General features: G+C 43.0%; 7 protein-coding genes, 2 long non-coding RNA genes and 1 other non-coding gene across 20 annotated transcripts; 6 read left to right on the top strand and 4 right to left on the bottom strand.

Annotated features, from left to right (window-relative positions):
- The first annotated feature begins 4,395 nt into the window (after positions 1-4,395).
- TRNAV-AAC (transfer RNA valine (anticodon AAC)) lies at positions 4,396-4,468 on the top strand. The gene has a single exon. It is a non-coding gene; the product is annotated as a tRNA-Val (tRNA).
- A 9,864-nt stretch (positions 4,469-14,332) lies between these two features.
- On the top strand, positions 14,333-15,669 carry LOC136342507 (uncharacterized). 2 transcript variants are annotated; one of them, XR_010732655.1, is made up of 4 exons: positions 14,333-14,708; positions 15,032-15,204; positions 15,253-15,353; positions 15,463-15,669. It is a non-coding gene; the product is annotated as an uncharacterized lncRNA (long non-coding RNA). The 2 variants fall into 2 exon arrangements; XR_010732654.1 differs by having other exon boundaries at positions 14,333-15,204.
- A 1,524-nt stretch (positions 15,670-17,193) lies between these two features.
- On the bottom strand, positions 17,194-27,310 carry LOC136342426 (octopamine receptor beta-2R-like). Its single transcript, XM_066288213.1, has 6 exons — positions 27,192-27,310; positions 26,849-27,085; positions 18,345-18,602; positions 17,841-18,065; positions 17,544-17,784; positions 17,194-17,480 (listed from the first exon to the last, which is right to left on the bottom strand). Exons 3-6 carry the CDS (start codon positions 18,580-18,582, stop codon positions 17,204-17,206), a joined length of 981 nt encoding a protein of 326 aa, XP_066144310.1. The 5' UTR covers positions 18,583-18,602; positions 26,849-27,085; positions 27,192-27,310; the 3' UTR covers positions 17,194-17,203.
- Positions 27,311-35,168: 7,858 nt separating this feature from the next.
- On the bottom strand, positions 35,169-42,652 carry LOC136342324 (uncharacterized). Of its 6 annotated transcripts, none has more exons than XM_066287998.1 (10): positions 42,147-42,256; positions 40,746-41,137; positions 39,339-39,637; positions 39,087-39,281; positions 38,761-39,036; positions 38,553-38,705; positions 38,306-38,503; positions 37,978-38,224; positions 37,705-37,867; positions 35,169-37,644 (listed from the first exon to the last, which is right to left on the bottom strand). In XM_066287998.1, the coding sequence occupies exons 2-10, from the start codon at positions 41,071-41,073 to the stop codon at positions 36,588-36,590; spliced, it is 2,916 nt and encodes a 971-aa protein (XP_066144095.1). In that variant the 5' UTR covers positions 41,074-41,137; positions 42,147-42,256; the 3' UTR covers positions 35,169-36,587. The 6 variants fall into 6 exon arrangements, with proteins under 6 accessions (XP_066144095.1, XP_066144094.1, XP_066144097.1 ...); XM_066287997.1 differs by lacking the exon at positions 42,147-42,256 and adding an exon at positions 41,358-42,091; XM_066288000.1 differs by lacking the exon at positions 40,746-41,137 and having other exon boundaries at positions 42,147-42,652.
- A 483-nt stretch (positions 42,653-43,135) lies between these two features.
- LOC136342326 (ubiquitin carboxyl-terminal hydrolase MINDY-3 homolog) lies at positions 43,136-46,767 on the top strand. Its single transcript, XM_066288002.1, has 8 exons — positions 43,136-43,367; positions 43,884-44,020; positions 44,074-44,388; positions 44,647-44,800; positions 44,856-44,993; positions 45,058-45,217; positions 45,269-45,428; positions 45,770-46,767. Exons 1-8 carry the CDS (start codon positions 43,262-43,264, stop codon positions 45,914-45,916), a joined length of 1,317 nt encoding a protein of 438 aa, XP_066144099.1. The 5' UTR covers positions 43,136-43,261; the 3' UTR covers positions 45,917-46,767.
- Positions 46,768-46,885: 118 nt separating this feature from the next.
- On the bottom strand, positions 46,886-51,566 carry anchor (integral membrane protein GPR155 homolog anchor). 2 transcript variants are annotated; one of them, XM_066288797.1, is made up of 13 exons: positions 51,310-51,566; positions 51,107-51,247; positions 50,761-51,050; positions 50,371-50,702; positions 50,192-50,313; positions 49,968-50,133; positions 49,612-49,851; positions 49,130-49,338; positions 48,857-48,996; positions 48,687-48,794; positions 48,233-48,624; positions 47,801-48,102; positions 46,886-47,729 (listed from the first exon to the last, which is right to left on the bottom strand). In XM_066288797.1, the coding sequence occupies exons 2-13, from the start codon at positions 51,193-51,195 to the stop codon at positions 47,537-47,539; spliced, it is 2,583 nt and encodes an 860-aa protein (XP_066144894.1). In that variant the 5' UTR covers positions 51,196-51,247; positions 51,310-51,566; the 3' UTR covers positions 46,886-47,536. The 2 variants fall into 2 exon arrangements, with proteins under 2 accessions (XP_066144894.1, XP_066144893.1); XM_066288796.1 differs by having other exon boundaries at positions 51,360-51,565.
- A 373-nt stretch (positions 51,567-51,939) lies between these two features.
- ifc (delta4-sphingolipid-FADS-like protein ifc) lies at positions 51,940-53,924 on the top strand. Of its 2 annotated transcripts, XM_066288802.1 has the most exons (6): positions 51,940-52,182; positions 52,372-52,548; positions 52,599-52,738; positions 52,800-53,013; positions 53,123-53,334; positions 53,542-53,924. In XM_066288802.1, exons 1-6 carry the CDS (start codon positions 52,101-52,103, stop codon positions 53,680-53,682), a joined length of 966 nt encoding a protein of 321 aa, XP_066144899.1. In that variant the 5' UTR covers positions 51,940-52,100; the 3' UTR covers positions 53,683-53,924. The 2 variants fall into 2 exon arrangements, with proteins under 2 accessions (XP_066144899.1, XP_066144900.1); XM_066288803.1 differs by lacking the exons at positions 51,940-52,182; positions 52,372-52,548; positions 52,599-52,738 and having other exon boundaries at positions 52,888-53,013; positions 53,083-53,334.
- Positions 53,925-54,846: 922 nt separating this feature from the next.
- On the top strand, positions 54,847-78,310 carry LOC136342711 (uncharacterized). Its single transcript, XM_066288798.1, has 12 exons — positions 54,847-55,222; positions 66,654-67,079; positions 68,002-68,339; positions 68,414-68,587; positions 75,723-75,882; positions 75,986-76,357; positions 76,409-76,630; positions 76,690-76,837; positions 76,890-77,083; positions 77,232-77,336; positions 77,391-77,618; positions 77,679-78,310. The coding sequence occupies exons 2-12, from the start codon at positions 66,715-66,717 to the stop codon at positions 77,926-77,928; spliced, it is 2,556 nt and encodes an 851-aa protein (XP_066144895.1). The 5' UTR covers positions 54,847-55,222; positions 66,654-66,714; the 3' UTR covers positions 77,929-78,310.
- Positions 78,311-91,204: 12,894 nt separating this feature from the next.
- LOC136342712 (uncharacterized) lies at positions 91,205-112,529 on the top strand. 3 transcript variants are annotated; one of them, XM_066288800.1, is made up of 4 exons: positions 99,907-100,059; positions 100,114-100,231; positions 109,065-110,083; positions 110,139-112,529. In XM_066288800.1, the coding sequence occupies exons 3-4, from the start codon at positions 109,081-109,083 to the stop codon at positions 110,993-110,995; spliced, it is 1,860 nt and encodes a 619-aa protein (XP_066144897.1). In that variant the 5' UTR covers positions 99,907-100,059; positions 100,114-100,231; positions 109,065-109,080; the 3' UTR covers positions 110,996-112,529. The 3 variants fall into 3 exon arrangements, with proteins under 3 accessions (XP_066144896.1, XP_066144897.1, XP_066144898.1); XM_066288801.1 differs by having other exon boundaries at positions 99,908-100,054; XM_066288799.1 differs by lacking the exons at positions 99,907-100,059; positions 100,114-100,231 and adding an exon at positions 91,205-91,522.
- Positions 108,255-108,988, bottom strand: LOC136342715 (uncharacterized). Its single transcript, XR_010732680.1, has 2 exons — positions 108,689-108,988; positions 108,255-108,447 (listed from the first exon to the last, which is right to left on the bottom strand). It is a non-coding gene; the product is annotated as an uncharacterized lncRNA (long non-coding RNA).
- Positions 112,530-112,879: the final 350 nt, after the last annotated feature.

Genomic DNA, 112,879 nt, shown 5'->3' with positions numbered 1-112,879 from the left:
GCGAACGGCGTCCCGGCAGTAGAGTTTTGGTCCATTCGTAAGTTCTTCACTCTCGGGGGTAATGAAGCGATCCGGGAAACGACGTGTTCGAGCTCCGAAATTTAGGACCGTTTCAGATGCGTCTGGCCCACCCTTGGCGGACCGGAAGATGAGGTCTGGTTTTCAGGGAACGGAAATGATTGAAGGGAAACCTGAAATGGTTGAAGAATTCGCCCGAGATTAACGAATGAAAATGACCCGAAGCGATCTTCTCGTTTAGAGATCGGTTTCCCTTGGGGCTTGGCTGACGTGAACGAGAACGAACCAACTCATACGATCGTTCCATAAGACGGACGCAGGGACGGTGCGGTCCAAACCTAGAAGCGACTCTGCAGGGGAGTTAAGTAGGGGTTCGCTTTTTGTCTCGCACGCACCTCGAAAAACTCAACGAGATCTCTACGCGGTGGATTTTTTCGATATCTCAAAAACGACCGAAATACGCGTGCACGTGATGCGATAACCAATTCCGAAACCGGTGGCAATCGACCGAACGAGATGGCCCGCGAGATCGCCCCAGCTGAATCCGCGTGATTTGCGTCTGCGGGGCCGTATGGAAAGTTCGGTGGTGCCGGCTGAAATTCGCATGGTGACAAAGTCGCTCGGAAGGATGGAAAACGTGCTGCTCGAATGGAGAGCCCCCGGTCATCTTCCATCCCGAAGATGCGGCGAGAAAATCGCGGTGCCCCTTCATCATGCACTAATTCGCGTTTCGCTAGATTCAGCAGAAATTCAGCTCTAATTGACACGTGGTTAATTAAAAGTTGCTACTGCGACTGGTAGTACGATAATCACCTGTATCTTTTAAGTACTATTGCTCCAGTAATAACCGCCATTTTATTAAGTTAATTGAGCCATAAAAGTTTTAGTTAGTCGTAGATACGACGTTTCGATAAGGGCACAATGTACGAGAGAGAAAAGGCCGATTCAACCATTGTGTCCTCAGGAGAATGGGTCAAACCGACCAGTACCACTGGCGCGACCATTGGTACTTAACTATAACAGCAGAAATTACGTAGGGTCAAAATTCTTTGAGCACAATAATTACCTTCGTCGACTAACAACGAAAGAAGCGTAAACCCAGAAGACCCAATTAATGAACCAGTTAAATTAAAGCAACACCTTTGAGGAAATTACGAGGGTACCACCTTAATGATGGTACCGCTTATAAGGTGTTGTACAGCGGTAACGTCCGTCAATTAGTGTGGATTTCTACGATATCTCGGGAAATGCAAGCAGCTGCATCTGATGAAGCAGAAGTCAAGTCTCAATTTTCGCTTAAGACCGAGATGTTTGCTTAGGAATATGAAAGGCCCGTGTTGACTCAAACTTGCTAATGACAATAAGGAACCGGCTTGTTAAGCAATTGGAAATTAAAGGGGAATGGGCGCGGCTGATTACCGTAAAGCAGTGCAAGACCGGGACACCACGGGCCCCAGCTGATAAGCTTGTCTTGCATCGCAAGTGGCGATTCCATTTCGTGGTACCTACGTAATAAATTTAAAATGTGAGAGGTACCTACTTGCGCCAGACACGAAATGTCAAAAACGTCATTATTAATGGTGACCGCATACGGAAAATGTCTTTGAAAAGCGGATGGACAGTCCGATATGGGCATCACTATAAGGTGACCATCGTACACCAGCGTCACATCTACATAATTTAAATTTACACCACAGAACTGAAATCAAGGAGTACCAGATCCGCACCGCAGATACTGTATGATCGATGGCCCTCAGGAGGTACCTTTACAGTGTCCGTCGGTGACAAGCAAAGAATGAACCCCCGGGGACGGGCTCCGGGGGGCCATCTACTACCTCTTTTAAAGGTATGACGTAACGACGTTAGGCCATTAGGTTCGGGTCAAATTTACATGGTTTCTATGATCGTTAAGTGAATTTATGGTGATTAAAAAAGATGAAATTTGTGTTTTCGGTGTTTCGGGGTTTCGCCTTGCTCGTTGGTGATTTGTCGGCTTCGGTTCCCAGTTTACCCACACTCCACTTGAATAAATCTCAGCTAATAAAAGTCTTAATGACCGCACCGCAGGATTTGCCTTGTGCGCGGAAACTCCGCTCTGTCTGAATTTATTTAAAACACAACTAATTGCTAAGTGAAGTAGCCTTTTGATCTCAGCCGCTCCTCTTGTGGACCAGATGGTTTCTGGTCTGAGCCGCGCCAATTCGTTACCGATAGTCAAGTCGTAATGGTACCATATGAGTGCTGTACGATATGAGTGCTGTTACCTAGAAAGCTTATGTCGAAGTAGCAATTTTACGTCCATCGACAGCATATAAATCGCATGGTTCGGACAATGCAAGGCCAAAACAACGTCGCAATCTAATGGACATCTAGGACGATAAATCGTCGCGGTGGTCTTGCGTATGTGTGCCTCAAATTGTTCCCGAGATTTATAGAAAAGGTCGTGGTTCGGTCATTACTGCGAGTGATGCTAGAAAGGTTGCCACCTGTTGAGGTTTGACCTGGGCGACAAGGAGTGTATTCAATTAAATAATTTTGTCCGTTGAGCATTCTTTGAAAAGTAAACATTTCACAAGTTGGAGTCGCAGCAGAGAGAGAGAGAGAGAGAAAGAGAGAGAGAGAGAGAGAGAGGGGACCACCGCCAATTATCCCTCAGTTGAGTCAATTGGATCTTCCGGGATGAGATGCGAATGCGCAGCGGGTAGCGGCGTTCTACGTAAGCGCTGCCGAATTCGCCCCGCGCTTCACGCGAAGATTCACAGAAAGTAGAACTTGACCGGGGGACGCATAAGCCACTTCGTGCGAAAACTCGCCGAAAATAGGGTTCGGACAACGCACACAAACTCGATCTGAGGGAGGGAAGTGATTGACTCACTTCGAAAGAGGGTTTTCTCCATCGACTGAAGTGCTGGAGACGACCACAGGTCATTAATTTGACGGTTGTTCCACTGATTGCAGCTGACTATTGAGGCATTTTCGAGATAAAACTCTCGATCTTCTAGGCGAAAAATTACCATTAAAAGGTGTATTACAGTTGTAAATTAGCGTCCCTACTGCCTCGAGATTGCAGAAGTCACTGTAACCAGCCGTAACTAGTCGTTGAAATATCGGAGGCACGTCTTAGATAAATTCGTCAGTTGTTGCCTATTCGTCAGGTGTTCGATGGTACACGGTGAATGGCTTAATCGACGCCCTACGTTTACGGTTCGCTGCCTGCAGCAAGGTCCTATTAATGATCACCGGTTATTGCTTCCGAGGAAAACGAGGGAAAACGAAAGCTTCCTTGAAAATGCCAGAAACTCCTTTTGATGGAGAGAAGTGAATAAGTAATTTGACGAAAAATGTTGCCTCTCTCAATTCGACGCGAGGAGAAAGAATATCGCGAACAGCATCCCGTCAGCTTTCATGGCCTTCGGTGTCCGAATGGACGGCATATACTTTGTCCTTCAATGGCACTAAATTTCTAATTATAATTAGCTTAATAGACACCTGACTAACTACCTGAAGGCACAAAAAACACGCCTAATTAATAGAAACCGGTAAACTCATTCCCAACCGGAATTCTCATCTAATGTTCAAGACCATTTAATAACCCCTATGTCCGATCTGATGGTGTAAAATATCGGCGTTAATGGTATATGTTGTTTTTTTTCAAGTTTATTTAAACTTCAGGTGGTGGCGTTCGCACTACCGCAATTAGCGCGATGTCGCATACGGGCGAGGGTGTTTAGGATTTCGATAAAAGGGAACACCCTTGGACCCACACACAAAGGACGTAATCGTTGTGTTACTTAAAAACTTCGGACCTCTTTCAAGCGCGATACTCTCATCCTTATTGGGCCTTTTTCGTAAACCTTATCAGCACATCGGATCAGCAACTCTTGGACGATTTCGGCTAGAGCGAAGGATATCTCTAACCGATCGCCTCCACCCTTCGAATCTTCCATAATCCCGGATTTGGGCCGATATCAATTTGTCTCTGGGGGGTTAGCGCGTAATAGACGTTTTTATCTGGTGTTATCTTTGTATTTAATTCTGAGCGCAGGAAAGTCTCGTTAATAAATCTTGTGCGGCACGAGGAGTGCCGTTCCTGCGCCGGATGGCACGTTTCGACTTTTTCGAACTGTTACGATTGTGGCACTTGGGACGTCGAATTTTTTTGTCATTGGGGACGCCCCGCGTGCTGGAACGCGGCCCCGTTTGTCGAGAATGATGCGTTTTCGACCGCGGGACTGTTAGCATTTTTAATTGTTTTCCATAGCGCCATCGCTCCCTGACACATCTCCATGACGATATGGTACACCTGGTATAGTAAATGCGAACGTGTACGTTGGTCTTGATTGATTTTATGCAACGTAGACTCGTGTTCTGCCAGAGGTTTCCGTGGTGTAGTGGTTATCACATCCGCCTAACACGCGGAAGGTCCCCGGTTCGATCCCGGGCGGAAACACGACTTTTTTTTTTTTGTGTTACGTATTCCTTTTTTGGCCAAAATTCAACGCAGAAAAATCGAAAAACCTACTTAAGGGATCTTAAAATGCGCGAAATTCAGCGATTTCGTCGAGTTATCGCCGTTGCGCTCCCCATTTGATACGAGCTAAAACGAATCGTAATCTCTGCCCATTTTTTCCTTTACTTTTTCGTCTGGCTCTCCCTCCGAATTCAGATCTCCACGATCGAGCAGTTCCTCGAGCCGAACCTTCCTAGATTAGATCTGTCGTTGTTTCGGGTGCCAGAAGTGAGTGTAAATTAGGTGGAAACTTACACTTTTTAACCGAATCATGATCTGTACGTGATCTTTTCACGCGCCGATTACCCCGCAGATATGCTATATAAATTATATGTCTCGTTACGTACATATGTGATACTTTTTTGACGGATGGTTGTAAAGATAAAATGTACGAAGCGTGAATTTCAAAACGAGCTAAATGTGTCCGCATTGCTTTCCCATCGTCTACTTGGTTTCACCTTTGTACGTACACATACATACATACATAAATATATACTAACACTGTTTGAATTCTGCAAGTCTAAAGTGCACAAAATAGTGGGAAAATGCCGCTTCACAGTGGCCGTTTTCTCTTTGGGGTTCGGCCTCCTAAGACATTGTTCCACATTTTGGCTAAATATTAATGAAATTAAAATTGCTTACTTCCATGAAACGTCCACTTCCAATCTTGAACGGACAATGGACAATAAAAGTCAATTTCCTGTAGTGTTATGTCACATATGGCGGACTATCACCACCCCATACCATAAATTTCAATCAAATGACTGATCTGGGTAATTGCTTCCCTTTCGCCTGTTTAGCTTTATTTGGGTGTGACCGGGGAAGCACCTGAGGCCGTAAAGTTGTTACCTGAAAATGTAGTCATTGCTATGAACCAAGAAATCGAGCATCGAGGCGACAAGCGATCATTAAGGCTTTAGAGCACCGTTCTTCGTTTGGGAGATGAAAGGAGGCTGATTGCGTGCGAGAGAACTTTCAATTTACCCCAAAAGCAAAAATGTTGTGCTTCCCGGTGTTAAAGAGGAGGCTTTCGCGGGGTGGGAGGTCTGCCGGCCGCGTTCGTTGACCAAGTTACGACATCGCGATGCTTCGTTTTGTAACTAGTTACTAAACGACGCCCGTGCGGCCCCAAGTTTTCGTTAAAACGCCGTTATTTTGTTCCCCAAAACCAAAAAAAAAAGTAGCTACTTTTCGTAACTCGCTTGACTGCTTATTGCCAGATTGAATCAGTTGTACGAGAGAAAAGAAAAAGTTCGGCAAGAACGGGTTTGTGAGCCGCAACTTAAGCCTTTACATGTCAAACTCTTTTTCTGCAGCAAGCTCCTTCATTTCTCTACACCATCAGCATTCGCACGACCGCGAGATCTCGAAAATCCAGACTTCCAGCCTCTACTTCCTCAACTGCAAACTTATTCACAATTAAAAGGGACTTTAGGGTGTCCGATTTATCACCAGTTTTGCCCCTCGCCGGCAACGTTTAACTTCTTTAAAACCGCATCATTTAATCTCAATTGTCATAAAAAGCGACACCCTTTCAATGGAACCGGAAAACTGCGGAAATGTTTCTGCAGGACGTCGATGGTCACAGCTGATCTGACCAAATGGTCGAGGGGGGAACTTCGTTTTGCAGCCGAGTAAAACTCCTCGATTCTTTCCAATGTTTCCTCGCTCGATCGTTAAGTTTGGTGAGTTCGGTTCGACGGGGCTGAGAGGGACTTGCCGCAGTGGAAACAGCTCCGTGTTGGCGCAAGCCGTCTATTTCCCCTCCCTATTATCCCACCAGGGTGTAAGATACCCCGTTGGCTTCTAACAATGTAAGGCCGAAAATGGTCTGTTCTATGTCCCGTTATAATTTCGTTAAATTTACAACCGACAGTCGTGCGGTTTTTAATGCAACTTTCCGAAGTTGTGTGGAAACTTTATTTGGCATAAAACCGCTTCGTTGCTTAAATAAATTGGAGGACGCCGGAGGACAAAAAAAAAAAAACAAAAAAAACAAAAAAAAAACACGTGTTTCGTCACCGTTTTGAAATCACTGTTAAGTGGCAGAAGATGAGGAGGTTGGAGTTTCGGGAAACAATTCCAAGAATTTTTCCCGATAAGACCATCACGAGACGAAGGAACGCTGTCAGGGACGGGTCATTTAACAAAATTTATCACTCCTGAGTAATGACGAAATTTTTTTGTTCGAGCCTCGCTCGTTTCGCGATCGGAAGCCGTGAACCTCCACGCACATTCCTCGTGAGCTCGTGAAATTCGGAATCTCCAAGGATCTGCGGGTCGCGGCAACGAAGCCCGACTCTGTCTCGAAATATCTCGAGTACCCGGTAGCCATCAGCGGTATCAAAAATCCGCATCGCACTCTCGGAGAAACCATATCAAAAACTAGTTCTTTTGACACGGAACATATATTAAAATTTGGTATCCCGAGAGATAAAGCCACCAGTGACAAAGTAGGTATGCTTAATAGCCTTATTCAATTGTCTGTGGTTTTTCGATAATCTATTTGTGCTCCGTGAGAGAATGGCCCGGTTTCGGGGTTATCTCCCCGATGTCTAACGGTGTCAAAACAGCCATTGTGGATGGGCCCCAATTAATTTCCTCCGATTGGGAAATCTGTGTGAGCAGAATGCTCGCGAGGTTGTCTAGTTAAAGTAACTAATGAGTACCGAAGCTAATTTGCGCAGATATCGAAATTAAGAGCCACGTAATAAGCCGGTGCAAAGAAAGCAACATCTCCATCGGCCGGTGGAGGAAGAGGAGAGGGCACTCGAGTGCTTTCAGTCTTTTCCTAGTTTATGCCGGTAAGCTCTTAACTACTACTAGACGACGTGTTTGCGCCCTTCTATATCTCTCTCGCTCTAATCTGAATCGCGGATGCCTGCCTAATTGCGATCACTAATTATTCCTTAATTGACTTTCTTGACAATGTGCTTATCCTCTCCGGCGATGCCTTTGATCTCGACCGACCGGCTACTTTTAAGTGCCGTCCGGAATTTTCGCCAAGGCTGCTGCCGCTTTCGGATGGTTATTTGACCGATCTTCGGGGTTTTGCATATGCGGCTTTAGATAGAGAATTAACCGAGCCACTAAGTGATAAGTAACGCAACCGCTATACAGAGGCGGAATTCCACTTCGAAGGCCTTGGCGACAGGAAAGCGAATCTGGATGGAGCCGTTGAAAATCGTCTGAGGGATTGCGGGTCTCCGAATGGGAAATCTTCCGAGCGCCGTTAGAGGTGCACGCACCCGGCGTTGGCGGCGACGACGTGAAGTTCGAACCATTCGGAACGAAATTGAGGTCCGAACACCGCCGAGCCGGGCGAAAATCGAATCCGAAGGCGGCCGAGGGAATTCCGGACCGGAACCGCGTGAAGTGGAGTTCCGACCCGAGCAACGCGCAGCGGACGCCGAGCACCTCGCACCGGAGTCTGGATTTTCCGCAAGTGCCTTTTCCCGCAAAAGGGAAGAATTAGATGGAGAGCGTAGACGCAACCGAGTCGAATTGGCGCTGCGTGGACAGAAGACGCAGCGGATGGGCCAGATGGTTCGGACTTCCGACGTGAAGAGGAGCGATTCCGGAGAGAGTTTCAGGTGAATTTCGGTTCTCGAACGACACCGAGCGGAGTTGGCAGCCGGAGACGAGGAGGAGTTGAGCCGTAAAATTGGAATATCGAACGGAAAGAGTAAACACGAGTCGCCCGAACATACGCAGTTGTTAATAATAATTCCTCCTGGAAACTTGCCCAGAATGTAATTATTTTATTAAAAAATTAAATAGATATAGACCCATTGATCATATTGCATGTCTGCGTATGACAATAGAAAATCAGAAATGAAATTACCAATATAGGGACAATTGACGTTTAAGACAAAACGATTTCCATCATATGTTTATTTAGCGTGGAAAAGCGGCACGACAATAAAACAATCGTCTGCATTATATTGGAAATTGAAATTTAAAATGGATCTATTATTGGAGGAATTAATTTATCAGGCGAATGTATCTATATAAAAGTAATCGGGAACAAACGAAATGCCACAACCTACAGCATGCGTAAGTGCCATTACCCACGTTACGTTACATTAGTCACAGGGCTGGCCTGAGTTTGAAATATTAGCCCTCTTCAACTTAGGGACAGAGTCTATTCGGGATAATGTCTTTATTTGCTCTGTGAGTGCGGATCGATAAACAGAAAATGTACAAGACGAATTCAATTATCCGTTTGAGATAGAGAGATCAGCGATGTCACCTCATCATTAGATAACCGTTGAATCGTAATCGTCACGAAATCGCAATTATTAAATGCCGAAGCGAGATTCCGCTCATTCTTCCTCCCGACCCTCCTCCCGTTTGCGACTCATCAGAATCACAGGTGAGAAAAGTAGATGTGAGTCAGTTCGAGTCGGAATACGGAGGAATGTCCGTTCTCGGTTCACGTGGAGTGGGGCAATATTGGTGCTCCCGCAAGTTTCTCCAGAACTTCCCCATATCTAGGGTTCCCGCCGCAAGCTGTCTCTCGCCCCTTGGGCACAGCCGAGCCTTCGGGAGCAGAGGAGGGATACGATGGAACGGACAATGAAGTGTGATCATCGGATCGATGCCGTGGTGAGGCAGAGAGGCTCGGCGAAGCTGCATGTAAAATTAATTATTCCCGGACAGCAACGGACAATTCCTTTCAGTTTCAGGTTAGTTCGGAGTCCACGCAGAGGACCCTCGGAGATGGCGCTGTTGAGGGTTACCGCTGCCGGAACCGGCCCCAATCCACGGTATTTGGCGATTTCGTGTTCGACCAGTTCTATGCCTTTCTCAATGCCATTGACGATGCGGTGACCCTCGTACGGCAAAAACCCCCTTTGCTCCCTCTGGCTGTTCCACCAAAGCACCCGTCCACACCCCATTACCTGCAATTACTTATCAGCGGTCAGGATCTGAAACATTTGAAAAATGGTCGTTGTTTTTTTCCTAAAGCAGCCGTATCTGTTACATGAAAAGTGGCCCGTTTAACACATGTCGGAATTGTTGTCACTCGTTTCCGTAACATGGACACCGCCGCTGCTCATACAAAACGATCTTTTATTCTTGTCTAGCCATCCGTGGTCTCTATTTTCGTATAATTTGCTAATAGATATTCCCTTTGCTTTACTGAGGCGTAGAGACGGATTTTAACAACGCACCGTGTTGGCATTAGAATATGAGGAGAACCCAGAGGTTGGGTCACAGTGAGGTCACAAAATAGTGAACGTCGCGGCCTAACAAATCCGCGCAGTGGCGGGAACGATCGTTTTTAAAGGTTGCCTTTTCGGGTGGTGGTTACGCCACTGCGTGGTAAGTTTTCTCCCACAAATTGAATGGAGGTAACAAATTCATCGCCATTTAAGCTGCCACATTAACTTGTCAACTTTCATTGTTCTAATGGCGATTTACTGCACAGTTCGTCTATTGTAGAGCCGTTGACTGTGACGCTACTCTTTTGATGATCGGCATTAACGAAATATAAAAATTCACATCACAACGCTCCGTGGTCGACCAAAACAATTTTCCTGTTACATTCAGTCGCATTACGATTACTCCACCTTCCTACCATCACCAACCCATATTGCCCAACTAGAAGCTCAGCTAATTGGCCGGTGTGGGCTTTATGTCACCAATTTCCGGCGTTTGTCGTCATTTTCCCAAAAGCCAAATCGTCCCATTATCGTCCGGTGGGCCGAAATTGGTACAGGACCATGGCCGAGCTGAACAAAGCTGAATGATCGCAGGGAAAAAAACGAAAGAGGCAATAATAAGCGAAGGCCTATGCCCAAGTAAAGTTATTCGCGAAATGGAGTGAAACTGGTAGCAGGAAAGGTGTGAGAGTTTAACGGCTCAGGTGTGGACATGTTAAGCTTAACCAAAGGTGCCGACAATTGGCCTGTAAACGGCTTATCGGCCAGAATCGTGTAATTTGACATCGGGGACGTTATCAAAGAAGTAATAATGCTGTTAGATGGAATGAAAGTTACTGCGTTAACCCATATAGCGGTATCACTTGCATGCAGAACACATTTCGACTTGTTTATGCGAGTTTTACTGTCATTTTAGTATTTGGGGGTCTAGATGCACAGTTACTGGTCTTATTAGTTAGTGACCCAGTAAGCAACGGAGGTTCGCAAACGCTCTTTAATCGATGTCGAACCGTGCTTTCCACGGGGGACTTCTGAAGACTGACAATTCACGTGACGTGGGAATGAATTCGTACCTCCGCAGAGTTTCCTCGAAGTTCCCTACACTCACATTCCATTCCCACCCCTTTCCTTTCTACTATTTTGCCCCGCACCTTATTTCCCTACACTCTGTGTGTGTGTGTGTGTAATTTCCCTTGGTGACGCATTTCTTCCCGTTCAACCCCAACACGCCAGCGGTCATCTTGGATCGTATTAAATTAGAAGTTTCGGATTATTTCCGTGCCATCCCCACCCGACGCTACCTCCACTCCCCCAAGCATGGCCTGAGCCTCGGCAGCCCAGCAGAGGATATCCTACCATCTGATTAGCCCGACACCAAAATAGGGTAAAAACCTAACAAACTTATCCCGGGCTCTGCCCGATCCCCTTTCTCTCAAGTTTCCGTGCTCTAGGCCCCTGAGCATTATCGCTACTGGAATTCCCTTTACATCCTCTCATAAATTGGGCCGAAAACTGTATTATTTTTGAAAAGAGGAGAGCGCGGATTCATCGGACTCCACGTAAACGATTTTCAGAAATTCTCTCAAGAGACTCCCTTAAGGGTTGCTGCTATTGGAATTCGCTCCAGCATATCCGGATATGCGGAATCTGAGGAATTGCGTCAGAAGCTCGAGCATTTCCGATGGGGCTATTCCGAGGGATTCTGGCCTGACGGGGCCATCCTCGGCCGGTCTCAATTATTCCAAAGAGTGTGACATTCGAAGACGAATTATCGAAGCGACAAGGAGCGTGTTAAGTCGGTTAGTTATTTTCTCGCCACCGGTTGCAGCCCGATTGTCCGGCCGATTGACAGAGAAAAAAAGGCACACGAGAGGTAGAAAAAATACTGGAAAATGCTAACCGAAGAGGTGAACGATCCCGAAGGTTTTCTCGAGGTGCGAATGATTGACAGGGAATCCGACAACGACCAAATCAATTAGATTCCCGATAGGAAAAAAGATGGAATAACAATCTCATAACGAGGAATGTTGCGTCGTTATGACTGGTTGAGCGACACTGATGGTGTTGATGCTTTGCAGAAACATGAGATAATTGGGCGAATATGCGCGTTTTTCCTTCACTCTTCGACTCAACTATGTACGGGACTGTCTTTTATGGGGGATGTCACATGCAGCCTTTTGGAGCGAACATTCCTGGTCCTCGTCACTGTCTGCGATCCGACTCCTGAGCAGAGACGCTCGTCGGCCCTCATTCCATTCAGCCGAAAATGTCTTCTGATCGAACTTAAAAAGCGCCCTTCCTTGATACAACTCCATCAAAACTCCCACGCTTTCCCCAGACAACCCCATACTTTTCTTATTATGCGATAATTAATGTCATGACAATCGTGACCGAAACCCTGTCAACCCTCTCCACTCGATCAACTAATTTATTACACGGGCCCAAGTAATAACCATCTTTAATTTGGGACTGGAAATCCATTGTGTGACGTAATAGATAGGTAGACGAAATAGACGCAATAATTTTCGAAAATTAACTGGCCCATTATCCCAGTCAATCATTAAAATCACTTGTATATTTTATTATCTAGAATCGGACAAACGACGGGCGATGGCGCTGCATCTTGCGTGATGTCAAGGTGTACCAACTGAAATATTTAAATACCCCATCTATAAATGAACGATTGAGTTTTTGGCTTCAAGGCAGGGCTGGACTTGTCGCGTCGCGATAGGGCAGCGCGATGCAGCACGGCACGATTTGACCCCCCGAGTCACCCGATTTGACCCGGTCGGACTATATTTTCAATAGGGGTTTTTAAAAGTGGCCATTTTTTCATACAGCCGGCAGACGAGGCGCCTGCGTGGCGCGTACGTGAACGTTTACTAGAGACGCGGTTTCGATCGCAACGCGCAGGACGTGCGCTTGCACAGTGCACGATGCACGTAGGAGAAACGTGTACGTTTTAATTCGGCTGTGCCGTTACCGTCGAAAAGTAGCAAGTTCGCACACGGGTAAGTCGAGTCTGTTGTCGCCTCGAATCTTAGCGAAATCTCGTCGTCTTTGTCAATCTGGGACCTTCTGGGGACATTCGCTGGTTCTAACTGAAAAAAAAAAATCGAGGTTTGCTTTCACCGTCTTACGCAGGGCCAATGGGGAAGTACCCCTGACAGGCGCCGTATGCAACAACGCGGAACACCGAGATGGGCGTCGACGGCGCTGCTCGTCCATTAGTCCGGACCTGCCCTTTGCTTAGTTCCCAATACTGCTTTATCCCTTTATTAATCTAAGGGCATTTAGTTGACAATTTATAATGAAATGACAGTAAGCAAACGTTTATGAGTGGCGTATTCGTAAAATGTTTAATCGATACCTATTCGTGAGACAACCGACGATTGTCATCGGCCTGGGGGGAGCCCTCATTATAATACCGAACTATCAAATCCGGGAATTTAAATTGCTTTATTTGGGAAGCTAATGGTTCCTATAATTTGAACATTTTATTAGTTTTGATTCGGGCAGTTAAATATTTTTAGCAAATTTGTATAATGTTATATTCGGTTTAATGAGGCATCGAAGCATGACAACAGTTAATTTGTCAAAGATTTATTAAAGGCCGATTTTCCTTCCTCCTTGGTACGGAAAATGAATCCTTCACTATCAGCCTGATCACGTGATCGATTGGACAGTGGCTTGCGACAGCCATAAACAGGCCATTTATCCCTGGCAAGTGAACGGCATCAGCCAAAACCGGACCGATTTCAGGATGATCGATGGATTGGACAGGAGTGTGACTAATCCTACTTAAAAACACACACAAACAACAACAATAATGGTTTATTATTAATCTTGAGGCATGGTTCGCGCAGTGGTTTTACCATTGTCCGCAGCCTGGACAATGGGACTGTGCGCGGCGCTTTTGACCGCAATCAAAGGACAAAAGACGCGAAATCGCTTTATTATGAGATCGAATTTCGTGCTTTGGTCCGGCTATTCACTCCAACATCCGCAAAGTACTATTAAATGGCCGGTTTTTGCTCGGATTCGACTTTTTTTTTTTTTTCTTCCCTTGTTTCGTTTTTTTTCCCCGATGGCGGATCCTGTTTGCCCTTTTCGTTAAGTCTCCACTCGGAGTCTCGGCAGTAAAAAGTTCCTACTTGTTAAGTCGATGCACTTCGTGGAGTTTGGGAAGAAAGTTCACGGTTAACCTGAAGGGTCGCCATTTCGGCGAGAATCGTGAAGTTCCGCAGGGAGATTGATAAGCGAATCGACACCGATGCAGTGGTCCTTCAAAAGTAATCTTGAGGTGAACGTGAGAACCTTACCGCGACCGACGTGGGAATCGATCCCCGTTTCCTTGCAGAGCGGTCTCAGAGCTGGGTCGCGTTCTGAGCGGCTCCACGTTGGAGGATGGCTAGCGACGGCGACGTCCAAGTCTCTTAATAATTCCGAGTCGTTCTCCATTTCCAGGGACTTTCTAGGGACCTGGAAATGTGAATATTACGCGCATTAAGTAAAGAATATTTTAGCTGGACGGAAACCAAAGGAAAGTATAGGGGCGTTTAACAGAATAAAATGCTCATATTATGCAGTAAAGATCAATGAAGTTAATGGATGGAACAATTTATAGTACCGGTCCAATAAATGTCGTTGCCAATAAAGGTGCGTTTGGGGTGTTGCAACACAGAAGGCGCACAAATTACCACCAGTTGACAGCTAAATTGTATTTAAATCGGACATAACCATCCGTGACGTGATGCATTAGTTCCGTCCATTCAAAGAGTACCTTTCGGCGTACCGCGCCTATTTTACGTCACAGAGTACCACTGGATCGATTATCCCTTAGGGCAACGAGCGAGTGCAGTAATTATATTAGTCCTAAATTGGCACCACACGAGGCGCTCGGTGTAGTTCAGACCCGGCATTAGAGCTCCAGAGTCCAAAAGGGCTTTTTTTAGGGAAGATTTTTATCCCTGTTTTATATTCGGGAAGTGTCTTCGACGGCGGTCGATCCGGTAAGCCCGCATATCCCTAAATGCTCCTTTATTAGGGATTTGGTTAACTGACCGCACACGCGGGGAACATCCCCCTATTATTTCCGGTACAATTTTGATAAATTGCACACGATTGAGAAGAACGAATTTATAAAAAATTCATTTTCATACCCCGTTTCAATTAGCAATGACACTAAACGGACTTGGAGTATTGAATTATTCACGGTGGCCGTACCAAGTTCCCGATTTGAATTATGTAGAATTACCGTGTCCGGCCAAGTTTTTCTGCAATTATTAATCAGAAAGTTTCTCGACTTTCCCCGTTGGATGTCAATGTATTTTAGATAGTTTTGAATAGGCGAAAGTTTAGATCCATGGAAGTGAATGCAGGGCGACATGCAACTCCAGTTTAAATGTGCAAAGTTTCCATGATAGGTTGGACTATTAAATTAGCTAGAATTACCACCAGTTACGTCGGATTATTGATAAAATTGTTTCAAAACGTGGACAATATGAGGTAATTAAAAGTGCAATTAATCAGGCGATTGCTCAAATTCGTCTCAAGATTAGGCAGGTATGCGTAGGAATCTAGCAAACTTCGATCCTCGAATGGCTCCACTTATATACAGTTGCCTGCTAAGGCGGTGTAAATAACTTCATTGCTCGGTAAGTTAAATGATTTATAAAGTTTTCCTAATTAATTATAGCACTAGAGGATTATGGCCAATGTTGGCGACTTTTAGAGGCATTAATAACAAAGCTTTATTTATCGTAGGGCATATACCATACTTGCTGCAACCCTATATGGATCCTGCCGCATTTGCATTTCATACAGACAATGACATCAAAGGCTACCAGACTTCTCCAATCCACCTTGTATCGATTATAAAGGTTTTCCATTAAGAAGTCGTGTACATGCAATGGAATACGAAGTGTCTGGAGCTTATCCAGATTTACTGCTGATGCAAATATTCTATTCCAGGAAGAGGATGTGGTTTAGGCGCAATCTACTTAACAATTATACGTGTCAAAAGACACGCGTTCTCATTTAATCCCACATTATTCATAGATTCCTCATTGGGCATTGAATAATAGGTCCGCTCAAAAATATCACTCAGTTGAGGCTCGGACCCGTCTGGACTCGATTTTTCAGTCGGGTGCTGGACTCCATTGGAAACTCGGTCAAGTTTCAAGTAGTTCCCGTTACTCAAAGCTGCTGATGTGAGGAGACTCGCTCTCATTCCTCGAATTTCGGAGAATTCTATGTACACGTGAGCGCTAGGTTGGATGAACGTAGTGATCCATCGGTAGCGTCCTTCAGAGCCGGGAGTCTCCAAATGTATCACCGGAGAAGGGAGACTCGCTGGATTCTCCCCGAATTTACTCCAACGATTTTGAGTCGTGAATTTCTGCATGTTCTTAATTTGTAGTTTTTGTCGAATTATCAGACGGTGATAAATCTCGTTGAAACTGACCGAAATGTTCAAAATATTCAGCTTCGAATGGTTCCTCAGGGTCCACGTGCTGGCACTCGTCACCACTCCAAGACCCCTTAGACGGGAACAAATAACGTCAGGAATTTGCGTACGTAATGTACCTTGCCTGCGTGTCCGCCAAATGCATCACATGCATGTCGGCATCTACAGATTATCTTTTATGTCTCAGAGAACCCAATGATGACTGAAATCTGCAGAGAAGGAATATTCCACGAGGCCAAAAGCACCGCGTAATCATCGCCAAGGACGTAGCTTGTACTAAGTGAATTCTTAAATTTTTAATTTAATTTCGGCCTCTCGCGATTTTTTCGTATCTCTCGCCCGTTTCTCGAGATATTTGCACTAACAGAAAATCAAAAACCCTCCGAACATGGGCCGCCATCTGTGGGTTCGCAGCGCAAGCCGCGACGGTATCGATTCCGCATTGGGCCCGCTCGTTGCTGCTTCACCCCTCTGTCAGTAGAAGCCTGTAATTTCGTGACTGTAATTCGCCGATTTGAAATATTCTCGATATACGGGGTGTTACTGAAATATTCTCCAATTGTCCACCACGTTTATTTTAAGGAATAATTGAAATTTAAGTGAAATCAAGCGTTTAATACTTGTGAAGACAGTTTTACACATGCAGTTTCGGGGTATCCTTTAGAATCGTTATTCGGCGAACTATTTGCCGAACTAGTCGCACGCGGATTGTCAAATTAGCCACATGCGTTTTAGAGCCGTGAGATTGGGCGGAACCCGCAAGAGCGTGAAAAACTCTTGCATGAGCTCGTGTTTGAAGGAACTTTAGCTTGCTACGAAAATTCATAGATAATTTATATTAATATTTAAGGCACAACCGACTCTTAAACCCGTTACATAAGTCATAATATGAGCGCCCTTACAACGAACTCCACTGTGTATTTTGTTAAACAAAATTCTATTCTCATTGATATCAGAAAAATCACCATTCTATTAGCTTTACACGTACCTAATCTAACCCTCGATTTCGCTGCCTTTTTTGACTGGTTTCGTCCTGTTTCACTCCTTAAACCTCATAAGTAAAATGTTCTTGAAATTCTTCCTGAACCTTCTGTTAAAAATCGTATAAACAATGGGGTTAATTACAGAGTTGCAATAAGTGAGGTATGTGGATACAGTGTACATTACTGTGGGCAGTTGTAAAGAGGGAAAAATGAGAAAGAGAGTGTTTACAAAGCCGTAAGGTAATAGGTCTATTATGAAGACAAAAGATAGGATCCACACCACCTTTAGTGCCTTTTTTTCCGACTCCTGGACTTGAGGTCTGCTGCTATTCCTGTAATTAAAAATTAAATTGCGATGAAGACGAACATGACGAACTTATAGAACGTCTCTTTACTTATTGCTGTTTCCTGCGGGAACATTTCTCACCATTCCCATCCGACTTCCTACTTTACTCTTCTTCTGCTCCCAAGCCAATCTGCTCAAAACGGACACCGTTCCTATAGTCGTGTACCCCACCACTGCCACCATGAAGTAAATAATCAAGACTTCAGTTGCGACTACCACTTTGAAGTATTTTAGAAGGGCGAACTCGGCTGAACAATAGTCCGGACTCTCTGGATAGGGCCCAAACAGGACTGAGGAGAGAAATCCGTTGAAATCTCTGAGCATCTGATGATGTGGTTACATATACCTACTGTAACATACAAAGGGAGAAAAATGATGAATGAGGACAACCAGACTAGGAGGACGCGGCCGATAAGTCGGCCTCTGGTGGGTTTGGACCTGCTCAACGGGTTCTTAATGGCGGAGTATCGCTCTAGGCTTATGGAGCAAATGTGGAAAGTCGAAACGCCTTTCAGGTAGTCGTCTGCGCCCGCGTATATGGGACATAAGTAAAACGTTGAGGAATCCAACTCTGAAATTTTCATTAGGGCATTTTGGTACTCGAGCAGACCACGAGGAAAATTTTTCGGTGATTTTCCCGCTATTTGCACGTTGTTTTTTAGTCGAGAAGCGACCATCACCATTAATATGCATAACGCATGAGAATCCATTGGGATCTGTCGGTTGATAAGGAGCGAACCTGGTTAATATTTCGTGCACATGCATGCACAGCAATATAGAGTGAATATCATGGAAATTGGATTTTTACGGCTCACAATGGTATGCAAAACGTTTCCGAGTGCGTACTTACTTATGGTTTGGGTGAAATATCTTGCCGGTAGTACGAAGACGCTGATAAGGAGGTCGGCCATCGAGAGACTGAAGAGGAAGTAATTGGTGATGGTTTGCAGTTTTTTGTCCAACGTTATGGTGATGCAAATCATGAGGTTGCCTGCAGCTCCCAACACCACAATCATGAGCAAACACCCCAAATATGCCGCAGAGGTGAAAAAGGAGACGTCTGCGACCCAAGTAGTGTTGGAGGGCATTTCTGTGGCTGTTCTCGCTCCTAGGGAGAGATGCTGTTTTTAACAATACTCATACCGGTGAAGTAGCAACAAACTAGAAGAACTCCTCCTGAAACTATTATCATCAGTTGTGGATCATTTAAATGCAAGAGAAATTTGCAGTGGCTCTCATTCCAGAAGGGTTTCACGTTGCGTTCGAAGCATCTTCCCGCGATGTTTGGAAAATTGACGGAATTTTGAAATTGGAAAACTAACAGTTTTCGAGATGTTGCACCGTGACCGTATTCAAACACAAGTGCCAAAAATCGTTCCATTCTCCGCGCGCCTCTGGCAATCCCTTAAATAACCCTGAACAATAACGTAAACGTTAATATCACCGTTAATAATCACATCCAAAACCTCTCGCCCCTCATGTATAGTGTCCCGCCATTCAATTTGGCCATAAAGACGACAAAACCAAAATAAGGCCAATTAAAACTCAGTGTTTTCCGTTTCCCTCTTCTTGCCCTTTAAACTGCCAATGAAGTCAAAACCCTTGGCAAAGGGTCGTTCGCTCACAAAGGGCCAATTTAAGGTACGATTAGCGCGCTAATCAAGTTAAGAGTGGCGGATATCCTTCGGTTCCTTTTATGCAATTTTAGATCGGAACTCAGAGATAAAGTTTTGGTATGGAGGGTTTTAGTAGAAATTAATTTTCTTTTTGTGTTTAAGTGACTTTAGAATTAGGTAGAATGAAGATCGCTTTAACCCCTTTTCTCAGGGTTTAAGCTGCTGAAAACGTCTTATCTTCTTGGGCCTCAATGCAGGCACCCATTGTTGACTTGTGCTGGGAGGATTACAAAAGGGTTCAGACGAGATTTGCAGAAATCCCGTCTGAGGTCAAAACAAACTGAAGCAAATCGACCATCGTCTAAAACCCTTTGTTGGTACAAGTTTCTGTTATTTCACTCGGAACATTTTTCATGGTGAAACGTGCGGCGACTAACCAGAAATAATCAAATTTGCCTGAATCAAAGATACAAAATCAGAGGCTCGTTCGAGGGGCTGGTACTCGCACTGCAAACAGCATCCCTTCGTGGCCTAAAGTGGTTTGGGCAGGGCACAATAGTAATAATAACCAGTACCCTAATACAATGCGGCCCTTTGAAACAGATATCTCGATCTCCGGGCGTATCTTCGCCTTTATTTTCGCCCTTTGAATGAACATTAAACAGATTTAGACAGATAGAAAGATATACAGGAGGGCCTTTGTTCGGGCTACATCTGCGCCCAGTTATGTAACTCTTGATTGGAGCAGAAGTGGGTTTCACGTTTTTTTTCCTCTTTTGTATGCGAATACATTATGTAATATGTTATTATGTTATTTTCGGGGTTTGATGGTTCCTTATTCCAGCTTACAATAATTGCGATTAGTTAGAGCTTCAATTGGGCCCTACTAAGACGAGATGGTCCGGGTCATCGGGAAAATGATTAATTCTGTCGGGCGATTTGGAGTGCTGCGTCCAGATTAATCCGGGATGGTTAAGAAGTGGAAGTTATAAAGTATAAATGTTGGCAGAGATACACGAGCGTGAGTGAGATCGTGAATCAGTGAAGGACGACCAACACCGGTTTGCAATTGTGTGAGCTTCCACTGCTCTTCGGCGAAATGATCTGAATTAAGAGCGGACGACCGGACTGCCAGATCCCGAAGAAGACTCAGCTCCGGCCGATGTGCCTCGACTCATATAAAATCTTTGATATCGAGCCACACAAGGTGGACAGAATGAAATGTTGAGTTGACCCTCGAAATTGGAAACCGTTGGAAGAACTCCGAAACTGGGTAGCTAATGGAAAGTTGCCAGATGAGGCAGATTTCACTCGAACGGTTGACGCGTCGGAATTCACGATTTTCGAAATTCACAGTTTTCTGTTCGTATTTCGGCCACTGCAGTAAACATTTTTAAGAGAGTCTGGTTTATCTGAATTCCCTCTACGAGCTCCACGTCCCTAAATGCATTTTCCAAGAGCTATCGTTTTATAACTATCCCGAAGCTCCATTAGTGAAGACCATAACATTTCACGCGCATGCATCGTTATCGATCTTTATGATACGTGTATGGACACTACGGGAGCGATATTGGAATTTTCAGTTCTGGTAGGTCTAATCAGTTTGAAAAACTCATAACACTCCTCTGACGTTATTATTATTATTATTATTATTATTATTATTACTATTTATTTTTTAGCTGGCCGTACGTCATCACAATCTTGATTTCTGAGGTTTGTAATTTTCCAATTTGCTGAAACACTGGCTGGAGCTTTCGATTAATTTTTTCCAATTATCTCGCCCGATGCTGATGCCCTTCCGCCGCCCCTCGAGACACGCATTTGGGTCTCGAAATTAAACTGCGGGGCGTGTTCCCTCACGTTCCGCAGGGGACAAATCCGGCACAAAAGGGTGCCATTATAGGGCTTCATTACGGGCCCTCAACCCTCCGGAGCGATTTAAATCGGGGACAAAAAGGGGGAACATGTGACGCATAATGCTCCGTCGGCAATTAGAATTTTCATTTAAGCCCCTTAAGTGGCCGCCATAATAAACAAAAATGGCGACGGCCACGGGGGCTCGAGCCAGAGCTTATTTTGTAAACGGGAATTTTGTTCCGGGGGCACTTGTGCGTTGTGTTTGTTTACATGCACGCTCTTTGTTCAAAAAGGGGTTGTGTGTGTTTTAATATGCTGATGAAAAGCCTACTACTTACTAGGTACATGTAAAGATTTAACTAAGTGGGAGACTCGATTTTGCCTTCAGTAGTGGCAGTGCGGAATCTTTGTTTCAGAATTTTCAGTGACTGCAATGCACCCAGAAATGCGACGACAATCAAACAAGAACAAATGTTTTAAATGGTACCAGTACCGGGTAACGGGATCGTCCGGAGGACGACGCATAGATCAATCAAGATCGAAAAAATAGTATTTGCTAATGCTTCAAGCACAAGCGTGTTGAGTACACTACACCGACCAAGCATTTAGTGCAGTTAAGTAGCAGTAAACCGCGTTAAATGCTTCGTTGACGTGGTACCTTTGCTCCACATGCAAAGCAGGCACTTGAAGCATTATTAGCGCAAATTTTTCCTTGAAAGTTTAACTGGGAGCCGCACGTGTGGACCTCTAATGCTCATGAAGTAGCATTATTCATTTTCGTGCATCGTTCTTCAGGAACTACCGATCGCAAGAAAGGATCGCGTTGCGACCTGCCCATTTCATATGTTCGGTTGATTTTCAGGGTGTGTTGTCTTTTATATTTCTTTGATACAAATACATACATCTTTGATATGTACATGCCGTATCAGTACACGACGCAAAACAAAAACCCTTGGGAAAATCCTTTCGGATATAAACAAAGTCAACATCTGGGACTTTCCGGATTCTCTTTGTTGAATTTGCTGTTTGTGAGTGGAGATCTATAGGGTTACAAGACAGTAATGAGAGGATTTTTGTTACCATGTAAAGAGTACGCGTTTTAGATATTTTCACATTCACCGCTCAAATTCCGTTACTCCACGCGCTCCTCAAATTACCAATCACGTGGTCGTCGGCAGGATCTCTGATTTGGCGTCACGTGACTCCCACCTCGTGGAGACAAAGGAGTCAGAAAAGTCTCGGTCTCGAGTTGAGCTTATGCGATATTATATTACAAAGATTGAGGCTTGGACGACTATCGAAGGACGCTACGCGGGTAAGTGCCTTCCGCCCTCGAAATTTTGCTTGAGCCCTCTAAACAATCATTAGGGCTTCGTCCGCATAAAACCTCCGATAATTGGAAACCGTATGAGCTCGAAATAGATGAATTACCCCACCGTGGTAGTGCGAAATAACGCTTTCAAGCCAGTGCAAGTCGATTCGTATTTTAGAATAAACACAAAAACGGTAATAATAACTTTTAATCAAATACCTGATGGTACGCGACCGCTGTGGTCTTGTCCGAGGCTGCACTGAAGCGGTGCTTCAAGCGCTATGGCGCTTAACGTCTTCTCTTCGAGAAGTCCAGGAATGCAAATGATGATTTATGAGTTCTGACCCACGGCCCAAAGGTGAATGCGGCATCGCTTTGTCCGCCCTTTTTGGCACATTACGGACTAACAAAAAATGGCGACGAAGTAAGTGGAAATGGCGTCAGCGTGAGATCTTATTACATGCACCAGCGCATGACGCATCTTCGGCGACAATATGACGTCATAGAAGTAATAGGCCGTGGCAACTTTACAGTCAAATGCCAGTTTTACGCATTCGGCCCTTCGCAGTCGCTGATTCCGACTGACCAATTCATCTGGCACCTCTAAAGTTTGCTTACGTATAAGAACTAAGAGAATAAACTGTGAAAATTTCTGTATCTAACTCCAATCTTCCCACAGTACGGCCATCCATATTACACATGAACTCATGCCAACTCATCTCCCCTCCTATGGGATTTTAACACATGTGCACCGGACAAGGAACTTCATATTTATCAAAATAGCCCCTTAGGGTCCCTCGAAGGGTTTTATCCCGGTTTTAATTTCCAAATTCAGGATCAGGACAGGGGGATGGGGAATATTAATTAGGCGGATGAAAAGTAGATCCACTCTCCCCGGAAAATATCCTTTTTGCGAGCATCAGAGGGATTTGTTTTGTCAGTGATACCCCTCATATTAGGGGGAGAGAAAATTACATTCTTTGTATTGTGCATGATGTCTTAGCATGGGTGTAGCGAAGGTTTCTTGCGGGGTCAATTATTGAAAAAAATATTTCGATAGAAACATGTGAAAACTGAAGCGAGAAATTCGAATTAAAGGCTGAAATAATGATACCCAAATCTGAAAACATAGTGAGACCCACACATTGATACGCCTATGGCTATGGCCCTTTATCGAAAACAGCTCCATCGCATTATGTCACCCCGCATGTCCCCTTCTGACGCTCGAGCTGTCTGATTCAGCCGCCATATTGGACGCCATCGCAAGCGTCTTTTGTTCACCGACGCTTTTGTTTATTTACCCTACATGGAAAGCCCTTCTTGGACGTAAGGGGAATGTTCCAGTTTAATAAAGATATTAAGAAAAAATATCTTGTACAAGAAATATACACAAACTGGATGCATTTTCCTGGATTTCGGAGGCAGCTTGTATTGATGTTAAATTTGTGTTTTTCCAAGCTTAACGACCCAAACCATGCGTAAGAGTTTAATTTTGTATCGAAGCCATTAAGTTCTGCATGACATCTGATTAAGTTATTCTAAAATTAATTGGCAATTTCCCTGGAGAAGGTTTTTGGGAGCAGACCAAGCATTACGCGTTTTCCTACGTGTGTGCGAAGAAATCGTTTTAACGCTTACATTTGTGAGTCGGCAAAAACGATTACCGCACGCGGAACAAAGCACCACTTTCTTCGATACGGCCGTAAGCCATTAACACCCCTCACTTTTTTTTAAAGATATTAAGGAACCAGTCGTTGAAAGGTCGGACAGATTGAGGTATATCAGACGATTAGGTTGTGAAAATCAAATTATTCACCTAATCAAATAGGGTGGGAGGTTTTTCTCGGTGGATTAAGCTCGGTTTTTCCAACTCCTGCTGACTTTGGGAATAAGATCATTTTCACAGACGTGACAAAATCATAGAGGAGCATTGGTCAGTCTCTTCATTTTCGTGGAAACTATCTTGCAGGCGAAGTTCCCGCTAGCTTGGAAATCCGAGCCTTAGGACCGTCAACCATACCCGGGTGAATTTGCCTAGACGATAATTTCTATGAAAACCATAGAACTAACCGGCGATATACCCTATTTCATCATTTAATATTGGATTTTATTTGACGATACGGGAAATACCGTTTTGCGCGTTCGGGCCTCCCAAGTTGCACAATTACCGAACAGTAATTGGTCTTTCATTATTGCACCTCTTTCCTTTGTAATTTTGTTTTCTAGGGATAATTTTCATAATTTGACAAGTTACTGCGAGTTTATCCTTCAAGCTGGGAAAGAGTACCTTTCGTAACGTGAATTAAACTTTTATATCAACAACTTTTCTCTTAACGCCAATAAGAAACCCACAGCAGCTTGTCAAATTATAAAAATTAACCCTGTACTTGTTGTATATTATTTCGTTTCGCGTATCGTTTCCATTGTTGTTAGACCGCTGAATTCTATGCTCGCAAAAAAGATTGTGAGGATATTTGGATATTTGGAGGCCATCGCATCGTTGTTATCTTTGGCCTTATGACTGGCCCTTTGCAAAAAGTTTTTGTATGTTTTCGTACTGATATCGCTTCTTAAATGATTCAGTCGAGCGGTAGGGCGACGAGCAAGATGTTCGTAATGCGAAATCAACTAAAAATCGGGTCTTGCTTTGTTTGAAAAACTCGTTAGATACGTCGCTAACTTCTTGTCCATTTGACACGCGTCCCCCCCTTTCAAGTTAACGAATATGCACAACGGGACTGTAGGTTATAAAAAAAAGCACCTAATTGCGGTCAATTTTTGTTTCTGAACACTCAATTTCCAAAACCTCCTTCCAGGGCATTTACATTAGCGAAAGAGCCCCCGTTCTCAAATTGATTTATCACTACGGACAAATCAACGTGTAATTGTGCATTAACACGTCACACGGGAGCACGCCTTTGCATTAAGGAGGTTTTGGAAACAAAAGAATAACGCTTCTGTTGTCAGTTTTAATGGCGTCTCCGCTTTGCATCCCGCGTCGCTCGCGAAAATTGCCAAATTTCGACGGAAAATGTGCGGAAAATTTGGAAAAAATTATGCGGACTCGAAGGTTAATTCGACGACAATCGAACGAGCGTTCGTGCGGGATTGTGCTCACTCGAAAACGTGTAAAAATCACACATTCAAAATTCGATTTCAGTTGACAATATCGGGATAATGGCGTCGTTCGCGTTCGGGCCTCCGAAGGTGCACGATCGGCGAGTAACATTCCTGGACCGAGTTCAAATTGAATCGAAGTGAAACTTTTGGTGACTGAAAGGAAAAAAGCCATAGGCGGACGTGAAATAGGCCAGTGCAGTGCTTGGTGTATCGACCAGCAATTGAAAGTCATCACTGGCTAACGGATTGTCGATGCAGAAAAATAATTTAAGGTAAGCCACGGATATTCGATCACTGTACCTGATTTAACCTCACTCTTTGTTATTTTTATTTTCTATGTTCGTAATCGCTATGAAGTGGTTTTTGTCGCCTCTTATATATACCATTCCTCAGGCATACGCACGCTGTATATTATCTCGTTTAGCGTATCGCAACCGTGCTCAGACTGGTAGAACTGTATTTTCGCAAAAAAGCTGCAAAGTTATTTGAATGCGTGCAAGCCATTGCACCCTTGCAATCGTTCGTCCAATTACTCGTACCCTTGCAAAAGGCAGATTGTGAAGTTTCGTACCGATATCGTTTCATGGACGATTCGGCCGAGTGACAGAAGCGAGGATCGTTCCATTTAGTTCTTTCACCATCACCTAAGGCATCCGGGTGTATACATATGTATATGCCTCTTGAATTTCTGCTTTTTTAATGTTTTTTGGGTGCGATGACACATTTTTTGCGCGATCACGAGGTTATTGAATTCCTTCCGGCCTAATATGTCCCTTGATTTGATATGTTTGCTTAGTATAAAAAAATGGGTTGTATGTTTTCGAACACATCACCGGGTTAACGGTTCTCACAGGCGATAATGAGTATCTCATTGCCTTCCCAAACTTTTGTTCGTAATTAATAATTCAATAATCACGAACTTTCAATACATTTTTTGCACTTTTCCCCCGTACGCTAAAGTTAAAGTTATAGTAAATAACTCAGCCAAAATTTAATTAAATGAGATTCACAACACTGCAAGGCGATTTTTTGATATCTTAAAGAATCGTCTCTAATTTTTTCCCCATCTAAATAATGAAACTTTTGCTCTCTTTGATTCAGTTCCAGTTCCATTCTACTGTAACAGTGCTCTATCCGATTTAAAATCTTTCGCTCAGAACTTGCACTTAGCTTGTCTCAAAACAGCATTTAACATTCGAGGACAGTGAAATTAAGTCATAAATGTATTTTCTTTGCTGGTGATTGCTCTAAACGGTTGTATTGCTCTTTATTTCATTTTTGCATCTATGTACGTACTGCCGCAAACACAGGTAACCAACCACGCTGGAAACGTGAACGATGAGGGACAGTGCACACTTCCTTTAACGCTTAACGAAAACTGGCGGCAAAAAGATATCCAGAATAATTAAAAATTAACTAAACAAGCACTTAACTATACTTTATACTTACTCTAATAACTGGAGTTATTCCTAGTCTAATGCAACTAAGGTCAAAACGTGTAATTATAGTATCAACTTTTCAGTATGATTATGACCATAATTTCAGGTATTTCAAACTAGTGGACGAGCTAAATACCTAGACATACACATTTACAACTTACAAGGCTAACGCATTACATCACTTATTTATAACTGCATTGTAGCAGAATATATGGGAAACTCCTTGGGGGAAACTGCGCCGTGGCACCTAGAAAAAAAATGAAATTTTCGGACAATGTACAGAAAATAACGATTTTTTAAGTAATTTTTGAACAACGATTACGAAGTGACATTCTTAATCCAATCTATGTTACCGTTATTTTAAAGAGGCATTATGTGTTATAGTGAAGTCCTCGCTTCACATGATGAAGGATGACTATTAGGAATTATTGAAACCGAGATGAATTTTAATTAGAAAGTACGTTTACAGTATATATTTCATATGGATGCAGTCTTTGTAACTCTAGACGGTCGAGTAACACACCGTAATGGCTTTTTTGCTCAGATATGCATGAAGGCATGATATAATTACCATTCAAACAAAATTTTCAAATACCTTAAACTAATGTTGTTTACTTACCTCTGGTAGTTACCCACACGAGTGATGTTTCACTCGTATCTTTGAATATATTAGTATTTAATTAAAAAAAATAAACTTTCTTTATTAGTGATCGGTATGCAGTACGTGACGTCTCCCGTTCTTTGTCTTTAACGATATCTTTAATCAATCAAAACTTTTTTTCACGGTTGAGAATTTCGTGCCTTTTGTGCGTTACATCCATCAGATAAAAAGAATTTTCCGAAACCGCCGTTTCAATGCGCATTACATGTTTACGTAAATGGGTGATTTAAGTTCATCGAACAAAAAAAAATCGCTATAATTCAAAAATTTAATGAGAATACCGTAACGCTGCCCTCAGTTACCAACCCACGTCAGAAAAAGAAACAGTTTCCACCTGAATGTGCCATCTAAAAACATCTCCATCCTAAACATTCTTTTTTCTCAAAAATACATGGAAACATCCGAAATTCAAAAACAAATAAAACATGCCTTTTCCCTGCAGCAAATTGAATAAAAAAACCTGCGACCGCTCATTTAATTACTCGAAAACAAATTTTCATTGCTCCTGCTACTGCGGTACGTGCATGTGACAGGGCGATACAGAGACAGGGGATGAATCGCCCCCCTTACCCCTGACACCCCCCCAATCGGTCGAGGGTAAACATCGATCCTAAGATGGTCCGTGTTGATTGGACCTTGCGACACCTGGGCGTTGCTAGGCGACGATCTCGCGCCCGGGGTGCCGTTGCCAGGACGACGACGACCAACCCCCGACGCCGACCGGTGACATCTGCCGTTAGGGGTTGTTTTCCAGAGAACAGGGGGGGGGGGAGGGATGGTGAAAGGACGGGGGAAGTTGAGTGGGCTTATTAGCAATGAGGATGTTTGCGGACGTCCTGATGAAGTGGACAGCTCTGTACGGGGGCTTAGATTTAGACCTTGTTGATGGACGTTTTTGATCTTGTGTGAGTGAGGTTGCCCCTATTGGAAAGTAAGGATCGTAGCGTGGGCATGGGTAGATGGATTTTTTACATTTATTTTTTACGTAGTTTCAACATCATGGTAAACAATACGTATAAATGCTGAAACGAGTTCGTAAAGAAAATCTTGAAAAATTCCAAGTCACGTCTCAGATAGTCTTCACAATCAACAGCGAAGTATTTGCATTTGCGCATCTCCGACTGAGCATTGGTCAAACCGTCGAGAGTAAACATTTAGAAAACCTAAGACGTCTCGTCACTGATAAAACGAATTTTTTTCTAGTTCATTTTAATTTATTTCTTATTACTTTTCTTGTTGAAACTCTGTTTCCTAGCCACTATTATAGAGTTATGTCCCTAGCGTTGTTATGATTCGTTTCCTTTGCTGCATTTATCCCTTTCCCCATGTCATCAACATGGGCAGCCTAATCTTCCAGTGGTCGATCTTTCGTGTCAAGGAGAATTTTTTATGCAATTTTTTTAACAAAATTTATATATATTTTCTCTCCAACGTAAAGAAGACTTTTCTGTCTTTAAAGTGTTTTTCTACCAATGCAGTGAACTATTTCTATATTTTTCGCCTACAGCATTCGGTTATGAGAGTTCGAGGACGTGAACTGACGCTGATGAACAATAACATTCATAACTGGCTAACGTAAAAGTTTTTCTATCAAAAATATGCGGTTTAATTCAAAAATACCATCCCAGATTTTCAGGTTATTTCTGCCCAACGAATTTATTATTTGCCAAATTTGATTCGCAAATTAATTACGAAGTTTTATTCGCCTCAATATACCCGATGACGATGGCGTTACCAATGCAATTTCCTGCGAAACGAGTTTTCGGTATTAGCTATAAAATTGCATTACCATCGCCCATAAAAACCTAAAGGCAACGGCCCCCGTCTTCGGGTAAACTTGACAGGAACCATTGGCCGACTAACCGTAATTCGCCTGGAACTTAGCCGATGATCGGACAAACAGTGCCTACATTCATGATTTGCTTTCTAGCAAGACGGCCATATAAAAAAGTAATGCAATATAGCTAAAAAAGGGCCGATGGTCGTTCAAAAGAACTGCGGTACTTTGTCGGGGGCCACCCGGCAACGCCTGGGATTTGCAACAAAGCATGGCGGCCCCTGTATGATATTCATATTGACCCCTTACTGTGGACAAAAGCCAGCGCAGAATATACAGGGCGATTAACGAGGCAATGAATAGAGAACTAATTCACGTAGAGTAAAACAACAAATAGTGAACAATAATAAAATTGTGGCTATGTAAATTCAGGTATATCACAGTATCCGGCGCCTACGATCGGCAAACAAAAAAATTAGTAAATATTTGAGTTTCCCAACATCAACTGTCCCGGTACGCAAAATGTCGTCGATTCGGCCTTTCGGTCCAAAAATATAATCAAAAAACAAAAATTTAAGTTAATTTAAGTGCCTTGTATCTCGAGAAATTAGCCGCTGGAGACCTACGTTATCACGGATTTTTATCACGTAATTTCTCAGAGATTCACCCCTTAAAATTTGTTGATATACGTAATTAAAGCCATGTTTCTGTACTTTGTCACAGTTTCCTTACCTCCAATGAGGACAGCTTTCAATGCCTCTTCACCCCTGGATCACCTCCTGAAGCAAAAACAAATAACACATCTACCAGTCTTGCACGCCACTGATGCCCAACCTTTGACCTTTGATTACTTTTCAGGTCCAAATCGACTTCCTCTATATACTCTTAGGAGACTTAATTTTCTTCCATTTTGTCAGTTTCCCTCATTCTCCAGCCTGATACGAATATAAAACTCATGTATCTTTTGTATGCCTTTTAGGCTTTTGCTCATACAGAGTGTTCCCCTCAACCGCTAATTTGGTGTGTGTGCAAGTTTGTCAGTAGTTGCCACACATTATGATGACGGCCGAGAAACGTAAAAAGCTCTATTGCGGCTATTTTCAACGGACTATACCTCCTTTTGTGATACCCTATGAATACATGCGAACCACTTCTATTTTCTTTCGCTCACCTTGTCGAACGCCCATCAAACATGAAATTAGCTTCCGGCTGTAATTTTTTTCTCTATTCAAGAAAAATAAAGGGATCGCGGCCCTTAGACCCGTCAAACAAATAATAAGCCCTATATGTATGTAGGTGCCCCCCCTTGAGTGGTTCGGGAAAAACGTGTCCTTATTATTTTTATGATTATTATTTTATATTCGTTATGACGGATATCCGACAGATTAAAGCAGGGAAGTACGATGGAACGAAAACAACGTTCAAAGGTCTAGTTAACAATTTGAATTCTTACTGAATTACTAAGGTATATTCTCTAATCGTAAGAATTTTCAAGTGAGGCATTAAGTACGCTCGAAAAACAGCGTGATCCCTTGAAGGGAGGCTTTAATGTCTCCCTAATCTATTTTTCTTTATTTTGCGTCCATACTGCAAAATGTATGCAGAATAAAGCTTGGGGGGGTTTGGTTGACTCCCAATACCGAGAGCTTTCGGACTGCTTCGTACGCATTCGGAAATTTCGCGTCCAATGGTAACGCTCGGTTCTGTTAAATCGCGATGCGGACGTAAGCAAACTAGCATTATTTATCAGTGCTAATTTGGACTAACTCATTGCTCATGAATGTTTTCTTATTTTTATTGACAACATTCCACGTTTACCTTTGTCAGGATCAAATTTATTCGGCTATAAATACTTCTCCATTACCCATCCCCATCCCCCCCCCCCCTCCCTTCTACGTTTGACCATTTCGCATTCGACACAATAAATGGAAAATCATCACGGGGAGCGTTTCCAATTTCCCGTGCCGAAATACATATCCTGACAGCGGCAGCACCAGAGCAGGCATCAAATCGGAAGCGAATCGCAATATTGACGGTTAAATAATTAAAGCCTGCGGTTGACAGCCAGGGGGGCTTGCGGGCGGCCAGGGGTGGGGAGGCGTGGGCTCCTCTTTTCGTTTGGACACGAGGAGGGAGAGGAGTTGGATAAATGACAGGAGCAGTAGCGTGCCCATCAAGCTGTGTATTTACAGATACCATCAAAAGCCAATTAATTCGAAAAAATTTCTAAGTTCATACAGGGTGTTTCCTTCGGGTGGAGCTACTATCATTACCTTGGTAACCGTAAGGGATACAGGGTCGATAAAGTGGTACCGATGAAGCCGTCGCAATCGGTAATTAGTTAAAGTATACAAATGTTGAGGAACGCAAAAAGTCATCTGGATCTTTTTATACTTATTTTGTCCTTTTTTTATACCCATGGGCGACTCGTTAAATTTTCAAAGCAAAAACCGATGCATTTCGGCTAAGTTATGGCTGAGAAGCTGTTACCAAACAAAGGGCCAGCTTTCATCTCTGCATGCGTATTTACAACCCGAATAGGTAGTATCACTTACAGGCGATACCCTGTAGATCTTTCCAACCGCCTTCAGCGCAGAAAGGCATACCTACAACTTTTTAATCGTTCTTTTATTCAAACAATAAGGGATCGTTTGGTGTAGGTTCTCTAGGACGATATAATTCCGGCCTGGAGCCATTCGCCAAGGGCCCTTCTTGCGCCCTAAAAACTATCCATTTCATCCAAATGAAAAGCGGCAGCACAGATATCTCGAAAACTCTTCGCGTGTATTGAAAAAGAGCCTCTGGCTGCCCAACAATGGGAAGATGTGGCACTTGAGCGTCCGCATTACGGGAATTTTCTCCCTTTTGTTCGTTTTTACGTTTCTTGCTTTGTTCTTCGGGCCCTCTTTTATCTCTGTTTTTGCTGTTTTGTACGATATATCCGGAGGTTGGGATTTTATTTTTTTGTTAGGTACGACGGCGAGAAGGGAAAAGGGGGAGGGTTGCAATATGATGGAAATCAATCCGTGCAGTGAAAGAGATCTCATGTTGGATTCTCGAATGGATATTGTTCGGCAAAGCGTCGACGTACGTGCAAAAGAGTCCCACATCGGGATGTGTGACGTAGTTCGGTTCGAGCGTAAGAACGTCTACCGAGTCGGTTCGACGAGCATTTGGTGACAAATTTAGTAAACAATTTACGAAATGTTTTTAACGTTTCGAACAAAACAGCGAAAAATGGAAAATTTCGTGAGCTGCAGCTCTACGCGACTAAATCTGCATTCGACGAGCTTTCAGAGTCGGTTTATTCCATTAAAATCGCATAACAAATAGTGGCCGTATTACGCAATTAATAAAAGACTCTCAAGTTTTTGAACAATCTCCGACTTCGTTTCGGGAAAAAGCAAAAAAAAATCCACCGCGTTAAACGCGACAGTTTAGAGGTTTACACTTTTCCAGCGAGGAAATCGGTTTAATTAAAGACTCGCATGCGCACTCGATTCTAGAAGCAACGATCGTTTAAACGATCGAAGAACAAATATACCAAAAAAATCTTCGCCAGCGGTCGCGTAGACGTTGCAAAACGCAACTAATTCGGCCAAATGTATCAGATTGAAAGAAATTCATCAAGTTCCTCCGCACAGGCAAAGAAATCCAATTGCCGGAGAACATTAACGAACATAATTTTTTCGCATTATCGAGAGTGAAAATGAACTATTTTCCTCTAACGATATGACTCTCTCATCTGCAATTAAAATGGTATTTTGGGCAACTTGAAATTCTGGCTTGGAGTGTATTTAATAGACCCTCTTTTGACCAGGAATGTACCAGCGGCGTATGTACACTGTGGGGTGGTAACTCTGACACGGCAACTTCGATCCTTGCCGCGGGTGCCGCCCGTTGCCTGGCAACGAGGGATGTTCCCAGTTTGAGGGGCAAATTGTGTGAGAGTTCGGTCGGTTCATCTTGCTCAATATTTAGTTTGGGACTGCCAAATAACGAGAGACTTCGATGAAATTTGCTGTGGTGCACTAAACGGAACTACAAGTCCTCGCCGAAGAGAAGACGCGCCGACTGTAATTGTTTGTTATTTTATTTTATTTTATTTTTTTTTTTTTAATTGCGAATGAACTTGATCCAAGAATCTACGCAACGTCAAAGTATTCCCGATCCGGGATTTCGGCAGTCGATGTGCGTGTCTTTTAGTTAAACGTCCACCTACATTACCTTGCTAACTTTCACTTGTGCTCGGACGTGCGATAGTACCAATTCCATTGCAATGGACGCAAACTTGAACGCGGCAGCATGCGACGGGACACGGAAATTACGTCCGAGTGCGTTAAATCTATGTAATATTTGATTATCTGCGATCGATTCCGGGCTCCCATTTATTTATTAGACTAAAACAATCACCTTGGGGAGGGCCTCCGCGAACAAACAGAAGGCTCTAGACCATTATTATTAGTAATTTCAAACCATTTTAATTACATTCTACTAACAAATAACGAAATAATAACAAATTATAACGATCTTCCAGCTAAAATCGAAACACATATTTTTGAGGTCACGATTGAACAAATAAAAGAAATGGCGGGAAAGTCCTCCCGTTCTCATCCTGTCTCTTACTGATTTACACGGCCTGAGTAGCCGCGACAAGGACAGGCATATGACGGGCCGATCCCGCGTTGCACATATTGACATCCTTCTCCAGCTTTCGTCAGCCGTACGTTCGTGCTCTGTCTTACCTGCGGCGCCCGACTGACCTACACACGTTTGGGGCTATTGTTTATTACATAGTTATCCCCTCTAAATGGCGCTAAAAGACTCGACATGGGAATGTGCGAAATGTTTTTTAAAGAGTGAATCTTTTTTCGTCCTTGAGGTGGCGACCCCGGTGGAGATTTAGAATGGAGATTTAATCGGTTTTTGCACTGTTTTTTCCTCGGATTATTTTTAAAGGGCCGCGATCGTCGATACAGGGTACCCGTTTCTGGAAGTCAGCCATGGGGATCTCGACGGCCAGAAAGCGTTCGACGTGGGTTAAATTGGGGTAACGTTGCGTAAACGAGAGTTCGAGAATATTCCGTTTTAAAACTTCAAAAGTTCCCGTGATCTTCGCAAGTATTGGAAAAAATTGAAGTTCGGGAGAGGCAATAATGTTTTTTTTTCTCGGCTTATTGGATGAAGTAATTTAAAATTATTAACATTCCGTTATTGCAACTTCTCGTCTTAAATTTAAAATCCGACGTTTCGATTATCGTCAACCATCGTCAGTCGCGTTTTGCGTACAATCACACAATAACAAAGTACCCAAGAAACACAGAGGAAAGTTCTCCTTGGCATAAAAAATTCTCCTTAAAACTGCTGACGGTAAATCGGCTTAAACTTTTTACTATCGCCATCAACGTTACTTCTCTCGATTTAACCATTTTTGGTACAACAACATCCAACCGAGCCGACCCTTCGTAACCCCCCAATCATCCAGGGAGGAAAACGTCGGCCTAGGTACACGGGAACTGGATACGGCGTATCCGGAGGGACGAGAGCATTCGTACGATTTCACTAAAAGGAATCCAGAATTGAATTTGGGAACGGCAGGAGATTGACTTGGCAAAATGTCTGTTTCCTGTTTCCCGTCCCGTTATTCCGTTGACGATGACCCTCGGGACCCTCCCCATCTCCTCGTGTTTTTTATGCCCAAGGGGAGCGGATAGGTACGTGGAGGAATTGTGTGTATCGCTGGGTTAATTGATGACGTTAAAGTGCATGTAATGAGGTGATGTTAGAGAGGAGGGCTTAGCACGAAAAGGGGCGCCCGATTATACTTTTTTTTTCGTCCGTGGTCATAGAAATACATATTAAATCCATCAAAAATGAATTAAAAGGGGCATGTTCTACTTTAGAATCATTTTTATTGTGTGTTTCTTTCGAATCTGCAGTAGATACCAATATATGTATTTATCCACTAAATTTGGCAAAGTACATACTACTAAGCGTTTTTATATATTTAAAAACGCGACTATTGAAGTTTCAAACAAAAACAATAGTAAAATCACAGTAACAAAAATTAAAAATAGGATTAGGTAGATTATCATATATAAGTAATTCATATGATGTATGAGGGATGTTTTCGTCAACCTCCGATCCTCCAACGGAGTCAACTCTGTGCGTCGTGTAACCGAGCGACCGCCTCGGCTACAACCTCAGTCAATGGCGGCTGTCATGCGCTAATAATGTCAACTATAATCTACACCGTCCTCGAAATCTACTAAGTAGAAGTGACGTAACTCTAACATCAGAAGAGAAAGACTCTGAGAAAACGACCGCAAGCGATACCTTCAGCGTGGGTCAACCGTATACTTTTACACCTATCTCAAATTGGGGCCTACAGAAATGAGACTGAACCTGTCATTTGTGAATCACATAGCCGAACTATGAGCAACATAGCAAGGCCGCTCGAATCGATACTGCATAATTGCACGACGTGCAGTCCTGACCCCCGTGTACATCGCGTTTACTTTGAAGCATGATCGGAGGTTCGGCTGGATCAGCAAAACCATTTCACGAAATGTCAAGGGTGTACCGCCTTTAAGATCTATTTGGCCGGTTGTCTTCGGAGATCAATGCGACTGGTTGAAAATCATCTGATCGGAACCAAACCGATTTAAATCATTATTTCCCGAAAAGGTCGTGTTCTCGTAGAAGTTCACCGTTACTGGCTATTTGTCTCGTCACAGAACAGTTCAGGCAAAACAGGAGGAATTATTTACATAAAAAAAGAACGTACTTGACCTGGTGCCAATTGCTCTTGGAGATCGCTAATGCAAGAATTTATTCCTCCTTATCTAACACGCAACCGTAGCTTAATCAAGGACTGGTATATTTGAATACGTGTGCGATGATTAATAATTACTTCTCACGTGGTTGATGGTGAAATGATATGAACATTGTAATGGAGCGATATGATCAAAGACATAAATTATTCTCCACAGTTCCCCTATTAATCGCTGGTTCTTATATTAATGTCGTCAAGTAAACATTGTCGGCTTAAAATTGAGATTTATGCTAGCTCTGCTTTAATTCAACTTCTCTGCGACCTGGTCAGACATCCCTTTCTACTGACTAAGTAGTTCCGTAAAAAGAACTTTCTACTTAATTTCGAAACATTTTAAACACCTAAAAGCCAATTTGTTTTCAATCCCTAAACGCGAATTAAGCCGAAGTCACATTTAAACACTTTCAGGTTACTTCACAGATCAAAAGTCATGGTTTTCCAAAGAGAAATAATGTTTATTCGTCACGCTCATTCACTCACTTCGAACCCATATCGTACAAAGTCTCATTCAAATCGTTCACTATCTTTTCCAACGTCTGTTCTGAGTCATAATTGGCTATGTTCGGACTATCAGCCGCATCTTTCATTACAACATCATCCCCTTCAAAGCCCGAAAGTACATCGGGCTCCTCAGTTACTTCAGTTAACCCTATATATGCAGACTCCTCCTCCATGTTTTCTAAGCCCCTATTAAAGCCGCTCAGGTCGTTGGATTCAAAGTTGTACAGCTTAAAATGTGAGCTGCTTAGATGTTCAAATTCTTCGCCTTTTGTGAACTCTTCAACTTTGTACATGGCGGAGTTGTTGCATGTGGTAGTGTCGGCAGAGGTGGAAGCCACTTCTTCCTCAAAGTGAAAATTGCCCCGTGAAGTTTGCTGATTATCATGACATATATATTCCCGACTTTCCGTAGGTTCTGAAGATTCCGAAAAGCCTTCGAACGTCCCTAGAAATTGTTGAGTTACGTTTTCAGCTGATAACATTCGATTTGTATTTGGGTGATCTTGAGTTCCTTCACAGGTGGTTTCTTCCCCTCTTCCTTTAGTCGCAGCGCTGGTGCTATCAGCCACTTCTTGATGTAAATCCACTACATCCATACGATTTTCTTCGAAGGTATTTGTCACATTTTCCTGCCTTTCACTATCCAGGACGTTTCCCTCGTTGCCACAACCAACAGTTATTTCATCCTGGCTATTTATACGCCCCATTTCGATTTTTGTCTCCGAACTGCCCAGGCTGGACACCCCTTGATCTTGGGCTCCCTCCGTTTCCGACTCTTGCGCAGCCAAAGGATCAGTTGCATTTTCTCCTTCTCTGTCGGATGGAATTGCATCTTCGTGTTCCTTAATTGGAACGGAGTCATCGACAACTTCTGCCATACTTTGAACGTTACTAATTACAATTTGAGAGGTTTCGGTTCCCGGGGCCGTATCAATGGCTTCGAAATTGTCATCTCCAATTATCGTTTCTTCGTCGCCACGGGTGGTGCTGCTGATTTGGGCTATGTCCACGATTTTCACTTTGCCCAGTAACCTAAAATTGTGATCGGTAATATGGGAGGGTCGCTAATTTTAGATTTAAATTGGTCTATACCTTTCGTCCGTCTCCGATACCGTGTGAATGTTGATAATCAAAGGTTGACGGTTTTTTTTGAACATGTCAGGTGTGTTTGCTTTTGGCTCGCCGCTAAAGTTTACTAGAGGGCTGTCGTAGTTGCCGATGATTTCTTCGCCTTCCTGCGACACCATTTCGGGGTCTAAAATAGATATGATATTATGTTCATATAATAATCATAACACACAACACTTAGATATTTACAAGAACTCTTTTCATGTATAAAAATAATTATGACTTTAGACAATGTACCATGATCTATATAGTTATCAAGGTTCTCCTCCATTTCGATGGCTGCTTCCTCCACGTCCAGCGGCTCAGCTTTGATTTCAGCGACTTCAATCAGTGGGTCATTATGATTTGTGTGCGGCTCTCTGACTATGGTGGCTTCGGTGGTATGTTGGGCCCTTTCCTCGTAATGAGAGTCGAAGAATTTGGGAATTTTCACGTTAGGACGGGACCTGGTGCCCTTCCGTGATAAATACTGGGAAGGTGGAGACTAAAATTTACGAGAACAAGTGGTTAATATTTACGGTAAATGGTTCGTGCTCGTTAGTTGAACCTATTCGTCGTTACTTACTTCTCTTTCTTCGGTGTGTTTTCTCTTTTTGACTCTCTTGGCTAGATTTCTCCTCATAGAAAAACAGCCCTGTTTATCCTTCAATTTAGCAGGACTCAAACCAGCTGGTTCTATGTCTTTGGCAATTTCTTCGTACACCGGCTGTAGCAAGTCGAGGGGATCGCTGATATTGTCCTTTCTTAGGTGTACCTCCTTAGTCTGGAAGCAACAAAAACTAAAAAAATGCCTAAGAATAAAACGGTAGTACCGTCTCCTTCGAGGACATAGAATCCCATTTTTGCCTATTTGTCCTGCTGTTAGTTTCAGTAGCCTTTTTCAAAGGATAAGAATTTCTTGCAGTTAAAGGCTTCTGAATAGCTTTATCAATCTTTCTTACAGTTACCTTGGAGCCAATAGCCACCTGAAAAACGCTATTTTATAACAAATTCCCTCACCAAACCACAACATTTCGTTACTGCTTTATTGGAAACTGATGACTTTAGATATTCGTCAACTTTATCTTTGTCCTTGGCAATGGGTGCGTTTCTTGGTGAATATCTCCGATCATCCTTTCTCTTCACAACCCTTATTAATTCACTTTTCTCGGTAGTAAAAAAACAATCATCTTTTTCAAACTTAATCACCCTTTCCAGGCTTCGAGGAGGAGGTGTGACGTTTATTTCTCTTTTAATTTCTGGCATTGCAGTTGCACTGTCCGCGTTTTTCTGTATCGAGGTAGCTAACCCCTTAATCTAAAAAACACTTATGAACTTTAGCCACACGCATAAACGTTGATGAGTACCTTTAAAGAATTAGCAGCAGCTAAAAGATCGGCCAACTTGTCCTGCCCGATATGTACCTCTCCTGCGTACATAAAATCACACAAAGCTTTCAGGGCCCAGAACGGGATATCTTTCATGAATAAAACCGGATGTTGGAAAGGCATAATCCCATTTAGAATTTCCTCAAAATACGAACTGCAGGACGATAAAATCATCTAAAAAAGCTTTAGGTGACCTCTAAGAATCAACAAATTCTTTTGAGTTGGCCCTACCCTGTGGCACTTTAATGTCTTCCCTTCAGAGACTAATGTCACATCTACGTACTGTTCCCTCGTTAGCAGACTCGGAAACGCGGATTGCATATTCGCATGATGACTATTCCACTTGAGGCAGATTTGCGACGGAACAGAGGTAGGAACGGGATTCGGAGGACCTACTGATTTTCCTTGACGAGTCACTTTTAATTTTGTTGGAGACAATGGTAAACTGTGCAAGGGAGAAATGTTTGAATGGGACGTGGAAGGTATGTCTTTGAGGTTTTGAGACAGTCTTTGTTGCAATGGCATGGAGTCTGTAATAAAAATTATGTTATTTAATGTTGATGATTCACAATAGAGTTCTAACATGTTAACTGCCACAAGAATAAAAAATTCTGGGCTAAACATAGGCTGGTACACACCGAGTAACATATAAATGTTCTGTATGGCTATTTACAGAACTTATTGGTATCTGACAGTATGTTTGCAAAGTCAGAAAATTTATTGATAGTGAATTTCGAGGACCTGCGAATGATTATTAAAACTTGTATTTTATGTGTATTAAAACGGTCCAGTTTATTCGATACAGGAATGGCAGACACGCTTTTTTGTCCACAAATTGGCGAATGTAGCCACTAACATCAGGTATCGATGTCACGTACACATATTATGAAAGATGATCATTCTCAATAATTATTTTAAATATTATTAGTAATCTCGTTTAATTAATAATTCGATTGCTTGATGGTTATTCTGAGCTTTACGAGTCTCAAAATAACAATGCACTTCTCGATGCTGTCAATTTCGTCCATGCAAGGCGGTTGCCTTCCACCCATGCCTGTGTGGTTACTGGTCGACTCGGCAAGAGTTCAGGCGGGTTTCCACGTGTCCAGCGGTGTGTCGATCGTTTCGGCCGTGCCGGTATGAGAAGCTCCCAAGGTTGCAGACTCCCTCGCGCTGACAATAAGTTCAAAGTAACCCGATTCTGAATATTATTGATGCGATGGACTTTGCTTATAATTCTGCTTCTCTTATTATCGTTGACCTTCATGTTCACCACGGAGGATGAACGCGTAAGTTTGTATTGTTAAGTCCTGGGAATCTCTAATTAACCTTTGTATGTTCTATAAAATAGCATAGTTGTAAGAACCATATTTGAAGTAACTATTTACACCAGGAACGAGAGATTCAATACAATACAGGTTGTTAAAAAAAAAACACTAAAAATAGTAGTCCTACAGTGAAAAATACAACTTGTTAGATAGGAATTTTATGTAAGGCTTCATCGAGATTCAGACACTGCATAACATACCAATGCATAACACAAGTGAATATTTGCTTCATTGGCATGGCAGTTGACATGTTAGGTAGATAGGTAAATAATAAAAGTAAAAACTCCAATTCTGAGCTACACAACAGTACCTAAGTCAAATGATGGTAACTCATTCTCTTCCTTACTCGAATTACCCTCACACTCTCTCTGCCAAGAAGAATCACTTAAGTTTTCTTGCCCAGCTGCATGTCTCTGTGACCTTCTAATGCACTGCTGTGCTTGCTCCATAATCTCATCTTTCAGTCGTCTCCACCTTCTGATTGTCTCCACACTGATGCCATAACGTTTCCTAGCATCACAATTACTTTTCTGCTCTGCATACAGCACTACTAGTCTTTTGAATGAAGGATCGTATGTAGGTGGAAAGCCCCTGGCCACAGGATTTGGCAAATTTCGTACCACTTTCTTGCTTTTCATTTTTACTTTTCACTCTGTTATCAATTTAGCTTTCACTGGTCAGTAGTGAGCTTCTAATGATGTTCTTGAAATGGAATCAAAATCAGCTCAATGAACTTATGTGCCTTGACTAGACAGTGGAGAAGACCAACATGCAGGGTCATGTTAAAGTTGTAGCTTATGCAGATGCCGACAAAGACCGCAAATGTGTCTTTGGTATCTCACACAGATGTATAAGAAATCAAGCGTGCAGCTCTAACATTGAAGATAAATCTAATTGTGGTTTAGGTACCTATATTTAATACCTGAAATCCTCTGTAAACTTAGGCACCCATTACTTCGATCTATGAATTCCAATTTATGAGGGAGTCGTTTTTTTTTGGTAACAATTTAAATGAGATAGGGATGACGAGTCGGAACAGTCCTGGTTCACGAAGCACTCAACTTCTAAAAACACTGTAATCTCAGCTTATCAATAAATTTGATCTCTTTTTGCCTTTTTTCTAAATAAAATCGGGAGTAGTTTTGAAAGATTAGCGTTACCAGACGTAACTTCGCTAATCTTTGTAACTTATACTTTTGGGAATTGTAACATCACTTCTAATTACGTGTTTTAGAGCGTTTTTGTTAGTTTTAATTTGATTTTTGTATTTGTTTACTTTTTTATAAAAGTTATATTTTGCCGTTCCGTCACTGTCACTGTCACAGGGAGTTCTATTGCACGAGAGTTTTTTCATGGGGTGTACTGAGAACGCCCGGCACGCGGACCTCCTTGTTCGCCAAACACCCTGTATTACACAAGAAGCTAAAATAAAATTGATGAATCCTGAACATTATCAAACTAAAACACGAAGCTCCGAACTCAGATTTCTTTCAATTTCACTATAAATCGAGAACTCGGGAAGAAATGGGAGTAGGATACGTGTAGTCAGAGCTAGTTGTATTGCACTCTTATAGTCCCAGAACCAAGAAGGTTGTACAGAAGTTCTCAAAATGGAATTCCATTCCCGCAAAGGTTGTAAATGAATTGACAAAAACCGTAATCAATAGAAACTGGATCTCAGGACTAGAAATTGCAAGTAAAATATTCTCACCTTCCTCATTTAAGTAGATAATATTGCCATCAGAACTTTCCGTCATTCTGCTCTCGCTCTGATACTTCTTCCATTTATTTTTAATTTCAGACAAAGTACGTCGTTCTTGTGAGACTCGATTCACTTGGTCTAATATCTCTTTCCAGGCCTGACTTCTGATTTCTCTACTCAGATAGCTGTTGTACATTTCCCCGTACAGAACGTCGTAGTTTTCCAACACGCAGGAGACGAGAATGTCTAGTTCTCGTCGAGAAAAGTTGCATTTCCTCGATTTTCTGGGTAATAGTTCGGCAGCCATTTTGTTTAGCACTGGGACACTATAGGGAAATCTTGATATTTTTATCAAACATCATATTAAAAGAAACAAGAAGGTCTCATACACAATTTAAAAAAAAAGGTAATTACACGTAATATTTACTGAAATTAATTACTTATTCACCAAAACAATTCTGTGTGTTACGTGTTCGGCGATAAAAATGCATTCAGTAATCAGTGCTTTACCCAGCGCTTCCAAAAAGTTTAGTACCATTCATGTATATTCGTTTCTCTTTCTCTCTTTTGAATAGAGTAAGGAAATAGGTAAATAGACGATTCAACTCAAGTTTTGGTTTTTTGATTGGCTGAGATGGACAACTTGACAAACCAGCAGCAACTTTGAACGCTTTGTTCACGCAGTAAATGCATTTTGATTGGACGAAAGTACAGCCTATTTTAAGAATTATTGCTGCTTTTAATAATTCATACTTTCCTATCCTTCGTTAATTTGTGATTTCCTTTTATTATTGTTAATTATATTAAATGTCACCCGTGTTATCGCCATATTTTAAATTTTCCACAGTTGTGTCACTAGAAAAATAGAAACTCCTTTTAACTTTTCTTCAAATTACATCAGTTTTCTTTAAAATCGTTCTCTCTCCGTCGCACACCCCGTGAATTGATAAAGAGAGAAACTGTCCCCGACCAAATTGGCAGCCGTGGGCGTTAACATTCGTCCTCTTTATTTCCAACTTTTTTCTAACCTCGAAATCTACTGATTCTCAGAGAGATTTTTTTCTGTCTATTTTTTGACCAAAAAAGGCTCAAAGGGGTGCCACTGGGGCTAATTTTCGCCAAAAATGGCTGAAAACTTGCCTTCTCCAGTTGAGCAGGAATTACTCGGATTACGGTCTCTTTTATGGGGTGCCGAGATCAAACAGGACATTTTTCGCCGATGGTCCCAAGGTAAAAGCTTTTTGTGAGTTCTAGTGTTAAATTTTGATTTTAAAAGTGAAAGTTTATGTTTTCTTGGTTTATCGATTATGTAAGCTCATCTGTGCTAATCAGTCAATACTATGAAATGCAAATTTTCTATAATTACAATGCATTTAGGCCTACCTAGGTCACAACCTAGGCGCTAATAAATGGGGGCCACTTTTGCGATATCTACTTTGAATTGGCACTGATATACCTCTTGATAAACACGTTCTGTAGGTCCAAGGCCGATTATTATTATTTTTTTAACTTTGGGGAACAATTTGTATACCAGTAGGGATTAATTGTTGTGGAACGGAGGAAACCATAAAAAAACAGAAATTATATACAGAGTACAGAGTTAAATGCAGAAAAAAATACTATAGGTCTACTACAAAAAACAAAACTATCTAGTGCCATTTAACGGCATAAAAAAAAAGACATTCCTTATTAAGCAATATTTGATATGCTTTTCCAAAAAAAAAAAAAAAACAATGCTTGTTCCAGGATTTTACTTCAGCACCAAAGAAAAGAGCGCATTGGAGCAATCGGATGGAGGCCCTTGTGCCATTATAGCCCCAGTGCAAGCATTCATAATTAAAAGCTTGTTGTTGGAATATAGAGATCTAAGTTTTAGAGAAAAAGTAACTTTCTATCACTGTAGAATTCATTCTTATCACTACAATTCATAATTCAGGTTGATGCAGAGCTGCAAAGTAAGATCCTCGTGGATGCTTTGTGCGAAATATTAGGCCAATGCAACAGTGACAACTTTTGCATTGTGCACATGCAAAGCCACACTGTTGAGCCTGAAGTCAAAGTGCAGGGCGATGACAATGAGAATCTTCCAGAAGCACAGAATGACTTGGATCCTTTGAGATTTCACGAGGAGTTGGGTGTTCTAACATTTTCCTCTTTGGAGGATGTTAAAAAATATTATTTTGAACACAAGGCAACTTTAAAAAGGAGATTTGGATTGTTGTTGTTTTTATATTCTGTGATATTATCTAGGGTAAGTATCACAGCTAAAATCTGGAGATGAAAGAAAGCGGTATAACATATCAGAGATGTTCAATGTCTTTGCAATTATGAGTGGAAATGGGGGAAACCATCCCCTTGTAAGTACCTTTACTGTGTATCCACCAGAAAATGAAGGGTTAGATTATTTTTTTGCTACTTTTGATACCTCAGTTGTCCAACTAATAGTTATTGAAACATTTGAAAAGTCAGTTTAAAATGTTTTTTGGCATTAAATATCCAAATTTCTTAGGGTTTACAGCATGTTAAATCAGAATGTGGTGATTCACTAGAGCCTTTAATAGATGAAACTTACGGATACGGAAGTCAGTCATTGATTAATCTTATGATAACGGGAAGGGCTACTACATACGTTTGGGACCATTTTCAAGATGTTGCAGGCCTAAGTAATGCTTTTTCAATGCCTTTGAAATGTGACTCTATTTTGAGTTAAAATTTCAGAACTAAAGGGCATAGAGAAACAAAGTGAAGTAGGTTTCATCACTATCATGGAATATCATAGATACTGCACAGTAGGTTCCTTCTATAAAAATCCAATTAACCCCGTTTGGGTGGTGGGCTCAGACACTCATTTAACAGGTGAATATTACCTCGTTATGTCAACATTTTTGTAAGCGGGGAACGTCGGTTTCGGCGTTTTTAGTATTGTTTAGCGATGAACGCAGGCTGGTGAGCCCCGAAACCAAAAGCGAACAAGCTCGTAGGGTGTTCAAAAGCTTTGATCCCGATGGGAACAATTTCATTAGCACGGACAAGCTTCAAGAGGTTCTACAGGCCTTAGATTTAGTTAGTGAGGTGGAATAGTAGGTATTACTTCTATGGCGGGGGTTTGTGCTCACCAGTACGAATTTTAGCGTAAATATTATGAAAAAGAAATTAGATAGTGAGTCATTAGGGATAATTCTGTTGAATGCATTTATGGAGGAGTTTTTTCCGAAAGAGGAATCTTCGACACCTGATATGTTCACTATGGTGCATTACAATGGACTGGCGCAGAGTAACGTTAACGGACAAGTAAGTTGAGTATTCTATTAATGTCCTAATGAAAGGAAAGAAAAACGTCATTCGGTAATTGAATGCCAACGTATTTTCCGTTTTCTTATAAAACTGTCTCCACTCAGTTTTGGATTTTTACGCCAGTTTTGTTAGTAAAGTGCACTCGTCCTTTTTTCACTTTGTCGAAATTCGTCACGTTTCAGTAGAGACGCTCAGTTTCTCCTTCGGCAATTGCTAGAGCATATATGTCAATTTGCGTGTTTCTGCGGCGCAATAAAGGGAAACAAAGGGAAAAAACGTTCCTATAACCAACTCTCATCCCTACATCTAAAATCATAAAGAGCGATCCAATTATTTAGGTCCAGTATCATATCGGTGCGGCGATCCTACTGGAATCAGACATCAAATCAGTTTGTGAGTCGAATCACATGTTGACGGTCCTCCAGACGAAGTGGCCTAATATAGAAGTGAATTGGTACGATGCAACCACTCCCTCTTTAAATTAAGTAATATTCACTATTCGTTTCCATTAACTTATTTTTTATATATTCATATAAGTTTAGTAACTTCGTTTGACAAAGACGTGTGTGCTGAATAAGGTTTTTTGGTTCTCCCAGTGTTAAACAACACAAATATTCGGTAAAAACGAAATTACGCTTCATTTTATCCGTGTAATGAACATGTTTACGTATGTACAACCCATTCTCCAACTGGGCAATTTTCCTTTTAAGGCACACGTTGTGATAGATATTTGTTACAATACTTTGCTTTATTATTGAAGACCTTTGGTCGTAAAACATCAGTAGCGTTAAAGGTGTCGAACACCAAATTTGCTGGTTTTGTTGAAATTATTTAGAGGTAAGTGCTAATGGAGTAATTATTACCATCTTATAAACGAATAAAATTATCCCCCAAATTGTGCCAATTTTGTCCTCGTTCGGATTAAAAGAGTATGCGGAACACTTCAAACCATGTTTGACTCGTGCAGGCGGAGCTTAAAGCATAAAAAACATTATCGTTGATATTTTTAGGCCGTAGCGTTTTTCGTGCAGTAAAAAAATGCCTTGGAAAAGTTGATATTTTTTAGTACTGTCACAGTGATATTTCGAATTTTGCATATTGTTTTAAGCGATAATTTCAAATTTATAGCCGCCAGACTGCAATAAACGTATAGAATTTCCCAGAAACTGCAGCAGCAATTAAGTATTATTATGTGCATTTCCGAAATAGGCAAAAATCTTTCTATTTAAACGGCAGTTCAGTTGCCCATTCAACGCTTGTATAATTTTTTTCCGATAAAAGTGTAGTTTAAGCTTTCTATGTTTTGTAATAAATACATATGATTATTCTGTTTCAATCACTGCTGTTTTCTTTTCGTAGTGACATTTAAGGTAGAGATAGAGGTACATTTAAGTCGTGACCGTCCCACACTAAGATGAGTTTATGGTTATAAAGGTGATAAGAAAACGACGGTATTGCAATGCTGAAACTTTTATTCGTAACAGTTATAGGCTTGCCTATTGTCCTTGATATCAGACTTCCGAATCACCATTTTTATAATACCTATATAATATTTAGAGACATCGCCAATTCGTTGATAAGATGGTTTATATAATCGAAGTGAAAGAGATTACAAGCATTGTACGCGACAGTACAGACAGGTAAAGTTGATGTTGTACTGACGATGATCAACCTCCTCGTAGTTCACTGTTTTTACATTAGCTATTTAACAAATAGAATGTACTTATACGTATTATAGGTACCTATGGAGATAACATTATGAGGTAAAGTCTAGACCAACTTATTCTAAAACGTCTAAATGAATTATTACTAATTAAAACTCGGCAATTAATACTTGGAACAAGGAACTTGTTGTCAATTAAATTATAGAAAATCAACTACACTCTTTGGTGCAACCGTGGTGAAACCCATTATCACTTTCTATCACTGTGCATGGATAACGTACTATTATCCACTTGAACAAAATGTATTCGATAAATTAATTAGCTACATAAAAAAGCTACTGTCACCGCAAAAAACTAGTAATAAAATATATACTTTCGATTAAATAGAGCTAAAGGAACTAAAACTAATCAACTTTTGAGCTTAAACATTTAGAAACGTGATCACACGAAAGTATACAACAAACTTCTGTCGTAAAAATGATATACTCCATTGATGTGCTTTAAAACTTTGCCCTCGATTAGGTGCCTGGCATAGTTAACGGCCTCCACTCTGTCCCTTGCCAAACCAACATCGATCAACCAATTTATGAATTGAACGCCGGTGAAAACATTTCGGTACGTTTTGAACCGCCACCTGTCAAAAACCAAAATGTTAAGTATGACCCTGAGCGAATCCTACTGCAAGGGGACGCTGCGTCGACGAACCTCTTGTCGGCGGCAATGACTCTCTTGCAATTCTTCAAGTGGTGAGTCACAAACTGGTCGCAAACGTGCCTGGTGTCGAGACTCAACTCGTCCCAGGCGGGAAGACTCAGGGTGTTAGCTCCGAACCAAATCTTCCTCCAGAATTTAATGATCGGAAACACCACTTCCTTGACGTCTAGGCCAAATATTACGAAGACCAGAATGCTCTGTCCGAAATTCAGAATTGCGTCCAGGAAAGATAGTTCCACGTATATGCCGGAGATCTGTTCCATTACGAGGGTCCAGATCGATAGGGAGAGTCCCTGGTATCAGATTTATTTGATTAAGTTCATTTTCATTGGCGCCATTAATAGCTTTTTTTTATAATTGCGTGAGTAGCGCTTTGTAAGGATGACGATATGGGAACAGCTTCCCTCACACATTATCACTTACCACAAACATGCTGCAAAGCAACAATATGAGCAACACGGTGTGTCTCAAAATCTGCGGATCGTGCGACTCTGGGTCCTCCTCGATGGGTTCTAGATCTTCGTCTATGGATTGCTGGTACTGCCCGACAACAGCTCTGCACGTTTCTTTTTGCGGCCCTTTGCAACCGAATTTCGTGGCGCAGCTCGTTTTCGTCTCCGACGAATTCTGCTGTGATTTACTCCTCTCGGCGAGCAGAGTCAAGTCCTCAATGTCGACTACGGGACTCGTAACTTCTCTCTCTTCGCAACAACCTTCTTTGATCGTGGGCAAGCTTTGGTTGCATTTGGTCGATTTTGCGTCGTTGCCGCAACACACAGACGGGTTTGCGGCAGAGGTTCCCGGCTCAGGTTCTTCTGCACGAATAGAAAACGGTTGGTGCGTGGTCGTGAAGACAATCGTACATGTGAATTCTTACGGTTGTTAATGTGCGGGTCGAAATCGTTGGCGATTTCGTTGGATAGATCTAAGTATCGAGTGTAGCGGCGGCGGTAACGCTGGTGCAGGATCAAACAACCAGCCGAGACTGAAATTGATGGAAAGGATGAATGGATTTTCGCGATATCTTACAAACAAACATTTGCCTACCAATGAAACAGAGAACCAGCAGTGACACAGCAACTACTGCCTGAGACGCTCCGTAGGCGAAGTTTGGATTGCGCTTTTCGAACGGTAAATTCGAGGATTTGTCGAAAATCAATAGTGCCGCACAGAGCACTGTCGGCAGCCTGAAATTGCCAAAAATACTCGATTTTAGTTACTTCATAACTTAACAAAAGTTGTTCCCGCGGAGAACTTAATTTTACAAAGAAGATGAGAAAGGAAAAAAGAAGAAAAGAAAATAAATTTCTATAAACTAACCCCCATCCAACAGTGAAGAAAACAGGCTGCAGCCTTATAACGAAGCAGAGACTTCTGCATTGCAAAAATAACAATGTCACTGCCAATATAGCAGTCCACAGCCTCGAACTATATACTCCAACCGTGAATAAAGAGAACTGTATGAAGTTCCTGTTTTCTGATTCTTGTTGGATCGTGTTCCACAAAATGGCACCTAGACAACTTATGAACTGAAAAGAAATTTGATTATTAATGCAGCGTCCGAGATTTCGCTCGTGTGTATTGGAATCTCAGAAATGGGTAAAGTTTTCGGCAATTGCGTCGTAACGTAATGATGGAAACGAAGATGCCCTAACTACTCAGATTTTTGGGAACCTTTAAGATAACATACATTCAGCACAAAAAAGACGTTATAAGTAATAAAACATAGAAAAACTATTCGACTCTACTTTGTTTGATTGTTCCACTATATTAGTGGTATTAATAGCATCAGTGAAGCTTACATGAGACACTACGAGACACGTAGTAATTTTATGGGGAATTTTCCCGATTTTCTTCGTTAAGACGAAAACAAACGTAATCCAACAGCAGGCGATTATTCCAATTATGCTCACGTCTAAGGTGAATCTATTGAGCTCTCTGATGTACTCCGAAGGATCACAAGCCGTGATAGTGATCATTTTAGCTGACACAAACATTAGCGGGGCGCTAAGGAAAGTGCAAGCTACCATTGCACTGGCGACCTAAAACAATGCGTTTTGGCACAGAACGTTGCAATGTGAAGCTACCAGAGGAATTCATCAAATTCAGGAAAATACTCAGTTCATCAAGATAAAGGACGAAGGTTGTGTAAACTTACTAGGTCTATGTCAATCGAATATTGAGTGGCAAATACGAAAACTCCTGGCGCAGTCGGGAATGTCCCATAGAAAAATCCATAAGTGCTTAAGTCAAGTGTTTCTGAGCTATTAACGCCGGCGTGTAAAACGTTTACTACCTCCCTTGTTATGAGAGGCAGAACTATCCTGCGTTTGCAAAATGAAACTTAAGGAATCTCTCACTTACTCGATACGATCAACTTACAGTTTAACCATAATTAAAATTCCAGGAACTACTAAAGTAGCTCCAGTCAACTTGTGAATTTTTCCAACCATTCTGAGCCCCAATAAAAATAGAGAACTGGCTGAAAAGGCTGAACCTAAGACCTAGACATTATGTAAGATATTTAACTTAATTCACCCCAAAAACTTAACGAAACCTACATTTAAAATACCACTCAGATAAGACGGAACTTCATGTTTGAAAATATAATTCCCAGCAATCCCCAGTATAGTCATGAAGACTACCGGGTTAACAAAAATATTTCTCATGATGGTCACGATCATTTTACAACGCCTCTGATGCATAATTGTACTATTATTAATGGAGACCACTTCCTGGTTCAGTAAGCCTTCTTCGTCATCGGCCATGCTGCGCCTCTTATAAATTTCCATCAACACAAAGGCAATGGGATTTAAAATTGCCAAATTGATTGGGGCAACCAAATAGAGGTAAGATGCATACTCAGGATGGGTGATTTTGTATAATGCAGCCACTGAGGCAACAAGATGGCAATTATTGTTAAGTAAGTAGGGCAAATGCCGAGCAATTACCTATGGGGTAGCCTATGGCAAAATCATTGCTCTGAGTGCAGAAAATAGCAAATATTCCTGCTCTGCTGAGATTCAAGGGTCGCCCCACCAGCAAGGTAACAACTATCACCGATAAAAAGACAATGCTTTTTGCCAAAAAGATGGACGACAAAAACATCCAGTTTACTGAGGTCAAATCAAGCTCAGCTAAAGACATGAATATTAAAGCTGGCAGAGAAAAGGTTCCTACAAAGGTATTCATGCCTTTTGCCTCTGTTTCCGATATCAAATTCATTCGTCCAGCGGCATAGCTACAATTGTACACATGGCAATGTGGGATACTTGGATATGACTATGATCTATTTACCCGCATAAAATTATTGCAAAACATTGCAATAGAGCCGGATAGAGGTTCTCAATAGCGGCTCCAGTTGGAGCAGCACCTGGCTCCAACATAATGTTATTTTGGAATTTCAAGCCCTACATATTTCTGAATCATACATCAATGCTGAAAACAAGAAACCATCGATGAAAAGCGTTTTTAGAAATCGTGGGTGCGAAAATCAATACCCAAAGCTCATGCAATATGCAATTGAATTTTCTTTTGTGTAGCTACAAACCTCTTAAAAGCATTTCATTAACTTCCCTTTGTGAATCTCTTTGGAACATTTACCACGAATAATTGATTATTTTTCTTCTTTTGATTTTTCTGTTGAAAAGGTCATATTTTGATTGCAAATAGAAATTTTCAATTTTTGCGGGTATATTTAAAGTGCCCTTCAGGGATGACACTTCAAATACTAGCAGTCAGCTGTTAATTGCGAATTTTAATTTTAAGCAACTGTCGCGTGCACGCTCAGAGCCCGCGACTATCTCTGTCTTGTTTATATGGACGGACAAAAGAAGGAAACAGTTGTCGGAGTGATCGAGTTCTACTCGTATAAGGCTAGGTACAACGGTCACGTAGCAATATTCGTCTGACAAGCCGTGACGTCATTCGAGCGGCCTTTGGATGTTAGAAGTTTTTAAAGTGGGTTTAATAAGTATTTGTACGAAGAACGCATCGTATTCACAACCACCCGAATCACATTTGTCAATGATCTTTTGACTCTCATTGGCTCGGAAGATCTCTCTTAAATCTCCTTATTAAAGCAAATAGGGTTAAGCTTAATGACGTCATATGATATGCGATAGCGTTTTTTTTTTTTATTTGAAATAGTCACGTGTGACAGCATCACTGACACTGATAGGCATTAAATGAAAAATAATGGGCATCGGGTTTGGCGAAATTGTTTCGTTTTGTTAATTTACGATATTAACTTTTTAATTAACCAAACCAGGTTAACTAGAAATTCAGTGCCATGGGACAACACGTCTCGCGAACAGATTTCGAGTGGTCCTACACGGAGGAGCCCCACGCAAGCCGGAGGAAAATAATTTTAGGTTAGGGCAAGTTCGAAATTTTCCACGAAATGATTATCTCAGTGCTATTTCTATGCATAATTCCTGGATTGATAGAATTGATGAATGATTGTTTGTATGGTCCTAACTTATGCAGTGATTCAAAGCTTTGGAAGAACGAACCAATTTCATTTTATCTTAAACATTTTTTTTAACTTCCGTTCCTTCTAGCTAAATATCCTCAAATCAAGAAGCTCTTCGGCTACGATCCCAAATTCAAATGGGTTGTTACAGGAATGGTGCTCGCCCAACTCTTTCTCATGTACATTTTAAGGGATCGATCATGGCCAGTATTATTACTAGTCGCTTATTGTTTGGGCGGAGTTATCAACCATTCCTTAATGTTAGGTTAGTATGGCATCCTGAATCGTGGCTCCGAACTTTCAGAATATTTTCAGCAATTCACGAAATTTCACATAACTTGGCCTTTGGGCATGCCAAACCTATGCACAACAAGATGTTTGGATTTTTTGCAAACCTCCCCATCGGTATCCCCATATCAATTAGCTTTAAAAAGTACCACCTGGAACATCATAGAGTGAGCTTCACGTTACATTCCACAGTACCATTGATAATAACGATAATGCTGGGTATTACAGTACCAAGGTGATGAACTTAAAGATACAGACATACCAACTTATATGGAGGCAAAACTGTTTTGCACCACCTTTGGGAAGTTTATTTGGGTGCTTTTGCAGCCATTTTTTTACTCATTTAGGCCTTTAGTTACGTATCCAAAACCACCAACCACATTGGAGTTTGTCAATTTGGGTATTCAGCTGGTGTTTGATGCTCTGGTCGTTTATTTCTTGGGTATGCTAGGAGGTTTAGAGCTATAATCAGACTTTGTACTAGTTATAAAAGGAACATATCTGATTTTAGCTCTGAAGTCCTTCAATTCGACAGAGTAAGGGCGTTTTAGGGTGGAGAATTTTGGGTTACCTAATTTTTGGTAGTGTAATGGCTATGGGGTTGCACCCTGTGGCTGGCCACTTTATCTCCGAACACTACATGTTTAAAAAGGGCTATGAAACTTATAGCTACTATGGGCCTTTGAACTTTATCACATTTAATGTGGGCTACCACAACGAACATCACGACTTTCCCGCAGTTCCTGGATCCTTGTTGCCCGAGGTAAGGCCTATCATTTATTGCCCCGCTGATAAAGGCCTACGTCATTTTTAAGGCTTAACATCTATTTTTCTGGTCGAACAACATCTATCTAAAGATAAGAGCTTTGATTCGTTTTAAGACACGTTTTAATGCATTTATTCACACTTTATTAACTAAAAAGAAAAACCTGGTTTGAGTTGGAACGTGTTCGAAACCTCCCTTTCGCAGGTGAAAAAAATCGCTCCGGAATTCTACGATGATCTGCCGCAGCATCAAAGTTGGACCCAGGTGCTCTACGATTTCGTCATGGATCCCGACGTGGGACCTTATGCGAGAATTAAACGAAAGAAACGCGGCCTTGATTCGTAGATTTTAAAGTTGTGACTGTGAACGCTTGAGGGCTTGAAGACTAACGTAAACGAAGATATGTACGACGGATCGATATTAGACACTTTAATCGAGAATTCTGCAGGAAGTATTTTAACGCCAAATGTTATATTAAGTGAAATGCATTGTAGATATGGTCTTTTGGTTCTTCTCGGAAAAACGGGGGTTACCCGAAATTTGCTTTGATCGATTACCCTTCATAAATAATATATACTTATTTAATATTCGCATTTTATTTAACCAGTTCCGAAGTGCAAAAGGCCACGAAAAACCCATAATGCCTCACGACGTTTTTCGGTGGTTCATTAAATAATTCTGGGAGAATCAAAAGAGAATGTCGCGCCCTTTGGGCGTGTGTTGGGGCCACCTTGCGTCGCGTCGCGTTTAAGTCGGAATTTAAATAAATTAACCGGTGGTGATCAAGTTTAGCCTAGAAAGTGCACGGTTGGCTGCGTGGAAAAAGTGGTGACGAACGTTCGTGTAAAGGCAGGCTAAGTTGCAGACCAAACGGTGTCGTTTGGCCATTAGGAATCGAACGTTGTTGAATTTAGCATCAGAATATCTACGCAAGGGTCCGATCGTTAAAGCGCTGGCGTCTGTAGACCAATGGCACATATATATATATATATATATATATATATATATATATATTTAGTTCGGTGCTAATTCCAAGAAAATCGGTTTTTAATTCTTTTGAACTTGGAGCACTTGAACCCAAATTATTAAAATTGTAATTATATTTAATGGGGACATAAATAGTTCCTGTTAACTTGGACATGGAAGGTTGTCATTGGTCGACAAAAAGTCCAAAGGAACCATATCGGGTGATGTGAGAGGCGACGCAAGCGGTCCTGCCCCGCTTGTCTAGCCGTTGGGGTAGTTGTCGAAAAATTGAGTCGTAGCTACACTAAACTGCGATTTTACACCATGACGCACGAACCATCCGTATCTTTTACCCTTAAATCGACATCTTCGCAATATTTAGGGAGATGGTGCCTGCACGTCAGTGCGCAACGGACGTTTTGATAATTCTACACGCTTTTACTTACCTTTTCCTCGTGGCAGATTTCGTTGGTCAGGCCTTTGCACCGAGGTAGGCGACTGCCATACCTGTTCCACCACGGCATACCCACTTCAACAACCTACCTGTCGACGATTCACGATCAGTCCAAGCGATCCTCGAGCGATGTCGGGACGCGTTGTGTAAAACAAAGACTGCGCCCGGTTTTGTTTATATTCCTTATTTGCAACAATCGTTACAGGCACTCGTTTGTAAATCGTGCGCTTTCAGGAATTTCCTTGCCATTTCCCAGAACCTCCGACTCACCACACGAGTGCAGTTTTCTGGTTCGAACGAGACCTCGGGGGTTTTAAAAAGTATAATACTGGTTTCTAAGTTGAATGTTCTCTAGTGGGCCGAGTTATTTATAGAGCGTTCTCGGGAGTTGCCAGTGCAGTTCGCTTGGATATTGCCGATTGCTCCTTTTTTTTTTGCATACCTGGCAGCAATTTAAATTACATGGTAAGACACTTTTTAATCAAAAAGTTTGTTGTAGGGAAAAAAAATTCGATCCGTCCTAGCTGGCGACCGAAAAGGTTACTGTTCTAACGTTCTTTAGGTGTTCCCGAGATAACAATACCTGCGTTGCGGGTTCCCCTGATCGTGTCATGAGTTAAACGCGATTTAGTTCACGTTTTTATTTGTTATTAGCGAGTAATTTATAGTAATTGCCGGAATAGTTTCCTTTGCGGACAATAGTTCCGGATAAATGACAATAAAAGATCTCTAACACACGGGCAACTTTCGTTCTGTCGCCGTTAGTAGATTCTTCTAATTATAATTGAATGATTCATAATCGGGAAATCGGGTCTCGAATCGCATTTATGAATAAAAGTCGTACTTGACATATTCGTCGAAGTCGGACGGGTCAGCGAAAATGGTAATGGGGCGCTGGGTGGTTTCCGTGCGGCTTAACGCAGCTTGGAAAACTCACGATAAAAGGTGGTACCGCACGTTGCGAGTCGACGGAAGCCACCGAGAAAAATATTGACAGAAGGAGCCGCTGTTTGCTCAATAACTCACAATAACAAAAATACGCATAAAGTTAAGGTTTAGACAACCGCTCTCGGAGGTTCGCACGACACTTGACTTGGCTTGAAGAGTTGAGCAGGACCGGTCTTGGCTAATCTGGCGCCCTGGGCGAAACGTTTCATCGCCGCTCCCTTACTCAAACGAAAAATCTCCGATTCGGAATGTCGACCGCTCTTTTTGGTCTGCCGTCCTGTAACAACACCTCGACCCATAAGGCCGGTACTGGATTTGAGCAACGAACTGCATAATATTGCATTGATAAAAATCGGCACCCCAAAGAATTTTGACGGCTGCTGGTGGCCAACGCAAGTTCAAGCTTCAACATCAAAACTCTTTTGGTTCGAGGAAAAATAGCACTACCACTTCATTCCTGCACCATCCAGCCCAACGATGTGGACACCGAAAAACGAGGTTGGGTTGCTCATCCCACATACACTGCTCAAAAGGATTTAGGCAACGAGCGTACTTTTGACTGCAATTTTCACTTAATGACATTAATTCGTAACAAATTAACGTGAAATTTCTTTAAAATCCTCACGTTACAACCGCGAGCATTAATCAAATCACGGCAACCTCTTGGCGTACTCAAAATCGTCCAATTTATAGCGTCTTGTAATAAAGTTGCCGCCGCCCTCGAGGATGCTCTGCAGAGCCAAATTGTCCATGAGCACGCACCGTGAGCAGATTGAGTTGCCTTTGCCGCACGTCTCACGCGGGCTCCATCGGGTTCGAGTCGAGCGATTGTGCTGTCTAATTCGTAAGAGTCACATTGTTGTCCCCGAACCAACGCGCGCTGGCCTGGCTAGCGCGTGGACGAACGTTGTCTTGGACATGGAGGAGTGCTGGGGCAGCAGCGTAAGCAAAAAGAAGGACAACAGATTCGAGCGCTGAGTCTTGGTGCCGCACTTGGTTCGGCGTTCGCGGCGTCAAACGAGCTCGGTTCGATGATGCAATATGATACCCGCCACATACCATTACAGAACCTCCTCCATCATTAAGGACTTCCTGAAAATTGCCCCTCTCTAGTTCTAATCGTCGCGTTACACGCCGAACGCGTTGTCTTGGTTGAAATCCAAACCGTGACTCATTTGCGAATTACACATTGGCCCGTGTTTCGATATGAGGATTTGTCAACAGAGTGTCCTTGTTCCCTAGATTGTTTTGTTGAGCAGTGTACCTTTGTAACAACGAACAGCATTGTCTCAATGGGATATGAAATGTCAAGTCGACCTATTGACAATACTATTGCACGATTGACTTTCATCTCGAGAATTTTGCTTTATTACCTCCCGAGGAGGTATTCTCATTGCACCTTAAATTCATTAAAGAAACAACAATTCTCGGCACAACTGGCTGATTGTCCTGTCTCGTTTTGAAATCTTTTTTTTTTTTAATTCATGATCTCTTCAAGTCAAAGCCCAATGTGTGTGTGTGTGTTTGACTTGTTGCTTAATCACTAATAAACGTTAATTCCCATTTTTTCTGCCTCACATCTTCGTGATTGCGACTCAGTCACTAGAGCAAAACGAGGCTTATGTTCGACGGTTACATGTTAGGCAGGTTGGTTATGGAATTAATTCAGCGAAAGTACTTATTGTGTGATCATTATAGGTACATAAAAAAATTACTTAATATTACATATGAAGATAATTTGGCCTGCGAAAAAAACCGAGTGGAGCTTTCGTTTGCTGCAATTTTTAAGTTTTGCATGACGCACTCTGCTACACAGGGTGTGCCAGCAAGGTTTTGCGAAACTTACGGAGGTTACGGGCGACATTGCGGTGAATAATTTTTGCCTAGAAGCCCCCGGTTAAAAGTGAGCCGTTATCGCCCCGAGGTAATTTTCGTTCAAAGGCGCAGCTTTAGCCCCCTGGCGCTAAAAGACTTCGATATTTAATCAATTTTTATTAACGATAACGAAAAAAAATTTATATGACAAAAGTTCAGTATAACGCGACCTCTCGCCGGTTCCATCGATTTACTCTTGGAATCCTTGGAAGGCACGCGGATCTTTCCGCGCGAACTGGAAGGCTGCCATCACACTCCCTAACGTTTCCTCTTGGGCGGCCCCAGGAGTTTCGTACACGAACGACTCGAAACAACCGCACAGGAAAAATCCAACGGGTCTAAGTCGGGATTTCGCGCGGGCCTTCTGGCAGTTCCGCCTCTTGCGATAACGTCGCCCGTTCAAATGTTGGTTTAGGCGATCCTGCAGAGGGCGGGCAAAGTGCGCAAGTAAAAATTCAAATTAATTTGGGGAGGGAAAAGAGGGATTATTTTTTTGTTTGTTTTTGTTGTATTCACTCGAGTCGAATACCAAAGTCTTTAAAAAAAAAGAATAAATGGGCGGAGCCACTGGGGGTTTCGCCGCAAGAACTTTTGACCGCAGTGCGCTCCGTAAGTTCAACACGGCCTTTTTGGAGCATCCTGTGTAATGCGGTTTTCTATTATTTGAGACAAATTCGTTTGTGCGCTCCTTTTGTCTTATTGCCACTGCCGTTGGACTTCTGTTCGAGCAAACACTATTCCGTAATTTTATTAATGCGATCACTATAAATAGTTGTAAATGGCATTTTAATACGTCGGACTCTTTGAAAAAAACGGTAATAACCAGATAAATTATACTCTTTTTAGGTCAGAGTGGCACCTTTTTTCTTGTATCCATACGCCGTTGGATTCGTGCTCAAGGCGAATCTAGACTAATTAGAATAATTCGCCATTGGCACCACCTTTATCGGAAGCTGCGGAATGTTTCCCATGCTCGGGAACAGATCATTGTTCCTTTTGAGAATTTTCAGATGTGCAAACGTCCCGCGAACAACAGAAAATGCTCTTGGAGATCTGAGGTTGTCTTTCGACACGATTACGTAATTGTGCCGGTTTGATTACCGAACTAGCGCGTCGGTCGCGTTAGCAAACGTACGCGTTTAGAAGGCTTAATTTTCGGTTCAAAGGCAACGTGCGTTAAAGTGAATCCGAAAGGTCAATACCGAAGATGCCCAAATGCCAAGGGCGGAGGACGTCGGAGGAACCGCGTCGCGTTGCCGATTTTCCCCAAAATTCGACTCCGAGGCGCTCGAGGAGTTTCCTCACCACGACGACCGCTGGATCGCGGTCCGCTTAAGAACCTCGGAAGTGGGCTTCTACTCGAAACTAGTTTAATAATCTTAACGTTTTAAAATGAAGTAGAAATCTAATTAAATACATAACCGTGCCACTTAATTTAAATCGAAGCTGATTTTTTAATTATGCAAATTGCATTAACATAATGACTGGGAAGGTATAAACAACGTTCATGCATTGTTCGCCATTCGAGTGCTATCAAACCTCATTTTGTTTTGCAATAAAATTGTATTTATATGAAACGTGAGAACTAAATGGCACAGATTTAGATGGAGAGGCTCTTGCCATTATTAACTTTAGCCTTAAATATTTGTTGCACAAGCGGAGACATTTCGGAAAGTTCACAAAATAAAAATGGAAAGGACAAGAAAAGGACGGTTTGTCGGCTGTTTACCTTGGGCGAAGACTAAGTCTAATTCAGGTTAGCGCGTTCAATAACAACGGGCGTGCAAAAGCAAAGATTAGTGAAATTAAACTTCATTAAAAGCATACTTAATGGATATTTTGATAGTCAAAACAGTCTCCATTACTTTTTGCCATTTATCGGGCGGATAATGGACGCCCTCGCGATACGAGCTTAATGGTTTGGAGGTCAAATAGTAATCGACCAATTTTCGAACGTCTTAAACTGTGGACAACACTGCTTTGATCTGAACGAGTGGAAATCGGAAAGAGACAATTCCGGAGAATGCGCCGGAACAACGTGAGGAGAAGACGAGTTCCTGAGTCGGTTTTGCTGCGCGAGCGCGCGCGCGCGGACCAGAACTATCATGCGGTAATATCACTTTCCGGCCCGTGTGGTTCCAGAGCTCCGCTTAACTCGAATCATTTAGGCCTGACAGGCGTTAGGCCGTAATAACTCGATCAGGTTCCAGAAGCTCGTAGTAACCGATTCGGTTCTAATCCCGTAATTCGCACGGTAAAACTTCCATCCAATGAGTATTCGGTTTTGCAACTGGCTCGTGAGGGCTGGTTTGGACCAACCGCGTTTTGCAACGCTTAGAATTGTCACAAAGAAAATTCTTCTCAAAAGTTTGACGATAAATTGCCTTCGTCCGGACGTGGCCAACGGTCCTCAAGACTCAAATTTTCCCCACGAAACTACCTCCTCCTAACAGGAAAATCACCAACAGAATCGCTCTCTTTAAAGCCGGATTTAATGCTTTTGGATGTGTTTTAATGCGACGAGCTTCAGATCTCAGTTTCTTTTTGTACACCTCTTACATGAGGGTGTTATTGCAAAATGCCATTTTCGGGTTTCACCGCGCCTCCACGGGGAAGTCGTCGCATTCCCGAGGAAGCGGCGAACCTTCTTCCCTGAATCCAGTTTTCGCTGTGACGTAATTTGTTATTATGCCCCACAGGTTTTGAGCAAAATTCTCGGCCTAGTTACACTTTTGAATCGACGACCCACGAGAACTGGAAGCGGCACTAAATGCAGTGGAATTTTTTGACCAGAAGACTGCCGCGTCCGCGGTACCGTAAAGATGAGTCATGTGCTGGCGCGACCGTACGTTCCTCCGATTCTGCCGTGGTTCCTTCCAGTTCCTTTTCGTCATTTCTTGGTATCCTCCGCCACTTTTTCTTTTCTACTCTAATTGATTTCCTGACGTAATGTTATTGTAATACATATAGGAATTTTCATAATGATAATATTAGTATGCTCGCAACGTTGCTAATAGGCGAGGTTAATAAAGCATGGGAATGAGAAGCATCGGGTAATGCTTTTCCGCATTGGCCATATTTTACGTTCTTGTAGCAAAATACCCTTACACGGAACCAATTTCATAAATTCCCACATTTGCGATCTTGAATGCCTCTTTCCTATAGTTTTGCATTTTTCGCTGTAACGTAATGGCATTTAGTAATGGCATTTTTAACCCTAACACCGAGAGCTGCGGATAAAGTTTACTGACTTGTTATCGGCCTTTTACGACAGCTTTACCGGATGTGGTCCGTAATAACCAAGAGCGCTTGGCACTAGTTCATAACAAGAGCCCTCTTCACCTGTTCATCTACAATTCTTCTACGTACGAATAAGATACATCGGCCAGATGGCCGCACTTATCAGGATCATACGGAGTACAGTTTCCTAATTATTATTTAAAAAAAAAAACCGTAACATGGAGTTACGTCATCGCACCTCTACCAGGAATGCTCTGTCTATTTACGACCCATTACGTACCGTCCATTTACGGTACTTTCCGAAAAAAATTGAAGATGACATGACGCCTGGAGCTAAAGCTACTGCAGCTGCCTCGGGAAGATTTTTACCTCGAGATGGTTTTATAACTGTACGAAGGTCATTATAACCGCACAGTTGTTACGCAAACATCTTGTTTATGCTTGCTTTGATTCTGCAAGACTTTGGTAGAGAGGTAGTTGCCGGATTTAACGACCGCGGACGCCAAAGGTTGGGTCCTTTAGACCTGACACGTAGGAGAAGGTAGGCATCGTCGTTTACTCGAGGACTTAGGGGCGTTTGGCCAATCGCGCCGGACACCCTCGCGGACCCGAACTGACCGGGGCCGGGGAACCTTCTATTGCCGGGGGAGTTCGAATTGAATAAACGAACGCAGCAACGAGTTGCGTGAGTCCCCGTCTCAGACCAGTTAGCCTGAGCTAACCTGAACTTGAACCGAAACGTCCCACGTGCCAGTTCACTCCCAGCGAATGTCTTCCTATTTGCGGCATCTCGTGGTTCGATCGAGAGCTTGGGCGAATCAATTAATGGAAAAAATGTGTGGGAATTAACGTGTCCTTTCTAATTCCCAACCTAGAAGTTCACGTTCGGGTCAATGGCAAAATCGTAATAATAGGAAATCAGGCTTAATAGCCCTGCTTGGGGCAGGGGACGACGTCGCCTTCGATCGAGAACTGCATGGGCGTTATTTCGCACTCGTTCGCTAATTTCACTTTTGCAATGGAGGCTTTCGACGGCCATGGAAATAAAAAATTTCCCCTTTCGATGCAAGAGGAACGCGTCGAACGAAGAGTTTATGGCGACAGGTCAAGAATCTAAATTCCTAACGAAAAGAGCTGCGTCTCGCATACGGCTGACATACTTCTTTTCTAGATTTGTATGTGAAATCAGCATAGTTAGGCGCACCATCGAAGAGAGAGAAATCTGAATATTTATCCGTTTAAAATGAATAATACAAATACCGAAGATTAATTGTTTTCTTCCTTGCCATGCGGAGATCGGGACGTCGGAGGCCGACGGCGAGGGGCGCCCGTTCGACTTGATATTACCATCGCTGCCTACCATTACGTATGGTCGTATTTCACCCTACACATTCCGACTTAACAAAATGTGGGCAGTCCCATTATAATTTATTAAAGGAGATTAAAATAATTGTCGAAAACCTACATACGCACACGTGAAGAAAATCGCTACGAAGCTAGCGGTACAATCTGGGCTGGAGATTGATTTTTATGTATCTGTTTGCCCATGCCCATGATAAATAATGTTTTTTTTTTAATGAGAGTACGTGCACGTTGGCGGATGTGAAATTAAAAAGAAAAAAAAAAAAGTTGTAGGAACGTATCTGCATTCCTCGATTCTCGGCCGTGATTTACGGTTCCGACATTTTTCAAATGTCTTATGATGAGTCATTAGTGCTTACCTACATTCGCCTCTTTAGGTGTGAGCATTTTCGATGTAAGAGGCCGAGGATTAAAAATGAAACGGTAGAATTCACTCATTTTCGTTTACGGCGCTGGTGCCGAAGCGATCGCACATTGGGAAACGAGGTCTGAGAGAAAACTGCTGAACGCCTTCGTCACGACACGTCGATCTTTCGGAGCTCGATTTGAAAAAGCACCATCGGACGTGACGAAAAGTCCTGCCGTTTTTTCCCCACATGTGCTTTTGCACGACGACGCGAGACGATCTCGCCAGTGGCTCGCTAACGAGGAACCGCCGAAAACATTCTCGGGCGGCGCCCGCAAACGTTTTTTTCTCATCCCGACCAGGTGACTTCTGTGAGAAAAGAAATTCGGGAGCCGGAGGCGCGTCGGGAAAAGGTTTTGGAGAAATTGATGGAGTGAAAGTACTCATTTTGACGAATAATTAAAAATATTTGCTTGTTTCATTCCTTCCTGGTGACAAAGAACCGAGAAAAGTTCTTGCGGTGCCCGACGTTATTCTTCTAAATGTGCGTTCAGTATTCATTTTCGGGCTACCCTGCAGACGCTTTGGTACGATTGACTGAGACAACTCCGCGAAAGACCTCTGAATATCGTCCAATGGTAGAGAACGAGGAACTTTCCTTGCGTCATAATCCCGTTCCAACAGTGAGCACTTCCTGTTTACTTTAACATCTCACAAACCTATCTTCGGCGATATTTATTAAAATAGCTTTTGGTTCCATGTGCTGCTTCATGAATACCGGACAGGTTCCATTAGTCGCGTCCACATAACATGCAAATACATATTACTTTTGATGATACCAACGACCGGCATGTTATGAAACATGTGCGAAAGGCATCGGGCAGAAGAATTTTTCTACTTCCCGCGAACACCTTGTATTGCGCAATGTAACGGGCGCAGGTTTGCATTATGTCGATGTATTTTTACCTTTATTAGAAGGAAAGGAGCGCTCAGCTTAATAGATAAATCAATATTAAAGCGTTTTCAATGGTTTCTTCACGATTTTTGTTAACACATCGCATTCGATTGGGTTATGTAAATGCGGTTTTGGTAGATTTTTGTTATGGAAGATTATGTTGGTTTAGGTCTGTTGCTACAATCTCGTCGACATTTTTTTATTATGGGTAACGACTTCGTCGAGCGACGACGGAGTCGTAAAGCAACTGTTGCAGATTCTCCACATCTCTATTTCGCGGTTTTACTTGGGTTCCCGGGACCCTCCTCACCTTTCAGCCGGCAACGTTCTCTGTGCTCGAACATCGGCAAGAACCGAAAAGAAGTGCGAACCTGAAAGTAAAAGTGGCCGTTTCTCGTTATTACTGCCGGCCACCTCAACCTTCTTCCACGTACGTACCTGAACAATCAGCTAATGTCGCACAGGTAGGTACCCCCGAGATATGAATGCGCTTTCGGCGTGGGTACCGACAAAAAAACGATCGAGTTTATCTCCTTTTATCTCGATACAGTTTGCTCACATGGACGTAAATCTGTTAAACGTGCAGTCAAGGCTGGTGCCCAAGCAACTTTTTCTTTTCATTGTGAGATATTTGTTTGTTTTAGCTTGACACACAGACGGTTACTTGTGTACTACATATTTTATCGTCGATCACCAAAGAGCGTTCGGTGTTATACTTTTTCTATTCGGTTCCAACGAATGTAAAGTTACGTAAGCAAGTTTGGAGACCTCGCCATTTGCACTCTGCTCTGACCACGCCCTCTGCAAGTCTTCGCCGACGTCTGGTCCGCGACCGAAGTTGACGTTAACTCCGCTCCAATTACCCGTGAAATGTGTCTGTACGTGATCGTGATTTGATCGACTTTCCTTTGGGTGAGTTTAATGCCCATTTTACTTTCTTGCCCGAAACAGACACGCGAAGCACGATCCTGGCGGGAGGAGGGAAGGGACCTTTAATTCGGTACCGATTTGAAAGACGGAAAATTGCCACTTTAGATTGTTGACGGCGCAAAGAAACCGGAGAAACCGTTGAAAAAATCCGGTGATAAACATCGTTCGTTTTCGAGGGGGTTTCAAGTGTCGCGGATATTAATCAGGAAGCGAACTTCGATCATCGTCGGTTGATTGCAGCAAAAAGCGGCATTAAATGAATGGAAAAGCTGTTGGACAAATTTAATCCGCATATTTAGCTTCAGTTTATTTTTCAGATTTGGCTCGAACTCGGAGTCATTTCTGTGGTTAATTAGAGCATATAATGAGACCTAGTCTTGGACAAATGATGATAAACGATCAGATTAAAGAGCGGCTGAAAGTACGTGCATAGTTCTCTTTTTGTCGAGAGTTATTAGCAGCTCATCGAAAGGCATGCGGAATCACTTGTCGAGATCCAGATGGGAGCAGGATGTGCCAGCTAACGCCACCTTCAGAGCGATGGGTCATTACCTTCTGGGAGATTTAGGTGACGCCAGCGAACGCTTACAGATATTTGAGCCGTTTTCTCGATCGCGTTACTTCCTTAATCGACGAAACGATCCGAAAATTACTTTTGCATGCATCTGCTAATTTACTCTTACTAAAACGTAACACGATACGAAAATCCAATAATATCCCTCTCTGACCATAGAAAAAGTGAAAATTAGATTTGATCGCGTTGCGTGACTAAGAGTGGCCTGCACATGTTAGTATAAACAGTTCAATTCTCGGATTAACCTGACGGTTTCCGTATTTATTAATACGGAAATGCGTTAATATGAAACGGTAAAGAAACTACGAAGACGATTAATAACCCAAGGCAACAATGGTTTTACCTTGCGTTTTACGTTGGGAGAAATGTCGCACAGGCTTGCCAATATACAGGGCGTCCCCTTCTCGCAATCGGCGGCAGGCACTGCGACGAGCATAAAAGATCAGAAACTGATTAAATTGTGGCGCGACTTGAGCTGCGGAAAACTTGACCAATTCAAAACGCAAGATGGTAAGAAACGACCGAGTCGATGATGGTCATCGAAAATCGAAACGTCGGATTTCACGCATGACATCCCCACCGTCGGTAGTAACCGGACCGGAAGTGCGTACGATCCTTCTCGGTAGGGCTTAGAGGGAGGTGCTTCCTCCAAGTAGTCGCCGCGGTTGGTTGCGGACCGGACAACCACGTTCGTGGACTCGAGTACAGTGTCGTGCCGAAATACACGCATAAGCAAAAACATGGTAAAAGTGGCACCCCGCGGGGGAGTGGCGCGTCCGTCACATCGAGTTTAACAAAACGCAGTTCTCAACAACCCCGTCAGAGGGAAGGAAAACTTGCAATGACGACGCGCGCCCAACCCGAGCTAACCTGAACTTGAACCGCTGGAGGTAACCTCGCTGCGACTTCACCAATTTCGCATGTACCATGCTTGCCGAGATGGTCGAGGTTCGGCACCTCTCGCCCTGTATATGGAATAGCATTAGTGGTTATTAGGTTGCACACCTCATCTCGTTTAATGTCTTCGATTTGCATTAACAGACAACGTTCAGGTTCTCTCTCAGTCTCACCCAGAACCTCTTACATCGTCAGACTTATAGGTCAGGGATTTCTATAAAACCAAGTCTATTTACCGATAAATTCTCGGCATTGTTTCTGACTTTTACAATCACCATTGCGTAACGCCGCGATCATCCTGTTGTGTTTTCAATTAGAATTTTCGTGTAACCGAGGTGGATGTTGTTAACGGTGGAAAAGTTACTCTTCTTGAATGCGCCTAAATTATGAGTTTGCTGAGAGAGTCGGTTCCGTCTACGACGGGAATTGTGAACACCTACCAATTTGCGTGTGACGGGCGAGAAGACTGATGATCTAATAGCCGAGGCTGAGAGCTAACGGAATGAATTCCCAAGACACTTTTTACGCTTTGATTGATGGTTAATTAGAATAAAAATAGGCTCTGCATGGCGAGAGAGAGAGAGAGAGAGAGAGAGAGAGACCAGAGGCAAAGCCAGAACACAACAGACGTGTGCAATTTAAGTTAAAAAAAAAAGAAAAAAAATCGAAATTTTAATTAGTACTTTTTACACGGTGCGACGTCGTCGGTTCTGATCTACTTCTCGCCGTTTCAATGCTAATTATCATTGTAGTTAACGTTTCGTTGCAGGTGTACCCGAAGAGGAGTCCGTGAAAATCGCCAAGAAGAGCAACATGTAAAGGACACAGCCATGGCGCTGAAACTAAGGAAAGACATTAAGAAGTCCTCGTACTACGTGTGGTTCTTGGGGGCCAAAGAGTCGAAGGGCCTCAGGGGATCCGAGTACATAGTACCGGTCATACGGCACTTGGAGGAGAGGGAGAAAGATGTCGAACCGTTCAAAGTGACCCTGCAGGTCTCGCACAAGGGCCTGAAGATCATCCAGAACGTGGTGTCGCAGACGCAGATGGGCTCGAAGCCGAAGAATGAAACCATCAAGCACTTCATTCCCCACAACACCATCACCTACGTCTACCAGCACGAAGACATCATCTCTTGTATTCTGCTGCTGTTCAATCCCGTGACCAAGTGCCCCTTGCATGTGCATGCCTACAGGTAGGTTTATAGCCATTTTGATGGATTAGCTAACTCATTCGTTTCAATGGAAGAAAAACTGTAGAATTCGTTTTTTTTTTGTCTTAAGTAAGTTATTTATACTGCGCAACCACTGGAAACCTATAAAACAACAGGATATACGCAAATACACAGTTACATTAGATTACGGTGCTCCATGCTTATTTAACCTGTAGTTTTTCGTGCCTTTGGTGTTACAGAAATCGGTTTTATCGCATTCGAAGCAAGGAGCGTAATATTGGATCGATTTTTGGTCGATCGTTTTTGGCCTTTTCGGACAATATCGCGCCATTTTTTTTTTTTTGGCCAGTCTTCGATATTCGCGAATCAGTCGTGGAATTTCGCCCGTGAGCCGACCCCTCGCGCCGCACGAGTACTTCCCCCGATGATCTTCAATTTGACCCGAGAAAAATTCTCCATTTAAATAGCAACTCCCGCCTTCCGGCCATCGCGGCTTGCGCTCCGGTTCTCCTCACTTTTGTCCTTCCACGGGTCCTGTTCTTCACGGTGGCGACGGTGCTGCAATGCAACTATTGGAAATCGAGCGGCGTTCTAAATATCAATAACCGACAAACGAGCGATCTCCTCACATTTCAATGTTGCAATTCACCGACAAGAAAAAGTAGCAATTAGAGCCATTTATCATCGTTTGCTTGAATTCTTCATCGCTCCGTATATGTTAAGCCGCCATGATCGTTTGAGCACAGCCACGAATTTGATTTAAATAACTTATAGTTGCGGTTTAGCGATCAACGAGCGGTCTCGTTTTAACGCGCCTAACGAGCACACAACGGGCGAAATTTCGTTTTTACTGCGGTCGCCGAAGGATCATTGGGGCCCTCGTTAGGTCTCACACGCGACATTGATGAAATCGCGAACTCACTGGGAGCGTGCCGACTTTCAGATGCGACTCCCTGGAGACTGCGTCGCACCTCAAACAGCAACTGCAAATCCTCATTGATCGCCCCGAAAATCAGAAAAAAATGGCCGACATCGAGAGCAGGCTCAAACCGATGGAGAAGCCGAAGAAGCTGGAAAGCAGCCTGGGAAGCGATACTGGGGCCTCGACGCGTGAGTCAGAGAGCAGCGAGGAGAGGTTTGCCGTGGAGAATTCCAGGATATCCAGCTTGTACGATTCGTTGGCGGCGGAACTGAGGGCGAAGCTGGGAAAGAAGAACTCGCCCATACTGCTGCCGCCCAGGGACTACGATACCGTCCACAGGCAGAAGGGGAATTTAACAGGCAAGCCTTTTCAGACTACCTTCAGTACTTCCAAATGCCTTTGGAGCTTTGCCTTGACTTATATCAATTTGCAGGTATCGAACTGAGGCGGTGTTTGAACTCGAACATCGTCGGTCAAAACGCTAAAAACAAACGTCTCGAATCATCAGGAGGCAGTTCCGGAATCGGCTCTGATCACCCCCCTAGTCCCGAGAGTCCCGACACCCCCGAGTCGCGATTCCACACCTTGGAGACTCACAGTACCAGTGGTGAGTACTATCGAATAACGTTCCATTGTACTCTGCTACGTTCAACAAGCGGTCTGCAACAAGCAGGAAGCTGTTCGCTTAATTATCGGCTCTTGATGATCAAGAATAGAAAAAAATAGGTGTTGCGTAAGCAGCGAAAGAAGCGAGATGTTACAATATGAATCGCTTTTGGTGAGACGATTATTATAATGACTGATTTTCGACATCGTTTTGAATGAAGCCATCTGTTCTGCAGTAACAAAATGACGGAAGATGATGATTCTAATTAGGCATAGATTTATAACATGTGCCTGAAGTGGTTTGGCACAATCGGTGACGCAACTAAAGGTCGATTGAAGCTCATGTCGGGTTATTTTGTCGACAGGACGTCGCCTAAATAAAAAATTATTCAAACATTGCGCGCTCAGCAAAAAAAATTTACGGGCAGCGGCAACCTGTTACTGCCTGTGAAGAACTTTCGCCTGAGCTTGAGGCCGTTGAGCACCAAATTTTGGCTCTCGTCGCCACATGTCTGAAATCACTTCGCGTATTTGCAACATTCCAGATTGACGGTTCGCTTGGATTTAACCATGGAGGCAAGTGAATTTTGGAACGTCTTGCTCTCTTCTAGAGTCAACATGTGCTGCGATTCTGGAGCGGAGCAAAGGTCGTGACTGCCAGTAATATTGCGGTTTAAATATCTTTTAAGCTTGATCGACTACACATGTATGTAGGATCCAGTAGTCAAAGCAACCACTCTGTAGATGATAGTTTTTAATTGTACTGCATTGTATGTTGTGATCAGGTGGAGACCTCATCGCCACGGTTGTAGACTGTAAAAAGACTTAGGGTTAAGTTATTGTTAAGGAGATAATGTACCCCTTTGGCACGGCCATGGTAGACTTTGATCGGTGCGTGAAAATTCCCACCGAGTTACTTTGTCGTCGTCGGTACCACCGATGATGAGCTTCGTCGGCCCTAATTTGCAGACGCAATTGCAATTGACGAAATCACCGACGAAGGCCTTCTTCTTATCAGCTCCGGCACCACGGTGCAATGCGACGGATAGTGCACGTGGCGTCGCTGGCACCCCGACTGATGTACGCCCATGGTGCGCCGCCAAAGGGTTTGGTAACGGGCTTCCCCGAAAGCGGGGAGATCCTATTCCTATGCGATTCCGACTCTATTCTGTTCATTGGGCATCTTCAAGGGTCACATTTCTAAGTGAAGCCCAATGCTGGGGGCACCCTCATAAGCCCATTTTTGCGTTATACCTTATACTAACGAAGTGAAAAGCCTACACGCATGTGGAAAAAGGTACGACGATGGCGGGTCGTTGTAACGATCTTTATTGTTACTCAACTAGTGTAGTTCGCCCCAAACCCGTCGGGTTCTCGCCGGCGCTGCGCCTTCCTGACGTGAACTACTTCCGATTGCGTAACGTAAATCGCGTTTTACGAACCTCGCGTCGCGAGGAAAACGTTTTCCAATTACAGGAGTTTGTTTTGTTTTCCTCGCCGCAGTTCTACTGCGTCCTTTCCTCGTGGTAAGTGTTATTGAACTTAACTTTCGTGGTCAATCTTATCGGTCTACACCGGGCAACGCTTTTTCGTCGTTTTTTTTTTTTTTTGGCATTAGCCGCAAACTGTAGTTTAATCCGTGGTCTTGTTGCCGTACCACACACCGTAATAATATTATTAAACAACGTAATTAATTCCTGTCCGCGGACCGCCGCTTCCTGCTTTATATGGAGAGAAATCTGGCTGCCATTTGACGGTTCCAACGAGCAAACGGCCACCAATCATGGGATGATCGTTATTATGCCGATCTCGTCGGGTCCAACCGGAAACGCCACTGCTTCGTAACAATTAAATTGTAGCATTAAAATTAGTTGCAAAAAGAAAAACAATTGAACGAATAATGAGGCGTTTTGGGTTAATAACTGTGGGTACTCGCGCCACTGATTTGAATAGCTTTGCAAATAGAACCGCCGCGTGCTTTTCTCTTGCAGGTACTGTAAAAGCGCGATTTGCATATGGCACGTTGACAGGCTGACTTGGCGAACGGTTCCGATTTCGCAGGGTTACGCAGCCTCGGGAAATCGGCCGGTTTTTGCGTGCCTCAAGGTTCGCGCCCGGAAACCGTCTCGAAATCCCTAAAAAAACACCTCTCGGCCTGTGGCAGCCGCGTTGCGAGACCGGAAGGTGGCGTTTCGCAGGGCGCGCCGAGCGGCTCATTTCCACGACGTGCAGAACACCACCTCGTCCCGTTTTCCTCTTATCACGCGCGAAGATCCTACCGAGATCAAGGATCGATCTTGGAGATCTAATGGAAGCGCGGACGGGCCACGTTTCCCAGTCCTGGCGTGAAATTTCTTAATTAACACGGAACAAAACCTCGTAAAAAGGAAGCTGCACTTTGCTTTATAGTTATGGTCGTTTTGGACCGGGCCCCGCAGCTTTCTCGTACACACGCCCAGCGAGCACGAGATGACTGACCAATTTTAGATGTGCAATTCCTCGAGTGAAAGATCCTGCACAGATTTTTCAGACGTGATCTACATTTTCTCGCAAATCTATCATTATTTTTTAGGCCCCGTTAAAACATAACAAATTTCACGTTACTTGAGCTACAATTGGTGCACACACTAATCTGTTTCGGAATCGGAATCAAAACCAACGAAAAACGGTAAATCGTAACTTCTCCGCGAAAGAATGACACGACAATTAACCGTTTTTTGTTCTTATTCGTGATTTTTGTTGTTATTGTTCGTCTAAACTGTTATTAGCGATCTTGTAGGCCATTGTTGCGGGCGCGCACAATAACAGAGCCGAAATGGCATTGTAGTGCCTTGTAAATGATGGTATTGTTGTCGCGAGATGATAGCCATAGCCCTAATTTATTTCGCTGAATTAGATTAAATCTTGTGGGAATTGCGGTTTTAAAGGTATCTGTTGGTTTATTCCATTGCGTAACGCGACTCGTTGCCATCGGTCAAAATGTAGAACTCGACGTCCATCTCATAATGGAACGCCTTTCATAAGGAGGTTTCGTTGCAAAGAGATTGCAAACTCATAAAGAATGATAATTCGGCGGTGCTTTCCGGTGAGGTAACTTTGCACTTTCTCCCGCAGTGTGCACAAAGAAATGGGTTGCAAAGAGCACAAATGTCGATCAAATTAAAATCCATATCACGCGTCCGGCCGCGCTGGGCCCCCGCATTATGCGATGAGAATGGAAGGTTGATCGAAACGCGAGCAACTCCCCGGCAACGTACACTGCGTGACGTAGAAACGGGAACGTCCCGTGAAGACGGCTTTGTTCAAGTCACTTTTGGTATGCGCGTTCGAACACGCAAACTCGAAAAAAAAAAAAAACACGATCGAACTGGCAGCCATATTTACCAATACGAGCCATCGGGAATTTTAGTTTTTTTTTACTCTATAAATAATTCCGATAAAATATCAACAATAAAGCTGCAAAATATTATTTATTGATGCACGCCGCGCTCAGTAAGCGACTTTGGATTAATCAGACACTCTTAGACGCAGAACGCAGGGAAATTTCCATCAATTGAGCAAGTTTGACTGAGGTCACGTAGTGGGTCGACCAGAGGCCGGTCGGTCCCTTGAGGAAGTCGCCACTAGATCGAACCGTGGCGGAAACTCTATAATGGCATGGCTCCGAGAAGAGCAAACGGGGAGAAAGAGAGGTACTGGACGATCTCGAGCGCCAAGATCGCCCCCTTCGAATTACGGGCCTACGAGGCGGATTCGTCTCGTCGGGACCGCTGGCGGATCGGTGGTTTGCCGGGCGCGGAAGGCCCATCGGAATTCGAATCGTTCAACGCCGGATGAGAAGATCTGGAGTGATTTCCTGCCGTCCCCCATCTGGCGTTACCCCTCACCTTAAATCGTCGTCGATATCGACGGCAGCGTTGCGGAGAACGGATGCAATGGAATCCGGAATGGGATATTAACATCGCGTTTAGCGACGAATCCAGATTCGGTTGGGGTGTGCGCGAGCGAGTAACAAGACAAGATCAGGAATGGACAAGAGTAAGAGAAGAAGGCGGGACCTTCAGTTTGCAATACCGAGGCATGTCCATCAGACTGTCGGGGTAACGGTTTGGGATGCTATTGCGAATGGTAGCAGGTCGCTTTTACTTTTCATTAGAGGCGGTATGACAGTCCAACGGATAGATCCAAAAAGTCCCGTAACCTCATTTCGTGCCATATCTGGAAACTCTTGTTAAACCAATTGTCCAGCAAGACCGTGCACGAGCACATGTGGCTAGAGTGACTATGGACCTGTTTCAACAAAATTCAATCAATTTGCTGCCTTGGCCACCTCGCGCTCCAGACCTCTCACCGATTGACCATCTATGGGATATTGCAGGGAGAAGATTGCGTAATTTGCCCCATCCCCCGGAAACCCTGGCGACGCTAGATCACGCTGTCCAGTTGGCCTGGAATGAGGTCCTCCAAGAGGACGTGAACCACCTTACTAGATCCATGCCCGGACTTGTACGGGAATGGGTGAGACAGCGCGGGGATTTTTTTTTGGTTGGTAACAACTAAATTTGTTCAGTCTTTTTGTTTTAGCGCGAGAAACGTGAACATCAAAAATTATTTAAATAAAACCATTTTTACGCAGTGGCGTCTCTTCTACGTCGCGCAGTACACTAATTTAAGGCAATTAGAAGAAAATTGCGATGTAAATCGCTACGGTGAAATAGTCAAGATTTGAAAATTTAAGTTGCATTCCGCCCTTGTTCGGGCCACGACTTCTGCTATCTACAAAAGCAAATGCGACTTTAATGACGCGCACCTGCTAAGTCGTAAATTTCAGTCTAATGTCGAGTTTATCATGTCACTTGGTCATCATCGAATTTGGTGCGTAAGAAATTTCACTGCCAGAGGCCCGGGCTCTCAGACTCCACACCTTAGCTAATTATAAGGAAAAAAATTGATGAAAGTTTTTTCTTTTGTCGTGCCCGTTAGAAATGTCTCCAGGCCTCGAATGTTACAAGCAAATTCCTCAAGTACGATTTTTTACACAAAAGGTATTACATTTCAAGGTTAATTCGACATTGGGGAGTCCGCAAGCAGGAGTGGTACACCACTAACTTAGCCGAACGTAGCTTAACGGTATGTCCACGAAAATGTATAAATATCTCGGGAATTCGCGGAGGATTGCGCTAGCTCGAACAATAACTGAAAACAATCATCTCGCCAAGCTGAATATTGATGAGCTCGTAGGAGACGCGTACTGAAGCCTATGCCTTTGCGCTTACGATCACATAATCTCCATGTTAGACATTGTCTCCGCGATACGAGGAAGTGCGTAGTTATGACCGCCAGCTCTTGTAATTGGAAGACATGCATCAGAATCGGTATTTTTACGCCTTCTGCAATACTAATTAAGGCGTTCAGGAAGCCGATTGGTCTGCAGGCGACCGAGCTGCTCTGCTGTCAGTGGCGCTCCGAAAAAAAAAAGCACTTTTCCTACGAAACGTGTTAAAATTATTGTAACAGTTTTATGAATCGAACACGGTTTTTAAATTCTAGAAAGTTCTCGAGAAGTGCCTCCGCCCATGTTAAGGTAATTAAGACTAATCAACATAACGTCGATTGTAACGTGCTACATCGAGAGGAATTCAACCATTGTGCTGCTGTTTTACTACCCATTATTCTATAAATACCGCAATTACACAAGGAATTCGTAGAATGTTCTAACTGTTTAACGTATGTTTCTTATTTATTCCCGCACCACCTGGTTGTCGCATCTCTAATTGTCTTTTTCAAAAAATATAAAATTGCCGATAGAATAACCGAAAAGTGCAATCGAAAGTTCGCGGCTTTCACCACGTCTCTCTCTTCCTCTCTCTCTCTCTTTATCTCTCTCTCTCTCTCTCTCTCTAATTCCATATTCTTAAAGCCTAATTCGCACGAGCTGCCCATTTGTTTAATGGGAGGAAACCAAAAAAAATGGCCGGATCGACTGAATTGCAGCCCGTTTGACCCCCGGAGCCGCAATTCGAGACCTAGTGGCATACATTCAGAGACATCGAGAAGAGCCCCATCGCCGGAGGCAGATTTCGTCTTAGAAATTCCTAGTTTCACTCTTTTATTCGTATAAATATGTATAAATACAGATAAACGTTAATGGTTTTGCGACGGCATGATGAAACGACCATTCGCTTCGAGAGTTAGGGCGCCGCACGCAGGTGCGAATTAATTGAAGGTTCGAGTATTGTTGTACGAGGAACAAGTCCCGAGGGCACTTCCGCACCTCTGTCGGTTTTCGCGTCGCATGGGCCCCCGTGAGTCCGCTTTTAGCCAGATCGACTGCGACTACGAACCAGATTGTCAATCGGGCACGCACTCTTCAGCCCCAATTCCGCCCCAAGGTTCGCAGCACATGTCTCAGTTCTCGTTACTCTTCGACTGTAATTCATTCATATAGAGACACCGGTCAACAAAACGCTCTCACTGGAGAGTTAATTGGATGACTGAGCTTTAACGGTACCTGATGCTTTATCCATTGCAACACAGTTTATTAATAAATCATTAATAATTTATGAAATAAACGAGGATGCTATGCATAGCCCAGATACGTCATTGTACGCTCATGGAGTAGGAAGGTATCTTCGGCAGATTAGTGCGGTTTCCATCCGCATCCCGGAGCGATTTCTTGATTTATTCGGACATGGGCAGAGCCGAATACCGTCCGTCCACAGGTGAATTCGAAATGAGATTGAGATGACCACACAACATATATACCTGTTTTCCAGGTTGGCCAAAAGAACAGGTTCAATCTTTGATTTGACCACGTTTACCGCGTCATACCGTTTAAAAGGTGGCTTTAATGTGAGCGCAATGCGCTGGTGTGAGACGGGCGGAAGAAACGCGCTCATCGAGTTCTGTACAGTGGTTTTAATTTAACTTGCAAATCGTTTTAAAGTGGGCCAGATGGCCGTGTCTGCCGACGTTGATATCTCGGATCATATGTCAGCATTTCATGCTTAATAAATCATGCGAAAAAACACTGCAAGTCCCACTTTTTCGAAATCTTTATTAAGGCTCGGTTGGTATTTATGTATGATTCTTCGACAAAATTGCTTTTCTGAAGGTTCTTTTTTCTGGTATTTCAGATGATGAAGATTGGAATGGGGAACCCGCCGATTCGACTCTCTACTTAATAAGCGGCGGTCATCATCAAATATCCCTACCTCGGGCTCCGAAGAATTCCGAATTGACCTCAGACAATGCTAGTAGAGAAAAATCCATGGAATCGACCAAGAGGTTCTCAAGGTAGTACTTTAGCTTTCTGGGAAAAATGATTTAGTTAGCACCCTCAGTCCCCATTATTGCAAACATATCGCTAAGCTAAGCCTCGTACCTATTTCTCCCTTAGGTATGGGCACGAGGATTTGAAATTTTCCAAATCCTTCGACGACGACTACAGAAAGTCCATGTCAAATAACGTCGTCAAGTACTTGGAAAAACCCATCAGCAAATTGACGGATAATTATCTGCAACGGCAGAAATCGATGGTGAGACAGCGAGACTTCAATACGGGAAACAACCACCACGATGACCTCTGCAAGCCAGTAGCCAACAAGTATCCGGAAAAAACGGTACCCGACAGTTACTTTGGTACCGATAAAGAAAAAGTTAGCAGGGAGCAGCGTTACTTCAACGAACAACGGCAGCAGCAACAACAGCACAATGGAAAAAACAAGCAGTATCAGTACTTCGAGGATGACGGCTTTGACGAAAACATACAGTATGCATCCATTCAAAAGCAAATTACTCATGGCATTCTAATTTTCCTTAGTTCCAGAAACAACTCCACAGACTTCGACAAAGACAGACCTTCGCGCACCTTCTCCTACGAAGAAGAGGTGTTCTACGAAGACCAAAAACGCTTCAAAGAATACCCCGTGCCCAAAACCAGGCAGCGAGTAGTGGAGGGCTTGGAAACGAACAACAGATGTGGTAAATCCAATCCTAACGATCCCAGGTACTACGAGTCGCAGACGCCGCAGAAGTCAAACAGGTACGCTACCTGCCACGTCCCAGATCCAACCTGAACCACTAACGACCAACTCATTTCAGAGCTAGTCATATCAACAACGATTTCGAATCCACCAAAAGGGACGACTTTAGCTTTAACAGTGCCCCCGATCGGTACTACTTTGAAGGGTCCATAAACCGAAGACACCCCCAATTTCGACAGAGGTCACCCACTCCCGACGAAGTTAAGGTAATGGCAAAGGGAGAGAAATTCAATGAGAGTCGTTAACTGGAAATTTTAGGCGCCTAGGGATCGGTTCAACGATGCCAAGGAGAAGTTTCTGTTGATGGAGAAGGAGAGATTGGAACAGGAGGTTCGCAACCCGGAACCTCCGATCTCTCCCACTATACACAAAGAAAAGATCCATTTTGTTAAGAGGCATCAGAGTATGGCGTATGCGTCCAAGGACCACTTGAGGAATAAGTTTGAGGACAGGTGAGGGATTTCTTCGAAGGGTTTTGAGGTTGCTTCGAGTTGGGTTCTCGAATCTGAGGAATAAGACAAACCTCCGGGGTGACACGGAAATGATAGTCTGAAGGAAAACGCGTCAATTTGACGAAAATTCTGATTTACCTTTTTTTAGGTTCTCGAACGACCGTAACAACGATTTAACGGAAGAAATCCGTCCAAAACCTGCTCCACGTTACCACAGCGAAGAAGTGCGATACAGACACAAAGAACAAGACAGGTATGTTCCAGTTCGGCTTGTCAAAATCGATTTTGAAGCGATTACTGTCCCCAGATTTAGGAACGTGGACAAATACGACCAGAAACGAAGATCTATGTTCTCTTTAATCGAAGAGGAACATAAGAAGAATTCGAACGAAATTGCCAAGGAGCTCAAGAGGCGTTCTTACGTGGATTTCGATCATCAGAGTTTCGATGATGAAGTCACTGATTTTGGCCGAGCCGATGAGGGGGAGCTAAATAGAAATAACAGGCATTTTCAAGACTTGCCGGAATCCGATAGGCGAGTATAACACTTTGACGTCGAAGAATTCAGTTTGGAACCGTTCGTTAAAATCTTTAGGTACAATTCATTAATGATCGAAAAGATGTCCAAACCCATACACCCCGAGGACAAGATGTACGATCCGAAATTTGTAAAAAATCCTCAGAAGAGTTTCAAATCGATTCCCGGCTATCGGCACAGCTACGCAGAACCCAAACTGAAAATCGAGCAGAAGAAGAGGAACATGGCGGAAATGCTGCACAGAACGAACAGTACTGCTGGTTACATGCCACCCAGGGTTGGCATCGCCAGTGTGCATCCGTACTAAATATCATTTAGAATTTTTTGAATGAAATCTACCTAGTATGTGCTCAATTGGGAGTGAATGTGCTTTTCAAGATTTCTTAAGACACCTTACTTAAGTGGTGTCATATTGCTTGATTAATAAGCGAACAAAAGTTTATAACGAATAAAATTTACTCTTTGTATTCGATTTCTGACTCTGTAAATAATATACGATTGTCAGTTACGTCACATCGGTGCCTAATATAGCGGTTATAATGACTATTATTCATGTTACATATTTTTGAAATTTTATTTTTTATACTCTTAATACGACAGAGACTTACTTATACGGAGCTTTTGTAAAATGTTAGTGCCTTTTATATATATTTTTGTATTGGATACTAAAATACATTTTCTATTGTCAATTTTCGCATTTGTCTTAGTTAATTATCGATGTTATTGGTGTTTAACCCTCAAAATCCGCAAGGAGAATTAGTCGAAGGTGATCGTGGTGAAACCCCAATTACCTGAATAAATAATTTAACCTCTATAAATTTAAGGTATCCCCGAACGACCGAATCTACAGTTAAAACTCGTAGATTGTCGTCTTTAGCACCACCGAAGCTTTGATTCCCTAATTCAATATGGACGAGGTGACCTCTAAAATAGCGTTTGTCGTTTCGGGTGTCCTGAATCAAAATCCTAAAACGAAGCTGGGGCCTCGGCCCAATATCCGAAATGTGCCTCTTGCTCGTCGAATGTGCCACAAGGCAAAACTTTCTATTAACATTTTGAACGTAAAAATACTCATGAACCACGGATTGATCATCAGAAATGTCATGGCAGATGCGAGCTTATGGGTCATAAAAAATTGTTTATAATTAAACGACGCAAAGACTGACATCGTCCTCTTTGAAACGTTGAATAATCGATGGTAATGTGCCGTGGGAGTACCGTGCGCGGTACGTGGTGTAAGTAGGCTAAACTTCGTATGTTACACAATGTGGAGCACAAGTAATTTGCAACTACATGTAGTTCGATGTTAGGAATATTACTTATCACGCACATTTCGAAAGTATCGTCGTATACGGGATAGTTAGGTATGGAATTGGCGAAGATGCACTAACAGTTGGCGTTTATTAGAAAAACGCGTTAAGAGCGGTCTTACTTAAACCTAGAATTTGAAGGCAGAAAGGCCTGAGGCCGGACAAACGACCCTCCAGAAGTGCCAGACACCACTGGCGGACCAGGACCAGCGGACTAAGCCATTGGTCTCTACCCACGCTTGCGGACGTCATGCAAGCGGAGGCGCCCGAATTGCCATTTAACTCCGACGGTCGGCGGACACGGTAGCTTCGAAACCTACACACCTCCATAGAATCGAGAAGTCGGGTCTGGACTGCGGGAACCGTGGAGTTGCCGACACCGCAGGACGCTACGTTGTCCAATGACCGCCGTTCAAAAATCAAAGAGACATCCCAATCGAATGTGCAGACAACTTGTCTTCCGACGACACACAACGAGTCAACGAAAAAGAACACGCCTAGTGTGCCTTCCAAGAGGGACGACCGCTCCGGCCCTAATCAAAGAAAGGAATGCATGGTTCGAATCACGTGACTTTTTTTTTATTCACGTCACAAAATGTAACGATCGAAAGTCGCTTTGCGCAAACTCCCAAGTTATGTAAATTTAACGTACTAAACAAGAATAGAGATATATTTGAATGTTTCAACATGGTCGTAGTTTTTTGCGCGGTTTTCCTTTGATTTTCCGACGTTTCGGTTTAATTTACTGGTTTAAACCGTTGCGTTCTTGGTTTATCAACTTGTTTTTTCTTTTTTGGAACCAAAAGAATAGCGCTCCTCATCATTCATTATCAGAGTTGTTACCATTATTGTCGTTACAACGTCCAGTAGGCGTAAGGAGCCTGTGACGTCCCCCCCCCCCTCAACGACCACTTCGAAAGAGAATTGGAATGTAACATTAAATTTGAGAAGATGTGGCATCACTGCGGGTGCCAAGCTTGTGACGCGCGGAAAAAAATTACTTGGTGCGAATCGTACCACGCAATGGTGGTGCAATAACCACGACTCCTCTGATGCGACGAACAAGGATGACCACCACAACAAAAAAAGTTCGACCAAAACAAAGCAGCGGGCAGATCCCTAAGCGTCGACGCCGACATTTTGTTTTCGGGACAGTCCCGGATCGGTGCGGCCTGCAGGAGTGGAAACCTGAAGTTTTAGCGGATCGGCGCCCCGGTGAATCCCGCACAGTCCGGCCGCCGGAGCACCATGCCGAGTGTATTCAGAAGATTTTACTCTTCTCGTTTTGAAAATGGACGAAAATGCACCTCAAAGTTTCCGATCGAGCGACATTATAAATTCCCGTCGCAGAGATTAACTGTGTATCTGAAGACTCAATTATCGATGCATGCAATTGTTTATTTAACGCAATGCCGTGACATAAACGCACGTATGTCCGTAATGCAATGCGCCGGATTAAAGCCCCTAAAAGAGGAAGTTGTTTTAATTATTAGTTAGTTTGGAACCGCGTCCCTTGCAGAAGTACCATCAGGCTGTTGGTACGTGAGAAAATACGTTTTGCTGTGTGAACCCTTTGACCTCGTTTTGGACAGGCTCGTCGGCACGGTACTCGCTCTCGGCGAAATTTTCAAAAAAAGAGCGAGTTCCGCAGTCGGCTTTGACGTGTTCCTGTCGCCCAGTTCGAGAAAATTCGGCACTTCGAAAATTGAACCCCTCGAGGCAGTACTCGTTAGTTTCAGCTAACTGTTTCCGAGAAAAGAGAACGCGATAGATAATTTTGAATAAAGATATTTATTATTCTCATTCCACCCACGTATATTCGTAAATACCGGCCGAAGACATAGCGTCGACTCTTAAATAATAATAAGACCGGGGTCTTATTAGGCCACTTTTTCCCCCGCACCCATGCAATAAAACCAGTCGAAGCCGTGGAAGCCGTGACGGCGTAGAAGAGGAAAAATTCCATCGGCTCGTTAAAAAGGCAATTTTAAGTCTCCAAAGCGAAATTCCAAGATTCAAAGAGATACGACTGCCAGTATTTATCGCTAGATAAGGCCGCTCTCTCGGTAATAGGAGTAAATCTTGCGTCCATTGGTAGACGGCTCCCGTTTAAGCCCGATCCGCACTACACTCTCGCGCCTAATTGGCCCCAACACCTCTCCCAAGCCTTATTTGAGAGCCCATGCCCCATTTCCTCATTGGAGTCTTACGTCACGGAGAACATTTGATCGATACCGGCGATCGATCTGACGCTTGGATGGTGGCGAAGGGGTTACGTGAGGAACTAAATACTACGTGAAGGGGCCTTTAGTAGGCTGCTGATAATGATGTATAGATGCCATTAGCGGCGAAATGACTGGCTCGAGACTGATTATACTGGGACCGTGAGAAAGTAAATACCGGGTAGATTAAAACTTCTTCGTGCAAAGAAATGTTCTTAATGAAAGTGATGTTGCTTCCGAAGCGGCCTCGTATAGGTCATTGGAAATTGGTTTTGGGGAGATAATTCTTCAGGTGGTTCCACTTGGACGGAGATCGAACGCCCAATGCGACATATGTACGCATTCGCGTTGAGCGGCCGCCAGCATACTACACGTTGATTTAGCAATAATTAGATAACCACTGCACTGGCTAATGTTCCCCGTGCACGCCTTTCACGAGTTTTTGAAGAATGGTGTGTGATTTCCATCCTGTTACTTTCACGCACGGCATTTCTTCTCGAACTCTCCGTGAGGTGTAACAATGACGGAAGCTACACCGAACATCGGTGGCCCCTCCCGCCCCCGCGGGGGCGAAGGACTGTCTCGAGGGGAGGGCTGCAGTGAGATTTCCAGGGATGACGACGACGGTCCTTCGAAATCGCTAAAATTGCCGTTTCGTACCAGCGAATTAAACGCTCTGCGTAACTGACAAATCGTCGACGTATGAGAGTGCGAGCTGCGCTATTCGCTTCTCGTGCTCAAGTTGCATACGCCAAAAGTGAAGTGGTGCATAAGTATAACACACACTTGTAATCGATAATCGATGGGAAAACGGTTCATGTGAACGTTCGAAACGTACACAGAGACCGCCCGAGCTACACGATTTTCGAACCTTTTTCTTTCACCGACCGGTCCACAAGTAAAAGTCCGTAATTAGTTTCGTTCTACACTGACTAAAATGTATTAACTTTCACGTGCGATCCCAATCGTTACCGCTCTTGTTAATTTAATTATCGTTACGTAATTGACTAGGCATTGTGGGTGCGCGCGCCGCGGTGCCTTCGAGAGAACAATCCTCGTGAAGAGTTTGCCCATTGTCGGCGTGATAACACAAGATATTTGTTAGCTTATTCAATGTGTGTATCGGTTTAGATGTTGGCCTTCGCTGACCAACGGATTTTGCCCTTTCGCGGCGAAAACGCAAGGAATGCGGTTGCATAATTACAGCTATTACCTCACACTCGGTCAGATTTGCTCGAGATTGCCAAAGAGAACGGACGTTGATTGGGACTAATGCCTCGCAGAGATCTGCGAAATTTTGCTAATTAAGAGCCGATTCACCAATATCGCATTTCACAACCCTTTCTTTCACTCATTATTTAACGCTGGGAAGCAACTTTTGTGCGATAATCGCCGAGCCGCTCGCGAGGATTCCGCAGCACCGGGAAGAGAAGTCTTTGTTTTCTTGCATTGAGGGCAACGTCTGAAGGGGCCCATTTCAGACCGTGCACCTAAAATTCTATCACGTCACACCCGCATGTTAGGTCTTTTGCTTGTGACGTAACCACATGTGTGCAGCTCGTGACCGATCCGCGCCCGTTTGACCTATCCTGCACGCGGGGCCCCTTTTCGGGGCCTCGGAGGTGACGATTCCGGCAATTGTTCATCGCACCTTGGAGGGTGGAGTGGGGGTAGCGCCCGAGAGCCGGGATTTTTCGTGACGACCCTGACGACGTCAGGAATTTTTCCCTTGTGACAAATCAGAATTTTGGAAAGTCGTCCGTTGCGCCGCGACGAAGGGACGCGGGGCCTCGTGCGTTCCCGATTGCTTCGGGGAGCCCTTTTGGCGCGCAACAAACGTCGAACCGCGGAGTTTGGAGTGCGAAAAGCCTCCGCGTGTATTTTTTAGATTTCTCACGTCGCCTCGCTCTCATTTAGATCAGCTAGACCCATTAGAGAAAATAGGTTCGGCGGGTTCTCGCCGAGGAAAAAATGTGCGGCATCTTGCCGCAGTGACCGCGCGCCATTCACGGATTAATTTAACGACATTCCGTTGCACGCGAGAGGGGGACCTCGGAGGGGAAAGAGGGGGAGAGCGATCCTGTTTCGCTCCCGATGGTTCTCCACGTGGCCGAAATCGGTTTTCGTCGCGCGACCAGCGACAGACGAGCGAAAAAGGACAATTTCGTCGTTTGGTTCGGTTGGTGGACGCACGGGGTACCAACAGCCCACAGAATTAATTAGGCGGGTATTTCTCAATGTGGAATCTAATAAGGCGAATAACGAGATCGTACTCTTATCTTTGCCTTGTACTATAAAAATCGTCCGTAAATAATGTAAATATATGTTTTAAGAGAACCCGTAATTGATGGATGCTGGGCAATTAAAATAAATTGGTGGTTCGGATTAAATAAGTAAAACCGATCCGCCTTGAACAGTAAAAAAGGTCGCTTAACCTTTACTTTTAATCTTAATTTTAGCATCATCTGCCTTTGTTTTCAGGTCCTCCAATCGCCGTGCGATGTGGCGTACGTTAATGGCGTGTGCAAATTAGCCGCAAATTTACGATCTTGCGTTCGGGAGATGCTCGAGAGGTTGTGTAATCTTATCAATATTCGGCGGTTTGTGCAATAAATGCTAATGTTGATATTTCGGCACCGTGGAAATTAATTTTAGGTCAGCTGCGGTGGCTTTCAACGAAAATACAGCGACGAAGAGCGTTAACGCTCAGCGCGGCCTAGGAATATCTTGAAATCCGCCGCGCGTTGATATCTCAGTGAAATCAACAGTGAGTGAAATCTTAATCTCAAGAGCAGATGAGGGCCAAATTACGGTTCGTTGACCAATAATGTACCTGTGCACACAAGAGGTATTAGTCGAGCGATGGTCCGTGAACGCCTACAATATATAGTGAAACTGCTCTCACAGACGGGGTGTGAACTGAGTGATGTCATCAATTTTAAGGGGTCGTTCCTTGACACATTTCACGAGTAAATGTCAATACAAACACGTGTCACAACTTGCGTCATTTCCGAGATGCTGGGCGTCAAAGGACTGTCAAAAAATCAACTTTTTATCGATTATTCGAACTTGTTTTCGTCCCGAGTATTAAAAATGGCAAAAATTAAGCGAGTTACGAAGAAGGACTCAAAAGACACGAAAGTTGTATTCTTAATTGTTTGGTCTGGTGCAAGCATCAGATTCGGAAAAAACGGCGGCGTACGATGGTGACGCCGTCGATATCAGTAGGGTTACTGTTTGCGACGCCACTGGGATTATTAGTTAAAATGCAAATAACATCAAAAGTAGCCTCTTCTTAATGCTAACAAACATGTTTCGCCAAAATCGGCGCGAAGCTATTTTGAATGATTCATGATTCGATTTTTTAAATAAAACTTTGACATTCGGTATCTCGGGAATGATGCGAGTTACGACACATGTTTATCTGCTCATAAAGCATGACAAGGAATCGCTCCTAAAAACTAATGACATCACTCAAGTCACACCCTGTGTGCGGGGTGTTAGGGATATAACTTCCGTAACCAGCTGCAGAGAACATTATTTTAAACAAAAATTTCCCTACAACGCGTGCCCTAAATTCGGCCATTTCCCGGGAAACCAGATCGGAAATTGCGTTATTCTTCTGAAAATCGGCAACGTCGCTTCGTACGTACATCGATGAGAAAATTTTTGTTTAAAATCACGTTCTCAAGCGTCGGCTAAACCCACGAGAGCTACCTCCCCATCGCCCTGTAGACGGGGCGCTCTCCGGCCGATTTTCGAATCTCGCAAGATGGAAATCGAAATTAATTAACCGTGACGTAAATTAGTATCGCTAAATATTCGGTGGGGCCCTGTTAGCGCCTAATAAAACCAGTACAACACTAATTCCTTAGATAAACCGAACTAGCGGGTTTTCGAGAAATCTCGCTGCCGTATGTTGATTAGCGCGCTCGCGAGAATTAATATTTAAAATTCGCAGGAATCAAGGTGAACCTGATTGTCGCCGATTGCGTCCGTCAGAGGTTCTCTGCACGGTTCGGTTCGGTCGCGCAGCCGCATTCGGCGACACTTGCGAACAATCGAATTCCGAATTGGCGTTTGGGCCCTTGTGGCGATGGCAAGTTTTGCGATTCCGGTAGCGCCCGTACGCGAACGAATACCTCGGTAATTCGACCGTGATTGGCGGCTTATAAAATAATATAATTATTACCGGGTCGCATTACGGATGGGTAAAAATCATACATTAACCGAAGAAAGCGAGTTTCTACGCTCACACAGAGCGCACAGAAAAATCCCAAACTGACCGAGCTAATAAATAAAGAAAACGCATGAAACCGCGAGCGAGTTTTGTTTTTACATTAGAAACTGTAGCAATAATTGCCCTGATATCACATACCGAATTATTCATAGTTTTTACTTTCCACCTGGACTAATGCTCCATTGGTCTATTAATGGAGAAAGTATTAATCTAATATGACATGTCTTGCTTTGTTTTTCAAGCGGGCCGGATCGGCTTTTCAGCGTTTTATCCTCGATCGAACAAATTGCGTCTTATTAACGATTTTGAAAGCTCCGGAATTCTATTTGGTAAGTAAGTGATAGATAACCTTCATGAGCGAGCACGAAGAACGGTACACAACAAATCCACGGGTAAAGTGGTGTTTTTATTATTTTCATAAGCACTTTAGAAGTTACGGGATTTCTCAGTAATTAAGCAATACCCGGCTGGCGTATAGAACGCACAGGCCGCACAAGGTGGCAGCAGTCAGATTACAGTTAAACTATTAACAGTCCCGAGTTTGTAATTTTATTATTTCTATTATTCCTTTAAATGTCAGTCCGAGTGGCCGCGAGTCGGGTGTTATGCAACTTATCAAACGACTAACCGTCTAATTTGTATTCATAAGTATGCGGTGTTTACCACATGACCACGTACTCACAGGGTTCGAGATCTGGTTCTTCCACCCGGCTGAGCCTGAACGCCTTTGAGGAGGCGCGATTAGCCGGCGAATTGTCCTATAGTGTGTAAAACTGGGGCTCAGGAATAGGCTGCGGCCTGACTGCCTCCTGCGGCCAATTGTCATGACAACGCGAAGGCCCTTGGCGTGTCAGTTTGACACCGGAAGGAGTGGGGCGCGGAAGAAAACGGGAAGTACGGTCGAGTTGGGTTCCCGTCCACATCGCCATGTTATTTATGGTCGAGCCTGTTACGCGTTAAACGTCAAAGAGTCAAATTCGTAAATTAGTGGCCTCGAAGGGCGGTTTTGGGTTCATTAGAAGAAACACAAAACGGATCCGCCATGTGTACCATCTAGGGTATTGTGAATGTTCCTCGCTTGTAGACTACTATCAGCGATTTGACCGTTCGCAGAACCCATGAGTTGACACGTTAAGGGCAAAATCCCATTAAGGTACATGTATGGATCACTTTCACCCTGAGAACCCTGACTCATGGGGGAAACTGTCCGACCAGGGCCCGGATTGGGCGACGAAGGAAAAGACAGCTTTACGAGATCGGGAAAACCAGAAGACGAAGTCAGTTCGGTTTGCAAAAAACACACGGAAAGTCTTTCCTCAACTCATGGCCGTTTTTGTACGGTTCAACCCTTGGAAACTAATAGAGGCATTTGTTGACGTTAAGCAGTAGCGTTTCTCTCGCCCATTGTCCTGCTTTTTCGTAGTGGTATCCACGTGTAAAATAATACCTGCTGTCAGAGGTTTCTTCCCTGGGACCCCAACAGCCAGTGTAAAAAGTATTCGTACAGCAGATAATATTATACAGGGCGTTTCAAAATAGTACGTCACAAATTTAAGAGGTGATTCTACGAGCGATTTTGAGGAAAAAAGTTTATACGAAGTTAATAGCATTTATTACTAAATGTGTAATGTGACCGCAGGGAACTGGACACGAATTAGTATATGAACTACTTTTATTCAACTTTTCATCGTGTTGTTATACCAGCCGGTATTTTATACGTAGTCGACACCACGATGTAGATTTGTCAGGGCGGAGACGATTCACTAACAACTTTTCACTTCGCCAGTGTTTCAAACGGGGAAAGCTAGTATGAGTATTTAAAACGCGAGTGATTCAGCAATAATATTCAACAATCTAATGATAATTTCAATGAATCTAGAATAATCGAATCTCTATGGATCTGGAATATGAATATCTCCACGAATGGAACGCCCTGACGTCACCGTGAAACCAGGGGCGTGCAACTGATAACATGAATTTATCTGGAGCGCATCGGTAAAGGTAGTGAGTAATTTAAACTGATCCTAGACCTTTGGTCTGAGTTAGCCATATTCTGACGATTTCGTCGCATCAGACGAAGGGATGACGTCCCTTAAACGAACCAGTACTCTGACTGCGCTGTGACATCACCATTAGGTTTTCGTGAGAAATCAAACGGGAACAATGCAAGGGGAACAGATCCGTATGCGTAACATGGGGTGCTTGGTTTGGGGATAAGAAGGTACGTGACATTATCGCCGAAAAGTTAATGTTATCACCCTGAACGAGCTGAACTACCTCTTTTAATTATTCAATAAGCTTTCTTGGATAGATCACGTCTTAACTATAGTTTAATGTGGAAAATGCGGAAGGGTGCGGATACTTTTTGCAAGTCCGTTCCCGTTCATTTCTTTGCTTATGTAGTCATTCTCGTACCGAGCAGAGGCGTTTTTCCTTCTTTGGTAAAAAATACGCTTTAAAAAGGTCGAAAAGCGTTTGCGATTAATACAGGGCCGTGCGAAATGTGTAATAACATCGAGACAGTACGTTTCAAACAATATTGCCCGCCGTCCGAATACTCTCCGCACCTACTGTGGGTGAAGGCGGCTTTCAAGTCAATCCGTGCAATTCGAAGCGTCCCGGCGCCTCCCTGAGGAGTACTCAGCCGTATTGGCCTTCGGCCAGGTAATCACGATCGCCCCGTGCGCGTTATGCCCTCGTCACTGGTCGTAATTTGTGATTAAAATGGTCAAGCTTTACGTAACTAATGACAAAAATATTATTCAATTGTTACATTAGTTTCCGATAAATCTACATTTTTTTTTCCTCTACGCGTTGCGCTATGCTAAGCTTATTGTAATGATATCGAAAGGCATGGTGTAAAGGTCGATCGAAAGTATATATTTCCATATATAAAATTCAAGCGAAATACCACCCAACTTTCAACTAGGCGGCTCCTATCGACACATATCGCATTAGCCACAATAATGTATTTCCAGAATTCGCATTAAGCCCAGAGAACCAGCTCCGACGAGAAAGAGAGAAGCGGACTTGGACGATCGACGATCTAATTAGCAGATCGGTAATTTATTTCTAATACATCTTGTAGAAACCATTAGCAGTAATTTACGATTGGATTAAGTATAAATATGTATCCTGCTAAAAGTAATTAAATTAAAAGGCGACCGAGCGTGCCGAATTTTTACTCTTTTCATCTGAAGAAAGAAGAAAGCACCGCAATGCATAACTTAATGCAGATAGAAAAACCGTCGTTGAACTGTTAGTGGGTGTTGCAAATTAATATCACCATCATCTGCGATAACTGTAGTGAAATAGCTATATAGGTAATTAGCGCAAAAAAACTCTGCTTCTCAGCCTGAATGTGCTCGAATCGATTTTTAAGTCTAACGCATTATCGACGGATTAAATATCTGCGAAGGATAAAGAGCTTAAAGCATTGAAGAGTCGTTTTGAAGAGGAAAACAGATGGTTTACATGTTGTATTGTTGATTTGCAAAATGGAATCGGGGGTGGCAGAACGTTCGTTTCAGTTCCGGCTGAGATGTCGAACGTCAGTTCGAATTCGGCAGAAAGAAAAGTTCAAATTTTCGTTGCGGGTCTTTTGGGTTCCGATCGACTGAGGACAACGTCGCCGGTGTGAGTTTGCGCTTTAGCGCCGTTGGACTTCTGGTAAAAGTCGATCGTGTCAAAAGTTTACGTCCTCCTCCGATTTACCAACTAGAAGAGTTAAGCTTATTAGATTTACGACTCTTTCCGCACTGCACAGAAAGAAGTGTAAAATAGGATATTTTACCGCCTCTCGTCTGCTTGAAAGTAAATCTATCCGTTCACGAGAACCACACGGCCGAGGTGATAAATCTGAGGGTGCCTGCAGCGCTGGTCCCTAATTGTAGAGCGGTGGAAGACTTACCGATATTTTGCATTGCGAGTTCTTAAGGAACTCTGTTGGCGACAACACGCGCGTGCCTCCTGACCGCAGTCAACCAAAGCAGAATTGAAGTATCTTGAGCGAGTTTATCTCTGAGCCCCGTATCCGATATGAAACCACCCTCGAGTTCCGCAGCACGCAATACGGGCGTCTCGCCCAGAAAAATCACATTCTCGTCGAGTTTCTTGCCGCGCAGGTGCAAAATACGCTATTTTCTACCTACCAAAGGTACTTAGCCGGTACATTTGCGATTTCCGGGGAAAGGATCAAGTGAGGTTCTTTTTCAAAATCATTTTCCATTTTTAGCATCGTCGAAGGCGGAAATCGAGTAAAAACCAGTGAATAATTTTTATGGCATTTACTCGAACGCTAACAAGGAAGACGTTAAAGTCCGACATAAATCGCAAATGAGAAACTTTCATTATTTATAAGGCTCATCTTCTTGTTCGGTCGGACCGCGGGCGATCGCCCAGTGTTTTTGGCGTGAAAGTCGTCGCAGGTTCATGAGAATCCGCTGAACTTTTACCTATTACTTATTATTACTTTTGCGCAAAATTAAGCGACTTTAACTCTTATGCCTCTGCTCGCTTTGATAATGAACAATACCTTCGATCGGTCACAAAATTCGATGGGAGACGGCCACCTTCACGTCGTCCGACGTACACGTATTTATATCGCAAAGGAGAAAAGACTGAAATTAATGAGCGAATAAAAAGTTGGAACTTTGCAGTCGACCAGTTTTTTCAGAGGCTCGGTACAAAGAAGAAAGTTGGCTCTAGCTTCGCCGAATGTGTCCGCCGACATATGAGAAACAGGCACAAGAAGTACGAATAACTTTATAGGCGTGCGGAATTCGGACACTCTTGATTTGTCATTTTATCCGTCACCTGACCGCTTTACGGGGTGTATTCGCAAAAAAAAAAAACAAACCGGCATTTGGACAGAATAAGACGCGACGTGACACAAATATAGAAGAACATTCCGAGAGAGTTGATGAGATAATTACCAGCTGATGAGGCATTGGAAGATTTTCAACATTACCGGACAGTTTATTAAAATTGAGCTTCTAACATTTCGTACTTAACAAAGGTCAGATTCCGTGAAAGGCTGAATGTCTCGAAATGAACGTCTTTTGGCTAAATGCAAGTTTTGTTCAAACCCATTGAATTCGCACGTTCGGGTCGCCTCGGTCTCGTCCATTCCAGATATGGAGCATAAAACATTGAATAAAACTAAGGAAATCCGAACCGCATCTGATTTAGATAAACTCAGTATAGATCTGAAGCGCAAGACAATGACAAATAACGGCTTACTGAGCCTTAAATCCCAGGTCAAGTTTAGAACTGCGGTTTGAACAACTGAGCCTAAGAACACCAACATGGTGAATATTTTCATCTCGTCCTATTCTCACATGTGTAGAGAACGAGAGGAGAAACTGTTGTAAAAGTCATATACGCTGGAAGGGGAATCGATCTGGAATGTGTACACAAACATGAAAGTATTTAAGGTGAAAGAGACGGAAGAAGCGGAAAAGACTACATTATCGCCAGAATCCACAATTCTGGATGCGAAAACAACTTCAGGTGTTACTTATTTTCCAGTCGAGAACGTCACCAGCTGTTTATCCGATCCACAACAGTGCAACCTCCGTGCCCTTTTTAGGCATTTCTTACCGAGGACTTTTCCGAGTGGACATCGTTACAGATTTATCTTTCCATTGTAAACTAAAATTATATCGGTTGTAACTGAGCTATTTAATAATACATCAACCGAATCGATATCTGACCGAACTTCTAAACGTCCCACAAACGACAACCGAGCGCTCCGGCCTGTTCCCCGGCATAGTACGTCCGACTTCCACCTGTGATCACAAGCGATTCGAGAAGGGGCCCCCGAACAGGTGGTCCTCTGGTGCAGATACCGGCACATTCAGTCGCTTGTTTTCACCGGTACTACTCTTCAACGGTTTACCTGCAGATCTTACCGCGGTATCATTTCTGACAAAACTTTTAATTCTGTTGTTTCGACGGAAATTCGAATTTTCGAAAATCTCTTCGTGAAGAGAGACAATTTGTGCTTGAGTGCTAGAATATTGGAACTTGGACTGGTGACGGTGATGGTGGTGAGTCTGGGTGATTCTGGATGGAGTGTTATGTCGGGGGAATCCTATGGATTATTTTAATTTTGGATAGCGTTGTTAGGTAAGGGTCCATTTATCTAGAAACTGTTCTGAGGCTTTTTTGAGGACTGTTAATTTCGTTTTTAACAAAATGGCGAAAGGCGACGCATTAAAAAAACTCGAGCCGAGTGTCGAATTTTCGTTAATGGTGTTCTTCATGTTCAATGGGGTTCGTGGTTCGTTGACGGTGCGAACGTCGGGCGATACGCTATGTGTTGCGTGTGCATTTGGAGCAGGATCTTGTGGTGTCGAAGGTGAGCCGCACCCGCCCGCACTGAGAATTTTGAGCGTCACGTGCCACGGGAACTTGAGAGAAAAAATACCGTTGAAATCACCCACGAATGGTACATTTAACCAGCGAAGGTAAAATGAGGGGCAACACTGAAACAGGATTAGAAAGTGTTTTAAAATGCGAATTTTACAGGAATGCCCACGGACCAAACCTGTGCCAGGTAAATCGGGCGCGTTCTAAGTAGTCAATTCAAAAAGGGCGTAAATTAGACCTCCGGTTGCCGTCAAAGGCCGCGATCGCTGAGGTTCGTCAGACCTGACTTTTTACAAAATAATGATGACCGATGATCGAGGCATGCATTCTAATTGGTCTTAATCTAGACTTAAATGAGACGAAATCAGGATAAGCAGTTGCAGATTCTGCTATCTAGGCCGAGAGAAGTGGATTAACTAATAAATAATTCTGTTTGCATGATGTGGAAGTCGCTGAGCATATAACATAATAATCAGATGTGCGTTCTACAAAATGCTGAAGTACTTTGTCTGAGGTGTTGAGATCGTAAAAATTTCAAAGTCTTCGATGCACTGAAGTAAATTTCGTTTAAACCGAAACGATTTATTATTAAAAAAAAAAAAAAAAAAAAAAAATAGTAATTAAATTCAATTTGCGTACAGAAACACCATTTCCGACTTAACGCTTGTTAACCTGATTGGCGCCATGAAAGGACAAATTAGTTTCAATGATTCATTTTAAATTGGGCCTAGATGCAACGTTTTTCGTTCAAATAAATGGACTTACACGTACGTACACGGTCGAAAAATAGCTATGTACTTATTGAAATTTCGTGTACAATGTCAAATTTTTTAATTAACCAGAGCCATTACGCTGTTATGCATCGAAGTCTCATTTTGAAACTAAACACACGTCACGTGCACGCGTTCATTTCGAAACCGATACGTTTCCAATGAAATCCACTTCGGTCTAAATTACGTGGAAGCGTTCGTTTTCAGGACCTGAACTTCTCATACAAGTAAATGCCTTTTTCGGACCGTGGAACGACGGTTTTAGAAGAAATGCCAACGTGACGTTTTACGTCCAATTATTTAGTCATTATCTTAGTCCCTCCTCTCATGAATTTTTAATGCCGGGAGTAAAATGGCACTTTAGAAACGGTAGAAGATTTTAAATTAGCGCCCGTATCGTTCAATAGTTGCAGCAATGAGGAAGCATTAACTTGCATGTGCATATCGAAGCAATTTTTTTCCCCGGCCTAACGCCCATGGTATTGAAATAATTGGACTTTATGCTTATTGTTAATACAATAAGGGGCTTACGCAACCACCGCTAATAGCAACATTGTTTTTACACGTATTGTATTGAAATATTTAGTTGTCGTGTGCTCGAAGGTGTGAAAGCAAAGCGGAAGTAACGACGGGCATTCTTTCGACATTTCTTTTGCTACGGGGGTCCTCGAAATATCACCGACCGTTTGGAGGTTATTAATGGTCCCCTCTTTCTCATTCGCCACAATTATGGCAAAACAACCGTCGGCTTCGGATACAGTTAATAAGCAATATTCCCGGTCGACTGCTGCGCAGTTAACTAAATCCATCTAAATCTAATACCTTGAAGTCGAGAACTTTGCTCATCCACCGTGTAGAAATATCCCGCTATCCGTTGGTCCGTTCGCACCCCGAAAAGAAAAAATTGCGAGTCGAGTTGCGCAACCAGTAAATCACTACCGCAATCATTGGTGCCGACAGATGAGCACCGCCGAAGAATGGCTGAATGAATCATAAAGCGCTGCTTCTTTCTCGTAACTTCCTTTCTTCTATTTCTTCACACCAGATTTTGCGATTTCGGGCCGTTGTACTGTACCGCGGACGTTTTAATGGACTGGGATCGGTTCGTAACTTTTCCGTTTCCGACATTTTCGTATGACGGCACGAGATCATAAATATGGAGGGTGAGGACGCGCGGAGAGGCCAAACCTAACGTTTAAAATGATAAGAGACGTTCTCCACCAAACTGCAAGGCCGAACCCCGACACCTGACGCATCACGCGAGGGGACGGTGCCGATGGGAAAAAATAAAGACATCTTGACTACGACCCCCTGTATGCGACGCCCCTGACTAAAATTTGCGATTATTAAAACAAAGGAAGTTTTCCAGTTCCGACTTATTGAAGCATGCCGAATTTCATAATTTGAACTCAAACCGTTTTGAAAATATTGAAAAAAAAAACATCTTCAAGGGTCCTCCTTTAAAGGGTTCCAGCCCCTTCAAGATGCATTTTTTGGGATATGTTTATAAGAACTTTTTTTATTATTTTAACCTCTAGAATCACATTCTAAAATATTTCAACGTTATTTCTTCCTGTATGTACTTCGCGCGTGTATCCATGGGAGTGATTCATAAGGCCGAGAATGATTGGCTCCCTTTGCGGGCCTCGTTTCTGACATCGGCTATCAAATATACCCCCCCCCCCCCTTTTACACACGCGGACTTAATTAATATTTAATTGTTTCTGCTAATTAAAAAATTAATAACGCATTCAATTCGCCGAGAAAAATCAAAGCACGTTCCGAACGAAAGTGTTCACAAAGAAGAAAGGCGCGTGTGTTGCCTAATTCGTTTGTTTTTTAACCATTTAAGATGGGAAACAGATTAATTAATTTCTATTATTGTTCAACAATGCAAGCCATTTGGCTAATTGATGTAAATATGATTTTTCTTTTAATTTCATTGATGCCGATGATAAAAGCGCGTATTAATTTGCCTATTGTCGATGGTCTAGGTCTGGGGAATCGGAGTGAATTGTTTATTCAAACGGCAATAGACGATGAGAATGCTGGTTCATACATGACTTTGTCTAGCAACTGCACGAGGCACGTCTTAATAAATAATTCCTTCCCATAATAACCCATAATCCTCGAGACTGGTACGACTTCCTGTAATTTTCTCTGCGTTCTTCGACGACTTAAAAACCTGAATAAGGTACACTGCTAAGGGCCAATGACGTCACTCAACTTGTCCACGAAGTTCATTGGCAATGACGTTTTAATAACAACTTTTACCAGGCTTCAACAATGAGATCATTTACATAATGCAATTCGTGTCGATCGACTTTGTGTGGCACTTTAAGTAGACCTTGTCAATCATTTCGTAGTGTATCCTTTTCCATGTGTGCTGCATGCTTTCTTCCCAAGTTTGGACACCAGAATAAAGTTTCCAGATCAGAATTTTCATAGGAAAAAATATGTATAAAGGCTGGAATAGACGTACAGGATGATGGTTGTTTGAATAATGAATATATGAGTAGAGTGAAAGGAGATAAAGTATCTATGCTCAGTTGCAAAGTTCAGTCCAGTCGAAGGGAAAATGGATTTCGACGGTGCCGTTTTATTTTTTGCTCGAACAGTTAGAATGAAATGAGGAATGCATAAAATATTTCCCCAATTTCCAAAATATCCCCCCAAAAATCCTTTTACGTTTAAAGTACGAAAGAAAATTCAGTTCAAGTCTACTCTATTTCCAACGTAATATATCTAATTGATAATTGAAATGAGGTATTGATTTTCGATGTACGTATTGCGTCGAAACTTGTGATTAAGCAAAGAAATACCCTCCATAAAATATGTCTGGGTATCGTATCGACAACATGAACACTTGAATGTTTAATAAAGGTCACCTAACGATCAATTTACGACCATATTAAATTATTCAGTTTATTCAAATGTAAGGTGAATCTGCTTGAAGTTTCCGAACAATTTGAATTTCAATTCAAACCAGTGGAGAAGAAACACAAGCAAAAAATTCCGTAAAAGTTCTTTACCATGGAATTATTAATCGTGAGTAAAAATCTGGAATGACAGTAGAATATTCAATGTCCCCCGTAAAAACAAATATCCGGGTAATGTTTTCGAATAGGCTATCATAAATCAAAATAGACCTATTGTATACGTTATTATACTATATACTGGTTGGACCATAACTTTCCGAGAAGACGGCTTGGACGAGAGGGTCCTGTCGCTTGGCCTCCACGCTCCCCCGACCTAACCCCGTTGAACTTTTTTGTTCGGGGAGTTTTAAAAGGATAAGTATACGCAACTCCTGCGGAAACAAGGGAAGAACTTATCGGCCGCGTTAGAAATGCGTGCTCTGAATTGAGGAATCATAATTTAATTGGTGCCCTTCGGTCCATTAGACGTCGGTGTGAATTATGTGTGCAACAAAATCGTTCAAATTTTGAACACCAAATTAAATTAATTCTTGTGGCTGTTTTTCACTTTTAATTATGCAATACGCACCATTAACAATATTAAACTTTACCGTTTACACCAGCAATGTTTTTAATTTAAATTATGGTCTATCTAATAAAAAAATACAAATTTATTACGCCCAGGAGCCAGATAAGAGAAATCGTCCAGAGGCATGTTTTTGTAGAGAATGAATTACTCATTTAGGAAAAAAAGCGAAGTTCGATTTTAGACAGGATCGTATTAGTAATTTGTTGAATTTTATGGTAGTGAAACTCCACAATTCCGGCACTGTTTGCTCGTGGGCTGTGATATTGTTACCGAATACGGCAGCATACAATGCGACGCTGTACGCCAAATTTGGTCTAAACATTCCTAGAGGTTGAAGTACTATCAGAAATAATCGAAAATGTTTTTAAGTTTTCAACGCCCGGTATCTTTAAAACGAAGTGTTTACGAGCCTACGTCGATGTGAAATTTTCTTCTTGAAATAAGTTTTTATTTCGCCTGTAAAGTACTGCTACAAGAAAGTGGACCGCCCTGTACACACAGTAGGTGCATATATCAGATCAAAGGACATGTTAAGAGAGAAAAAAACTCTTAAGACCACATGAGCACACAAGCAATGTGTCATAATCCTTAAAAAACATTGAAAATAAGAGAATTTCATGAGTCGAATATACTTATGTTTACCAGGATGTCTTTGACAATGGTCAGAGAATTAAATGGCACAATTCTTGCTTCTGTCGCTCGGCTGGATCATCTACGAAACGATATTGGTAGGAAATTTTACAAGCTGCATTTTGCAAAGATACGAATCATAGGACGGAATCACAAAACGGGTACCATGGCTTGCAAACGTTTAAATACCTTCACAGCTTTTTTCGGAAAGTACAAGTTAGCGGTCTAAACACGGTTACGATACGTAAACGAAATAATATACAGCGTGTGCATGCTGGAGAAATGGTATATGTAAAAAGCGATAATAACCACTTCAGAGCGATTGCGAACATAGAAAATAAAAATACAAAAGAGTGAGGTTAAATCAGGTACAGTGATCGAATATCCATCATTTACCTTAAATTATCTTTTTGCATTGATGATCCGTTAGGCAACGAGGACTTTCAATTGCTGATCGATACACCAAGCACTGCACTGGCCTATTTCACGTCCGCCTATGGCTTTTTTCCTTTCACAGTCACCAAAAGTTTCACTTCGATTCAATTTGAGCTCGGTCCAGGAATGTTACTCGCCGATCGTGCACCTTCGGAGACCCGAACGCGAACGACGCCATTATCCCGATATTGTCAACTGAAATCGAATTTTGAACGTGTGATTTTTACACGTTTTCGAGTGAGCACAATCCCGCACGAACGCTCGTTCGATTGTCGTCGAATTAACCTTCGAGTCCGCATAAGTTTTTCCAAATTTTCCGCACATTTTCCGTCGAAATTTGGCAATTTTCGCGAGCGACGCGGGATGCAAAGCGGAGACGCCATTAGAACTGACAACAGGAGCAGTATTCTTTTGTTTCCAAAGCCTCCTTAATCCAAAGACGTACTCGCGTGTGACGTATTACGGCATAATTACGTGTCGATTTGTCTGCGTTAAAAAATCCATGTGAAAACGGGCGGCTCCTTCGCAGGTATAAATCCTCTGGAAAAAGGTTTCGGAAATTAAGCATTCAGAACAAAAATTGGCCATAATTAGGTATTTTTTTTATAACTTACAGTCCCGTTGTGCATATTCGTTAACTTGAAAGGGGGGGACGGGGGTCAAATGGAGAAGAAATCAGCGACGTATCTAAAGAGCTTTTCAAACAAAGCAAGACCCGATTTTTAGTTTATTTCGCATTACGAATGTCTCGCTCGTCGACGTATCGTTCGACTGACTTATTTAAGAAGCAATATCGGTGCGAAAACGTACAAAAACCTTTTGCAAAGGTCCAGTCATAAGGCCAACGATTACAACGATGCGATGACCTCCCAATATTCAAATATTTTTACAGCCTTTTTTGCGAATGTATAGCTCACCCGTCCCAGCACGGCGACGATACACGGAATAATACACAGTGTCCCGGTACGAAGATATGTCAGACATCGGATATTTTCAGGAATCATGAAAATCGTGTGAAATTCCTCTAATTAGGTCAAAAATGTGGCGCTATACAAGGATTCGACAAAGAGATACTTCATCCCCAGTGTTATTTTTTGCTAGGCGTGTCCTACTTGTGCATTAGGAGTTATTCCCAACTAAAATAAAAGAAAGAATGGGCGATCCGCCCCTAGTGTTCGCAACATAATTCCATCCTTGGAGCTACGAGTGATATTTTGTGAATACGAAAATTACATGGAAGTCCACAATAAGCGGTGGTGCGCCTAAAACATATTTCGAGTCAAGAATCACCCGAGGCCTCTAATTCTCGGTTTTCCATTTTTAATAGTAACCAGTTGCGTGGGTGAATGTTTGATTATCCATTAAAGTACCGTTTGCAGTGGTCGATTGACTCATCCGGGATGCAGCAACGAGCAATTTATTATGGTCAAGGTCCCCGACAGTGGTTTGCAAGTGAAAATAACAACAACAACAATAACTTATTCGGATACAAGACACAATTTCCGGTAAAAAATCAAGAGTCAAGACCTCGCGATTTGCATTGTATAATCTAGCTGGCAACTAAATATGGAAACCGAGGTGGTCTGACCATTGCCATCGCCGTGCGATCGCCGGTCTTTATGATATTGAAACTTTCATATCGAAGGCGAACCAATAAATAAATAAATAAATAAATAAACGTTAACCTTTGAAGTTTTAATCGCGCAAATAAACATATAATCGAAATGATTAATTTCGACCTTTACCTTTTGGTTTTCCTCATGCAAACATCGACAAATTGCAGTTGCAGTTTCCGACATATGCTCGAGCACTCAAAAAAAAACGATCGCCAAGTTCAATACAAGAAAATCGCAATTAAATGGTTAACAGACGAATTTTAACAGTACTTAAGTCCGACTACTTTCCACGCCCATTGTTTAATTCAGCAACTTTTTCCAGGAAGTAGTAACAATTAAAGCGCCTCAAATTAACGTTGAAAAGCAAATATAAGTAAATTATAATAAAATATAAAAGTTCCTCTTCTAACGGTGGGAATGGCTTTAAAGGCCTGCATTCAGTTTAGGTACTTTCTATTACAATCTGGGACACACGACGTGTGATTTGTGTTTATGCAGCAAAACGTGATAATTTAAAGGCTATTTTTATGCTACTTTTATAATGGACAACGTCCATTACGAAAAGAAATTAAACGTTTTATTTATTTTACATAGCGACGCAGCTACAGGTGCATCCCGGTGCTGCGTGCTTCGTTCAGTAGAACCTGTTTCGCACCTTTTGCACAGTCAACAATCCATTGCGTCTACTTAAAAATGACCGGATTTGGTTGTTCTATTATGACCAAAACGTTTTTATGCCTTTGTTCCATGCTTTCGCTCACATTTTTCCGCGATTTTTTCCGTCAATTTCTTTAATTATATCTTCTGATCTTGATCGATCGCAGCCAATGGAAAGACGTCGGAGCAGACTATTGGCAACCTACTTAAAATATTTCACGCCAAAAGCAAATATTCCACCTAAAGAAGATATAAGAAAATGTAGTTTTTTTCTAATATAAACTAGGACAACGGCGCATATGTTTTTAATTATTAAATATTTCGGAGCAACAAATTACTCCTCTATTTTGTTTAAAATATTCGTTTTCTCTCGGTCATTTTTGCAAAGACACGTTCATTGCCCGTGGCGGTTCGCCAGGAAGGGAAGTAAAAAGCGAGACAGAAAAACTTTCCGCACGTTTCGCACCAGGAGGCGCTGAGCGAGGCGACTATTTGGCCAATCACAGGACTGCAGGGTTGTTTTCTGTCAGTCACTCCTGATCAAATCTATCTGTCGGTGTCCATTTTGTGGATAGTTCCGCCGCCTTATAAACGGCTAAATTTCCAGTTCGTTTTGTCCGGATCCGATACAATTTCATCCCGGAGTTGATGCCGTAAGACGAAGTATCGAACGGGTATGGTGAGGGTGTTGTGGGTTTGGGAAGAACAAAAATTCATATGATCCTGCTTGTAGGACTGAAGCTGGAAGCCCTGCAAAATGGCCGCCAAGACAATTGCGGACCAGATGATCATCACCCTGAATTCGCAGTCTCGGGTCATTAATCTTGTCCAACTGCAGCTAAAGTTGATTGGTAAAAATAATTATTTACGTGATAAAGAATATCGATTTAAAAAAAAAGAGCAATATCACCCCGCGTTGTGGCAATGACCGAATTTTGGTTCTAGAAGCTTTGTCCAGCCAGCATACTTCTCTCAAATCTTTTCCCATTGATCCACCATTCTCTCCTTAGCACGCCTCCTCTCCCTTTCTTCTATACGTACCACCTCTCTTTTACCCCCAGCCTAAATGACGGGATTTAGAGGTTTGAGGAAAATTGTCGCTTCCCCATTAATACCACCTATACCCCTCAACAGTGGTGTCAGTTCCTTTACCGACAAACACAATAAAAAAATCGTCTATGACGGATGACGCCGTTTCCACATCGACTTGGGCCTCATAAGAAACGAGTCTTGACCAAAGGTACGTGAATTATTCGTTACTTCCGAGTTTCTAATCGCACAATGTCCCCAAGCTGACCTCGATATCTCCTTCTGATTTCTAAGATAAACACCAAAACTGACATTTTCCTATCCGAGACTGCCATGTTATAACATTTACACGTTTCATCACCATTCCGTTTCAGAATCACACGCGTTAAGGAAGGTAAGCAAATAGAAAGCGGCAATAATTGAGAAAATCTTCTACATCTCGTCTTGCAGTTTGAGGTTTCATTTTAATTTCAACGCTAATGTTGTGCAAGAAACTGCGGGCATGAGATGCCACAGAATCTCGTGTTATGCACTTGTTATGTAATCGCTGTCATTCCTCGCCATCAGCTAAAAGGTTTCAATTTCTATCGGGCTCTATGCAAATTAATTAGCCGTAATTGGTTTTCTAACTCAGCCGGGATTTGTCCAGCTCGGTTAAACAGCATCAAAAGACGCGCGTGATGTCACATATTTGTCCTGAGATAAAAGTCAATAAATACTGCGAGCTCGGTATTTGCATTAATAATTTTTGTTCGTCGTTGTTATGAAAGCATTAATGTCTGAGAAAACCGCTAATTTCGTATTCGTGATGCGCGTTTTGTTTACTCGGTGTGAAAGATCTTTTTATGGATGCCTCATCACGAACCACACGATAAATGTTCAACAGGTGGTTTCGTTAATAAATCACACCGGGCACCCGAAATTTCACGTGCGATAATGGCAAGAGATTTATTTATTGACCTCAAAAGACTGCGCCTTGTTCAGCATTATTGTATCAGTCCAATAATTCGACGAACTGAGCAGGTCGTAACGTTCAGTTTCATTTAGCCGCAGATCTTGCCGCAACACATCATTTATGCGCTAGTTCTAGAAGAGTCTCATCGGTGTAATCAAAACTGGATTTGCCTGGATTATTTCTATCGTTAATTCAGGCTCAGCACGAATTCCTTTGCCGCTAATTAAGATTGGAACATTCACCGCCATACGGAGATAGCAGCTTCCATCCGTCTGAGGTGAGATTCTGCCGCAGTGACGCAGCCGAGCCGTATGTGAGGATTAATCGCTCGGTGCATTTTAACTTCCCCTATCCTTCTTTTATTCATTTTCTTCTAGTGACCATTCAGACTTCCGTTTATGCGCACAAGTGCCATTGGCCCATTTCAAATTGTCATTTAAAGCCCGTGAAGTTCAAGGAACTATTATTTATCCACAGACTATTCGAGTAACCATCGAAATCGAGCCGTGAAATCGGCTTTTACACGCTATACCAAAGTAACTAACCTCTAATAAATTGACTAGATGGATTAGAACGGAGGCTCGGAACATGGTGACTTACGGTGGCCTAATTTGCGCACGTACACGCGACCTTTGCATAAAAAGTTGACTCAATATTCTAATGTGGTACCTACCAGCTTTGCGCATGGGGCTGAATAAGTACGCGACGAACCCGATTGTTACTTAAGAATTTATTTGCAACCTGCGCGTGATGGTGATATGGGAGGAGATCACTCACTTTCTAATGGAATCGATGCATGACAGGACCCTCATCGGTCATAAGTGTACCATAAAAAGAAATTTCCATATGAGGCCAAGTAAATTCCGATCACAAAACAAGTACAATGGTTGATTTCTTTGATTCTTGTACCGTACGTCCCCAGAACCGCGACGCTAGGTGAGCAAACGGGCTTATGGTTGCTTAAGCTCAAGCATAGTAATTAGTTCATGCAAACAGCCTTTTATCTCTGATAACCTACTGGTTCAATGCCTGATTTTTTCTGCTTCCCTACCTGTGTCGGCAATTGAGCCATAAGAGTTGAGAACAATCGTTGCAAAAACTAATTTATTATTTGAAAGTTCGATCACGAACACACCGAAATCGATATACAAAACCTTAATGCGAGCCCGAGATTGTTTATTCTTAAGGCGTTGCAGATTTGAAGCACTTGTAATGGTTCGAAACGATAATAATAAGGCTAAGTCGCTTATTAAAATTCCACCGAAACGTATGTGCAGGTATGTATGTTGAACCAGGAATGGGAAATTGGAGTCTCGTTCTTGTTTCGCAAGAACGTTTCCAAGGATTTGACAATGCCTCGGCTAATTGGTCAGTTTTATTGCGGCTCATTTTCCTCGAGATTCGCGTGCAAACGGGGACACTCGCAACAAGAGACCACAAAATACGGCTGCCGCCAAATTTTCACTCGTGACAACCGAATGAATTTCGGTATGATCTTCCTCCGTTCCTTCCGCAACAACTCAGCTGAAGCTGAGAAATTTCCCCTGATCCCGATTTGCTCGTTCATTAGATGTCGGCGCGCCATCGCTTTTCATTTCATCCAGGCAAATCTCCCGCAGAGATGCTTCCACCAATTATCTATGATATATAAGGATGTTCTTGAGGTTACCGCGAAGTTGCGCCCTCAATTTATGGTAGTCCTGCGAGTGATGACCCAAAAGCCGGCTCGTGTGATATGCGTTCGGTGCGAAAAGCTAACGTGCCGCATAGCCAGGAGTTGCGGGAATACACGGAAGAGACGGCGGAAAATGGGAGATCTCTGTGCCTGTACGCTTCAGAACCCAACTATTTTCTTATATTGCATTGGCCAAGAACAATGAGCCGAAACCTGTCTTCGGGATCACATTCATGACGACGATGGTACAACAAAGGGTTTTTCCATGCAAATCTGAACAGCCGCTACAACCCGATTGTACTGCTCCGGTATCCTTCATACATGACGGCGGCACCGGAATGAGGAAACGGCACTCGACGCAACTGAAAAAACGTTAAAACTGCAGCCGCTGGAAATGACTTTTAAGGTTAAAAAAAAGGCACAACATGGTAACTTGTGGGGCGACACGGTGGTTTGACAAAGCGAGCCCTACAACAGGTGTCATTAGCGGTTTCCGTAACTCGATTCTTTTGACCCTTCGTTCGCATGCCATGACGTGAATCGGCTCGTTAAAACGCGGGTCTGGATACAAAAAGCGTCCATATTTAGTAACGAGGATGTGTGCCCCCAGAACGGCCCGTTTCTCTCTTCATCATCGTGAGTTATTAAAAATAGTCAAGTTACGATATCATTGTTGATACGTATTAGGTAATGGCAATTTCGAGTACTATGAACTCAATTAACGGCCCATCCGAGCAGTAGACAAACCCATAAAAGTACCCAGCGGACGAAATATGAATGGGATCCCAGAACTGCCCACTAAACCGCTCGTATACATGTATATGAGCCTTTTCTAACTTATGATTTTTTCGAAACATTCCTCGCATGTTTATAACAACCATAAAATAGAAGTCCGCCCAGCCTCGGCATTCCTCGTGAATAGGCCGTTCTACGTAATAAAGAACGGAAATGGTCGAGTCGCAACCGGAAAAAAAACTAAACACCATTCTGAGATGCCTAAGGAGTTTTCGTAAGGTGTCGGCACCTTCCGGTAAATCCGCGAGATTCGGCCTCTAATTTTGAGGTGGTTGTATCGTCGGTTGCCACGGCTACGCCGCACAGATTAGCGTAGCCCCGATCGACGTCCCGTAGACGCTGGGGCCTGATCAATTCTTAAAGAAAGGATTAAGGAGTTTCACTGCTAAAACGCTCGATTAGGTTCAATCTCCACGCCTACTCCACGGTACATTCACTCTCGTTATCTGTTGTTAGATTTCGTAGTAGTAAATAATAGCTCGCAAAGATTCTGCAATTAACGGATCCGCCGATGGTCTTATAAGGCCGGTCAAATTAGAAAACGAAATGAATGGTATTAAGTTTTAACTGATACACATGAATAGGTTGTAGCTGGCTTTTAATGTGTCGTGGATTTGCTTACGGTTTGTTCCTGGTTGTGGCTTTTTCTTCGGCATTTTTCAACTGCGATGAAGTCATTTAGCAGATGATGATGATGATATAAGAGAACAACAGATGTCTAGGCACGGCGGAAGAAAATAAATAATACGAAGTTAATAAAATTGCGTTATTTAATGACAAATTTAATTGCAATTACGCACAAGCTAAATTACATCCGCAATTATGAAAGGTCGGATAAGCAGAGGATCCAGCGCTATTAACTCCTGTTCTGTCTTGATATTTGTGCGTAGATGCCCGTTTAATGGTTTTCTAGTGATTAGTAACGCGACCCAACTTGTTTTGTACCCTTTTCTTTAATTAGAAAGCAACACAAAGCCGTCTAATTTTCGCCGATCCCCTGGCAAAGGTCGTCGCACTCCAAGGTTATTTCAGGTTAGTTCAGGTTAGCTCGGATCGATTCAGAGCGACGGAGAAGAAGAGCGCAAGACGATCGAAGAGCGAATGGCAAAACCTATCGGTGGGTGCGCAAGAAGCTAGACGAAAGTGGTTCCCTGACGTGGCAGCCCGGGCGAACCGAAAGTGGAGTGTCACAGGTTGTTGCATGACCCGAGCGACGACAGGACGCAAATGCTTTGTCTGCCGTTCGAAGAGAAACAGGGAAACGTGTCCCGGACAACAAACGTCGGTTCTGTGCAAAAAGCGGAACACGCCACGTTCGAATGCCCCGAGTTCGAGGGTCCGAAAAAAATGCGTCCCGCGCCGATCTGACGAGATAAGAAAGGAGAAGATCGGAAATCGATCGCTGAAGTGTGAAAGAGAGCGAATGGGTGACGTAACTGGCGTTACAACGAGAAGAAAAATGAATCCCGGAAAAACGCGGGTGCGGCAAGGTTCGCACGTAGTCGAACAGAAGTTCGGTGGAGTAACGCTTGCAGCGCCACCTGGCGGGAAAAAGAGGCTCCCGTGGTGGTACGAGGGGTAGATGCGCGGGGGGCGAGTCTCGGCCGCGTTGCATTTGGCCGAAATGAAACGTGAAGCGACGACGGGAGGAGCGGCCGGGGTGAATCTCCCACGCTACTCGATCGAGAGAAGATCGGTCTCGGGAAGGTTTCACCTCGTGAGAAAAGTGAGATTAGTTCGGGTTGACCGATTCTCAATTCAATTCGCGTACGCGGGGCTTTGATCCATTGAAAAAACAGAGTTTCCGCGGCACAATCTCGAACCTGTGCATAAATCTGGTTGGCCGGTTCAATGTGCAGCGAGTAAAACATATTATAAATGAGACGGTAACTTTTGTTAATAACCACGAAAGCGATGAAGATATCCAACGGAATCGGGAAGCAGAAGGATTTTTTGCGGCAATAATAATACCTTAGTTCTTCTATTAAACAATTTATCCACGTCTTAATCAATTACATAAACGTTTTAGAGATAATGAAAGAGGTCTGGTAATATCGAAAGAGATTACAAACTACCAGGCAGTGTATTCCACGCAAAAGATCATCATCCGAGATTACTGGAGTTCGCAAATATGAAAGAACTGTATTCCGAAACGATTTACAGTTATTTTAGTATGAATTTGATGATACGATCTTCTCATTTCTGTTGCAAAATGCAGGTATGGCCCTCATGTAACTGGGAAAAATTATACCTTTTGATATGATTTACAGTGGTTTTGTGGTCTGATATTATATTCCTAGAAGAGGTCCGAGGAATGCCATTCGTCCGCGATGTAGAGATACTTTCTCCAATAATAAATAAATGCCCTTCTCGAAGTGGCTTCAAACAAAGCGGTGCTCCAAGGTATTTCATTAGAGACGATAATGGAAGCATTGAATCAGCACTCTGGAAGGTAACACGTGTCATCTCCTGCGTTTAAGTGTGCACGTGTGAAAACTCTTCATCTCTCGGAGGCTTAAATCTTCTTTGTGCTGATAGACGCGCTACACATGCCAGCTGTTATTACGGGAAATAGTATACAAGTACGTTTTTCATGTGGCTGCCTTTTTTCCAAAGAAAACGTAGATTTCAGATAAATCTTATTAATTTATATGCGCGTCGAGCCATGATATAGCGGATGTTACGCTTAATTGGAGTATTTTCAGCGGTACGACCTACCTACGATAAGGCCCATTTACAATTTAATCGCATAATCTAATAGCTGTAACGTTTTTTGTTCGCCTCAATCAATTGCAATTTATTAATCCGAAGGAAGCCCAATGTCGGATTCAGGCCATCGTCGGCCGTCCCACGTCGTTCACATGCATCGAAAGTAAAACAATAAAGTCGCAATGATAATCGAGCAGCACCGCCTTAAACAGTACCGACAAATATTTTCTTGTAATTATGCAGTTAACAGTACTTACATAATGTGGGAATATGTAACGTAATTGTAACGTATTAATATTAATCTCGCTCCCAAGTCAATGTCAACCACCTATACCTTTGGCGCGGCCGGCATTTGCTGGTTTGAATGCGGCCCAGGAGCGCGTGCTACACGACTACGTACTACCCCATGCTGGACTGTCCGTTTCGACCGTCGATTTAACGCTAAAGCAAATATGCGATAATTATGGTCTTCGTGCGCAAGAAGTCGTGCGAAAAAAATCCGGAATGGTCGAGGACTCTCCTTACCGAGTGACGCGGAGTTTTTACAAATTTCGATTCAATCGGGAACTAATCAATGAATAAAGCGACAGTTCTGCTAATTAAAGTCGGCGATTAAAAGAGATGAATTCCGTAAACGGACGGGGAAACGGTTGCAGCGGAGTCGATTCGTTGACGTTGGACACCCTGTATTTTCGCCATTCTCCTGCGCAGGTCTTTGGCGTGTACGTTATTTACATTTACCCGTGCGAGTAACTAGGGAATTCGTCGCGGATGTTGGAACAGCGAAACCAGGTGCCAGAACTGGAGGCTAACATACCTAGGTGCACCGCAACCTGGAGACAATAAACGGTCAATTTATCGTCCGCACCCCTAAAGCGTAACGCTCGGGTCAGGGGCAAGGTCGGTCTTTCGTCGAGGTACCGCCGCAGTCGTACCCGTTCGACGAAACGTGGATGTGCCCGAATTGCAGCGTCTACGATGTGAAAGGGTGGGAACGCAGGGCAACTCTCTTCTCAGGATGATTGATGCTAAAATCTAGCCGGGGATTTACCGACAAATGGTGACGTGCGTGGTCGTAACGTGAGGCTGCATTGCAGATATGCGGAACGCTCTCGAGCCTGGCGCTCGTTCCGCTCCAGGCAAGTACTCCTTTTCGAACGATCCACCCTGTAAGTCCGTGCATAAACCTCCCATGTTTAGCACACCTGAAGGTGCAATTTCTCGGATCGTGTTATGAAGAAAAGTTCATAAAAACTTTGGTCCGCAACCGCTCCTTTGCTCGAATTAGACTCTGCAGCCCGTTGGAGGTAAAAATGAACTCCTTTGATCTCTCCGAGTTGCAAGATTCGAGTCGCATAATTCGCTTTTTCTGCATAGCTAAATCCGATATCTACCGCGTTTCACAGCCGCAATCTAATGGTGTGTTGCATTTTCATTCAAGTCATCTTCGAAGGCCTGCCTAAGCGCTTTTTACCAACTCGCAAGGATGAAACGTAGTCGAATTACACTTTCCAATTTAGTCACTAATGACTCTATAATCAATTTGTCAACCGCATAACGTTTCTTTTTTACGTAACCAATTACAGTGGATATCTTCTTGTATGTGGCAAGTGGACACGATCATTTATTTTATTCATTAACCCGCAGTTTTTCCTACTGCGGCCTGAAACAACATCGTGGCCGTGTGCGTCGACGAAACCTCCAACAGAAATGAATTAATGACTTTTTAATGCATAAGCCCTTTAAGGTGGTTGATGTTTGAGTTTAAATGCGTCGTGGATGGAGTAACAGCGGCGTGCGATAAAAACCAGGCCAGGATCTGTGTACGGCAATCTACTTGCAAAAGGCCCGTCATCTGGTCCGACAGTCGGTAGTTTCTTTTTCAAATTTCCTGTTATTACCTCCTGCGATACAGATAGGATTTTCAAAGACTGTTTATCAACTGCGGCACACTTTGCCGTTCCCATTAGTCGGTTATTGTTACACGATATTTATTTGATCTGCTAAAGTAGACATGTAACGGCAATCAAACGGCCAAGCCGAGCCACTTACGAACACTAAATAATATTAGCAGACCCGACAAATAACCTGCATTTGACTATGCAAAAGACGTCGAGTACCGTTGGAATTAAATCATTTACTTACCATGGGAGATTTGCCACAAGAACGTTTTAATTGCTCGAGTTATGCGGTTGAATGCGACCATAGGAGGCGAGATCTCTGCCGATGTCCCGCAGACCCGTATGGTGTCATTTTCGTGCCCCCGAAGTGACGAGAGTGATGAACTTGAGTAAATCGAAAATAAGTTATCTTTTCTCGTAGAGGAACCCTCGGAGGCGGGGAACCCCGATATCCTCTTTTATGTCTGATTTTTCGTGTGAAACGCTGCGATCGATGAAATTGGCATACCGGATGACGTTTCACGACATGCTCATCGTTTCTTGTCACAATTTGACATTTATCTTTGACAGAACCTAAACTCAGGTAGACGTTTCGCTAATTGTTGACGTTTTTTCCCCAGACCATGACCTGCCGAGATGCCGATTCTACTCTCACGGCAGCATTCCATAACCTCCTTGGCCGCTATAGTGGAGAAATGCCAGCGGCAGCCCAACCAGTCGGCCCTAGAGTACGACCTCCAACTTAAACATACCCAGTTGGAGTTGATTCTCCTCTCCAAACCGCCCAAGCCTCCGGTGCCACCCAAGCCTGCGCGAGATGTCTCCAAATCTCCCGTTCTGTCCAAAGGGTCAAGCACCGCCGCTGATGAAGGCTTCGAGAGTGACATCGACACTATTTCTCTGATCAGTTGCGAGAATGAGACCTTCGTTATCGATAAGCCGAAGCCGTCTCTAGCTGAGACCGATAGTGCCAACGGGGGGTCAGGAACCGAAAGTGAGACAGAGACTGAGAGGACCAACACTCTCACACAGAAGAATGTTAACTCAATTAAAGAAAGTTTCGAGAGACAGGCCGGATGTTTTCGAGAGAGGGAAACCTTCGATTTGGCCGACTGTGTTTGCTACTCCGATGTGACGCATCCTCATGTCCTGATTTTTGTCATAAAAGACGAGACTCTGGTGTTCAAGTTCGATCAGTTGGAGAGGCTGCAGACGTTTTACGCTAACTTCACAGCCCTCAAGGCTGTTGCCAATCAGAAAGCCTACACTTCCGCTACCAAATACAACCTGCTCCAACGTATTGACCACAATGGCGTAACTCACATAGAGATCAAGAAGCAAAACCATCACGGCCCTTCTGGGATCATCTCCATTAACGCTTCATCTTCTAAGGGCAACGAGAGTCCAATAACACGGAGCGGGAATTTGAGGCAGAGAACTGAGAGTAAGCTGATCGATGAGCTGGTGAACGACAGCAGGTTTAGTTCTAGGAGCGATTTGGATGTACAGAAGAGGAAGGTGGTTAGGAGTAGTTCTATAGAAGACGTTTTAAGTTTAGATAGTAAGGAGAGTGATCTAGTCAAAGATGTTCGAGTGAGAGGATTACGGAAAGTGTGGAATTCAGCTGAGGATCTTTTAGGTAAGAACTGCCGATTAAATCGCCCTGATGATGATTTAATGCGATTGTTTTTCAGACTGCGATATTCCTCGTCGGCCTGAGCGCCGAAGAAAAAAGAAGCCCGCCCCTTTACCACCTCCTTACAGCCCTTCGTTGCCCGAGAAGACTGAAGATGTCTTCAGCGGTCAATTTGTCCGTGTCAGCGTCAGCACTGAGCGCCTCAAAGACTTTGCATCTTCTGAGCGGAACCGATTAGTAATCAAGAGCACCGCCAACGAACCTCATCCCAAGAAACTCGGCCAAAACTTCAACGTCCTCGGCAGAAGTAATCTGTCGTCCTTGCTCAAGCCCAACACTAACTCGCAACCGAGGAAATACATTCCTCCCCAGGAAAATGCGACTTTGAACAGAGTGCAAAAACCGCCGTTGTTTGAAAAGAACACTAGTAACTCCTGGACCAATTCAGTCCCTCGAATCTTGAAAAAAGGCTCGAGAAGTAAGAGCGAGACGCGTTCGAGCTCTCACAATTTCCAGCCGATGGCTTATAGGTACATTGACACCACTTCAGATTACCCTTACAACAATGCCATGTTCTTGGCGACTTTAAGGCCCAAAACGCAACCGTCGGAGACGCAACTCACCACTCAACCTCGCATTTCGTTTGCCTACAACAATGCACCGAGGCAGAACCTTGAAAGCACCATGGGAAACCGAGTGTTTGGCTTGACACCGAAAATCAAGGACTTTGGCGGGAAAGGGGAGGCGAGCCAGGGAGGTAGTACTAAATGGTCGAGTTCAAGCGATTTGAGGTATTTGGACAAGGAAGGGGTCAACCTCAAGAGTAGCATTAAACACGGCGAGGCAACCACTGCAAAGAAGAAGAACGAGAAGAAGGTGACTTTCAGTGCCTATACCACTGTTCAGGTGGTTTAATGTTTTATTGTATTGTTAAGATTACTTAAATATCATTGATTCGATTTATAGTAGCGCGGTATTAGACTGGTAGAGGTGATTCAAAGATCTGACTATCGGGAAAGGTTGGAAACGCCATATTTAACTTCAATCTGCCCTTGTGTGTAAAAGAAGTTGCACCGTACACGTTTAAAGTACCAATAATAGCACCTACAGTGAATAGCAAAAACAGTAAAATCCTAATGGCGATTTTGGAGAATATTCACGGAGTCGAGTACAACAAAACAGTCGACACATCTCGACAGGGTGATGAATAGACGTTTGACGCATCCTGACACCTGTCTAAAGTAAATATAGGAATCACCATTTTGGATTGGTCTTACTCCGCCATTTTGATACACTCAACTAAGCTTATGGGCCAACTTGCACTGTTGCCATTTAGTTGTCGTCGGTAAAATTTTGTTGTATCTTCATTTTGAACACAGAACTCCATTAATTCATGCGATTTCTATACACGTTTTTTCCATCTTTGACGTTCTCTAGTTGACTGCCCTCATCTTAAATCTATATCAATTATCTACAGACAAAGAGAAAGTGAATTTATTTATGAAGTCGTGAAGAAAAAAAAATTAACATCCGTCTAAACAAGAGCACGCCGCAGGTTGTGTATCAAACATGTATCAAATTGATGGATCGTAAACGAATTCGACCAGATGTCTTCTCTCGACGTGTTGCGATTCAACAACGTTTTACTCGCTCTCGCCCGTGGAACATCTAGACGAGTTGGCGAAGGAACCACTCAAATTTGGATCCCAATTTATTTACTAATGCAAATGAAAATTTGACGCAAAACGTGATCGAACCATAAACCTGTTCGCTTTCCGCTGTCGAGGTATATTGTAAAATTAATTTAAACTTAATAATAAATCGATTTTATTGACTGTAACGATTAATTGATGTCGACTGTAGGAAATTAGATTGTTAGAAGTTTAATGAGAGAAAGGAAATAGCCAGGTACAGTTAAACATAGAACGTTGACGATGATGATGGTGATTACGGATCATACGTCGGTGTCCCCGTGTTTTTTTTTTGTAATATTTCACATTTAAATGGAAGATTCTGCGTTACGAAAGCTGCATCAGTCTTCAATTTTTGATTGATTTGTTCAATGTAGGAGCCCCTATTTCTGTCAAATAGAATTAAAAATTTGTAGACGAAGTACTAACACTAATTAGCGGCTGCTTAGGTGATAATTGTTGTCTTGTTAGCACTGGATTAATTTCATATTTTTAGATTTGAAAATATGAATTTTTGCACTCATTTTGTTGCATCCGTTTACCTATAATCTGCTATTAATCACATAAGAAGTTTATCGTATAATCGGGAAGAAAATTGCCCTTTGAAATAAGGAAGTTGTTATAAATGTATATTATGATGTCATAGAGGTCTCAAGTTGTACATAAATGTGACTCTTATGTAAAAATATATGACTTGTTTATAGTTATCATCACCACTATATCTTCGCCTATAAAAATATACTTTATTTTAAGTTGGACGGTTTTCTTTTATGTTTTTACGGTGCCCATCCATGATGCCGTTCGGCATCCAAGGGGATTCTGCAGGAGTGCTCGTAACGCCGATTGTTTTCAAAATGTTTTCAATCGAGAGGTTCCAAGAACGTTCACATATGCTCTGCACGCAATTTCTTTATGTTTCCTAAATCTCAAATGGTAATAAAAAAAAATCGAATGTTGCACTGCAACGGAAGTTATTGACTACGCCATTGGGCGAGCGAGCCACTGAACCCTGATTTTTAGTAAGGGCGAGAGCGCGTCGACGCGCACGAACGCGCCCGGTTGCCTGAATTTTTTCCCAGCATTGCGACGAGCCACGGCCCTTTTCGAC

Source organism: Euwallacea fornicatus, chromosome 12, assembly GCF_040115645.1.
Source record: "Euwallacea fornicatus isolate EFF26 chromosome 12, ASM4011564v1, whole genome shotgun sequence".
Classification (NCBI taxonomy): Eukaryota; Metazoa; Arthropoda; class Insecta; order Coleoptera; family Curculionidae; genus Euwallacea; species Euwallacea fornicatus.
Note: the sequence above shows the minus strand (reverse complement) of the source record. Positions and strands in the feature narration are given on the sequence as shown.

What these genes read in the sequence shown, in the direction of transcription:
- LOC136342426 (XM_066288213.1), bottom strand. Translation starts at nt 18,582, where the DNA reads ATGCCCTCCAACACTACTTGGGTCGCAGACGTCTCCTTTTTCACCTCT. An exon ending in CCCTTTGTATGTTACAGTAG is followed by an intron (nt 17,785 to 17,840) that starts GTATATGTAACC and finishes TTCTCTCCTCAG; the next exon opens with TCCTGTTTGGGCCCTATCCA. An exon ending in CCCGCAGGAAACAGCAATAA is followed by an intron (nt 17,481 to 17,543) that starts GTAAAGAGACGT and finishes TTTTAATTACAG; the next exon opens with GAATAGCAGCAGACCTCAAG.
- LOC136342326 (XM_066288002.1), top strand. Translation starts at nt 43,262, where the DNA reads ATGGCTGAAAACTTGCCTTCTCCAGTTGAGCAGGAATTACTCGGATTA. An exon ending in ATCTAAGTTTTAGAGAAAAA is followed by an intron (nt 44,021 to 44,073) that starts GTAACTTTCTAT and finishes TTCATAATTCAG; the next exon opens with GTTGATGCAGAGCTGCAAAG. An exon ending in TCAAGATGTTGCAGGCCTAA is followed by an intron (nt 44,801 to 44,855) that starts GTAATGCTTTTT and finishes TTAAAATTTCAG; the next exon opens with AACTAAAGGGCATAGAGAAA.
- LOC136342324 (XM_066287998.1), bottom strand. Translation starts at nt 41,073, where the DNA reads ATGAAAAGCAAGAAAGTGGTACGAAATTTGCCAAATCCTGTGGCCAGG. An exon ending in CTGCTGCTAATTCTTTAAAG is followed by an intron (nt 39,037 to 39,086) that starts GTACTCATCAAC and finishes AGTGTTTTTTAG; the next exon opens with ATTAAGGGGTTAGCTACCTC. An exon ending in CATCAGTTTCCAATAAAGCA is followed by an intron (nt 38,706 to 38,760) that starts GTAACGAAATGT and finishes AGCGTTTTTCAG; the next exon opens with GTGGCTATTGGCTCCAAGGT.
- ifc (XM_066288802.1), top strand. Translation starts at nt 52,101, where the DNA reads ATGGGACAACACGTCTCGCGAACAGATTTCGAGTGGTCCTACACGGAG. An exon ending in CAACCATTCCTTAATGTTAG is followed by an intron (nt 52,549 to 52,598) that starts GTTAGTATGGCA and finishes GAATATTTTCAG; the next exon opens with CAATTCACGAAATTTCACAT. An exon ending in ACCACCTGGAACATCATAGA is followed by an intron (nt 52,739 to 52,799) that starts GTGAGCTTCACG and finishes TGGGTATTACAG; the next exon opens with TACCAAGGTGATGAACTTAA.
- anchor (XM_066288797.1), bottom strand. Translation starts at nt 51,195, where the DNA reads ATGTTGGAGCCAGGTGCTGCTCCAACTGGAGCCGCTATTGAGAACCTC. An exon ending in ATTTTAATTATGGTTAAACT is followed by an intron (nt 50,134 to 50,191) that starts GTAAGTTGATCG and finishes TTGCAAACGCAG; the next exon opens with GATAGTTCTGCCTCTCATAA. An exon ending in ATTCGATTGACATAGACCTA is followed by an intron (nt 49,852 to 49,967) that starts GTAAGTTTACAC and finishes GCATTGTTTTAG; the next exon opens with GTCGCCAGTGCAATGGTAGC.
- LOC136342711 (XM_066288798.1), top strand. Translation starts at nt 66,715, where the DNA reads ATGGCGCTGAAACTAAGGAAAGACATTAAGAAGTCCTCGTACTACGTG. An exon ending in GGCTTTGACGAAAACATACA is followed by an intron (nt 76,358 to 76,408) that starts GTATGCATCCAT and finishes AATTTTCCTTAG; the next exon opens with TTCCAGAAACAACTCCACAG. An exon ending in ACGCCGCAGAAGTCAAACAG is followed by an intron (nt 76,631 to 76,689) that starts GTACGCTACCTG and finishes AACTCATTTCAG; the next exon opens with AGCTAGTCATATCAACAACG.
- LOC136342712 (XM_066288799.1), top strand. Translation starts at nt 109,081, where the DNA reads ATGCCGATTCTACTCTCACGGCAGCATTCCATAACCTCCTTGGCCGCT. An exon ending in TTCAGCTGAGGATCTTTTAG is followed by an intron (nt 110,084 to 110,138) that starts GTAAGAACTGCC and finishes ATTGTTTTTCAG; the next exon opens with ACTGCGATATTCCTCGTCGG.